Raw genomic sequence first — 144,179 nt, forward strand, 5'->3', positions numbered from 1 at the left:
CATTAAAGCAAACATATTATGCTCATTTTCAGGTTCATCATTTTATTTTGGGTTACTACTAGAATACGTTTACATGCTTTAATGCTCAAAAAACACACCAGTTTTCTGATGCTGTCCAGTTCTGGAGCTCTGTATCTCCCCTCTGCCTGAAACGCTCTGTTTTAGCGCCCGTCTCTTTAAGGCCCCTCCTCCTGAATACTCAGTCTCCTCTGATTGGTCAGCTCACACACGCCTGAGCCGGCACCGCTAACGACAACAGAGCAGCATTGCTCAATCAGTTCTCACTTGTCAAACTAGCTGCTAGCCATGTGTGATGCAAATGTGGGACTCACTGACGCAGTGCCGTGTCACAAAACCACGGCACTGACGAGGCGTATCAGGAGCAGTGACTTCTGTGGGAGAGAGGAGCTTCAGTTGGTGCGGAGCAGAATATGTCTCCTTTAACATTCGAATGAAGTTAAACAGAAAAGTAGCAGATCCTCCCATTTAAGAAGCTTAAAACAGCAAATGTGGCTCCTCTGTGATTTTACAGGATAAGGCTGATGTTAAAACTGTCAAAGCCTGGGTCCAAAATCACCCGCTGTTTGCCAAATATAGAGCCCATTGTGTTAACTTCCTGTTGTTTTTTTTTTAAGCCTTCCAACCTCTGAAATAAGAAATGACATAGTGCTCTCACAATTTCCCTCATGCACCGAAAAAGTAACGTTTTCAAAACAACCCTCAGTGGCATTTCAATTATTTGGTAGATGTGGAAATTGCAGTTGTGTAGCAATGACAAAAAATGTATGAAATCCCCTACTGCTCAGTCTAGGTGAGAGTACATTTTGGAGTGAATATGGACACAGCCAAAAGGACAAAATAACTTCCTTATGTATCAGTGGAAGTGCCGGGTTCCTCCTGAGGACAGACATATCTATAGTTACATTTTCTGCCTGCGGCACCAGTTGTTCTACAAAATTAAACAGCTACTCAAACAGAGGCCAACAATACTTTAGTCGGGGACTATTTTCAGCTGCGGGTTAACGCACATTTGATGTGCTAGTTGTTTGAATCGAGACAATGGCTCAATGATCTGTTTTTAAAGCTATTTGTAAGACATGGACAGATTTTTTTGCGTAAAGCTGCAGCGCGTGAAGAAACAACAGGGTTGTCGTTAAGTCAAAGACGCCTACATATTTCGTCTCAGAGATGTCAACTGAAGTTAGCAGGCTAACCACTTAGACCCAGTCGGTCCTGTCTCATGAAAACACTTTGTCACGCAAGAGGCGACAGTCTCAGGTAGTTGGATACTTAGTCTGATATGTAAACAAAATAAACTGACACAATGTCAAGAAAGGAGACATTTTACACTAATTATCCTGAGAAAAACAAAATGCAACCATACGCTGTCTGAATTCAAGATCCAACTGCTCCACGGCTAACTGCTAATGTCAGCTTGTTGCTACTGCAAAGAGTAGCCGGTCCAGTATGGTGAGCAGCTGTTGTGCTGTAAGCTGTAAGCTGTTGCGCTGCCCTCTGCGGTTTAGGAGCTGCCCTCGAATTCTGGCCATTTCCGAGCAAAGTACTCCTTTTAAGTTGTTCCACTTAAACCGACACGAGACAAGTTTCTCGCTTTATTATGAGGCAAATGTTTTTCCGCAGAATGTAATGGCTTTAGAATAATGACACCATCTGCGCTTGGATTAAACTTTGCTTTCACCATGTCATTCTGTCTGCCAGCAGGCACAAAATCTCAGGAGAAAATGAAAAGGCTGAGTCTGGCTGGCAGCATGGCACCGTTTCTATCTGCTTTTTACCTCCATTATAGACTTAATGAATGAATTAACTTACTTTTACTCCTGCATTTTTGGTAGGCGCTACTCCGAGGAAAATGGAAAGCGATATCGAGTCGTCTTTCTGACAACAGTAATGCCGCTTGGAAATGCTAGGGGGGGCGGGGGGGCGAGTTGTCTGTTTCGACTTTAATTGTCTGTCAGTCAACAAGCACTAAATAAATGTTGGTCTTGGGCTGCTGCCGTGGAGGCCACGAAAACTTTTGTTGCGGCGTTCACTCTGGCTTGTCGCTGCAGTAAAAGCCCATGTGTAACTGGGTGTTCCAGTAAGTCATCCAGCATGCACAATGGCAGGGCCCTGAAAAAAAGGAACACCTGAGTGGAGTGCAGCCTTTTATTAAGGCTATTAATCACACCTGTGCCCTCCCTGCTGGGATGTAAAAACGTCTGCCGTGACAAAGGCCCATTCTTCGCCTTCGATCTCGGGTATTGAATGTTTCAGTTCACATTTCAAGCTGAGCTGAAAGTCCTGCTTTTCAGAGATGATGATTGGGACAGGCCGCGGAAGACCCCCGCAGGGAGCCCGACGTGAGTCAGGCTTTAAGAAGGACAAGCAAAGGGGGCCGCTCAACCCCGCTTGGAAACATTAGCTTCGCCTCCATTTTCTCACACTTCCCCAATCCCATCTCACCCCTTTTCGTCCCAGCCCCTCTCCTCTCCTCTCCTCTCCTCTCCTCCCACCCCCTTCTTTCACACCCTAATCGTTGAGACTTACAGAAAAATCAATTTCCACTACCCAGCGGAGAGGCCCAATGTTTCACCACCGGGTCTGATTGATGACGTGCAGACGCCATCTCACACCCCGCTGCTTTTTATAGCACCACCGAGTTGGTCGCCATTCAGCGCATTTTTATGGCAAATAATAACAGGAGATGTAATAGCTATTCCCTGTGGTGAGTAAATCTGAGCGGGGAGACAAGAGGATGGCCCGTCCAGACAGCTGGAGGACAGTCCCACGTCAACAAGTTACTCTGGCTGAATGATTGGGTACACGGCTGTGAAGGGCTCGGGGGCAATTCAACAATCAGATGTGAAGGCTGTTTTCTGAGATCGCCGAACAACAACGTGCCACCGCTTTAATACCGCAGAGTGGCCCGGCGACTAATCTACTCCCAGGTTCCACTTTGTGGAGCCCAGCAGCCTCCTCTCAGCCAATCGGCATGCCTTTAACTGAAGATACATGCTGCTCGTCGACTACGCGCGCGCACACGTGATCCAAGTGCGCGCACACGTGGGCCGGTACTGCCGGCGCCTCTCATCACAAGACAGTCGCCCTCCTGTTATTTTCACACATCTCTCAGAAAAAAGGGTGTGAACAAAGACAGGGCGAAACAGCTCATGTGTGAAAGAGGTCAGCCGGTGACCAGAGACAAGACAACGGGACGGCCGCGTTGGCTCAGATGAACCCTTCACACGTATCTTAAAGCAGCAGAAGCTTAAAAGGAAGCAGAAGAAGAAGAAGAAGAAGAGGAGGCTTCGTGATGAGCAGGGTGCTAATCTGAAGGCTAGGGATTGGTAACAACTGCAACTTTAAAGCTCCCCTCGACACATGTATTAAGGCGCACATAAACCCTCTCTAATGTGTCTCACATGGATCTTTGCAGCAAAATTAACACATTAGCATTCTTAAACTGGCATCTTCTCCCTCTCCCTTGTTAAAAATTCCAGAATATAAGAATAGACAAATGTTTTTCACATCGCAAATACAAATGCTGGACACGAGAGCTCCCCTACTTCCCTGTAAAGTCCATTCTCAGTGGTTTGTTCACGTCTTCTTATCACACTTGCTGTATATGCCGAATATTGGACCAGGATTGGCTTCCAAACTACTTGTGAATCATGTTGTGGGCCTGCTTTAAAAATCAGATCATCAATGTGTCATGACCTTGCCCTCCTGTACCTGATGGACCTCCTCCACTCCTCCACTCCATCCCAGGAGCTGTGGCCTTCAGACTCTGGCTTGCTTTCCGACCCCCCACAACCGGCTGCAACGAGCCTCCAGTGTCGCAGCCCTCACCCACCCCCAGGAACTCTCACCCTTCTCAAATCCACAATGCTTCATCTCTGGACACACCTATAAAAAAACCTCCTGAAGCACCCACCACCTGTTCACCAAGGCCTACAACCTCAGCTAACACTCCATCACTTCATCCTGCTCTGTCATGTGGCCAAAAATCCCTCTTCTCTGTCTCTGGCCGTGTATAAAACGAACATACTACAGTGTTTCCCCTATATGCATTCTGATAAAAACCAAATAAATATCCTTTAGATCCTTTATAAACCGTCTCCGATTTTACTGTTTACCCCATGTCGTAAGCGAATTACTGTACTTGTTGGATTAACATTACATTCATTAAACCCCAGTTGTTAGCTTGCATTAAAAGTTGCTGGCAGCTAGCTAGGTAGGTAGGTTTTTTTCAAAACTCTCACCAGTAGTCACCGTTTAAAGGGTTATTTTTCAAAGTTCTCTTCCCAAGTGTTGCTGGGTTACCGACTCACCGATTCTACCGACTTCTACAAAACAATCTAGGGGAAACACTTAACTATGATTATTATTTTATGTATTAAGTGTTAAACACATCATTGTAAAGAGTGAAACTGTGGAAACAAGAACAAATACACTTTTGCATTGACTGCGGGGGCGGGGCTTATTGAAAACCCAAAATAACACGAGTCAATTAGGAAAACAATGTCAACTTGAAAACACGAGTCGAGCATGGAGAGAGACAGCACAAACGCACAGCAAGAGGCAGCGGGCGACAACAGAAACAGTTTCCAGATGCAGAGACGTCTTCATGTTGCCACTGTTTGTGACTCACAACGATGCTGAAGACAGAGCCTTTCATTCAGCTGTTTCATTCAGTGCGGAGAGAGGTGGAGCGGGTCAACGATCCCTTTTGTGTTGTTGTAGGATAAATAAAAAGAAGATGACTGTTTCGTTTTCATCTTCATAACCAAAAACAGTGTTTTATTTTGGGGTTCTGTGTTGTCCGCTGTGCACAGTCTGATCTGCAGCGTGCACTTACCTGCGGGTGGCGAGGGGGGGGGGGTCAAACAGGCTGACCATGATAACAAGAGGTAGTAGCTGTATTTTGGGTTTCAGTGAATATTGCTTGTTAGTAAAAAAAAAAAAAAAAAAATGAGGCTCAATCCCCATTTGAAATGTTCACCCAAACCCCTGTTTTTTGCGGATGCCCCTTTGCCCCTCAGAACAGAGTTACAAGGGGCAGCAGCTGGAAATCTCCCCCTATGAAACAGGGCGACCCTTTAGGACCAGTGGCGGACTCAAGATGTTTCAGGGGCAGGGGCAGGGAAAAAACATGGCACCAACCGTGAGTGGTGGGGCACCAGCGCACAGAAAGAGCACCGGAAGGGCATTTTCATTTGTGTTTCTGCATTTCCCTAAGGGGAATCCAAGATGGCGCTTTAATGACGTTATGTCAAACATGGGAGCACACTGTCAAAACACTGTATCACAATGACGATGTTATGTGACATTTATCTGGTGCAGTTTATTCACAACTCCACGCTATCAGTCAACCCATCAAAGACACAAGAAGGCTAGTTCATTACTGGCTGCTAACATTAGCAGGGCTTTATACGCTAACATTAGCAACCCGTGCTCCTACCTTGTCAGTGTGCACTGATATTGGAGGGGCGCTACCAACTGCAGCTGGACTTTGGCTGAATTCCGGTCATCATATGCCTTCAGAGTGGAAGCAACATATGTCAAAATGTGGGACTGTCTTCCACAAATCAGCAATAACACATTAATGCAAGCTAGCTAGTTAGCTACTGAGACGTCAGCCAAGTATGGAGTTGCGATTGTTTTATGCTTGTTATAAAGAAAAGGACCGTAACAGAGCTCCCGTTTCCCTCCATTAGACTTGTGCCATCTAGCTCCAACTCTTCATCCTAACCCTCCACCCCCCAAACAAGAATCGGGACACGCTATCCCAGTTATGAACATACAAAACGAGGGGAGAGGGGTGTATTAGTTCCACAAGCATGGCTGCTCATTGACAGTCCGTGAAACTACTCTACTTAAAAAGAAAAAAAGAAAAGTATATTAAAAGAAAACCGGGAGAATGAAAATGTTTTCCCTGGCTCATCAAATCTCAGTTTGTGTTGCAGCAAGCTGGTGGCTCTGTGTCAGAGGTCCAGGCTGGTCGACAGAGTGTAATGGTGTGTGCAGTGCTTTCTTGGCACACATGACTCCCATTAATAGCATCATTGGGATGCCACAGTGTGCCTCGGCCTCGCTGCTGCTCAGGTGCAGCCACTTCTGTCCGCCAGTCTCGTCCTCCTCGCACAGATATGGCCCGAGGGAGGGAGCCGCGGGGAGCGTCCACCGAGCTGACCTGCTCAGCCTCCCACAACGACGTCAAACAACGTATTAAGGGCCCACACACTTGATGTGGAACAGAAAATGAAGATTTTATCAACAATATAGAGTATTTATGCTCCTTCAGTACGCAGCTTAGCAATATTTTCAAGGTCTTATTTTTTGCAAGACTCTAACTAGGCTTGAACTGCAGCTCATGCACGGTAGGCTTGATGATTCTGATCATTGTACCTGAAAATTGAGAAAAATAAGACGCGCGCACACACACACACACACACACACACACACACAGTAAGAACATTAGTTAATTAGCTCAAAAGTCAGTAATCAGTTAAGCTGTGAGTTTGCACTCACCGGATGGTTGAAATGTCGTCACGGTGCTTTCTGATCCGATCCGAGCCCCAGCTGCTGGTTTTCACTTTTTAGACTGCGTGTGAAAATGTGTGTGAAAGCTATCTGTCTCCTATCTCCCTCCGCAATCCAGCGAAGCCCCAAATGCAATAGAAATGTCAAATTGGATGGCGTCAGTCGCTGCAACCGGCGCCGCAACGGCATCTAAGGTAAGTAGTCAGACAAAGCACGCTTTAACAATCTTTATTTATCCGGGGAAGGATTTTGCTGAGTGTGCAACCTTCTCTGAGCACATTCATACACTTCCATACACTCACACCTGGGAGCTGTCACACACATAAGTGCAGACAGCCGCCCGCGCTGTGCCGCAATCGGCCCGAACAGCTCAGCTGAAGCAAATACGATGTTAAGGTCACTTTTGGTCAGACGGTCCAATAACTGCATCACGTTCGGAATAATGTTATCAGCCTCACAGCACTGTCCTCTGACTGGTGAACAACAACACAGCCTCTGCCCCGCGCCGTGTTACTACAGTGGTGAACGCACGGATGACTCAACTGTCCAGGCTCATGGCTAATGGAGACCTTTACCTCCGCATGACCTGCCTGACATCACCAGGGGGTATAGACAGTGGTAACGCATGATGGCGGGAAGGAACGCCGGTCATCACAGAGGTGCCACCAAACACTCCCAACTACGGCAGAGGAAACTCCGAGGAAAGTCATTTTTGTGTTGTTGTTTTTCACTTTTGACTTGGCTGAAAGTACAAAATAGGGACAAGAATTTTATTGGAAAGACAGAATGTGTGAGAAGTCTTTTCCTACAGTGATCAAACACAGAGGAATCCACAGTATGGTAAAAAGTACCAAAAAGTCATACTTGAGTAAAACTAAAGATAAAGTGTTGTAAACTATTACTTTGGTAAAACTGAAAGTCACCTCGAGCAAAAGTCTTAAAGTACATGACATTAACTGTACTGCAATTAATGTATTCAAGTATCAAAAGTACAGGTGTGAGTATATTAGACATATATTCACATGTGTGTATATGCAGCCGCGGCGGTTGGCCGACTGCACTGTGTTGTGTTCTGGTGCACAGACATCAGACACTGGCAAGTGGAGTTGAACTCGTGCAGGTGAGCTCAGTGCAGACCGGCATGAACTTAAGAATAGTTCAAAACATGTCTATGAAAAAATCAAGTTAAATAAAACTAACAAATGTGGACTATTGCCCTGTGTCTAATAACCAGGCATTCATTTACATCGAATGTATCATCACTATGTATGTGTTTGCCATTGACATAAAAAAAAAACATATCCCCCCCCCCCCCCCCCCCCCCCCCAAAAAAAAAAGTCTTCAGGTGCTTTTGGCTGTCATGAGAAACATACTACACCAAAATCACCTCATACAACACTTTTACTAAACGTGGCAAAGGTATACACTATAAACTGTGGTCGACCGATTGGGAAGTAGAGTCAGTCATCTAGTAATCGGAGGTTGCTGTTTTGAATCGCGGCTCGACCTGTATTCCCCCTCCAGCTCCAGTCAGCAGTCAACATTACTGCTGCTGCAGTGAAGAAAAATCGACTTTTTAGTCCAAAAAGTTTTTAAAAAATCATTGTCAGTAAGCAGCTCCAGAAGACGAAACATTCTTCAGTTTTTTATTTTTTTTGTTTTTTAGAGAGAGACCTGTAGTGGTATAAAATACATATTGTGCGTTTTGGATGCATTGCCACTAACCATTACTGGATTCTGTTGTGCTTAATTTCTGTCACTCAACAAGTTAACAAAAAAAGTGACATTTCTTGCATGTTTCTGCCACAACAGACGTTTGTTACAGCAATCACCCTGACTGTTTACAACAGCAGGCGTCGCCGGGACTGATCCAGTATGCACAATGGAGATGCTCCACCCGGGTGGAGCACAGGACTTATCACGGATATTAATCACACCAGTGCTTTCCCTGCTAGGATGTAAAACATCTGCTGTGAAAAAGGTCCAGGCATCGACTTCGATCTTGGATATTGACTGTTGTCGTTTACATCTCAAGCTGAGATTAATGTCCTGCTTTTGAGAGGCGAAGATTACATTAAGATTTAAAGGAGGACAGTTCAGTGGTTCACCTGCAAACACTGGCTTGACCTCCAGTTTCTCACAATACCACAACGCCATCCTAACACATCTCAGGATCCATGAAACCGATTAAAAACGTTCCCACTACATGTTTGATTTAGCGCTGTGGAGCAATGGCTTTACGAGCTTTGATTGTTTCTTGTTCGCACACAAGGATGCGCACACTTTCATCATCTGCTGATAATTCAACATCTGTCTGCTGATCCACAGTTATTGGCAGTGATGCATCAATGAGTGCAGTCATGTGCCGCTGCCAACACAACACAAACACAACACAGTAAAGAAGAAAACTGTCTGCAAATTGTTCAATCTGTTAACCGAGTGTGGATGTTTGAGCACCACAAGTGTTTTGTTTTCCAACCAGGGAGAATGTGAACACTTGAAGGACATGGTTGTGTCACATTATATAGATTTGTTTAAATATTATTACTAGGGGTGTACCAAAATATCGATACTACGATATATCGCGATATTTATTTTCTTGAGGTACTTTATCGATACACTGGCGCCAAATATCAATATTTAACAATATTTAAGTTGCAGTCAGTGTGTGTGTTAAGAAGAGCCACTGTGCAGTATACACTTTGTTTTACTTGGCTGTCATTCATGTGAAATTGATGGACAATGTTTTGTAATTCCTGCCAAATGGATTCAGTGCAGTCAATAAATTCTGAATTTCTTCAGTGATACAGATATCGTTATATATCATGGATGAAATGTCCTGCAATGTATCGATTATCGCAGAATCGATGTATCGTGATATTATCGTTATCGTGGGCAAAAATATCGTGATAGAATCTTATCGCGAGGTGCCTGGTGATACCCAGCCCTGATTATTACATTTTAAACTAAGAAATCAAACCAACAAATGTGAGTTTAGTAGTTTCTGCATAGCAACACATATTTAAATGCAATTGCTTTGACTGCATTAACAACAGCAAACTATTAGAAATAATTAAGCACAACATAAACCTGCATTACCGTGACTGTAATTTATTTTTATTGGGGGTGCAATATTTTATTTGAGCGAATTGTACTTTGGTTTATTCAATCACTGGCTGACACAAAGATTTTCATTTTTACTGCAAATGAATCCCCCCCCCCAAAAAAAAATATATATATATTTTCAGTCTCTTTGATTTCCAATAATCAGTATCAACCCCTAAAAATCAGACCAGATAAGATTTTAGCTGTCAGAGGTATTTGTACAGGGAGTAAAACCTTCACACACCTGTGGATCGACAGGTACTCCCACACACAGTTTTTTTTTTTTACGGAAAATGTCTGTGAAACACACGATCACCAAAATGGTCGTCTATTTTTTGTCACTGTTAAGGTTGGATTACAGTGCATATAAATGATTAAATTTTTTGCTGGCGAACCCCCTCGAGGACCCCACTCTGAGAACCACTAAACTAAAACATTTAAGCTTCACTCAGTCAGATCTGCTCCTCGTCTTTCGGCGGGGAACAGACCAGCAGACAACATACGGCGTGCCACTTGTTGATGTCGCTGGGTATTTAACTTTTCATTCCTCATGCAGTTAACGACCACACGGAGCCATTTGGAGCTGTGAATGTGCAAAACGCCCACTTGCAGGTTCAAAATGGCCCAGTTTTCTGTCTTGTCCCTCCTTGGCCTGCTTCTGTTAACAGTAACTACAACACGTGCATTTTTTCAAGCCACGAGTATGTAGTCACCGCTGTCCCACTATTTGCTGCTGGCTTGTGCCAAACAGATGATTACATAAAGCCAAAATCTTTCTGCGTACATTTCTGACGCGGCAGCTCCGGGGAGCACTAACAGGCAGCGTAAACAAGGCCGAAGCTGGCGGGAGAACGTGTCTGAAGCGTCCTTAGAGAGCAGCAGATCTCAGGCGGGCTAAACTGCTGTCAAGTTCGTCGATACGGGCTTTACACCACAGTGCACAAAGACAGCCCAAGTCCTGGCTGCAGGCCCCCGCTTTAAACAACTCCAGAGCTCTGCTATCGAACTCCTCTGGCTGGCCGTCAATATCGCCTCTGTATCCGTCTCTCTCCTCACAGCTGTGAGCCGTGCCAGAAAGAAAGAGCTTGGAGGGAGGTTGTGTAGGATGAATTGTCATAACCATAGGGAGGCAGAGGAGGGTTCTGTTTCAGAGGATTTCTGAGGGAACGAGTCAGGAAGGAGAGAGCACCCAGCCAGCGCTCTGCATGTGTGCCTCGCTCGGGCTCGACTCTTTCTCACTGAACTTCAAACCCAAAAGTTTCTCCCCCGGCTCTTCTCCTCATACTCGCACCTGATCCACTTGCTTTTACAAGCGCCGAGCACTTTTCGCGGCACCTAAATGAGGTCCAAGCGAAGGCCTGCGCCCTGTCCCTCATCGGCTGTGATCACTGAGGACCAAATGAAAGCTCTGCGGTCACGTTCGCAGTTTAATCCTTCTGTTACGCTGAAGATCCTTCAGAGAGAACTCCGCTAATTTTATAAATCAAGATCACTTTACTCTTTTCAAGAAGTCCTCAGCCAGTGAAAACAGGGGCTGAATGCAGGGACGCAGAGAGTCAGTCACAGCTGAGGGGGTTGAGGGGTCTGTCTATATAATGATGTCATTTTTAATGGTGCGCCACAGTTATTTTTTGTATCATTTCAATGTACCAGGATAACAAGTCTGATCATTATTCACAACAATTTAAGAAATATTTTGAAGTTCCCCAGACTCCCTTATAAAATCGCTTAATTTTGTGAGTTGTTGAGTGAGGAGAAACTTTATAAACTCTATTAAGCACCGTTTCTGACAAATTCTTAATAATTTGGGTCTTCTTGTAAATTCAGCATATGTTATAGCCTCATTTTAGGGGTGCTGCAGCCCCCTCAGAACCACCGTGGGATCTCCACCTATTGCTCTGGAGGCATATTGTCGAGATAAATGACATCAGCCGATTTGTGTGGGATTCAGTTTGGAGACTGAAGACTGAAGACTTTTTAATGAAAAGTCTGTCCTACAAACCGGGGGAGTTTTTAAGCCGTACCACGCACCCCAGCCCGTCCGCTATGTTCCACTGCAGCCAAACAGCTTGCTGCTCGAACACTATGAAGGGGGGTCCGCCCGCGGTTCAACAACATCCAGAATGTTGGCTGTCCTGCCTCCACAATGGTGGAACGAGCTCCCTATTGACGTCAGGACAGCAGAAACTCTCCAAAAAAACTACTAAAACAAATCTAGTCTTCTATCTATCTTATTGTTTCTAAAAGTAGCACTTGAAGCAGTTCAGCTTATTTGATGGAGATTCTTGTTGTTTTTTGGGTTGTGTACACATGGTCGAATTCACTTACTGTACGTCGCCTTGTAATGTAACGTAAGATGTGGATGTTAACCAGATGGGACAGGCCGATTCAAGGACGTAATCGAGTTTCTTTATCGGAGATGAGGATTCCAGTATTTAAAAAAAAAAAAAAAGTAGCTTGACCCACACTAGAAATTAGACGTGGTCAAAACAGCGTTTACGTCAGAACAAATCTGACTGATATTTATTCGTCAGCGATCACCAGTGAACTCTGACACATGATTTGCGTCAGATAGATGAAGTAATGGCGTTGCCTTCGGGACGGTCACTGTTCTACTGGCTTCAGTGACTCATTGTAATGTCTCATCGAGAGGCTCATTCTTTGGAAATCTGAAACTCCTTCCTGGGGTTTACTATCCGACATGAACGAGTATCTGCTCCAGCTTTTGCTATTGGAAAGGTTACAGCTCCTACAAAAATATCACCAGCCTGGTAACGTGTTTCTCTGACATCCATCTGCTTCGGTCGCTCCTGTCCTGCCCTTCTGCTCGCTTCACTCTGTCGAGCTGGTTCTACCCGCACTGGGCCAGGCCTTGAAAAATGTCCGAAAAGTGTTCCACTCAAAGTCGAAATTCGTATTTGTATACTCGGGGCAGATCCGCCTACCCCCCCGACATCTCAAGGGAGCCGCGGTTTGATGTCACACAACAATGGCAGCACCCACGGGGAGAGGTTAGGATGTACTCGTAGACTGCAGTGTTTGTATTAAGATATAGTGACTGGAAGAGTTACGGGAGATACGTTTCAGAGTAGAGCGGAGCCATAAAAAAAAATTGTATAATGGCGTCTGTCACCTCGCGTGTCAGTTTTCCTCCTCTAGTTGTTAATATGTGCGCACATAGGGGGCTGCGCTGCTGAGGGTTGAATTGTGAGTACACTCGCCGAAAAGTTTTGTGTTAACCTTTGGCATCTCGAACCTGGAGACTGGAGAGTCACGCTGGCTGGAACGCAGCATTAAAGTTCCCCTTTCTCTCAAAAATGTGATTCTTTTTTTTAATCTTGTTGCCACAGTCGCATGTTTGACCTTCACTGTGCGGAATGATGTTTGTGTAGAGTCTGACATTAGTCGGCAAGTGTACATTTTCTTTGTGCTCGCTGAAAATCCAATTTTCGTAGAGGCGGCAGTATGAGCCTGATGCGTGACATCACAAATTGTTCGGAGGTCGATATTTTCGCACACACAAGTTCGAAAACCTGAAGCCTCAAATGCCCGCATGCTGAGAACCAGTGTTGTAAAGAGTACGCATAGGTCATACCAGAGGAAAAGTAAAGATATCGTGCAAAAATATTACTCTGGTAAAACAGAGTACCTGATACCAAATGTACTTAAGTATAAAAACTACTTTTCTACTTGAGTATACCAATCTGACATTAAGATATGATCTGATTCAGTGTTTCTGTGTCGAGAACTGACTTTTCAGTAAAATCTGAGTTTTTAATGAGAGAAAAGCAGTAATGTTTTTTTGGGTTTTTTTTTTTCTCACAACAGAACTGTTCGAGGGAAAAATCGAGATCAGAACCACATTGTGAATCAAAGCAAAATGTTTTATATACATCTTAAAACACGTCTGGAGGGGATCTTTAAATACTGAATAAACAATGATGATACGTGTTTTATTTACAATCATTTTTCCTCCGATTTGCACAACTCACTGTGGAGTGATGTTAGGCTGTGATCTGGATTCACGATGCTGAGAGCTGTTGTTTGATGGGGGTTCTGGTTTCACTTCGGCTCTACGGCAAACTACCACCATGTAGCGTCCGAGAGTGCCAGTAGCCACTATGTACATACCGAATACATCGCCTCCATTTTGACTGATCTTTTTTTCTTTTTTTTTTTTCTACCTCTCAGGAGTTCTTCAACTTCATGAAAGTGCAAGTGATCTTTGAAGTAAACATCAAGGCAGAATTGTTAAAAAAAAAAAAGACAAAAAAAAAAGAAAAAGAAGCAAATCAAACACTTTTCATCCATCCAGTTGAGGTCACCTGATGCGTGCTACGGTGCCGTTCTCTTTTAAAGTAACCCGATGGACCCAAAATGTTCTTTATTCGGAGTAATGAAGAAGAAAAAGAAGTAGGAGAAGAAGAAGAAGAAGATGGACTGGTGTTTGGCTATTCAGGCTGATAAGTTGAAAGTAACTAGAGGCTTTTACTAGAAAATGAATATCTTCTCCTTCCTGAGCGAGCGCCTCCGCCCGTGTGGCTACACTCCAGACATGGCGGGAGCTGCAGAGAGAGCACTTATGAAATCTCGAGAGGTCATGAGAAGCTAAAGAGGGTGCAAGGAAGTGGAATAACATCCGGAGGGAGGCTCTACAAGAGGCGGAAATACGAGCACAAAGATGGAGGGAACGCTAACAGGCCCGGCAGGAGCGCATTTTTAATGTGTTACTGTATTACGTCATTCCTGGCGGCGGCAGCAGGTGTGGACGGCCTCATGTGACAACCTTAAAGGCTGATGGAGCGTGGCCTGCTCGCATACACAGCCTCCGCTGCCAAGCCCTTCACCTCCCCTCATTTTCGTGGCCATTGTCTCCCAATGAGTATCATTTGTCACCACCGGCTCGCTCCGTGCGGGCGCCCGAGCTGTCTTTTTTCTGCGGCCCTCTCCCAATTCCACAGTTGGTAAACAGCTAAATCCCTCTCCCAATCAATGCGGCCCTCTTTAACTTGAGCTATTGACTTGCCGGCCCCTCAACAGACTTGAGAGGCTGAAAAAATACAAACAAATTAGACGGCTGAGAAAGAACAACAGAAGCGGTGGCGCCGACTATGAAAAGTCACATTTTCAATAATGAGCTTTTGGCGGCGGGAGGGAAGAAAGTGACAGAGTGGAGGTAAGGAAGCAAGGGGGGGGAGAGAGGAGGGATCGATCGATATGAACAGATAATCACCAGGCCTCTGTCCCGATGTGTAAAGACTGTGACATTGCAGAGGTGGGCACGGCAGGGAAGAGATCAATGGGCTGCTGTTTGTTGATCCGTAATCCTTAACTATCTATAAGTAATTAACCTTCAGAGGAGAATGCAGGGGAGAAATAAATGGGGGGAATAAGACGGGGAATAGCAATGAGCAAAAAGTAAAACGGGAGCTACCTCGTATTGACCAGATAACAGCACAGGAAACCAAATTAATAGTTGTCTCCACCGCCGCTGCCTCTGCAATTTGCTGCATCTGATTCGGTTTTACTTTAGTCAGGGACTGCGCTCGCTGGAAATGAGTGCATCTCCCCGCGGTGCCGAGACGGGGATAAATATAGAGCAGGCCATTTCGTAGCAATTTCCAAGAAAAACTTTCAAAATCCAAAGTATTACTGTTATTTTGCTCTGGTTTAAAGGAAGAATGTAGCCTGGTGTTATCATCTCTGGTGTGATGAGTGTGTGTATCCTCTCCCAGCATTTCCTGAGAAGATGGAGGAGAAGGATCTTATTAGGAGTCAGAGTGCCCTCTGTGGGCACGAGAAGCAAAGCAAGTGGAGAGCTGGGAGGAGGGACCTCGTCTTTGAATGGAAACTATGCCTGATGTTACACTCTACTGGCATTATTTCAGTTTTTAAGCTCAGCCAAATGAACAACCTGTACGGTGAAATGAACACAGCGCAGTCACAGTGGTATCTGTACAGGGTTTAATGGCACACAAATGCCCATACAGTACATTAGGATCATCTCAAATCATTTTTAACTTATATCTTGTTATTAGTAAACTGTAAAGAATGTTTAAGTTAGTTAAAGGCAGAGCGTGTGAGTGAAAATGGTCATTTTAATACACATGAGCATGACAGAACAGACCGGTGGGTTGTCTAAGAGGAAAACAGGTTGTGAAAGTCAGAAATATCATAACTTATTACAATATGGCCGCTGTGGAAAGCTTTTAGCAAGTGGTTATGGGGTTAAAAGTGAGTGAGGCATTCTGAGTTAAATTACTATTATCAGGTAAAAACCAAAGCTCTTAAAATACGTCCTCGTGAACTGAACACATGCCACTGGAAAATCAGACCAACAACAATGAAAAAAATCTGTCCTCAAAGGCTCGGCACTGTGCCTTAAGTACATTTTTCAGTGGATACATATTTGAGTCGAGTGCTTCCTCTTGGTTTACCGGAGAACAAATGTCTAGTGTAACCTTGGCTGCCGGATAGGATTCTTCACCAAAATGGACACCTGTGGAAAGAAAGAGCAGAGATTTACTCTAGATGTACTTTAGTCGAGCACAAAAATCTGGGGAAACTACAGGACGACGTGCACATGGGGTTATCATGTTACTGTTGTCTGTTTCATTAACTCGAGCAGCAGCACTGACCATCCGATGTAGCACTGGCACAGGTTCTCGTGGGACGTGGCTTGCTTGATGAGGAGCTCCACTTGCGTTGGCACGTCCAGCGTCTCGTCGTGAGAGAAGTCTCGACCTGCGGGGGGGGGGGGACAAGCTCGCATCAGAAACAATAGACCTTGGCCGGAGTGTTCAATCTGGTGAGGCTCTCTGCTTTCAAGGAGTTCAATCAGGGACACCCAGGTAATTTTTTGGATTGTTTGAGAGCTTTTGTCCGCAGAACAAGTCCTGCACCAAAGACCGCTCGCTGCATCGAACAAGCTGAATAAATCTTTTACAATAAAGAATTTGAGCTGTCTTTTTTGAGTGGTGAGTTCAGGGGAAAAAAAACCAAAAACATCTTACCTGAGGCAGTTTAACAATGCCAACCTCATTCCTGTAGTAATAATAAAGCTGCTTTCTCTCATGTTTTGACCCTTTTTGTGTTAAGGGTTGGTGCTTTAGAGAGCTGCAGAACTCACCTGTGAGTTTGTCTCTCACTCTGTTGATAATCTGAATGGCTTTCTTGTTGAGTGCCTCGGGTTGTACCAAACCGTCTCCAACTAAAAGAAAACAACAAAAAAAAAACAGAGTCGACCATCAACCTCCAACAACTTGGGGAAAAAAGCAAATTCAAGTGCTCCCTGTCTCTCTTTGTGCAGCAGACAGAAGTCAAAGTGGACTTAAGTGCTGCCCTGCAATTGCAGAAGCAGTTGCACCAATCATTTATGACAGCGAGGGGAGCTCGTGCTGTAGTGGGGAGCCGAGAGAGAACAAAAGGCTTGTCCAACAACAGAATGAGCTGATCACTCACTGAAGGAGTGGATGGATTCAGGTACTGTGGTCCCTGGTTTCTTGTGCGTGGTCTCTCCAAGGTCTATTCCCTCAAGGGCCTCTGCAAGGACACATCACAGTCAGAGCTGTAGACATGCTCTCACATTGTTAAGTAAGAAACAGGGCCTCAATTTTTACTGCGGGTGAAGTACTTTTGCACTCACCTACTGATTGTCCAGCGGTGTACGAGTCGGTCCTGGTGCGGGAACGCTTGTTGCCTTTGGTGTTTGCTGCGAGTCAAACGGGTGAGATGTGTGAGAACAAGCGTGCTTTTCCTCAACATGACAATTACTGCCCCACATTCTATTCTTCCACCATCACACAGGAAGCAGCAAACATTGTTCTGACCTTTTTAAATGCAGAAAAATGACACTCTTTTTTAACCTTTACAAATGGTAAGGCTCTGACATTCACTGAAAATACCGAAAAGAGCAGATCTGTTTCAATTTTGCAAATTGACTGTCAGGTTTTATATATCTACGTGCTGGAAGTTGTTTCCTGCTGTGAGAAGAAAGCGCTCACAATACTTTACATCAGATAAAGTCCTCCCTGTGATGTTGACAATCAAAATTTCACCCCAAAAATTGAAAATTTGGTGATTATCTAATTCACCCCCATGCAGATGGAAAAGTCAGGTGAAGTTTTAAAGTCCACAAAACATTTCTGGGGATTCAACAGTGGATGGGGTTTTGAAATGTAAAAAAATGACTGAAGTTCCATACAACTCGTCCAGCATAATCCAAGTCTCCGTGCCAATAACTTGCAGGATACTTGGATTACACCGACAATGGTCTGGAGCTATCTTATGTTATTTTTTACATTTTAAAAAGTGTTTCCATTTACTTCAGTAGTTGAGGAGAATGCTGCAACACTGCTGTGCTGTGAAGCGCCAGAAATAACTTTACCTGACTTTCAATCAGCATGAGGCTGAGCAAATAATGACTGAATATCCATTTTTGGGTGGAATTGTGTCATGTCAAAAAAACAGACCCTTTGTGCAACAACACAGTGTTTCTAATACCTCATTTCACCTACATTTCTTAATGATCAAAATAAACGCAATAACATTTCCGGCATTGTGTACTTCTGAGGCAGAGAAAATGTCTTGCTCAAGGCGACCCTGACAGTGTTAGCTGAGAGTGTGCTGGAGTCATTCATTCACTTTGCTCACTTCAACTTAACCAAAGACCTTCAGATGTCTACAACACTTCTTTGAGCGTTTGGTCAATTTCTCTCCCAAATACCAGCAAAATCGATTTCCATCTCACTACTGGGACAACACTTTAGTCTTTTTAGGCCGGTCGGATTAAATTTAACCGCTCCACTCTCAAACCACTTCAAAAGAGGATTTTTCGACTGTACAGTAAGTGGTGTAATACACGCTGACCTTCACAAATCTATTTTTCTTGGTTTATTTTTTTTTTTTAATCACGTGATGCTGTTACAGCCATTCGAGTCCGCAACGTGTCATCTGTGTGCTGTCTGTGTTCCTTCACTGGATCTACTGAACGTGGGCAGCTGATGATCTCTTACTGTCCATGAGCCTCCAGTTGAGCAGCGGGTCGTAGACGAAGGCCTCCAGCACGGCCATGACGCTGTCCCGGTGCTCCCTCAGCACCTCCATCACCGTGTGGCAGGTGATCCGGTAGTTCCCGTCCAAACCGGTCACCTGTCACCCAATCAGACACAACCTTTACTGGTGGAGACAAACCTTCCACAACATCAGAGGGTTCAGTGTCTGTGCATCACAGAGAGGTCGAAGGTCAAGTCTGGTGTTCTGAGCGGTGCTGATGCGTACACTGAGGTCTTTGAATCTTCCTATTAAAGTATTTATAACTTTAAAACTTTAACAATTATAAAGAATTTAGTGTCTTAATGCTTTCATATTTAATTCCTTTTCTTCTTGGCTCATTAAAGACAACACACAGTGAGTCACCACTCCTAATGAAACGCTGCACACTTGTAAAAGATTAATTACTGATTTGACTGAAACACAAGGTATAAAAGAAGAAGCTGGGTTAAGGTCCTGTAAAGTGTTTGTAGTTTAAATGTTGAGGACGTCAACACAACTTTTCTTTACTCCTTTTTATACAAATATTTTCAAGCTGAAATAAACCTTTCTGGCTCTTTTAAGCCGGTCCACACTCTTCACACTTTCTAGGAGTTTATCACAGCAAAAGACAGCACAGAGTTGCATACCTCCATGGCGTTGGTCAGCATCCTCGTCAGTCTGAATGGGATCTTTTCAGGGAACTTCTCTCTGGTCATGGCGACCTGTTGAAGGTTGTAAGACAGTCAGTTTTAGTGACATTCAAAAATTAATCAGTGGATAAATAGGTTGAGAGAAAGTGTCCTCACCTCAAAACAGTCTCCAAAGTCAATATGGAGGATCTTGCCACTTAACCGGTCTAACATGAGGTTGGATGGATGTCTGGGGAACAGAAACACGGTGTCCTTATTGATGATAACTGTCATCCTCATTATTCTAACAACCTGCTCAAAATAATACAAGACCTCTCACCTGTCACCCAGTCCCAGGATGTAGCCCACCATGGACATCACAGCCAGGGAGCGGGTGTAGTTGGTTCTCCTGTCGAACCAAACCTGGAGGAGGAATAACAGCTGCATTATGGGAGCTATTCTGGTTCACAACATTAGAGCAGATCAGAGCGGAAAATGGCTCAGAGATCTCTGGCAGGCGGCTTCAGATATCTGCTCAGACACTTGAGCGCGCAGAACATCAAGCACAGAAGGTACTAAAAATAATGAATTAAATTTAAAGGTCTGTTTGTTAAGTCCTGCTGAATCACTTGTTGAAACTGATTCTTCAGTTTTATTTCACTCATGTGTTAAGATACACTTAAAACGTTTTCCTCTTCTTACTGTGTTTCATCTGCATCAAATGAAAACCTTTCAAGGTTACTGCCAGTCTCTTGGACATCTGGATAATTTGTCATCTTTTCCATAACTGATCCCAGAACCACTGAAAGCTGAGGTTGGATGCTGAACACACAGTCGTCCTTCCATGTGCTGACAGAGCATCTCACCTCAGAGCTGGGACTCTTGAGCCACAAGAGCTTGGCCAGGTCGTCTCCAGCCGTGTTGTTGACGGCGTGCTCGAACACTTCCACCTTCTCCATCAGTGTCAGGTGGTCGTAGTCTGGAGCCATCTGAAACACACAAAGCCCAATTATCAAACCACACTTTAATCTGAAAAGAAAATAAATCTGTTTTTGAAGCATATTCAGACATTTTGGAAACCAGAGAGTAGAGGAAAAGCTGAGTGAATGGAAGGATTTTAAAGGGATAATGATTCTTATTTTTAACCTGGGCCTCCACCATGATGACTGATTGTGCTCAAAATGTCATCACTTACTTCACTTACTTCAACGGCAGAAGCCGTTGTGTGATAGACACCCACAGGGGGGGAAACACAAGCTACAAAGGGTGATTCAGCTATTGAACGTTGTTCATACACGTCTGCATTCTGCTGAGCTTTAATAACATACATTATATTTCACAGCCTCTGAATGAGGTGCTTTTTTAAGGTTAATATATTATTTAATGAATATTACATCAAGTATGTTGATGAACTCTCAGTGAACAAATGTGAATTCAACTCGTAAATATATTAGCCTAACACATTCTACATGCTAGTGTTATTACAACTAGTAAATTGTGTTCATTTTAAGATAAAAGCTGTTCAGGGAAAATTAAAAACTGAATGCAAGCAGGTCCTGATAGAGTACGAGTGTAAGAGACTGTGTTTGCCTTGCAGGTGTGTAGTGGACAGCAGCAGAATAATGCTTTACCCAAAACACACGCAAAGTTTTTTGTGTTCAGAAAGACACAAAGTGTCGCCCACTCCAAAAGATTAGATTCTATCACTGTCTCTCTCCGCAGTTCTCCTCATCTTTTATCTGAAAGTGATTAATGAGCTGACTGATTGACTGGTGAGCTTAATCTCTCGTCTTTTAGGAGGCTTAAACTGAATGTAATGCATCATTAATAACTTACACACCATTAGTAAATTGATAATGAACTCACAAGTCTTACTTGAGGGCATCATGCAGCGTCTTCGCAAATTAAATTAAAACAATGCAAGGACTGCTAGCATCTGTATCTGCAGCTGCCTTTTATTTCTTATTTTGTTATTATTTTGCTGTGTTTGGAACATTTTCTCGGCATCAACCCTTGTGCAGTGGTGTGTAGCTCCAAACTAAGAACAGGGCAATGGTGGTACTTTACAAAAACGTGGCTGCCTCATCTCTCCGCTCTGCCTGCTTTGCTCTGCTCTAACTTTCTGGTCTATGAGTGTGTCTATAGTTTAGCCCCAACCTCAAGGGAGCTGCACTTCAGCTGAATTCACACAAAATCCAGCAATGCTGCACCTTTGCTTGGAGCTGTGGACGTTATTATTTGGTCTTTCGAATGTAAACAGTGTAAAACGATAAAAAATATAATGTTTTCTCTCTCTGCTACACTGCTTTGCTCTCGGTAACCCTGCGGCCTCTCTTTATTCACTGTCCAGCTCACTTGACCACCTCTGACCTCTTGGCTGAGGTGAGGCAGGGGTGAGGATTCAACTTTGAGTGCTTTATTTTCAAACAGCAACCAAACATTGCAGCATACTATGGTTTTAAACGTGCCAGCAGATTAGCATTTGTGTGCAGGGCAATTTCCATTCATGGTTTCTTTGCCTGTATTTGTTGTCACATCTGAGATAAATTAGACTGCAAACTACACAAGTCATGTTTCGGTTCAATGTTCACTTTTACTGATGAAAAAAGCGATTCGGCAGGCTTTCTTTGAATATCTGCCTAGCTTTGAAAAGCAAAAGGCTTATTTTCAATTGCAGCTTATTACAATCATCATCATTATTTACTGTTGGATTAAAGGAGAACTGAAGGACAGGTTGGGAGACACTTCCCACTCGTTTACTCAGTCTGTTTCTTTTTTATCCTCTTGACCAATGAATCATGGTTTGGACATGATGCATTGTGGGCCACTAATTCTTGAACTTCAGCCCTGTCCTCCTCCTGTAGCCTCGCTGTTTTTCTTTAGTTGACCTTAAGACCTTTGTCAGTGTGCCGTTTTCAATCAAACCACTCTCAGGGTCTTCACCTGCTCTTCCTCTGCTGTTTACATGTGTCATCTGAGGCACTTAGTCTCACTGTAGTGAGAGTTCAGTGAGGACGATTATGTGTGTGTGTTCTCCTTTGACTAATTGAGCTTTCTGAGGCATAGATATGTAGTTAATTTGTGACAATTAAGGAGCTGCGAATGCGTTTTCATTAAAGGCTGATTGGTATTCATCAGCGTAATCACTGAAAACAGATGCTTCTTCAGCTTAGATGAATCTATTTCGCATTTAGTGTGGTTGTTTTAGATGAAAACGACACATTTACAAACATTTCATGAATGAGACCAACAGTTGGCATAAAACAGGGGGTGATATGCCGACATGTAAGGCCATTTAAACTAGGCGAAATTGTGATAATCACATTAGCCGGCACATTAAGAGCTGACATACTGATATTGCATTAAACATACACATGTGATGATACCGTGCATGAGAATGTTAGGCCATGAGCATCTTTTGTTTTTGAATTCATCTGTGGCCTTTTCACATGGAAATAAGTGCAATTGCTCTGTCTGCACACTTTTTTAAAGCTTATGCCTACAGACTCTCTCCACATCCCTACACTCGTATTTTGCGGATCATTTATTTGTTAAAATAAGAGACAAAACACACAGTAAAGAAAATGTAACATAGATTTGATTGCAAGCATAATTTTTCGATATTGTTATTGTGAACTTGTTTGGCCATGATTATGGTGTAGTTAAAATCTTATATCATGGCAGCGCTTATTTATAGATGGATATACATATTTAATAACATAGTATAACGTGTATATAACATAATAGCATACCTAATAATGTTGACTTAACTGACTGAGAAAACTGTAATGGAGTACTGCCATGGAGGGTGTTTTCTGTTTATTGAAAGAAGGAAGAAGGAAGAAGAAACCGAGTGGATGTTAACGGCTCCTCACCCTGAGCATGATGCGATGTTCTATGTTGAGCAGAATCTTTTTCTTCTCCCTGTAGTCTCTGATGAGGGCATGCAGGGTGTCACAATGGGGCACCCATCCAATCAGGCCTGAGTTGGTGGACAGAGGGATCACTGCGTAGCGCTGAATGCTGATGAACGCAACACAAACACAAACAAGCGGAGAGTTAATTGTCAAGGTTTCAGGGTTAGTTTTATCAACTTAATTTCCTCAGCTGTGAGAGTATACAAGCATGTGTGCCCAAGACACGTACCTCAGGGAGAGTGTGTGTGTGTGTGTGTGTGTGTGTGTGTGTGTGGGTGATGCTCTTGTGTGCGTGAACTGCCTGTCTACCTGAGGTTCTTCCGTAAGGACGCAGGGTCGTTGGCCAGCAGTGTGTTGACCAGACCAAACAGCTGCATGACTCTCTCATCCTGCCTCAGGTCCTCGTGGCCCTTCAGCAGGAACATGAACTCGTGACCGTTGCTGCCTGCAGAGGGCGCCACAAAACAGAACACTGACACGCTGCTCAAAAAACGGCGATGGCATTATATAAGGATCATTATATGGTTGGATCTGGCAGGACTGGTTGTTTTCTCCGGGGTGCTCCCCTGCTGCTCTGCAGCTGCATCACCATTACCTTCGCTTGGAGCGATGTGAATTGAGTCTGAGCGGGCAATAAATGATTTCATTAGAACCACATCACTCCTACTGTAGGCTTTGGACCAATAATGCCTCGCTTTATGGTCACCCTCGGTTTGGCCTGGCATTCCAGAGCGACAGATATGAGGGACTGTGGTAAAATAACTGTACTGGAAAGGAACCCGAGAGCAGAACCAACACAGTACCAGGCTGAAAGTACCGTCTGAAGTTCTATCTGTTGATTTTGTCTTAGTCTTCTCATAAGCAGCAGAAAATGTGCTTCTATGCACTGGACATCAACATATGAACTCTGACATGAACTCGGTCAAATGAAGCAGAATCAAGTTTTTAAGCGCTAAAGAGAGGAAAATGTAATTGATGATGTCACACATCTTATTGTTCCACTATCTTATTCTCCTCAGTGTTCTGAACAGACCACATTACAATGAGTTCACTGACACTCTAATTGCCACACTATCTTTAATAGAGTTACCCGATCCTCTCAGTGGAACGAGTAAGACAGAGTCCCTGTTGTAACCTCAGTCTGCCCCTAATGACAATCCCAGTAAGCACTGTATTGTGTGTCACTAGAGGCGGAGAGCGCTGACATTAAATCTGAGGCTGTAGCGGGTGACAGGTCTTAATCTGAAGTCTTCCTCCAGAGGTCACTTGATTTATTGGTTATCATCTTTTTCAGAGCATGTTGTGTAACACTGAGAGGATACTCCACAACAAGGTATCACATCGAGCTCTGGAGGAGAGAGAAGTAGAGGAAACCATGTGTGATTGATAATCTGAGGATTTGGCTTTAAAACAAAGTGACTTCATCGCTTCAGTGTTGTATTTCAATTCACAAAACATTGGAGGGAACATGGTGTCAGGCTTATTTAATTCTGTATTAAAATTAATGCCAGTGGACAGTGTTGAGGCGTTATCTGATCATTTAATCTGCGCCTGCATGCACCGTTTCTTTTGGGAGAGAAAATGAGAAAAAGGTGACTCACGACATGAGCTTCGTGGCCGCAGAGTTACTGTTGGCTTTTTTTTCTGTGATGATTTGGATTCATTTTGGTTAAACTTTCTTGCTGGTTTGATCTCGCTTCTGTTTGCTTCACAAGATTTTTACTCTTGTGTTTTATCCTCACAGAACTTTGCCATGACTCATAAATTCAGAATAAATCGTGGCCTTTGTTGTTCGCTGAATTTTCTCTAATGTGATGGCCCACGCCTGCTGAAAGTCGGCAACTCTGACTACTGATATTCTTTCATCTGCTTTCCTAATCTAATGGGTTCGGAGCCACAAGGCCTGCGCAATTTCCTCCTAATCTTACCCATGATGGTGAGTTTGCGTGGGCGCTGCTTGGAGGTGATGACCTGCAGGGAGGGGGCGATGGACTGGATGCGGATGATAGGCTGGTTGGGGTCGTAAGTGCCTGGTACAGCCAGCTCCAGGTCCCGGCACATCAGCAGCTTTGGAGACACATATTGTAGCTCCAGGGAGGTCAGCTGTAGGAAAGATGATGAGGTGAGGATGTAGCACAGGGGGAGACAATCAAACAACAGCACTGGCAAAACAGCTCCTGCCAACAGTGGCTGAGTGTTACAGACACTGGCTCATATCCAAGCTAAGCACTGAAGAAAATATTCTCATAAATGACTCTCGAGCGTTTCACTTTCTATGTGCATCAATAAATGCTTTCTCTGCTTGTCTGCATTCAACCATCAGTGATTTAAAACCGCATCAAACTGGACTCTGGAAGACAATTTACAGGCTTTTACAGTTCACTTCTGAATGCTAATGTATGGTTTCTTCATCACAGCTGCAACCTGCTCTGGATCTGCGGCTCACATGCATCCTGGAGATGGTTTATTTCTATGTTAATGCCCACAGGGGGAATATTTGCTTTGCTCCCAGCATGTTATTATAAGGCAGAGTATTTCATGCTGCTTACTGTAACTCCCCAGCAGGGAGTGCATCCCCGAGAGCAGGACCATGCCTCAGTGTCAAATAGGATTGCCGTCTCCATTTGCCACGTGAGACAAGAGCTCCTGACAGAACTATTTTCAATGTCATTGTTCAACAACGTGATGATCGCTGCCAGGAATGTCATCTATAATTCAATTTTTATTTCCACTGCAGGAGCAACAAAACCTGGTGTACGTAAAGTCTGAGCACTTTAGCCCACGACATAGCGAACTGAATTTTAGTAGAACTCTAAAAAGTAAATACATCTTGTAGAGATTCATCCAAGCGGAAATAGCTAATCCAGCTGGTAGGAGAAAGTGTTTCCACATGCAAGCTCACAAGGATAATACTTGGTAAAGAAAAATGTAAAAAGTGTAAATGAAACATTTTTTAAAAACAAATTTTGACTGCCTTTGTCAATTGCGATACTTCAACTTGAGCAAGTCTTGTGGCGTCTTATTTAACAAACAAGGTGTCTCTCTCTGAAGGAATCTTTTCAGTAATGTTGTCAGGCACTTAGAAAAAACAACCCCAGCCTCTCAGTGGCAAAAAAGGTGTGGTGATCTACTGGACTGATTCCTAAACTTCAGATAAATACATAAAATATGTAAACATAGGGCCAAGATTTAAAAATAGTGGAATTATCCTTCAATGAGCATGTTACAAAATCCAAGTTTGGTATAAAAATACTGTATAATGTATTTATCTGGAGAACACTGGAGGTTTTGGTCAAGGAAAAAGTATTTTAATAATCAAGTAAACAGCCCTCCTACTGTGTTTTGCTGTTTAACTGTGGTTTGGTAGATGTTAAGAACATTGCACAGAATAAAAACAGTTAGATACATGACAGCTGGGCCAGAAAAGATAAGTTAACGTCATTACCACATACCAACACCCAGAGGGAAGTTTGCTGTAACATTTGACCTGATACCACTGATGTGTCCCTCATCATTAGGTTGATAGACTGGCTGCTGAGAGCATAATCTCAAAGGAACGGCGCTCCCCCGTGATCTTCTGCCATTCCTCTTTCACTTCCATCATCCCTCTGTCTCATCACATCCTGCCATCTTTCAACATATTTCAGCACCGTTTTTGGCATCTCATTCAATGGTTTGAAATGAATGAGTGAACGCCCCTTGTTTCTCTATCATCATCTTCCAACCACTGCCCGCTCCTTCTTCATACCAGTTTACGGGATGAAGAGATAGAATGTACGGATTTACTTGACAGGAGCTCAAAGAACAAGGCAGGACATGAAAGACAAAATATAGCTCATCCCATCTGATGGGAGATTGGAATGGACACAGGAATGCAGAGCTGGAGGGATGTCAGCTCTGGTTTTCCCAGGAGCCTCGGAGTTGCTGTTTCAGCAGACTCTTATCAACCACATTTGTCTGTTTTACATTAGTTCGTGCAGCTGAGGTTCACTGGTACATGTCTGTATCTCTTTGCTCCTTTGGCGAATATAGTGAAGAACATTTACATAATTTCTTTGGTGTACATTTATGTCTGAGCACACTCCTGGGGCAGACTGCATCGGGTATTAGAATGTGGTTCAAACGGAAAAAGAATACAACAGATAGTCTGTAGTTTCACTCACCTGTGGAAGCTGTTTAGAGATGCGTCTAAATACGTGGTAGTACAGGTCCCAGGCCTGCGTCAGGTCCTTTACATTTCCAGAGCGCATGTACTTCCTGCACCAGTCCTGAGCCTCCATCAAGTCCCTGCCATACGCCTGCAGGACAAAGTCAGACAAACACGCTCTGTCCCTGTACAATGACTCATTCAATTAAATGAAAATGGTTTGCCAAAGCTGGTCTATAAAAATGAATGTTAAACATCAATGTTCCAACTTGATTAATCCGGGATCTACTAAGTATTTTATTTTAATAGAGCACATCTGCAAAGGCAGCCTGAATGGAAACATCGGATACTGCTTGTGCAGAGAGTCAGGGTCACTGGTATGACTTGTGGCTGTAAAGTAAAAAGGCCAGTGTACAAACCCACAGTTCACTTTTGGTGATAAAAAATGATTTGTATGTAATTTAACAACGCCTTTAAAAATATTCACTTACTTCAACTTTTACTTTTTAACAATTTTTTGAAGTATTAAAGACACTTACCACCAGAAAAGACTACAAATTACCATGAATGGATCTAACTTGGTACAAATGTAATATTATGTTTTCTGATTTTTTTACCTCTGGGAAACAAAATTTAGCAACTCAATCAGGAACTGAATGTTCCTTTATTGTATTTGTATTTGAGTTTCCGCTAAATGTCAGGACAACAGATCAAAAAGCCACAGCTTCATTTGTGGCATGCTTTTGCACACAAAACAACAAACATTCGTGCAGCTTTTAATCAGTGCTGTAATCAGCAGACACGCAGAGGCTCAAGTCTGTGGCGCTGCAGTAAACAAAGGCAGACCCTGAATTCAACACCATTCTGAGAAGTCACGAACCTGGTTAAAAGAGGTCTCTTTGAGCGTCTGCGGTCCCCTCTCCATCATGGCATGCAGAGGCTCGAGCACGGCGAACATGCCCTTGACATTGCGCTCGCCGAAGTAAAGACGAGACGCCTCTTCAAGGCCCTCGTGCCACATCTCGTGCCACAAGATGGCCACTCGGATCAGCTCCTCACTCACCTGGGTGAAGAAGGATGAAAAGGTCAGACTGATCTCAGAAGTATAAACTATGGGATAGCTGGTCCTTATGGTCATTATCTAATTTATACATTATTTTAAGTTTTCTAGATGTTTATCCAGAAATAAGGAAAACAACAAGTTCCATTTCAAACAGTACAGTAGTAGCAGAGTATGAGGTTGATGCCCGTTTCTAATGACGCAACTTTCTTTCTTTAATGGGAACAGTGATTAAACTGAAAGAAAGATGAAGACAAGGAGAAATTATTGTTGTAATGCTGAATATGCATGTCAGAATTTCTTGGTTAACTGATCCACATTTAACATGCATGGAGACGAAGCAACTGACAAATTTGTTCTGCTGAGAAACAACACAACTGCATAACTCTTGTAAGTGAACAATAAATATTGATTAAGATGAAATTTGTAAGTACAATAATCAAATCCCTGTACCATGATAGCCTGCTGAACCAGAGTGTTGCAGTGTTCACACATGTTCTTCAGGATCTTGTTGGCAGCATTGTGGCGGGCGGTGGTGGTGGACTTGGAGGCCACAGTCAGCGGGTAGATCAAAGCCTGGAAGGTGAACAATCCAACCGTCACTCGTCATGACAGTCGTGCTTCATGTTACCACGGCAAATGGGTTCTTGGCCCTGGTTGATATTGTGGAACAACATGCAGACTTACTTGAGGATGATAGCGTCCGATGTCCGTTAGCAGCTGGTGGATGAGGCGACCCACTAGAGCTCGAGGAGTGTCGATTCGAGCTATGAGCTGAGGGATGACCTGCACGGGCAAGAGAGATAGAGACACAGAAACTCAGTCACATAGGTTTACCTGTGAAGAGTCTAATGAAACATTGTGCTCATATCAGCGAGAACTGACACCATTTTCTTTCTTTATTTTTATGGATGCATTACCTGAAGCCAGGTATCTATTTGAATGGTCTTGATTCCCTCCACCAGCGCTTCGTTTACTTCAGGCCAGTGACCGTAGTCAAACCACAGAGTCAGAACCCTGAACAGAACAAAAAGTCAAAAGCTTTAGTATTCCAATCAACCACTAGAGGTCATCCTGTCCCCACACACCTGTGTGATGGCTGTCCTTGAATATGAGTGGTTTGTTTGCGTGGACAACTTGTCCAACGTGTATGTTACAGTCCTTTAACTAACCTGAGTGTGTCCTGCAGGTTATTGCCTCTGGACAGTGATATGGAGCGGAAGAAACCTTGAACAGCAGGAACTGTGTACAGGAGCAACGTCTTCGAGAGGTCCTGTGGAAGGACGGCACACAGCGGATGCTTTCTCATGCATGGCAATAAAAAGTATACTGGAGAACATATTGTACTGTTCATGTTAACTGTGCTTGGCGATGGCAACGTTTGGACAGTCTTTCAGGGATTTTAGTCAGAGAACAAAATACAGGAGTTTATCATTACTGGAAGCAAAGCTGACATGATTTTTTCAAAACCCTTTCTACCAACAGAGACAGGAAAAGGGCACTGACATAATAATACCTTGTCAGGCTGAAGCAAGGCTCAACTTGTCTCCAAAATTTATAGCTGTCTTAACTAAAGATTTCTACTTCAGTTGGACCCAAAGTGCTGGGAGGAGAGGAGAACACTGAAGGGCCGAGGTGTGTAGAGGGCTCAACTCTCTGTGACTCTCACCTCATTGACCTTTTTCTGGCCCGGTGATGGCACGGGACTGTGGTCAGTGCTGTCGACCTCGCTGTCGCTGTTGCTGGCCTCGCTGTTGGCGCTGGCACCGCTGGCGTGACGCAGCTTCTTCTTCTCGTCGCGCCCTTGGTTCTGATGTTTGTAGTGAAGCACCGCCTCAAAATTCATCACTGCCCAGGCGTGCCAGGCCTGTCGAGAGATGGCACAAACGGGGTGAAATTGGTTTTCTAGAACTGGAAATGACTTCAACATTGTTCATGAAGTAATTTTCCATTGTACTGAGGGACAGATGTCCCCTGGTGGGATCTTATTTTACTGATCCAAGCTTTAGAGTTGTTTTACTGTTTGTTAGTAACCAGTTATCAACTATTGAAAGCTGAAAGGAGCTGGTGAGGACATGTGGGCAATGGGACATCTGTGTAGCCTGCAGCACAAGCTCCGACAAGAAATAGCAGAGAGATTCTTAACTCCTATCTTTGATGCAACAGAAGAGACACCATCAGTGTAGCAATCTCAAAATAAACGAGCTATGCACACACAAAAGTTAAACAAACAGCTGTTATGGCATGTTTGGTTAAAGGGTAATAAAACGGGGTCCAAAGTTTTTCGGGTGACACATCAGGGCGACCTCCTGCCAACACAGCTGGGATTTTACTGCGGCAAGAGAGGAGTCAGAAGTGAAGGGTTAGAGTTGAAAGGAGAGGGACTGACCTTGTACCAGTTGCGATCGTGTTCTGTGGAATGGCTGTAATACTGCAGGACCTTGGGGATGGTGCTCTCGTTGATGCCCTGCAGACTGAGCTGCCACTCCCCAAGCTTCAAGAAACATCTACATGCAAGAAAGGGAAAGAGGGGAGACATTTGATATGAGGTTATTACTTAAAATAACAGCTTTTATTTCTATTTCTTCAAGAAAAACAAGTTCAACCTTGTGAATCAAAGATCATGAGTCCCCCTCTCACATTTACAAAAACTGCAAGCTAAAAATCAAGTGGGCACCAACCACTGAAGCTCCTATGACAAGCCCTTAAACTTCATTCTGTAAATAATAATCACAGTGACATTCTTTGGCATTCAACTAAAACATCACAACATTTATGAGACCAGAACAGTTACTAAGGTTAATGTTACCGATTCGCAGCTCTGCAGTGATTAAATGGCTACACGATAGCATTAGCAATTAGAAAACAAATGCACTGCTGGGACAAGTCATGAAGAAACATCATCAGGTTATAACCACACTTATGTTGTCATTGATTATAAAAGAGTTGGCAGGGACATTCAGTACACCCAAGGGCAGTCCATTAAAAAGGAGCAAGGTGATGATAAAAGACTTGGAAATCATGCAGACATTTATCAATAACATCGCTACTTGAGGCTACGTGTGATTATCTGCTGAAAGGTTCTGGGATTACATCTGGAGAGTTTCAATTATCCAAAACACTCCCACTTCTTTACAGTGAGATCTGTGGTATCCCTGAGGGCCTCTTAGCTCTGTCCGTCACCCACATAAACACAAATGGTTACCGGCAAATAGTCAAATTAGTTGTCTTTGGCAGACAAGACAGATACGTCTCATACTGAGCAATTGGCGAGCACTGTGTTGTCGACCCATCTGACAGCAGTCTGAATACCGTTTGCAAAGCATCTCCAACTGTCTTTTCAGGATTACGTCATTTCTCCCGAGTGCTTTTCCATGCGAGCATACAGTTCGGTTTCAGCATGTCTATGCTGAGCTGTTTCCATAAACAACATGTTTATTTTGACAGGAGACGCCAGAGTTATTGATCTTAGGTTAAAGGAAAAAAAAAATGCGGTGAAAAAAGCCTGTATTTTTTTCAGGAGAGAGTGGAGACATCCACGTGATTGTATGGATGCGAGTGTCTGACTGACCGCTCCAGGTGTGCTCCATACCACACAGCCGACCTGTATTCACGAAAGTGTGTCAGCGCGTCTGGAGAGAACCCATCCCGACTGACATGTATACAGGTGTTTTCCCTTACATGCATTCCTCGGACGGACAGAGTCACTGTCTGGAAGATGCAAAAACGAACAAAAAAATTCCCCTCCTGCCCGTTGTCACGCCTGTTGTCATGTATGATTTATGAAATGGGAGGGGGCACATGACTGTCATGTGTTTGTACACGAGGCCAGATGAGACTACTGTATGTTTTAGCCCGCTTAAGATTATACCCGTCTGCTCCCAGGTCGCACCTCTTCTCTTGCTGGAGTTGTTTGTCTAACGTGACACACACTGAAGCGCCCAAAGAAAATGCTCTCAAAAACAGATCGTTCTCTCTCCTGTACTGTGGAGCAGCTAGTAATCAAACCGCATGAAGACAGCATTACATATCAACCTCAAATATTTCCATAAGCCCATGAGCATGCAAACAACTTCTTTAAGACTTTTAAGTCATTCCCAGCAATTTGGTGGAATACGAAACTTTCCATTTTGCAATCCCCTAAATCAGCATCTGAAAACACATGAGAGTTATTTGAATTTCAGGTTTTAAAAAAGATCTGGTTTTGTGTTGACAGCTGTTTGAAACAGACTCCATACTGCATCTTTTCCCACAGTCAAGGGAAGTGATGATAGTGGAAAGCTGCCAGGGCTGTTAATTGAAGAGCACAACACCCAGCTGGAGAGGTGTAGGTCCACTGTGGAGGACACACCTGGTCCGTGATACCTGTAGGCACTGTGCCATGATTGGTTTTTGATAAGTAGCTGTGTGGAACCAGCTGCCAAAGTGGATCGTTTTATTGAAAAGTTTGAGGTGAGACATTCAGAGAATCTGGCCAAGACCGCAGGATGCCAATGGACCAGTAAAAGGTGCTATGCCAGATTGGGTCATGCTCATGGAAAAGAGGCAGAACGCACTGTACATGACCCTGTGTGTTTACAACATGAGGGCAGAAAATACATGAGCTTACTTTTTCCTTACTTCAGCATGTTGCTTTGGTGTTTTCTCCATTGTGCTGGAGTGGGGGTAAGGACATTGGCGGAAAGTTACTTCTGAGATCTAACACAACTGAACCACATCTAAATGCATAATGACACACTGGCATTAGTTCTGGTGAACTGGACTTTCCTTCAGGAGCTGCACTGGTGATATGTACCCAGAAACAAAAGCCATGGGGTTGATTTTATCTGTGTATCCAATGGAAGAGATATAAAAGGAGCTTGCCTCAAAGTACAGAGTGTTCTCAATCAAGTTCACCAATGCTTTGTTAGAAATGACACTGGCAAAACCTAATACATTCTTTGCTTGATTAATAGATAAATCAAATGAAATAAGAAGCCTTTACACGTTAGGTTACAACATGTAAGTTGCTTCTTTTTTTTTTTTTTTTTTTAAATGTTTGCTCCCCTCCTTCTACCCTGTACTGGGACTCAAACTGCTTGCTGTATTGATATGTATTATAACCTTCCTTTCACTGGTAAGCTCACTATGTAACGGTAACAGCTGGGAGCAACAGATGTTGAGCACTCTTCACTATCTCATAAAGCAATACAACTATACAGACACATTTCCCCATTATTTGTCTATATTCACTTATTCGCTTCTGAACTTTCATGCTGATCTTCAACTAATAAGACTTTATGGCAAAATAGTTAACAGATGTTTTTAAAAAGGTCATTTGTAATTCATTTTGTACAACTTACATAATCAAGAAATTGTCAAGTCAAAACTTATATAGAGTTATGTAAAACTTAAAGATTATTTAAATTCTTTCTCTTCATACCCGTCCTCTGAATACAGAACTTGAATCAGTTCTGGTATCACTGAGCCTTTGATTAGATCAGATCAGATCAAAATGATGTGTAAATGTTTACTTTTAAGTTACTTTACAATAATCCAATAATTCGAACATTCCAGGAATTATTTCTGCATCTCTCATTAAAACTGAAAAGGTCTGGAAGGGTATGTAGACACTTGATATCCACCACGGGAATGTTTTCACAGCAGACATTTTGAATTGTCATAGAAGGAAAAGCACAGGTGTTACAAATAACATTAACGATGGCTCTGGTCTATTCAGAGTCCTGGTGAGTCATGACAGTGTGTCAGCGAACAAGCATGCAAACCCAGCAGGAACCTGAAACCGTCACTCATTTTATCATTTACACCTGTGCTTTTCCTTCTGTGACATGTCAACGTGTTTTACATGAAAACGGCTCATTAGGGAGTGAGCTGCTGCTGCTGCTGCTGCTACTGTGCTTTCAGAAAAAAGGGCCGACCTGGCCATCAGTTTGTGGAGCTCCAGCTTGTGCTGTTGGTCCTCCGCTGCGATGGCATGCTGGGCCTGCTGCTGCATCCCTTGCACAAAGTGCTGCATGTGCTGGAAGGCATCAATCTGGAGAAATATAGAACAATTATAAACAGCTGGTAAAGACACAGACTTGTTTTTGTCTTGACAGATTCGGCATGTCTCCTGTAGCCTCTCTTTGTTGTGTTCTGATGAAGTGTTTCCATGTTATCAAAAGCCAGAAGTGGCGTAACTACTGTGCCTACAGAGCCGACTGTTTAGTAAAAAGCAGGATCATATCAGTGTTTGCTGGACTCACCAATGGCTCACTGGGGAAAATCCTCTACTGTTGTGGTTACACTGCTTTTGTTACCTAAATGTTACACTGAATTTTTTCACATGAACTTCTAGAAAAATTCACTTGTATGATTGACTGTAAGTCTTGCCTTTACGTCTAATCCATTATCCCTGATAGAGGACCCACTACTGCATGGTTGTTAATGAGTAAGACCCCAGTCGTGGCAAATATGATGAGTGACATACCGAGTGTTCCCTACAATTCCAAAACACAGGAAAACAGCGGGTGGGCCCTTTCCAACTCTGACTGGTATGTAGGCATGAAAGCAGTGCAGCTGGTCCTAGCACCAACAGCACTTACCTAAGTCCCCTAATGGGAGCCACAAACACTATTCAACACCTGGCAATAAATGTGGAGGTGTATGCACTACATGTGAATGGGTGTGTGGGGTAGACGCAGGGCAGTTCAATACCATTCTACTCTGGTGACATGTAGTTTGAATCATTCAGTATAATGTAAGCTCACCACTGCTGTTGGATGGAAGTTCTGCTGGTTGCTCTTGTGCTGGACACAGGATTTTTGTTCTTTCTGAACAAATACTAACATTTATTGGTAACCTATAAAGTGACTTTTTTAAATCCTTTGTTGCCATGGATTTGAATAATTAATAAAAACAACATTGATCTAAAGCTGAGTTGATTTAAATTAATCGCTCAGAAATCAGTCAAGACTGAGCTTTATTTGTGAGTCTCTGCCGGTTTCAAAATAATTCATGCAAATTCAACCAAAGCCTGCAGTATTTATGAGCAGCTGTACTTGCTGAAACACCGCGGCTCTGTCAGATCTGTCAAATCAGAGGAAAACTCCACAGAGGAACAATCTCACTAATCACAATATTGTCCAATCGAACACTTTTTCAGTGCAGAGCTGCTGTTAGGAACCCAAATCAAATCAAATCTGACTTCAACAGCGATGAACGAACTTCATTAAAAATATGTTAACAATTGAGGATTTCTGCTGGCCAGCTGCTGCTTTCAAATTAGTATAAATCACTCCTAAAGAGCTGCGCCAATCCAAATCTCAGCAAGAACTCATTAAACTCACACGGTATTTATGGGGCTTGTTGGAGAGAGAATCTTGGACAGGCCTGTCTGAAACCAAAACTACACAACATGACCTTCTGCTGCCTAACTGCATATGTAACAGTTTATTTAATAATACCTGAACTTTCACATTAAAATACATTTACATTGTTAATCGAAGGCTGGATTCATGTATGCTTCAAGTTAACTGTGTTTAAAACTCGCAGAATAAATATAATATCGGTTTCTAATTTTTTAAACTTAATGTATGCTATTTGTGGCTGCAATTTAATGTTGTCTCACCATTTATGTTTGCTTTTCAGAGCAGTATTAGGTAACTGGGTTTCTAAAGAGAAATTACTGCACAAAGTATTCTTTTTTTACAACATTATGGTTTCATGTGAGTTTGTTTACACATGTTTTTTTTCAAGGTTCAGTTGTTTTTAATACTCTTGGTGGGACTAATTAAACAGGTTTGATTCTATGGTCTGAAGGCTGTTAAGCAGGTTGCAAATCCAGTTCCATTTTTTAACCAGATGTAGTTTATTAATGTTCATGTTTCTCAGCCTGTTTATGTCACTAACGTTCCAGTAATTTAAGCTCTCCCAATTAGTTTGTCAAGTATGATGACTTGTATAAAAGCAGCAACCAAGTATTTCCAAAAAGTAAATAGCAAACCATCACTTGTCAGTTTGTTTGCTCCTACCTTGCGGGCACTCTTCCACATGTACTTCATGTAAGCGTAAGTGACGTGTGGATGGGCTGTTGGCAGCGGGTGATCAAGTTGCTTGGAGGGATCGACACCGAGAAGGAGCACCAGGGTCTTATGGGCCAGTGCCTGGAGGGATGAAGAGGGCAATGGAAGCAAAAAGACCAAGACAGTGCAAAGCTCATACTTCTACCTTGATATGACTTTAGGAAAACCAAACAGGTCAGAGTATTAGTAAGCAATTGAGATTGTGCCGATAAAGACAATTTCATAAGACAGAAAACAGATGGAATGTCTGAGTACGGTCACTTTTTCCAGGCCGTAGTTATCATATTTCCTGCCATGTTTGATGTTGGCCAATCAAATCTCATTTTACAGTTACATCATAGTTTTGAGGCATGCTGTATGTGTGTGTGTGTGTGTGTGCGTGTGCGCATGAGCGTGTGCTTGAATGCACAAAGAGTGTGTAGAAAGAAAAATTGCCCAATTGTCTGCCATCCTTCGCAATCAATTAGATCAACAGTGAGGGTGGGAGGATGGAAAATTGCACCACTTTAATTGTGCTGATATGCAGGTTCAGGTTTCTAAACAGTGTGATTGAGGATGCTGTGTTACGTTCATCAGGGCCAACTTGAAACAAGTTGACATGAAGTTCAATTTCATGGCCGGAGTTCATGGTTGCACTTAGCTTCGTCAGAGCCTGATTTCCCTTTTCCGTTTGACAAGACTTATTTAATCAACTCTGATTTATTCCCTTCTAAATGTTATGGTATCATAATTTACTTTGCATCAGGGGTCAAATTAGGGACTACTGAAAGGATTCATTCATCAATATACTGACCAGGCGTCCGCTCTTGCCACAGAGGCTGGCATACTTCAACCAAGTCCTCATGTCCTCATGGGGGCTGATGACGAGCGATCTGACCATCAGGATCCTCTGCCAGTCCTCTACGATGCGCTGACAACCCTGGAGGGAAAACACGCAGAAATAACAAGGGTGAGACGGGTTAAAGACACTCTTTTGTTCTTCCCTTCAAAGAGAGGAACCTCATCGTTAAAGTCAAGAGAATGAACACACGTGAGAGAGGGGTAAAGTGTAAACCCTTGGGGGCTGTTATTATTACCAGTGGTCCTTGTCTTAAACATGTCCACGTGAGTTCAGGTTCACGTGCCACCAAACACAAACACAGGTTTGTATTAATATATTTGTACCATACGCTGACGTCCACGATTAAATATCCTCCTTACACAAACCTCAGAGGGAGGCAACACAGGAAAGACATTGACGTAATCCAGCTCTGTTTGATTTAGACTGGAGACAAATCTACAGGGGGTAGACAAAATAATATAAACATTTCATCTGATGAAACTTGATTATAATTACAAACACTGGTGCTACAAGGAAGGGAGACATTAGGTTGCATAGCAATGAGCAGCAACAAACAGGGTCACTATTTCGCAAAGGGTCACTTTACTAAATGTATTTCTTAACAAGATGAACCAACTGGAGTTTCAATACCAATACATCATGCATCAGGGGTGTTTTTTGGTGACTTTCTAGCCCTTTTTCAAACAGAGATCCCGCAATAGCACCACAGCAAAGGCTCACCTCTATACCATCCTTGTTTTTTAACAATGAACCAAACAACGCCAGCATAACGCCGCCGCCCAAGTGTGTCATTTTATAAATGGGTTAAAATGAGGGAATTTCTTTATCTTTTATTTTGAGCGCTACTCAGTGAAGGATCTGTTTAGTTGTGAGACTGTAAACAGAGATCAGATCAGAACAGTGTTATATACATGTGATGTATTCATGAAATATATATAAATTATATTTTGATAACAATGCATTCACATATTGCCAAGCTTTAGATTCAGCACAACAGAAGTGTGAGGTACATTCTTTATCTGTGTATACAGGAGCTCAGGTCACATTAGTAAAGGTAGAGGGGAAACTGTTCACCTCCAACAACGACCTACAGCTCAGAGTCCAAAATTCAGACAGGTTCTCACAGGGAGAGAAATGTAAGAACTCACTCTGATACATTTACCCACAAGCAGTGGGGTGCAGTGTTTTCATACGCTCTTTAGCGTACCTCTCATCCTTTGATGAGGGAGAGACTGTTGTAGAGAGAAAGAGTTAAGGATTGCATACGGCGACTCCCTGACAGATGTGTGAGGTCAGCCTCCAATAAATCACTATGGACAGAAGAAACCTGTCAGGCATCACAGCGCCAGCTCTGTTGCTGCTATAATGGGCCCTGTCTGTTTGCTCAGGAAGACCCCTCTTGATCCTAAATACCTCCTCTGACCAACCTCCATCTGTTGTGGATGGAAAAAGTCGTGATGATCAAGAGTATCTTTATTTTACTGCACAGGGATTTAAGGGTGTGTGTAACGGTTTCCATTCAACAGTCAAGCTGATTTTAGAGAAACTTTTGAAATGTCCCCAGGAAATTAGCTAGATTTCTTAAAGCCAAGTAAAAGCAACTGACCAAAATACATAGTTTGGACGAGAACAAGCAGTACTTTTTTTGTCTTGGATAAGATTTTGATGCTGACTAATATCAAGCCCCTATCAAAAACCAAAAAACAAACAAACACACACACAAGTGCTTCACATGTGTGCAGCAACCTAAATGTTTAAGTTGTGTCTGTTTCATTGACCTGAGTTCATTATCTTGAGCCATTGTATCTCTCCAGAAAAAGAAAAGTCTTACTCCTGTATTATTTGTTGAGATTTTTAATCCATTTATTTTGAATTATTTCTAGCTTTATCTCCTTCACTGTGACTTCCTCATGTGGACAGATCTGATTTTGGAGGAGGCGAAGCGGAGCCCTGTGGGCAGCCCCATGCAGTCTTCAGTCAAATACGATCTTCCGGGGCTGTGGTTAAGGTAAAAGATGACATTTTTTTTTTTTTTGTTTCTTTGGTTGAGAAGATTCTCTAAAATGTGCTCGTATCCTGAGCAGGATATGAGGGACAGGAATGCCTACAGGGACTGAGGGTCAGCTGCATTATACATGCTGTATTAAACTGAGAAGCTTGGATGCCATGGTATGATGAATCAGAAACGGTGCATCACAGATCAAAGGCTTATCAGTTTATCTGCCTGACTTAAATTCCCCCTTCAACATGAACATACACAGCTGAGGTCTTTCAAACAGGCACATTTTGATTCAGCTGGAAATAAGCCCAAAGTAAAAGACGGTCTTGAACAGTATTATCTTAAGTCTGATGGCATTTGTCTCAAATTCCAAAGAAGAAGCATTTTTTCCGACCACTTGCGGATTTGTAGTTCTTCCACGTATCCTCCTGTCTCATTTGACGGCATGTACAAAACTGTAACTCACAATTTAATAATGATAATGATATGATAATAATAGTAATCATAATCAGTCTCAGGAAGAGGGAAGGGTTTCGATCGGATTACAGTCTGGGTTACACAAACTGAGCTGTTTTTTCCCTTAATATTCTTAAAAGTTTCTGTTCATGCATGCAAGAGAGCAAGGGCAACGTTATATCAGTCATATGATGCGTGATATGATACGTTATATCAAAAGGTGTTTTTGAGAAGGTAAATTCTAATGACGGAGTAAGACTGCTGTCTCAAATGGGCAAACCTGCTCCATGACTAGAAATATACACACATTAAACAAAACATTAACACTCAGAGATTAGAACCACCTTCATTCTCCCACAGAGAAGTGTAATGACAAACCACACGCATCCACTTTTGTCACTCGTACACTGCAGAGTGAACAGCAGACATTAAGTCCTTTGTTCCAAGTCTCAAGCAAGTCCACAGTCATTTTTTCTTGGCCAAGTGATGTTAAGTCACTGGTTGTGTCAAGTAAAGACAAGTCCCAAGTCAAGTCACTGTCACATACTACAGCTAAAACTGCATTATCAGTGCCTGAATTTGTATTATAAATTATTAGAATTAAGTAAGATAAATGCAATTAAATAAAAAGCAAATAACTGTACAGAACCTTGTTTCTTAATTTCTTCTCAATCACAAAAAATATCCTATATTACTGACCGCCAGACTAAAAAAAAACACACACACACACACACACACACACAAAAACAACTGAAAAAATAATATGAACACAGACAAGCTGTCACGTCGCAAGTCTAGTTATGAGTCTTTAACTTTCAAATCAAACCTCAAGTCATTTATTTTCTGTCAAGTAAAGCTGTAAGTCATCAAAACAGATTTGAGTCCACATCCTCAGTGGACAGTGTGCTGAAGATATTATATTATATAACACTTTTCCCGTTTTGACAGTGTACAATTGTGCCTTTTTTTTCTTTGTTGACGAGGAATTCTACAGATGTGACTGAATCTCTGTAGACAAGCACACTCACATGGACAGATTGTAGCGACTTTTCGCTGCATCACTGACTTTCACGCACCGTAAAGCTCCGCACCAGAGCTCAACATGATTTTTCTTTTACAACTTTACTTAAGCATGTAGAAACAAACACAGCTCTACATGACGGTGAACCACGCTCACTAGGGCATTGGTCTGTACATTTGTGTGAGTACTGTTTGGTGTCTGGCTTGCAATGTTTCCCATTAGTAACAGTAGCCTTTCCAACATCTGCTTTACATTAGTAGTTCCACACGTGAGTGTGTGCGTGTGTGTGTGTGTGTGTGTGTGTGTGTGTTTATGTGTGCGTGTGTGCGTATGTCCATTTATCATGCACTGTAGTTACCTGAAGCCTCTCCCACCATGTTTCCCTGATGATGTCCCTCCTCTCTGGCACCAGCTTGTACTGGATCACCTCCTCGAGCTCTGACAGCATCTGGCAAGACACCATGGCCTAGGGAACAAACACACACACATTCATGCTTATACACATGTTAATTAGATGATAGCTGCAACGTTTATATTGAACCAGATGTTGCAAGAAAAAAAAATAAAAAACTTCTGTGCAAAATAATGTGATCATTAAAGCTTGTAAATTGAATGTATTCATCAACCCACTGGGCCTTCTTGTGTGGCATCTGTCAGAAAATCTTACCTGTATGAGGGGGGCACTGCTGCTTATGACTTGACTTGTTTAGATAACTCTAAAGAAGCTCCATCAGACAATAGAATATTGCCTCTGTAATAAAGGTGTAGTGCTGTGCCATGCTCCCTCTGCATATGAATGCTATAGAAATGAGAGTTGAATATTTCAGTGGACTCTGAGAAACACTTACCCCGTATGCTCGACTGTAGCTCTCTCCGGCCATCGCTGTAAGCTCAGCATCCAGGAGGTCTCTCGCTTTGTCAATACACTACATTAAAAAAATAGAAAACAATATATTGTAATCACAAGGCCCACAGTTGCAAAGTAACATACATCAATTTTGGCTATACTGAAAGAACATTTTTAAACCACATTTAAATAGTTGGTGGGACCGATTCATTATCCTCGCAATGCTATTGGTTATTAAATGTGTTTTATTGCTCAATTTGGCCATGAACTCACACAACCTGCACACTTTCCTTCAAGATCATCTCTTTGTTTTCTGGACTGGATGTATCAAGATTTAAGCAAGTAAAAGGCCTTTGTTGTTTAGTATATGTGCATAGTTGGAATACCAAAATGTTTCTCCCAACAAGGGCTAACGATGCAATATTACATCATTCCCCTGAGCACTTAAAGCTGCTTTAAGTGATATTCGAGTGTTAAATAGCTCTATATTCAAACAGTATCACTGTTACAGAGTGTTTGGTCAGCAACCTATTTATCTCCTCCTCCTGCTCATGCAGTAGAAGAGAAACTAATTTTCTGGTATCCCTGCCTACTTTATCCAATCAGGACAGAGAACTCCATAAAGGGGTGGTCCTGTCTGCTTGTGAATGTACAGAGAGCAGGATCCTCCTCCTGTTTGGTGATTACTGATGCAGCTTCAAGAGGTGACATGTAGAAGAGGGAGGGGACTGCTAGTTGCAAAATGGACACGGAGTTAGCTAAAATGACAGCGGTAAATTTTGCATCAGAGGCCTCCTACAACAACATCTTAAAAGGTGAAAAAATTAAAAATAAATTCTATACTTGGGCTTTACATGTTTCACAAAATCTGTAGTGAGAAACACTGGTTAAAAGTAAAATTAAATTAGTTAATTTCCCAAGAACTCTTCAAAGCTTAAAATAGCAATAATGTAAAGATAACATGACTCCAGAATGCACCATGACACACAGACACTTCCCCCACCCCAAAAAACCCCTGGTATTGAGAACAGCTATGAGTGGACTAAACCCAGGGAATAAAAACACTTTCTGGGAACAAATGAAGTCGTGTTTTTGCACGCTGCACACACCCTTTTCACTTAAATGCGGCCAACGGTAACACATTAGAGCAACGAGGGCCAGAACGCCTGCTTGTGTAGCGAAATGGTTTGATGCACTGCTGAGTGCCAAGTGTTTTATGAGGAGAGGTAAATGAACTGTCGAGAGCAACAGCGTGAAAATTATGTAACCATGGTTCGTGGCTGTCACATGCAGCCTGAATTTGTATGCACAATCAGATAAAGGGAGATGGAGGATGATAAGGAGAATCGAAAATAGGGGCTGTTAGTCATAGTTACTGTCATGACAATGATGCAAATCATGAAATCCTTTCATGATGTTCACCCAACTGTCAGACTACATTCATGCTCTGAAAATGTTTTTCCTACCTTCCTGGTTTTGGGGTGTATTAAGTGTATATTACTGACTCATTGTGAAATTCCAGTTCCCTGACTTTTCCTAACAGAAATTCAAGGATACTGAAGACATTCCATCACCAGTGTGCAGCCTAAGTAGTGGAAAAACAGTAAGTGAAGAAAGACCTGATCCAGAGCGGCAAAAGGGACAAACAAGGACACAAGTATAGTGGCTGAAAACGTGCTGATTTCTTGGGCTTCTACACCCAATGTTTTTGGGAACTGTTATTAGTGGGAAGGTAAAATGAGGGAGGATGACTGAGGAAGTTCGCTGAGGCCGGGACACACAGCTGTTTCAGACCAACTCCCACCAATTATTTTTTTTTTGCGGGGAGGGAAAGGAGGAATGGCGTGCACCAACACCTCTTCAGGCATGCACAACAAGAGGAGGGCTTATGGGAGAGTAGCTGGGACGAGGTGACAATGAGGCTGCTTCTTTACAGCCTCTACTCGGTAAGGGTCCTGTTTACTCCTGAATTACTGCGCTGGGGCCTCATGGGAAATGTGCAGTCCAGACGACTCCTGATAAATGCAGTGTCTGGCTTCTGGCAGCACAAACAAACCATGACCCTAGCTTCCATTCTTTTACATAAAGGTTGCACTTACATTCTTGCAAAGGTTGAAGTCCACTGATACTACTTTATCATTACAGTGTGATATGAAGGCCTGCCTGTGAATGACTGGAGCAAAATGAACCCCAAGAGGAAACTGGAAGCAAAGCCCAAACATGTCTGAATTCAAAAGAAGGGCTCTGGTTTGTCAAAACCATGACAAAATCAAACACAGACTGGAGGATTTGATGTATCATGAATCTTGGCACAGACTGCTTAGACTGCTGTGTCTACACATCATCGCTGGAACAGACCAAACAATAAGATTTATACAGCAAAGTAACCTGAAACCCTCACAAAGACGCATGTCGAGATTCCTGCAGCACATGTCTGGTTGTTGGGGGTACAGAGGGAGGAAAGGAACAGCCCGATGGAATCAAAAGAACATAAGTGCGAGGATTACCAACCACATCCGGAAGACTAGACTGAGCTCATGTTGACATTTAAGCTTTAACCCTCACTCCATCTGCTTCTCATTGCTCTCTTCGTTCATTGTGAGCGGCCTCATTGTCGCCAAGGCTCAAAAGTCTGCTTTCCCTATTCAGCTGATGTAGAATCGTATAGGCCGTATAGGCCACCTGGATCTAATCTCCAAATTAAAGGAGGGGGTTGGCTGTGGAGGGATGAGGGGGCACACAGAGCAGCTCTCCCAGGCTTTGCAGTGAAAAAAACAGCTTGGAGGATGAGTCCAGGGGAAATAAGAGTAGCAGGTGTTTACTGGTGTCAGTGCTGGAGCTTGCATTCGTTAGACGCGCTGGCATCCACCTCAAACGGATCCATCCTCAGGGACCATGAGCTCATTTAATACACCAACTTTCATCAAATGAGGAAAACACCACCCTGACCTCCACCAGACCTTGTTGACAGGCAGGACGGTAGACGTGACAGGGTCTTTATTTGTTTGAGGCTGAATACTGCAATGATTTACAATTCCAAGAGTTGCATAACATTTCCACACCGAGGAGGTAGCACATTGTAAAAGAAAAAAAAAAACAAACAAACCTTGTGCTCTTTCTTCCTTTTAATGAAAAGCCTGTGCTGATGGGGCAATTCGATCCCGTCTGGAATAGCCGTAAAGCCTATTTTATGTTTCTTTGCAGTTTAGGTTTCCAATGATTTGGACTTTTCATACACTGCTATAAAGACTAATGAAATTTCCAGAAGCCACAAGGTTAGCCGAAATCCCACGTGGCATGTCTTTATGAGATGTTTTCTAAAAATATATAGACTTTTATGTACATTGAATGGGGGGAAATCTTTGGCACTGGGTGTATATGTGAGTGGTAATGTAACCCACCTGCTGGGCCAATGAGAAGAGGTCCTGATGCAGGGCAAGGACTGCTCTATAAAAAGCACCATCATGTGTGTCTCTTGGAATCATACATGTGTACTCCTCCATGCTGTCCCAGTGCCCTGGGGAGACAAAAATTAAGTTAAGAGAAGCACAAACAGAGGCTAAAACAGGAGTTTTTATAGTAACTGGAATGCCCTGAAATCAAGTCTGGCAAGGTTGAAGCACACTGAATTTTAGCAGTTTGTCATACTCCACATCAGCATGCCACAATATAAATGACTGCATCTTCAACATTTTGCTTCCCAACAACAATAATAAAGTTGTCTGAGTCTTCAGATAGACGAGCCTGCTGGTTGGGCATCTTCTCAGGGTTCATGATTAAATTTGGAAAGTCAAAGCGCAGATCGCAAACCTCAGAGGGAGCCTCTGCGGTGTGGTCCCTGCTTTTCTCCACCATTGCACGTAACGATATGTCAATGTTATGACTGGATACTGCTCCCATCTGGTGATGCAAGGGGGGCTTGGCAGGAGCCGTTACTGTTTTCATTGCCGCTCAATTTGATTGTACTGTTGCACTGAGTCAGACAGCGGCTGGCCTCAATGTTCCATGAATGAAACTCTGCCGGGTGCTACCATATTGTTCTTTCAAATCGAATATTAAGTATTTGAATGGTTACCTAGACCCCAGGCTGCAGCGGCAGCCATACGAGCCATCTTGGCCTGGGTTTCCTCGCTCACCAGCGTCCACTCCTCACAGCACTGCTGGTGCAACTGGCCCCTGGAAAACATTAACCACAGACTTCAGAGGGTAGAAAAAGCAAATCCAGATTTGTTCACTCCCATGTTTACAGTGATGACATCAGTTAATCAGAAACTGATTTCAGCTATCATCAGGTTCTGCAGTTGATCAGGTAATCAGGGGCGGTATGCAGTAAGACTACACGGACAGATTCAGTGCAATGCCATATAAAATGATTTGCATGTCACTTGGTGTCTGACAGCTGTGTGAAAAAATGCAGGTATTTTTATAGCCAAACACAGTCACACACGCACACACACTGTAAATAGGACCTTATTCTTCTGCAGAACATGAAGAAGTTCAGCTAGGCAGAGAGAAGTAAAGCACTCATTCCTGACTCATTGACATAGATTTGATAACAACAGTGAAGTTGTGTTGTTTAAAGACTATTTTAATTTAAACTAAATTAAATCAAACTTGTCAAAAGTATAGCAAAAGTATAAAGTACTGATAAGAAAAGGCTGTTCCAAAGTTTGATCTGTTTATGCACACTTAAAGGCAAAAAGAGGAAATGAAAGCTTACATATCGTTATGAAAGACGGATGATTTAATATTACATAGTTACAATAAGATTTATTGTGTAAAAACTTCTAGAGTTTTTGCTTCCTCTTTGAACCCTTGAGGGATATGTATTGCATCCCCTCCTTCTCCGCCTCCTCCTCAGGATCAGACTACGCATTATTTATGTTGTTGACAATGGTCACCATGTCATATTAAGCAATCACAGTGTTTCAGTGGAATCATCAATTCTTACCAAGTATGACTCTGACCGTTCACAACCCTCCACAAGTTCATAGGTCATCGGGGAGGAGGGACAGGAATTGTCAATCATGGCTACCGTAATGCTGTGTTTAATGTTAGCAGTCTAGTGCTCAAACACAAAAACGAAAAAGAAAAAACCATTGTGGGCCCGTTCCTGGGTCTCAAGAAGAGGGCGGCATGAATTGGTTGTTCTTCAGAGAGAACTTGAGGTAAGTTAACAAATTTGTAAATGTCAAAATCATTACACTGGCTCAACAAACTGTTCCTCTACTTCACTATTCCACCTGACAGCAACATCCCTCTTCCTCTTTGCCATGTATACTTATACGCGTCAGAGCACTCTGTCATCCTATGGGTCAACATCAAGGAACACATTCTAGGAGATGTCAAACTAGGCATGAAGATACAAAAAATTCTCATAAGCTAGAGTTTCCATCAGGGTGTCATGGCGCATCCCAGATACAACATCACTGTACATTCACAACCACAACCAAATCGTATGAAAAGAGGCCTGAATTTGTCCAGTCTAATCCCAGCATTACTGTAGAAGTACATACCATCTCCATTAAGCAACTTTGGTTTCATATTATAGTCTATAAATATCACCTATAATTGAACTAATACTAATACATAGCCATAATATACCATTAGTCATTCCTCTATACCCAATATAGGGCAGATCTTTCAGGCCAAAATATATCTTGCGTCTCTAATCAAGACACAAAATTTACATTTCCTTTGCTAGACAACAAATGAGGAAATTGCACAACAATAGCAGAGTGCTTTTGGCCATGGATGAAAATGAGATAAGACTAAGTTTCCATCACATCTGCCTTTATTTATTTCTTCATTTGTTCCTAAAGATGTACATCCTTAATCACCGCCCCACCAGTATGATAAAATCCAGCATCCTGGCAAACAGAGGGACGTTCCGGTTGAGGTCAGGTGCATATAACCAAGACTAATTCCTCATTAACAATAATCAGTGCAGCATTATGCAGGAGATCAAACCCACTGCATGTGTTTTACAGGCAGGATGTTAGAGCGTGCTTAGAGGAAGGAGGAAAGCAGGATGGACATCCAGAAAGTCAGAGGCGGGTTTGGGTCGAGGTCAGTGAACTGAAGCCATTCTCCAGCTGCCTGGCTATCGTATAACATGAAAGCAACAAGTACAAAAAGCTCTGATACACTGGTTGAACGCGTTACTACAGCAGACAAGCACAGAGTACAGAGGAAGGACAGCTCAAGCTATAATTTGACTCAGCAGACCATCATTCACATGTTTGGAATTTCTATTGAATAATCGACCAGAACAGGAGCCATAGTGAGCGAGAACATGGCTGTGGGTCTGCAGGGCATTTACAGTAACATACTAGCATTATATAGTAACACTACAATGGCACTCAATAGAGCTCTGTGGAGCACATACCTCTGACGAGGCCCAACAGTGCCCTTTACTTAAATCAAATTAAATCTGATATCAAGAACTTAAATCTGCTAGATCCATTTTTTTATTTGGATCTGCATCAAACTGTACTCAATCATAGATACCAGCTACTTAAATACACCTCATCTCCCATCAAGATCCATGCATTACTGCCTGAGAAATCAACAAAAATGTTGAGAAACGCCCCATCTCACAATGTTAAAGAAAGTGAGAAAGAATCCTGGATCCATCCCTTCCAGCCTGATCCACACTAAAACTTAATGTGGTCTATTTTGGGCCACAACCATCCTCTAGCCAAGTTTCGTGGGAATCCATTATGTAGTTATCTTGTAATCCTGCTGACAAACCAACCAACCAGCCAAAAAACAATTAGACACAGCAAAAACGCAACCTCCTTTGCGGAGGTAATAAGATAACTACTGCTTGATACCACGAGTTGACATCCCGGTATACTGGACTAAATTGTTCCCGGAATCGACTCTCTTTATCCACCCAAATACACCTGCAGGATCCATTATTTTTTAATCTCCATGTGTTTCCATATTTAAGGCTATCATATGCACTGAAAAAACAAAGTCTTCTCCAAAATCAAACTTGAAACACTGTTATTTTTGTTATATCACTTTTCAAAATAAACCAAATAGCGGCATGACTGAGGCTGAGTGCCAAGTAGCAGCATTTGTCAGGTATAAAACGGATCAGCATTTAGACTACATTCCCCAAACAGTCACTCTGGACAGCTTAGCTTATTCTAAGTTTGTTCACAAAAAACTGTCAAACCCCTTAATTATCAAAACTAATGATGGATATTCTAGACTCATGGTTGCTTCAAAGCTGTCCAATACCCAACTATGGTTTGAGTTTGAATATCGAAGCATTAGTAGAACTTTTAACAATCTCTAACCAGTTTTGTATTAGCACAGAGACGTCAGCTAAAATATCCCTTCATCTTAACAGGGAACAGTGTGTTCTTGAAGTCTGATCACCTTTAACTCATGTCCTGCTTAACGGTTATATCATCCCCAAGACCTACCCAACAAGACACAAACACAGACTCTCTGTCCGGCCGAGTCTTTTCCTTGTGAAATGATTGACTTATTTACTTGTGAAGTGAATCAGTGTGTATACAACAATAGCACAAGGACGGCAGGTTACATAAGCAAATTAACATCTGCTTAACGTCACAAGCTCTATGATGATAAACATATTTGGAGCTGTCTGACATCTTCTGACTTTCTTTTTCCCTAAAAATGTTCTTTGAAAGTAGGCGATCATTATGGAATTGGGCTGTGGTGAGATGTCACTGGAGTGGCGGCGTCTCTAACTAGCATTGGATGCCTAATCATGTATTTCCTGGAAAAATTGCTTCAGTCAACATAGAGGAATGGTTTTCTCACTTTCAATGGCCAAACATCAAAGGCCTTATGTCAGGACTCATTAGAAAAGGGCCTCCTACACACCATGAGCAAATAAGAAGTGGGAGAAGGGAGAGCTCACGGCAAGTTTACTACCTCAGACACTGTCTTTATCCAATAGAGCCAAGGTTAAAAACAGTAGAAAGCAATCTGTCCTCTATTTTATCACATCAGTGAATCACAAAAACTCCACCGCAGGAAAGTGTTTGAAAAAAAACTTTCTGCAGTCAGCAAATATCACAGACACTGTCTCAATAATCAATGTTTATATATAAAGATACATATCAATAAATAGGAGACCCGAAGGTTGGAGCACTTGAACAAATTGTTGCAGCACCACTGAACTCACAACAGATGTGACTACTGACATACCATTCTCCCAGGGCCTCTAAGCAGCGCATCCTGCCCAGGATGAGCTCTGGATCCTCTTTGTTCATGTCGATCTTCTTGTCATATGCTACTAGGGCATCTTCCCACTCATGCAGCTTTTCATACCAGGTGGCTTGGATTTCCTAGTAGTAAAAAAGACAGCAGAAGGGTGTCACATGAAATACATAAGTTTAGATTAAAGAGTTTATTGCCACTATACAATGTACAATTGAAATGATAAGGGGTTCACATTAAGGTTCATAAAAACAGGCATCCACACCCAAAATATACTATCCAGGCAACCCAGAACATCTCTTCCAGCCTTTGCTTTACCGATGATTCCTGACTAGTATACTAAACAGAGAAACCTCACATCCTCTCACAGTAAAGATTTCCAAATGGTCACCTCATAAACAAGGTTCCTGGAAGTGCATAGTGAAACTGGTTTTACAGAGTCTTTTCACGTTTACAGTGCTTTCACAGAGAAACATTAAGGCAGTTCACAAAGGCAGAAGGGAAGGCCTTTATCCATAAGAGTCCTAACAGTTGGGAACAAAACATTCGACTGGAGTTTAGAATAAAAAATAATTACTTACTAAAGACAGAGAATGCATTCCACTCAGAATTACTGTTTAGGCTATCTCTAAAACATAGCCCTAGTTTATTTTACTGAATACTCCCACCACTTATCAATTACATTAAGTATGTCATAAATACAAGCTTAACTCTTGAATTTGTAACAACTGTGGATTTTAGGATAAGTAAAAACATTGCATATTAGTGACTCTTTAATACTAATGGGTTGATTAATTTTCCTTCACTGTATTCTATCTTCACTGTCCCATAAGATGAACTCCATGGCCCCAAGGTTTTTAGAAATATATTTCTATTGTTATAGAAAATATATTTCTATTTAGTTTCTGATGTCAATGTCAAAAGTACTCAAGTTTAATTTATCAAAGAAATGTTGTTTTGTCTTAATCATTTCAATAAAATAATAAATTACACAGACCATGTTCATTAAAATAAAGTAAGACCTGCCAATATCAAACAGTGGTCAATACTGGTTCACTCTGTTAAAATAGCCTGCCTGGTCCAACCAGTCAAGAAGCAAACAAAAACCACAGTCACTAAATGATGCAATTTTGGTTACAGAGACGGAGGCAGGTCGGAATAAAAAATGCTCCTTTCCTCTTATGTAATTGATGTGGAAAAACAGTGTGCTGGTGTCCAATGCATGTCAACTGTCCGAAAGCTATTGAATTATTGGACCAGGTTCATCGACAAAATACTTAAGAGCTTTATGTAACACTAAACTAGGCATAATTTGTCCTGATCATTAACTGGAAGGGGAAAAAAGATGAAGACACAAATATGGCTCCACAATTATAAGAATGAACTACAAACAATTTAGATTTGAATGTAGTTAATACAACTAATACAGGGAGAATCAGGCATTTGCTCAATATAAATACCAATGCCAACAATCAGGAGTGACATATTATGTGGCTTTTAACTTGAACACGAACCATTTATCAGGAGTCATATAGTGAGTTATAATAAGTGAAGCTATTTAGGAACCTTACAAACCACTGGTCATTAAGAAGAAATAACCATTTGTATTTTTTGGTATGAAACATAATATGATTTTAACAGTGGAAAATGGCAAAAAATAATCTTAAGTACTTTTTGCAAAATGAAAAGTAGAAACACATAAAAGGTGTGCAAATATGCACCAGAAGCAAAACATCCTGTGATCTGGACAAAAAAGTCCAATATTCCGCTCCTTGCCCTTGACAACTGATCAGCTTAGCAGATGGGTTTTTACACATGCTGCACATTGAGAACAGGGTGCTCTGGGGGTATGTGTCTCAAATGACCCTCATCCCCATGTTAAACTGTGTATGCAGACAAAAGACCACTTTCAATCGACTAAGCGTACAATTCAAAACTCCACAAGACTTGTATATTGTGTGGCCAGATGATGTGGAACTGAGCTTCATTAAAGGTTTAACAAGATTAAACATTTTCTGATGAAAAACCTTTTGCAGGATGCCTGTGCTGCAGCTTAAACCCTGGCCGTGCCCCCACAGTGGTACCACCGAAGGGAAAGAGCCTTGTTTTTTGTTGGTTTGATAAATAAGGTTAAAAATATAGGTCTACATTTTGGTTGAAGGCGAAAAAAGTGAACAAAGAGAGAAAAAAGCACTTACCAGCTCTCCAAAATGCTTCATTGCATACTCCAGTACCCCAGATGCTGCTTCTGGCTGCTGCAGTTTATTGTTGATGCTGGAAGATGAGACAAAATAAAAACAAGTTGTTAGACCTTTTGAACACAAGACTTGGAAAAATACACTACACAGAAAGTCTTTGGTTCAGTGCAGTATGTGAACAATGTGTATGGTAGATGCAGCTCCTGTTGTTACCTAAATGCAGGCAAATGGCAAAGCTTTTGGGAGGTCCAAAATGCTTACAATAGCAATTTATTGTACAATTACAATCCAAAACCTGATGGTAGCTTTGTACATCCTGGTTTAGAGCGATTATACACAGGCAGGCAATTGACTAGGTGTTGACAGTATGTCAAATGTTTAACCTTTTCTGGAATAAAGTTTTGACACCTTGAATGTGTTTACTTAGTGAATATTGATTCCAAGGTAAACAGCTTTTTCACTCCAACCTGAAGTCTAATTCCCTTGAAGTGAGGTATCTGTTGCTGTTAACTCCACTGTGGACCTCGGGAGGCTGTAGGCTTCCAAGTTCCAACCCACCTAAGTGCAGGTGCCATCCAACCAGTAGGAGTCAAAGTGTTGTTATCCTTCACTGGATTTCAAACCACAAACACTGCTAACTGAGATTAGTAGAACATAGAACTAAGCAAGGGGAACCACTACTAGACAGTAAACCTCACCGATGGTGGTGGTAGTGGTGGTGAGAATATTAGCCCTGTGCCATCCATGTGTTCTTCTTATTATTGCAAGCTAAGTCAACTAAGAAACATGCCTGAGTGCACTTTGGAAAGGTAAAACAAATGTTTCCTCTCCCAGCACGGTGTTTATTGTGAAAGGCAAATGCACCTAGTGACATTCGTCACGTCTGTTTGACAAAAGATGAGTTATCTGTCAAGACACCACAATTCCCGTTTGTACATCTTCCAGTCACCCGCACCGCCACCACATCTGGAAACACTCAAATGTACCGCAAGTCTATTATATTTCCTCAAGTGCAAAACCTGTGTGCAGCCACAGCCAATACATCTGTAAAATGTAGCGTTTGAAGAGGGTTGGTATGCAGTGGAGTTCCTGAGGACAGCGGGCAAAAGTTGATGAAGGGTACCTGAGCATATATGTCAGAAACTTGGTTTGACACAGGGTTAAAGGCCAGAAAATGTGATGAAATGACACAGCAAGTGGTAATGCCAAAGCGTACGGAGCTGCTGGTGCAGGCCTGCATGATGACAGGTAAAATAACAACTAAACACAACAGGAGCTATCTTCTACAACATTAGAAGACAACCACTGCAAGGAACTTTTTTGTGTTTGCTGACTTCAGGGACTCAGTGCTCTGAGTTGCTAGTGTAATTATGAACCAATAGGCCAATGTGCCTGAGGAAAGAATTACGCTCTCTTACCAATACTGATTCCAAAACCAAAATTTAGCATTGTGACTGAAAGAGAGTTCTCATACCAGTAAGCTGTTTTTACTTAACAATTTAAAATCTGTGTGGAACTGATTTGGATCAATTTTCGATGTGTAACGGAACATTGTTTTAACTACAAGCCAATACACAAATCCTCGATATGGGGGAAACAATTCGAAGATAAAAAGTGCCCATACAGATCTGGATATCGATCCAGTGTATCGCTGCCTGTATGCAACATGAACAGTTTCAGCAATGTAAGATACATATATTTTGGATATCACAATAGTGATGCCTTACATCTATCGATTAGCTAGACAGTTGCGGGAAGCCGGAGCCATTCCAGCTGACATTAGGTTAGCGTAGACCTTGGACAGGTCACCAGTGAATTACAGGGCTGACACCCACTGTACGGACAGGAAACCATTCACACCCACAGGGGATTAAGGGCCACTAATTGACATAACCTTCTCTGGACTATGGGAGTAAACAGGAGAATCTAGAGTGAACCTGGAAGAACATTGAGGTTTTAACCCAGGACCTATGAGGGCATAGTGCTACTACACCACCATGCCATCCCCACATGGAATATTAAGTTACTGTATTCTGAAGTAATAGGCAGATAAAGTAAGTACAAAAAACAACAGCTCTGACTGAACTGTCAACTTTTTACACCTAGTTTCCATCTTCAGTCCAACCTTGCCTCCACTCCAAATGATTTTTGTGGGAGACGGGTATTCATTTTCCTTAACCAATCACTAGCCACCAAAGTATCCACCTGAATATCAAGACATTTTAAACAGACATGTAGCCAAGCCAACATAATGGTTTTCCTGGGGTTTCAGGAATGGAACAGAGCAAAATAAAAGCAAACTACAATGTCGGAAATATTGATGATTGCCATGCCGTCTATGCTAAAGCTGCATCTATCTTGTCCATAGAGGTCGCCATTGTTATTATTACTCTGGCAAATGGGTTGATAATGCTTGACAAAAGCTTGATAAAGTAGTTAGTCTTGCCCGTGGCACTGATTGGCTCGTTAGTCCCTTCCAAAGCACTTAGTGGACTATCTGCTTATTGGGCTGCTGTTATATGTCAAGATGCCAGACGAATCAATCAACTCTGTGGAGTGGACGGATTTAAGGTTTTGGACTGAATGACTGAAGAAATGCTAAAGACTTATGACAGGATCAATCGTCAATCATAAACTAAACCAAACAGTTACGCAAGACACCCTTTATATCTTTTGCTCTTACGTGACAATGAATATAGTCAGTTCACAAACTATATTTCAAGGGATATTTCAAAAGAAGCTGGCGTAAACAGATGATGAAGGGTGCGAGACTTAGGGACGCGAGGGAAATCAAACTCAACAGACCATGGTTGCATAACACAAGAAAGTGAGCTCATTTTGGTAAATAAGCATTTGTCTGTGACTCTGACAGGGCTTGATAGAGTGCCATGCATCATTATAGCAGCCAATTAAACAACGATCCCAGTCTTCAATAAACACAACTACAACATATCCAGTATTCTGATTAACATACTGACTGACGATACCACACGGGTATGTTATATCTGTTCATTTAAAATGGACCTACAAATTACCAATTTATCAACAAATTATCAACGTTCAAACACCAAACAAACGAAGATCTGCAAGGCCTTTGTGTCCCACCACACACAAACTTCCAGTGCAGAGGTATGTTAAAGCTGCCCAGATGTGGTTTCATCTGAGAAGACAGATCAGAATAAGGGCCTTCTCTCCTTTGGACCCTGGAGATTTCATTGTCCCTCAGCTGAGGCCATCTGGCTGCCAGCTCCAAAAGCGCACACAGTCTAAGCGCATCCAGATGACAGGGCTCACATAGTGTTCTCCTGAAGTAAAAACTCCATCAAACTATTAGAAAGCAGAAAACTTTTTGAAAAACTGTCACAACACTCTCTTGTGCAGTACCACAAGTATCACTTCCTAACTGGAACTTAACTCTGATTTGCTCATGTGAGACATGGACAAGTCACTGAAAAGAGCTAGAGCTCAAGTTCTATCAGCTGTAAAACCGTCATGATTTATTATATCTTGCCATGAAATTCAGACAATGTGCTGTGTATCCTGAATCAGATTTCTCTGAGGTTTAATCCTAAACCCTGATTGAGGTTAGCATGCTGCTCTTTTCCACAGAAGTAAAGAAAGATAAGAAAGGAAGATCTTGATACATATTTTTAAATGCATAAGTCTGTAGACTGTAATGTAAACAAAGCAGCCTGAGATTGAATTATACAACATATTTTACAGGACACATGCAGACACTATGCATACCATTTGGCCATATAATTTGCTACAGAACAAACAGTTTTGTCTTTCAGCTAACTTTGACTGTGAATTTTTATAGCTCCCTCTATTACAAAAACAGAGCGCTGAACCATTTCTATTCAAATACTTCTGACCAGAGGAGAAAGAAAAACAATCGCCTTATACAGACTCATACCTTGTATTTGGTTTTTAACTATTAAAACATGAACAGTCATGGCATATGTTTTTGTCATACCTTAATCAGAAATGGTGACTGAATCTTTCTGTCAGGGCCCAGGTAGACACATGCTGTTACAGAGAAATAAATCACTTTCTACTTGCGTGTCTCAAGAGTGTACACAAGCGATTTATCACTCTGCAAACTCTAACCCAGCATGTATACATTAGATTTTGATTAATATAATACACTTAACCATAATTACCTTGGGTCAGAAAGCACCAAGAGGGAGAAGAAACATATACATTATTTTTCAAAAAGTTAAACTCTATAATGTATCCACAATCCCCCTCTAGACTATTTTAAAGTGGCTTGGCTTTTTCATTGAAGAGAGAGCATGATCCCTGAGAAAATTGCAGGTATTTTCCTCCACAGAACGGAAGATGTATGTGAATCGCACAAAGAGGAAAAAAGGGGCCTCACTACTGGACCTAATCTAATCTAATTAGAAAGATATCCACTTGATCCTTACTGATTTTTGAGATCTTTGCTTGCCAAGTGCTGACTCCATTCCTTACTGCTGGACATAATAGCTTCAAAATGGAACTGGATATCTAAAGGCTGATCAAGGACAGACTCAATCAATGTCCATTGAATTGACTGACATTAGCTTAAGAAAGATATCTGATAGTATGGATATTTCTTAAAAGTTCATTAAAACCACTGACAGGTGAAGGAGTGCTGCTACCGTGAGGGGTGTACTAGTCTGGGACAATGTCTGGGTAGGTGGTGCATGTCAAGTGGCATCCACATGAATGCCAGGACCCACAATTTCCCAGCAGAACATTGCATTGAAATGAGACTTGAACTGTCAGTGGTTTTATTGTTGTCGCTGATCGATGTATTATTGAGCAAAGGTTATCAAGAGGCCTAAAATGGAAGTACATTGATTCATTACTCAAAACAGGTGTATTTACATCTGTCCTGCAGGTCCTCCCAGCCAGGTGCTAGCTGTAACCTAGGTATACTGCATTGTCAAGGAATGCATAAAAAATCTAGGGAACGGTCCAGTTTAAAAGTTGAGAAATCACAGCTGTAGACAAGATATGACTTTTAGTTCATGGTTTATTTGGTTGACGGCTGCTGGAGGCATGATTACAGACATCAACAAGAAGGCCGAGTCCTCAACAAGTCACTAAGAGGACATTGATAAATCTTGCACACCACTGAGCCTTACACTTGCACCACTACTGGAAAAGTGGAAAAATGACACTAGCTGCTTGATACTTCTCTGACCTTCGCGTCCAAAGAACTGTTCATTTTTGGGGCAGCCAAAATGCAATCAACAATATTCCAAAGCAGAATGAACCCAACTACCTAGCACCTTGGGGGAGTTCTTTCCATTGCACAAGCCCCGTCCGAGCAGACTACAGATGAAAAACGGGCGGAGGTAGAACATTGTTGACAGCACAACATACACTGCTTCAACCAACCACTGTCTCTGAAACAAACACTTCCCGAGGCATTAGGACACAACAAGGCCAATTTGAGAGACTCAAATGGAAAAAATATTCCATCCAAGATGACCTCATGTTTACGAGAAAATATGTCACGAAGTAGGGGTTGCCACATAGAGCCAGGAAAGAGAGCCTGTTTTACATAAGACCTTTTATTTTCTGGCTAACAGGTGCCTCAAGGGTGAAAATTAAATCTTCTTCTAGATTCTTCAAGACATAATCACACATACTCGGAATGAAAGGTTAAACTAAGTATTCAAACCTCTGTAAAATAATTGATGGAACTAAGTAAACACACCATGTTAAATAGATAAGACCATCATTATGGAGAAATTGGCATTTTAGGCAATTTGGCACCCCCACAGTCTCTGAGTGCAACACCACTCTCATTAATACAGTTCCTGGGTCTGTAACAATTTGTCAGATGTAATGTAGTCGCCAACTACAAACAAAACACGTTACGTCATAAAAATGTTATTTGTTAAAAACTTGTATGTTATGCTGTGATCTTACCCTCTCACTGAAGATACACAATGCAGAAACAAGTGATAGAGGGGCAGACTGGCTGAGACAGAGACACCATTCACCCTTTTACAAGACACTTAATGTTATGTATGTTTTTTAAGCTGTTTTTTTAAGTTAAAAACTTTACATAATGTTGCTTTAAAAAACAGCAAGTTGTGAAAGCTTTGAAAGATTGACGGTCTACCGAAAAAAAAAACAGTATTATGAAGGCCCTTGTACACATTTTGACTTTCCCTGAAACCCTTAAAACGATCATCATTTGTTTATTGGATCACAGAGACCAATGTAGCATGAAGAGCTTTGTTTTTCCTTCTCTGTCCAGAAAAGTTGCACCGACGATCCGATTCAGACATCAGTCACGGGCAATTACAATATGATTGACATTAATGGGTCCAAAACATTCCTACTTTTTCAGCTGCATATTTTTTTTAGCAGCATGACTGAGCTCTGAAAGAAAACGATACTGTACTACTGAATGTTGACACGTGAATCGGATGATGAATGAAAGCAGGGCAAGGCGGGGCAGGTTTATTTCCTTAACCACTTTCATACACAGAGAGAAATGAACATGCATTATGTAAGTCATTCAAATGAACCAAAACATATGAATAGAAAACATAAAGAGACAGTAGAAAGAGAAAAAAGATTAATAGACAAAGAAACAAATGCTGGAACATCCTAATTACCAACCAGTGCACCAGTACAAAATTACTACTTCTTGATACTGATGTCTTACCTCGACTCTAAAATGGAATAAACATTACTTCTAAAGCCAAACAACGAAAAATTACTGTAAAGCATTTAATTCCAAGTTTTACAGTGCTTCGATAAATGCTGTGACATGACCAGTGCTCCTTCTCTCATTTAGATAGCACCTGAACAGAATATACCACATCTGTGCAGTGTCAGTCAACACTATCTTAAATGAGGACTCAAACCCTCAACTTGTAATGCATGAACACCACATACATTTTCAAGCCTGTCATGCACAGGTTATCTATTGCAGTGATGAGCAACATGTTCTCATCAAATACAGATCTTGGCCTCTGTGTGTCTTAAGAGACAGCAGCTTCACATGTATCACTGCATGAGATAAGCATGGAGGCACATGAAATGGTTACCTCAGTCATCCAGATTTTCCTGGGGGGTTGAACTCATCACTGACTTCATATAACTGGCCCTTTGTCTTTCATTTCCTCGAAAACCGTCAAGACAAAAAGGATGTTGTTTCATCACCGAGCAGATGCTGCAGCATGAGTATCCCTCAACTTAGAGACAATAAAATACACTTGTTGGTGACGCTTACCATAAAGCTTACTCCTTTGGAATGTGGCATTTTAAACAGTTAAAGGGTAAAAAGGACTAAAAATGTATTGCATGCCAATTGAACAAACTGGTCCCTGTTGAAATTGTATACATAAAAAAAATAAGTCGCTCCTTCTATTGCATAATTCTACATGACTTTCTTCTGTGTTTCTTTTTCCTCAATTTAGTTGGCCGTGTTAGGAGGCCATTGAGACATCAGCCGGAAAAACCATTACATCCATGTTTACACCACACTATCACCACACTGGGACACCACTGCAGAATGTGTCTCCTGGGTTCATCACCTTCAGGTCAAGAGACCAACAGAACAAAGCGTCTCTGGTGGCCCATCAAAAAAGAAAAAAACGACAGTTACCTCACTGGAAAGCTGCTGTTGCTATGTTGACAAAGGGATCCATATACAATGTTTTTTGGAAGACTTCAGTTTCTGTGGACTCCATATTGACTACATTTTCACTGAAATTGTCCATTAAATATTTCCGATGAAAGATGCCAGGTCTTTGATATATTTATTTTTTCTTTGTTCTACTGAAATCGATCCATGCTGTAATTCACTTTTCTTCGAAACAATGGAAAAAAGGCAGCGGGTGCAGATGTATCACTCAAACAAACAAATTACACCAGTGTCATGAAGTAACAAAACACCAGCTGTTGGCCAAAGAGGCAAAGATGTTAATAGTATTTATATTTACACTGTATTCATATTCCTTGAGATATCGTTTATAAATGCATAGAGAGGAATCAGCTTCTACAGCTTAATGCTAAAAGCAAAAGTTGTTATATTTCTACCTAATTTGATTAATAGCAAAACCTACTTAATGCCTGAGATCAAAACCACAAAGCTAAACACATTTAATGGTTAACCAAAAACAATGGAATCCCTTTGTGGCACAAGTGGTTTTTGTTTTCTGTTCCGTGAGGCAAATGTTTTTTTACAACCCACTGTCACGAAACATCTCTCTGAAGCAGTGCCACATGGCCAACTGTGCTTACACAAAGCAGAGGGAACTATTCTAAAGGGATAGTGGTTAATCCACCTTCTTCCCCTGCAGTACTGTTTGTCCCTGCTACCGGTTTGTAGGGTGGCGAGCAGACAGCAGCTGACTGGCCGGGGTCCGCCAACAGACGCCACCTGGTAGCCATCACCAGCTTCAGCCACTAGACCTCTTGAAGATCTGCCAGGGCATGAAGGCTGCCACTCTCAGAGCTGCAGGATACCCTGGTGCATACCAACTCCTTCATTATAGAAAATATGGAACAGTTTATTCTGCCCCTACACGTGACCAGGTTTAACTGAGTGGCAGTTCCTTAACCCTTGGGTTATTCTGAAATCCGAATCCACAGTTGCTCAGCTGCTTGCCTCAGGTGTCTAAAATCAAGGTAATATCCATCCCATGTTGATTTGGTAAAAACCTAATTGTAATTCAGGTAGACTGCGAGAAAATAACTCCAAAACCAAAAGTATCCATTTCATAATGCAATCCAGCAAGCTTGGTGGTTTTCTTAGTTAGGTGAATCATGGCAACTCCACTGCTACTATAAGGGTTTTACAATACTGTCTTCTATTAGAGATTGATATGGTAAAGGGGCTCTTCAGTAAAAAAAAACAAAAAAAAAAAAAACAAGCCGTATGACCCTGTCTTTACAATCAGATCACTGCTGTACAGTGAATATCAACCCTATTTCTCATACCTATTCTTTCATTTAGATGCCAAAGATCTGTGTTAGATTATTCCTACTTCAAAGACTAATCAAAACCATATTACTGCTGTGATGATCCAAGATTGTAAAAAGATGAGAAATGTAACCTTAAGCTTTGATATATTTGATTAGTCTTAACACAGGATACATAAATGATTCATGAAATGGTGAGAGTAAGCATCTCAAGGGAACAAAATGATGCATTAAAATAAGCTGTTACCAAAATCTGTCCAATTCAAATGAAGATCTTCTGTGTGAACACAGCAGACAGGTGGAAGAGGTTACTGTTAATAAAGGTTATGTAATTCAAAGTTTTCAAGATAGAAGCCCTGGAATCTCCTGGCTCCTTCTTTCACCTCCTGCCTTTCCTGTAATTGAACCCATGAGTGCTCTGCTGACAGCTTGGCCCTTGTGGTCACTTTGATTACAAAACGATTTTCCAGTGTATTTAGGGACACAAAAGCCGTCTGTGAGTATATTCTCACTGAAAACACGTTTTGTCAGCTTGTACTTATCAAAGATAGATCACTGCTGCAATTTGCACAGCAGGGTTTCCAACGTGTCTTAAAGGAGAAGGAAAAAGTCTGTTCAATGAAATGTGTGGGCTTCCCAAGGAAGTCATATAAAGACGGGAGCTTTGGTTAAAGTTTAGTGAAGTCCTCTAATGTTAGGAGGAACCATGCATTCTTCAGACAGAGCCTGGTGAGACATGGTTTGAGGGTAAAAGGTGTTAAAAGAAGCTGTTTGGAAGGGAAAAACAGCGTGATGCTTAACTTATAAAACAGCATCCAGCTGGACCTTTGTGTACCAGCACCGAATGACAGAGTCCAGGACCAGAGGAAAGCGATGCCGCTGGGATGCATTGCTTGAGAGTGAGATGTGACTCACAGAGCAGTTAGGGCGATGAGAAAATCCAGAAAGGCAAATTATCCACATTTTTCCAAAAGAGACTGACGCACATCACTGACTTAAGGTTAAAATTTACAGGGAGGTCAATAGGCACCACACACCATCAAGCATTATATTATTGAACAGTTTGAATAATGTTTCTACGGCCACACATGTTTCTGACAGGAGCTAAGGGGAACATGATAAATATAGAGCAAAAAGATTCTTTTAAATGTAAGACCAGTAAACTTTCTGTTGTTTCTTTGTTGGCAGCAGAGTAGGAAATTGTTACGATTACATTTAACATATCAGGGCAAAGACACTCATCTTAAGTGAATTTACTTTAAATAGTTTCTCTCTGGTAGATATAATCTCAAGACAAATGCAATGGAAAGGCAAGACTGAACATCCAAGAGAACATTGTGGTAGCTGAACCCTACATGTTACAGTCAAAACATTTGTTTCCTGTTTTATGCTTAAAGCACCAACTGGCACACATGACTGAGGCACATAAATATTGGGGTCGACCATAATGTTTAACATAAAAATGTTGTTATATTTTTTGCCAAATGGGAGTAAACTAGGAGGAGGATCAAGTTAAGGATCTAACAATGCAGCAAACTGAACATGAAGGCAGCCTTTTGTGTTTGTATTGATATGAGAAATGGCTTATTACTCCCATAAGCATTTTAAACATCAAAACAAATAAAGGAAATTCACTGGTTGTGGCTGGTAACACCCAGAGAGCAGAGTGACAGGGCAAAGGAAGAGCTTTACACATCCAAATATCTCACGTCTACTCCGTGACACATCAAAGCAATCACAGACCATTTCATAATGATGTAATATTTGGGAATTTGAGTAAAGTCATACTTTTTAATTTGCGCTCCAAACCGCAGTCCCCGTGACACAAAGATGATCCTTAACAGAGCGCTCTAAAGTGTTTCCTTATTTGTTCGCCTGACCAATGGAGGAAAAGTGAGGTACGCCGGCCAAACATTTGGCAGGAGGGACACAGAGAGCCTGAGGTTTGAAAAAAAAAAAAAACAGACGTCGCTGGTGATGCAAGATTATGTAATGTGTTGGTAGACGAGGGTTAAAGTGTGAAGTTTTATTTTTGCTCCACAGCTGTAATATTACCTCAACCCTCAGGTCCCTGGTCTGTGCTTTCATGAGTTACATAATTAATTTAACTGAATGATGTTACTGACTGACAACCTGGTTGTTTATATTATTGACAAGATATTCAAATCATGCAATAAATACAGACAAAATGTTGAGGAACAATGTGTCTCAAATCACAACTAAGTGTTTAAAGGTGGTTGGTTCTAGACTTTTATTAAACTAGGGGAATCGTACTGATTACTGAAGACTGATTAAAAATTAGAATTTTAGGCCTGTGGCAGTATGCCTCCTTGCACTGGGCAAGTTGCGGTTCCTGAGCCATGGTGTTAAATAATGGACAGAGCATTTTTAGTAGAACATTATGATGTCACCGTGAAGTCGACCTTTAAAAACATCATCAATTCATTATCTTTTTTATCATATTAGACATCTATGTAAAACAATGTCTTCAGTTACCATGACCACTAAAATGAATCACTTCATCTTGAGTCAAAGTAGACGTTTGGACCAAATTTTAAGAAATTCCTTTTATGTGTTTTTGAGATATCCTGTTCACAAGAAAGGGATACAATGAGGTCAAAGTGCCATTGACCTTTGACCACCAGTCCAAGTTAACATTTTTACCAAATTTAAAGAAAGTCCCTCAAGGCTTTCTTTAGATTTAGAAGAATGTGACAGACAGACCAATGGACAGACTACCCGAAAACATAATGGCCAGGCCATGACTATTGCCAGCACGGAGGCTTTGAAATGTTACAAAGGGAATCATAACTTCTATATAAATGGACACTTTTACACATATATAGGTCAGACTTAAACAAAGTAGTTTAATGTTGTGTTTTAATACATCTACTGTACAACTGTGTGTTGTCAACATTATTTATTATCTATGAATGTGCAAACACCATCATCCCTGCCTTTTCCAAACAGTTCATTCCTCTCCATGTGGAGAAGAGAAAAAAACAAAGTAAACCAGAAACAGTTAACCAGAAACTGGTTAACAAAATTCAAGTAAGACCTGACGGGAACCTCTTGGCTTTAGCCATGTCCAGTAATGTGCAATGTCTGCATTTACAGCATACTTTGGCACTTTGGCAGTGATCACACACAGGTGAGTATCATAGTCAAATATGACCGACTGTCTCAATGCTCAAGGTGTACTCCGACATCCCAAAACCCCACATCAACCTCTTCAGCCTAATCTCCAAAGGTATCTTTTCTAAGTTGGCAGGGCTGGCAGCTCCTTGGAGAAATTGGGATGAGATAGAAATTCCAAAGAACAAAGATTCAAGAAGGCCTCTCTGAATGTCTGGCATTGCAAAAGTATTATTGTCACCTTTAGCCAGTGTTGGTATGTTAGAAATTTTAAAGGCAAAGATGTGGAGTACAAAATAAAAACATAAAAAAAAAAATGTGTTGTATGTGTATGAGCGTTTCCTTTCCCTATTTATCAATTTGACAAAAAACAGTAAGTGAATTAGTCCATGCGACTGTCTACTAGTCATTGTGCAGAGCTTCTCTATACCCATTTTCAGACAGAAACAGTGACCCAGGTCAAACCAAGTTGTGGGGCTTTTTAAAGGGTGAAAGTGGGTTGGCTGAAAGACAACCAATTTTTTCTAAGAGCAAATACACAGTTTAATTCTTGAGACATGAATAGGATACCAGACTGATAGCAATAACCAATCAGGAGAATGGAGGATAGGCACAAAAGGAGTTTCATATTAACTCATCTCAATGTAATTACAGCTTGGCATGGCAAAACTAATTTGCAAATGCATATCCATCTAGTCTTTCTCAATGTATTATTTTATTTCCAAGGGTCGTTATCAGCAGGTGCAGAACAGAATGCCCCTGGATAGACCTTAAACCTGATCAGAGCAACAAAATGTGTGATGTAGCATTGAACGATGCTTGCAAGTTTGGACGGTTCTTTGTATGATTTTAGGCAGGAAAAAAATGTCAGCCTGGTCACTGACCATCTCCTATTACAGCTCAACTGAAAACTAGAATGTGTATTGCCCTGCTTGAGGGACCTTCAGACTGAACACACCTCGATAGGCCTACTACCACTCAAGGTCAACACAATACAATCCAAGCAGCAAAACATGTGACATGTGCCGTTCAAATCTGGACTTGGAGTGCTCCCCTGTCAGTCATCTTATCAAATCCACCAATAAACTGTTGTAATTAGCCTGATCTGGACCGGACCAGATGGATATCCATCTGACTGGGAGGGGGGCCAGATGCATCTGCTGAGCAAATGATCTTGGCAGACTTGTTTTGTTCCCAGTTTACAAAAGACCTACAAGGACAGCAAAGTTAATACATAGACGATGCATGTGTATAGGTGTATTTACCTGTGTGTACCCGTATACAATGCATGAGATAGACAACAGTGATGCATTACGGAGCTGAATAGCCACTTCTAATTTCAGGTCAATGTATGGGCAATTTCAGTAAAACATCACTTAAGAGTTCAAATCAGCTCTAGTAGAGTTGCATCAAAGAAAAAAAGGAAAAGGAATTTGGAATATTTAAGAGTCTAATTCTCCTTGCCTCCTAATGTTTCCAGTGTTACTGTGAAATGATTTTACAGTGGCAACACAACATGTAAACCAGTGACAGTGTTGTCAATGCTACAACACAGAGGAAAAAAAATACAAGCAGACGATTCCCCCTGTTTTCTATAAAAGCCACAGGCGTATCGCTCTGTTACTCTGTGGTCCTCTAGTGGGTAACATTATAACATTCAGCTACTTCAAAAAAGCAGTTTATGCGTGATGGCAAAATGTTAAGGCTTTACACATGTACACAGCATATTGAGACTGTGCCTGCCTGTTCTTGAACAAATTCTTTCCGCTTAATCAAAACTGTATTTACGTCTAATTTTATCCTGAAGGTTTCACTAAGCCTTTCTACTTCTATCAACACCCTTCTGAAATTTGATGCTGAAAGGCTGTGCGGAAAGCATGCCTGCTTTAACATCTGCCAAAAAGGGTAGCATCAATGGAACACTTAACCTACAATTACGAGTACTTAGTGACTTCACACGTCTTTTGGCATGTGTAGACCAAATTTACTGAAAAAATGGTCAGCCTGAGGATATAGTAAAATCTATAATTAACAAGGTAATTTAAGTGAGAAAACGAAGAGGGGAATTACATACAACAGTTCTAGAGCCTAAAACGAGCATTAAACTTTTTTCTCTATAGCTAAAAATGTTTTAATGATATAGAGTATTCAAGGGTTCAATTTTCATAGTCTAACAAGTGGAAATGCAATAAGTTCAGACAGTAGCCTCTGTTTGTTTCCTGAGCTCTTCCAGGCAGAGGCAAAAGACTCACTACTGCCCAGAAACCTTCATCACCTGAAAAAAAGAGAGGAGAAACGTGGGCAGAAGTTCTGTGGAATGAGTGAAAGTAAGATGAGGGGAGAGGCAAGGGGAGGAGGGATGGGGAGAGGTCCTCCACCCTGAAGGTTGGAGAGGGTCAGCACGGTGAGTGGTGCACACCAGGAGAGAGGGGGAGGACCCACATGCACACAAAATATATTTAAGATGTTCAGGCAGAGGAGGGCTACACACAGGACATCAGACAGAGCCTGGGTGAGCCTTTGGTCAAAGAGGAGCTCCAACTCAACTGATATTTCCAGCGAAGACCTTTGACAGGGACTGACTGCTTTTGAACACCGAAAGCAATCAAAAACTCTTAGTGAAATCTTTTGAAAATCAAGAACCTTGATATAGAAAATGGCAAAGGTAAATTTGAGCATAGTGGCTTTGGTGGTCACAGTGCTGCTTTTGGCAGAGACATGGGCCCAGAATCCCAGAAAGAGAATGGCCCCTCCGAAGCCTCCCAAGGCTCAGTGTTGCGATGAGGTGCGCTCCCTCAAGGTCCAGGTGGCAAATCTGACCAGCATCCTCGAGGAGCTGAGCCGCAAGCAGGAGACAGACTTGATGAGCATCGTGAGGCAAATAATGGAGCTGGACAAGCAGAACCGGCAGCAAGAAGCCAGGGTGACGGAGGCAGAGAGCAAGTACTCAGAGATCAACAACCGTGTGGAGATCATGCAGCTTCAAACTCTACAGTCTGCTGCTACTCAGACTTCAACAGGTGAGCATCATCACTCTGGAGCACCAATTGTGTAGAAAATTAAAGAACATACTGGCCAAAGTTTTGTGTGGTGCTGGTGGGGGCATTATGTAAGTAAGTTTTAGCTTCACAAGTTCTTTGGCTGAAGTTCATTCATGTGTATAAAATGTAAAAACCATAACGGTCCTGGAGAGAGTTTAAGTGTTCACACATGGTAAAACTCATCCATCAGTGACTCAGTGCATATCTGAGCTACGTGCTTCTTCTCTCTCCAACCTGTTGAGTAGGTTGCTGTCAAACTCACACTCCTGGTGTTAAAATTATTTCCACACATGGATTCAGATTTTTGGTATAACTATGCTTAAACTGTACCATTTGTCTGCAACCCCTTGTAGCCTGTAGCCTGAGTTGAATGAAAAACAGCTGTTTTCAAATTTTGTTAAGAGCAGTTTGAAAACGTTACAAGGTCGCCTTTTCATTTGGAAGATTAGTCAATTTTGAATTGATAAGATAGACTCAAGTATCTAAGTAGCAAGTTGAAGAAACCATGAGCTGTCATTTCACAGGAATGTAAGTACCTACATTTCCCAAAACAGTCCTCAAATAGGCCAACTACGCACACACAACATTTTAGCTGTGAAAACCTATAATAAGTCCCGTCCATTACTTCAAGGGCCTCAGACAACTGCTGTGAATTGGTCGATGGATAGATTACAGTGCACACATTTATTGGAGTTGCCTGACAGCAGTCAAAAGCATTCATTTGGAGCTGTGGAGTCCCTACTGCAGGGCTGTCAATAATGAGCCCCATCAAAGCCGAATCATCGCCAACATTCATCTGAACTTTAACACACAACTAATCAGCACTGGCCGCTGTGGAGAGGTTAACCAGGCATGACGTAGTTTATTATTTCAATACCTTAACTGTGTGGTCTAACAAGGCCACATCTATGTCACTGGCAAAGGGAACACAGAAGCCTTTTTAGAACTTGAGTAAATTAAAGACAGGAGAGCAGAACAGGAAGGCATGCAAAGATTAGAAGAAGTGTAAGGTTTCTACCTTGTCGTCTTTTAAAGACCTTTAGTCTGAGAAGTAGTGGGCTCATTGCTCCATAGTGATCTCATAGCCCTATTAATGGCATCACCATACAGCGACAGGAGGAGAAGAAGGGTGCTATGTAAAATCTGAGCCATGCAATGCACATTCCCCTCTGTTTTGATCCATTTTGCTATTGGTGGGGCTAAAGGTCACTTTTTCATCTGTCCAATCACTCCATATATCCATAAAGCTGTTGAATTTATGACATTCCCATTTTTCAAAAAGTGCTCATGAAGCAGCATATGGTTTTGGCATAACTGACGAGATTCTTTTCTTTTCCAGATGCCATATACGACTGTTCATCCCTCTACAGCAAGAACTACAGGATCTCTGGCGAGTACAAACTGCCCAAAGATGACTTTCTCGGTACACCTGAGCTGAATGTAAGTTTTAATCAAGTCTTGTGTATAGCATGTATTTTTTGTCTACTTTTAGTAAAGTATGAGGATGTTTTCCTCTTCCTCTGAATTCTATTACATTTAGCTGAATACTTGCAGGTTTTCTGCGATATGGACACAAATGGAGGTGGTTGGACTCTGATCCAGAGGCGCAAGATCGGCCTGACTTCGTTCAATCGTGACTGGAAGCAGTACAAGAATGGATTCGGATCCATCCGCGGAGACTTCTGGCTGGGCAATGAGCACATCTTCCGTTTAACAAGGCAGCCCAGTACGCTCAGGATCGAGATGGAGGTATGTGTTGGAAAACACTGCTCTCACTTAAGCTTGGCTGTGACGTTAATAAGCAAGAATATGTCAACCACATATAAACCGTATAATAGCCAAAGGTAAAAGGAAAAAAAACACAGCAGCCCTTTATACCTTCTGGTACTGTAAAATTGATAATAAATCAACCTAAATTCTGCAGACATTAGGTAGACTATGAGAGCCAGTATGCTTCAGGTTCTATAACTGGCCCTCTCTTAACCATGTTATATGTGTTTTTCAATGCAGGACTGGGAAGGACAGACACGCTATGCTGAGTATGGCTTTTTCACTGTGGGTAATGAGCTCAACAGCTACAAGCTCTTCCTCGCCAACTACAGTGGGAACGCTGGAGACTCCCTGCGCTACCACAACAACACCAACTTCAGCACCATCGACAAGGACAATGACAAATGTGTGGATGACTGTGCTGCGCGTCGCAGAGGTAAATTATGAGAGAAAATCCCTCAGAAAAATCTATTATGTCATTTAGAGTCAGCAATACAGCCACATATTTCCATCCAATTAACACCAAGTGTAATTCTTATCCTTCACATTTTTCCAGGTGGTTATTGGTACAACTGCTGCACTGATTCAAACTTGAATGGTGTTTTCTACCGCTATGGTGAGCACACGAAGAGCTCGGATGGGATCACCTGGTATGGCTGGCACGGATCCAACTACTCTCTCAAGAAAGTTGAAATGAAGGTCCGGCCCATGGGTTTTCAACCATAAGTGCTTAGGCTATGTGTCCTGGATCAAGATCATACGCATGAATGCTGTGAGATCTCACTAATACCTGTTCAACTGAATTGTGGCTTTTCCTGGACTGCAAAAGGAATGAAAATGTTGTTTGTGATGGTCTGGTTGATTTTAAGTCAGATGAATGTGTTATGTTTTGCCGTGTTTGATTGTAAATTGTAGTATTTTGTGTATTTATCAGTAAGATATTTTTTTAAAAGCTTCGATAGATGCTCTTTTACCACTGTCCCGTATGGGTTACTGCATTTTGACTCATTCTCTCATGTGTTTTGAGCGCACTAGGATGTATTTTTTTAGTTAACACAAGCAATTTCTGGTCAGTAGCAAGAATCAGTCCAGACTGGTCTGGTTCATGTAGAAATAAGCACGGACTGGTAGGAAGTAATTAAAAAGGATCATTGTGATTTGCTGGAATGGGACCAACCACCAAAGGTATCTCCTATGAATTACGCTGCATTTTATTGTAAAACCCTAAGAACTGATTATGGAAATGTTTAATTTGTGATATGTGTACAGCTCTGTAATTATGTTGTTTTATGTGATAGAAATTAAACATTATTTTTTAAAAGAAATAAGTTGCAATACATTTCATCTCTAAATAGCATAGACACATGCAACAAATGCCACAAACTCAGTCTAAAAGCAAAGCAAGGTCTTGTGGTCTCAGTCATGTCCAATAATGTCAGCACATTTGCCTTGAGCCACCGACCTCTGACTCTTGGGTCATCTCCTGACATTCTGGCCAAAGATCCCAGGGCATATGCCAAACGCAGGAACGAAGACCACACACACACATTCTGCCATCACGTTAAATGCTCCCAGGTTTACTGCCATCAAGAACAATGAAACCATTTTGCTACGCTTTGAACACAACAAAGAATTCCTTCGAGCATTCAAATACCTAAAGACAGGGAGCACTGCCTATACAAACTCAATGGAACTGGGAGGCTCAGTCAGATTCTCTTCCTTTTATGAGGTGACATATTTAGTCAGGGTAAACATCTAATTAAAGCTGGACATTTATCCTATCCCTTCAGAGGGGAATGAAGGCTACTTAAAAAAGACCTTTGGATTGTGACAAATGACCTGGTCTTTCTATTCTAAGGCTTAAATGTGTTCAACTTCATTCCCAACAACAAAAGGAGACCTTGAACAGCAATGGACGGTGTCAGTGAAGCTACATGTGTCAGTTACTATTGACATAAAGCTTTATGTCTCCATAGAGGTAACAACACAGCTGTACTGACAGGCATGGTCATTTAGAGAACCACACTAATGCAGATGGAATTTATCGTTTTGTTTTTTCAGGAGAATGAATCTTTAGTGAATAGGGCTTCCAAAAGTCAGAGTCATTATCTGATGATCTGGTGAAAGTGACTCGAGCACTCGGCTCCTTAAGCAGATATTAAGGCCGAAGAATCAGAAACTATGGTGTGGAAAAACAGATTGCATTGCATTGTCTAAAACAATATTCAAACTTTATGAAAGGCTTATTTCGGCCTTAGCAAAAATGCATTTAATGTGTGTTTTATAAACTGGTCCTTTGGATTTCTGTATTTTACATTCACCTCATTTTCACCTGGGGTGCAGACTTTATATAAAACAATAATCCTATGCATCCTGACTTTGAGTCATAGTAAACTGTAATGCAATCCACTATATTAGCTCTCCAATAAATGCACTTGGACATTGTGATGTTGTTGAAATTAACTGCATTACAGGCCATTGTTTTCTTGCTCTTAAAAACTGTATAAAATTTAATAAGGTGTGATACACGTGAATTTAAGAGGTGCTGTTTCTGTTATTTTAAGATGCAATGCCAACGCTGATGTGGTCACAACAAAAGATCAACGTCCCAAATTTTACAAATAAGTACAAAGCAGGGCTACTGGGATTTCATTACATTGGGTTCCTTCAATTGCGGAGGGGTAGTGTTAGCTCATTTAAGCAGTTGAGAAGTAAAATCAAAGAATGCACCAAGCCACTCTGGCCAGCTAGCATAAAATGAGATTTTGCTTAACAGTTTGCAGCTCTCTGTACATCTGAACATACTAAACTTTATTTAAAATTCCATTTCCAGGCACTGTAATATTATGGCTACACATTTATCATTAACACATTGTCCAGATACAATAATACCTGACTCCAGTCACTAAAGTGGAGATGGAACCACCAAATTCACATTCTTTCTGTAAATAAAGGAGCACTTTATATTTATGGACCTTTATAAAACCTATCAAACAGCTTTCAGCTCTGTTATTATATTCAACCAGTTATTATTGAATTCAGCAAAATGGAATAAAATAGAAACTAATTACTAACCCAAGTCTATTTAAAGACGGCACACGATGTACCAATAACATCACTGGCCGTGCTCAATTAACAGTGTTCCTCTGTTGTTGGGAATAAAAAGGGAAAATATGACCAATTTCCTGGCTCTTTCCAAAGCAAAAGAATACAGTCAGACCACAAACTAATTCTTTTGATTTTCTTAAAATCCTTCACACATTTTTCATACCAGGCACAACTCATAAAAGATGTACTATTATGAGTATGACACTTTTTCGAATGTAAAACGCTGATTTTAAGTTAAGATCCATATGACAGAATAGGAAGAACAATTCCTGAAATAACCACAAACCAATCTACAAACACCACGACCTATGATGTACTAAAAAAGAAGTGACGATGCCTCCTCGTCATCAAAAGTATGCATCAGGTATGATGGCTTTTTTTTCTTTTTTTCTTTAAATACAGCAGCTCAGTACTGTAGAGCCAGATATACGCAGTGCTTTTTGCACACCAGCCTCTGGATCTTTTATGGGAAATCCTGGAGAGGTGAGAACCAGATGGGGATATTGAAAACACCACAGTGCCGGCTCCCATCATTCATCATCATCAAGGTTCCTGAGAAATTGAAAACAGGCCCCCGAGAAACACAAGTCCAGACACTCATAGATGAAAAGGAGGCAAGCGTCCAATTAGATGCCTGGAAAACAGATTTCTACATGCCATGCCAAAGGCAGAGAAATAAAGGAGGATGAGAAGAGGGGATGGAAAAGATGACAGAAGATATCAAAGGGTTATAGGACAGGGGGAGATGTGTAATGTGACTTCTTTATGCATTTATTAGACAAAAAACTGACTGTGAGAGAATAGCTTAATGTTTGTCTGTAAGCAATAACTTCTAATGCAATAACTGTGAATCACTGAAGCACCTGTCAAACCCAGTTTTTATGACGAGGGTGAATCTACACCAGCAGGAAGGGAAAGAAAAGAAATATGCAATTGCTCACCCGCTTACACTGACAATGTTACCATCTCCAAGTGCCACAACGTTATTTGCCATAAGCAAGATCAACCTTTTAAGAATGTATGAAGCTACATTTCCTTTGACTCCCCTGACAACTTGGTTAAAAATGAAGGTTTAAATGCTCCTTGCACCAAAGAAGAAATTACACAACCAGACAATAAGACGGACTTCACAGTCATTTCTTATTCATGTAAAAAAAAAGTGTGCTTGCTGTTTTCTGTCAAATGCTACGATGAAGACTTCACAGCATTTATACAGGCAGCAGTTGTTTCTCATTTTGGAAAGACGGGTTTGTTTTCTGAGGTTTCCAGGACTCCTACCTGATAAGAGACTCCAGGATGAGAGGAGAAGGGCCTTTCTGAAACTCCAGCTCTTTGTAATGCAGCGCTTTGGCGTAGGCACGACATTTGGCAGCTCTCTCTCCAAGCAGCACAATGCCGTTATCATCTCTGAGGGGCAGAGGGCCCTGAAAAAGGAAAACACATTGTATAGTTATTTTCCATACCAAATTAAACTGGAATGAACAGTTTTCTGGGACTTTTACTGTCCTTGATCAGCAATTAGTCAAGGTTTCACCATCAGTGCAACCTATTGCTTGGCTAAAATCTCCCTTATTGTATTATTTTTCAAGGAAATATTAAAACACAGCAGACAAAGTAATAGCTCATCACCTATTTATTCATTGGGATTGCTACACTGATGGAAATACGTGTCAGTCTTTACAGTAATGGGTCTGTAGTCGTCTCGTGAGGACACATACAACTCACTGAGTGTATTCAAAGTAAACCATAACTCAATTACTGTAAATGACTGGGATAAGGTCTTTTAATGTAGGATTTAAATGATTTGTATTAATGCACCTTTGTAGTTGACTTAACATGCAAAGTCTAGTAGCCTGCAGAAAACATTGTTTGTCCTTCTTTCCACTGGCTCAGAAAAGGACATTTTATATGTGCTCCTACTACAGTCTCACAGCAGGGGCGAACCGTGAAGAAATGCTATAGAATGACCCAACCATGACTGCCCTCAACGTAACACTATTGCCGCTAATTAGTTCAAGATGTGCATTTAAACAGACTAGAGAGAAAGTGCCACCTCGAAAGGCTTCAACCTTTGAGTAATCGTGCAACATCTGTGTAACAAAGACTTGCTGTTGTTTTAGGTGTTATCTCTTAGGTTCCGGCTCTTGTTTTTTATCATGATTATAGTGTTTTACTTGTGATTACCTGTTGAGAGGTATAATTTTCTGCATTTTGCGCCAACTTCAAACTTACAACAAAACATCTGTTTAAACAATAAATATTGGCACAGTATGATGCAGGTATCCCATCTGTACTGAGTGCAACTGGGGGGACTGAAAGGTTTCTCTTGTTTTAGAATTGATAAATGTTCTGAGTACCACTATGTAGTCCTAAACTGTGTTTTTTGTCCAGTTCACCATTTGACTTTTCTGGCTGATGCTCGAGCAACTTAGTCTGTAGATACATTGATAATATAGGAAGACACCAAATTAACTGAGCCAAGTGAACCATCATCGTTGTTTCCACAAAGACAACATTAAAACAGATGAGTGCTGCTGCTTTGCCAGCTGGAGATGCATGCAAGTACGGCCTATTTTCAAATGGTATTTCAGCGGCATGCAGCGGATTTAATGTCATGCACATCCAACGGGCATGTACTTTTTGTTCCACAAAGGAGTTGGACAGTATGAACAAAAAGCTCAAAAACAGACGAAGAATAATAGTCATTGGTTGTAATAAATAACAGCTAAGCCTTGTAGAATTATGATGGACTGTTTTACATTATAATCTTAGAGCCAGGAAAAGACTTATTCATCATGCCAATAAAATGCACTCATACAAAACATTAGATTTAGAACATGCAATTTAAGATATAGACCTGCCAGTACCCAAATAAAAAACGACATATGCAATCCTTCAGTCCAAATTGTATCATATTAATTCTGAGCTTTAGCTACTACAGTTCAGTGCAAACCTTGTCACTGTGCTCCATGAACTCTGCCAGGTTGAGCAGAGTCTGTGTGACCTCAGCAATGTCCTGGGAGGTGAGTGCTAACTCGATGCTGCGGATGAGTTCATCCTGCTGGTCCTCACTCAGCTCAGACCAACAAGACAGGAAGGCTGCGTTAAACAGGTCCCTGCGGAGTGCAAAAACAGAATTTACACTTTAAATTACACCTTAAAACAAAGAGTGTGCCACAAATCTGGATGTTTTGTTGAAGCGGGATTTAATTGAATTCATGATAGCAGCTAATTGATCTGCTGCAAGATTATGGGCAGGACATCACCATGCATGCTAAGTTTTGATTCTGTTGATATCCATCCATTGTCTATGCACCATGCAAGGTGCCAACCGCACATCGGGAGCAATTTGGGGTCCAGTATCTTGCTCAAGGACCCTTCGACATGCAGCTCAGCTCAGCCCAGAGCTGGGATTTGAACCAGCGACCTTCCGATCACTAGCCAACCTTCTATACCCGCTGAGCTACAGCCGCCCCGAATCTGTTGACAATTTTAGTTAATTTTTAATGTTTTCCAAATTAATGCTTGAATATTGCCCCTTTAAATTCTGCGTTCATATGAAGAACTGTTCACTGTTTTAGCTGTAGTGGTCGATCATAGTTGCAGAGCATTAACAAAGTGAGATACAAAAAAAAGGATGGTGGGAGGTAGGAAGTGAGTTAGAGAGGTAGACATGACAGAAGTGGTTAACCTGGCGAGAGGGATGTAGGTCTGGGCCAGTGACCAGCACGACCGCAGGGCCGGGGAGGACGACTCCTTGAGCAGGACGACACTCAAGCGCCGCAGCCACTCCAGCCAGTCATCTTTGGACACCTTCCTGGCAGCACCCCAAGCCTGCGAAGAGACAGAAATCATCCATCATGGATGACACTGGGAACTACGTGGGAGCAGCACATTTTCTTCGGTCCCTGAGTTTCACTGGTAATGTGCGTGTGGGACGATCTGGCTGAGATACACAAATACAATTTTCACTTCTGGTCATCAATTGTTCCAAAGAATGGAACAGCATTCTCCCAATGGATTGGCTCATTTGGTGTTCTGATCGTGGCGTTGGAGAACATGTGCAATGAGTCATTTACATAATTGTCACACTACTGAAACCATTAAGTGATCCCTGCCTCCACCATGGAAGCATCTGCCTTCATTGTGTGTCTCTGCTTGTTTTTTCAGGTCTTTCCTTTAATTCATCATCTGTTGGCCCGTATGTCACCACACATGTAAACTGTGGGCTTGCACACAGGACTGTTAAGTGTAATACCTGCTATCAACACAAAAACCTAACTTGTGTGTGTCACCTTTTACACTATCATTATAAATCAGAAAACTGGTTTCAAAAATGTAATTCAGTTATCCCATCTGACCTTCTGAAGTGCTGTAGTGCTGACATGAAGCTTCTTCATAGGCCCCGCCTCCACCGGCCCACTGACCAGGGCATCACCGTTGTTACCACGAAGATGGCGATGTTGGAAGATTAGAGAGTCCTCTTCCTCCTCTGCCAGAGTATAGCCCTATTATGGCCACACACAAACACAGGCCACACACACACACACACACACACAGCCCACACACACACACACACAGCCCACACACAGACAAAGTGTTGAATCAGGCCTCAGAGAAGCGCATTTCCTTCCTGAGGGCCAAGTGTTGATAAACAGAGCATGGTAATGAACTGCTCATGGTGCACTGTGAGTAAGAATTCTTGTTTATATACGATTATATAATTTTTTGTTTGACCATGTGTAGTCTATGTCATGAGGAATTATAATGTTTTGGGTCTCACTAGGCACGAAGCAAGGAGCAATGAACATACGCTCATTAATTTAGGGGACGACATGTGGAAATGTGCATAGTATGTACTCGTTTTAGGATTTAGGCAATGTCCACATGTACCAAAACAATATTTTTTTCCCTCTCAACTTCCTTTGCATCGTTTCAAGAATATTTGCGTCCAAACGGATCCATTGTAAACGACTCAACACGCTATAGTTCATATTCCAGGACTATAGGTGGTGCTTGAAAGTCACCAAAAACAGAGAAGAAGAGAGAAGAGCATGCACATAAAGCTGTAAACAAACAGACAGTAGAAGGAGAAACTGAACACAACCAGACGAAAATGGCTAGTCGGTTGTCCATAATCCTTTTTCGCTCAGCGTAGTGGCAGAGGAGCTTAATATTTTGCCCTAGTAACCCTAATAGGCTCAATACATTCTGCGACACGAACACAAGCATGTAGTTCGCCATTGTTGTTGCTATTGTTGTTGTTGTTATGAGACGGCGCGGGGTTAATAGGTCGAAGGCTACAGGTCGAGGGGTGGGGCAATGTCGTCATTGTTACACAAAGTATGCGGATTTGCTGTCCACGTGAGAACGCAAGGGCAGTGTTTTCGGATTTTTCCACCCCGAGACCAGGTTTCAAAAAAGTGCGTTTACAGGCACTGTGTTGACAGGATCCATGTAGATGATCAGCCAAAACGATGCAAAACATGTGCGTTTACACACAAAAGCGTTTCCATGTGGATGGGCCCTTAGTGCCATCTGGCCGTAAGGTGGCAGAGGGGAGCAAACAAATAAACCTTTGCTGCGTCCTCCTCTAGGGTGACCGCTAAACACACATCAAAGGCCCTCTCTACAACCAGCATTGGTTTGTCCATTCCAGGAGACTGCTGGAACATGACAGTGCAACACTGCCTACGTCGAAAAGGACCCATTCTGTATGTAGATATTAAAAGCCCATTCTAAGGTAACGATGCACATGACAAGTTTTAGTTTAATACGATTATACACTAATGAAAACATAAAAGAGCGCTGTAGTGATGACGTATTTTTGTAGGCTAAACTGGAAAGTTAGCAACATCCTAGTTGCCTCATCATAAGGCCTATGAGACTTTTGGATTGTATTTTTGATTATTGCCAAAAATAAGCTCAGCTAAGTTTGTGATACTTACAAATTTTGTTAAGCAAGATAATGTTCACAGATGAACACCTCCTTTGTGATTTTTTTATGAGTAAATTAAATTAAATCGCCAGAAGTTAAAAGTGTTAGGCTCTAAACAGGCAGTCAGATTACTTAAAGGTCACCACCACTAAGCGTTTTAATACACAATCGCTGTACAGGTTTCCTATAAATTGATCAACCTACAATTTGTAAAGTTAGAGTTCTAACAGTTTGCAACTAAAGCTGGCTTGTAAAGATGGACTAGCGAAAAGGTGAGTGCCCTTGTTTGGCATGATGACGTTTAATGTCCTGGACAACTTCTGTAGACACATTCGGCCACATGCTAGCAACCAAAATCTTATAATTCAATTGTAGGACATTTAATTATGTATTTTATGTTGTAGAACAAAACATGTAAATACTTCAAGTCTGTAGTAACAAAAGACCTTATTTAAGGCATTAAACTGAACCCTATTCAAAAAAAACAATTGACTTTGAGATAAGGAACACATAAGTGCAAAAATGTTAAATGATTTGAAGGTTTTAGGACTCATTACTACAGCATTTATATTACATTCCATTTGTACCAATAGGTCTTCCTAAATTCTACTCACTGGTCCTTTAATATATATTTGAGATAACCTTGATGTATGGGGGGGGGCTTACCTTTACAATGCGACATATAAGTACGTCATAACGCTGGTGGTTGATCCTGTGCTTCAGCATCACTTTGTTCACCATGGGGATGAAGATCTGGTACTGAAAATAACAGAGAAGGAGAGTAAATAAAAGGGTGTTTGAGAGTTTTATGTGATTTAGTCTTGCTACCTCTTTCCCCCTCACCATAAGCCCAATAATTTAGTGTCCTGCACTTGTATCTTAACCAACACGGGTCTGAGATCAAAAGCTCCCCATGCACGTTTGCTGCCAGACTTGGCTGCACGTGGCTGAGGTTCGGCCAGAAAACGATAGCAGGGTTTAGGGATAAGGGGGGAAATACTTGGGAGGAGAGGGAGGAGTAAATGTGACCTCATCCAATCTTATAAACATCACCCCCCGCCGCCAAATGGTCAATGACATCAGCAGTCTGGCAGGAAGTAATAAAGACTGAGGGGGTTACCGAAAATGCTGTTCATGTGAAGCCAGCAGTAGGGAGGCTGGAAGTAGTCTTCTGGATAATAACTACATTTAAAGGGGGCCCTGGGGACAGTATTAGCTACCTTCTTGCCCAACTGGAACACCAGCGAGGACAGGGTGTCCATAGAGGTGGAGCGCAGCTCAGGCGTGCTGTCAAGTGTCCGAACAATTGGGTGGATAATGCGGGAAGCATAGTCGGTGAAGTCCAGGGACTCTGTCAGCCGGTCCAGTGTCTCCAAGGCAACCCTGAGCCACGCAGAGGGAAAACAGATCAACACAAGACACTCACTTAAGCATTGGGACAGAGTACATGGCCGGCTCCAAAGGTCTTTAAAATAGATGACATGTAAAAAAGGTTGCAGTATTCGCCAGATAGATTCTTCTATATCAAAGAAAGTGCTCATAACAATGTTGTATTGTAAAGAGTTTTACCAATGGAATTCTGCTTCTCTATCTATTATGACATGGCAGGTATTGTTTCATTTTTCCATTTCTGTTGATCAACAATTACAGTAAGATTTAGAAGATAACAACAAAATTGAATCAATAAAATCCACTGTGGAATCCAGTGGGAATGCATTTTAACTTCTCACTTAATCCAAACTATGACCACATGGGTCAGACATGTGTAGTACTGACTTCCGGGCCTGCAGGGGTACATCAGGGGCATCAAACAGCTTGACAATGGGAGGCAGCAGCAAGTGCAGGTAGTCATCTAGGTTGGCACCAAACAGCTGGATGGCATTTAGCAGCTGTAAAGGAGAGCACAGTGTTCAGTGGCACATACCGCAATACTCAACATGAGCAGTTCATTTTAATGAGCCCGTTATGGCTAAACGGTCTTTTTCAGGAACACTTAAAAGAAAAAAAGGCTGAGCAGTGTTTTATTTCAGCAGCTGGCACACACACTAGCCTTCAAGGAAAATTCTGCATCCCAAAGAGCAAGTGAATTAGTGACTATCTTATTTGTATGTCACTTCACTGCACAAAGACCATAAAATATCATACAATGAGCAATTGAGCTACCAATATGGTACGTATTAAGTACAAAAAGCAACACAGCAGCACACAACATGGGCAGGCCAGCAGTCCTGTACAGTATTATGAGAGGTGCACAATTTCACACTTATGTCCCTAGTTTGATTTCCACTGCAGATCAGGTCTTTTGGTTTTAAAAAAAAATGAGAAAAAAATACACTCATATGGTCATCTTAAAACAATTCATATTATGAGAGCTAGGAAACAATGTGCTCGCAGACATTCAGTTTAACATCAAGACCCCTTTACACTGCACAACGTGGGGCTGTCCCAAACTAAAGTTATCAGTCGTGAGGGAATCATTGTGCTATCTGCCCAAATCTGTGGTCTTATGATGGTTTTAAAATGAGAAAAACTAATTCTTGCAACGTGACTGGTGCTATGACCCGTATCGATACACTGGCGGACATATTACAGACCAAGATACCCAAGTACCAAAACTGGTGCCTATGCAGTCCAATGAGAATTGGCGCCTGGCACATGTGCTGAAAGGTTTCCAGCATATCCATCCTGGGTATGCTGCCCACTGAATATGCACAGTAGGGTTTCCCCCGATAGGCCCGTCCTCAGCCGGCTCTGACATCACTTTTTTTTTTAATTGCTCATTTGGGCTTTAGGATAGTTTAACAAATAAAGAACTTACATGGATCAAAAATGTATAACAGAAAAGGTCTCAATCCATTAAGTCATCTTACCCATTGTATGGAATAACGTCTACATATGTACTTTTTTTTATTATGATATGGCTGCCTGTTTTGTTTTGTAGCACAATAACTATAATATCGTTGTCTACTTGTTTTTGTCTTTGATGTTGTTGTAGTTTTTTGCTTCTTGTTGCACGTATCGCATAATGGTGCTCTATGGGGAAATGCTTTCAGGGCCGAAGGGGAATTTTTCGCTCCAATACTGCGAGTGGCCACTGGGCAAAACTGGAAGCAAGGCTGAGTGGCATCACCATAGCCAGGTGCTAATAGTAGATTCACGGGCCAACACTGACATTAAAGCATGTGCCATTACTGTAAATACAGTATGTAGATATCACAGTTAAAAAAAAAAAGTTAAGTGCAGCTTAAATAGAAAGTGTTAACGTTAGCGGTGCAGCTGTGTTTTGAGAGAGGTTTCTGTAGTTCTAAGCTTTAATCACATCATGTTGTGCAGAGCATGTGTGACCAGTTTGCGTGTACAGATGGGGGTCCTAAAGGATGATGTAAGTAACAAACCCACCCCAGCCTCCCAACACACACCATGACCACTTCCGCTCTTTCTCCTCACCTCCACCCCCATGTCTAAATTGCGCCGGCGAGACAGCAGGAAGCCGAAGTGGCGTGTGTGCCTGTTGGGGGTGGGGGTGGTGGTGCAGGACAGAACAGCTCCTTGAAATGATGGAAGTATGTTTTTCTTTTCTTTTCCTTTGGACTGGAGGGTAACTCGATTCCCAGTTCCCCCGTTTTGTGACCCCTATCCTGTGCTAAAGATTAGACTCCAGACCCAGGCCTGAGTTATAGACTATCCAGACTGTGGGCTGCTGGGTTATCTAACACTGCAGACGCTGAGACAAAACAGCACCACAGTCGAGAGCACTAGAATCTAGATGACCCGGCTTCTTATGATTCTGTCTTTGTGCTCTTTGCCCAAACCATGATTTAGGGTTTGAGAGAAAACTCGACAACTACTGGCAGCCGCTGCTGAAACGGGAGATTGTGTCAGCTACACGTCTATGCTGTCTTTGAACTGCTGTATTACAAGTGAATGGCTTAGACCTGAACGGTCCTGATGGATATCGTCGGAAACCGCAAACAGAAAACAGAACCCCCAATAAGTCAACTGTGGGCTGAGCTCCTGTGCTTTCTGAAAGAGTGTGGAGTGATGGGAGTACTCGCCTTGGCAATGCCAGCAGAATTAAGATATCTACTCAAATAACAACTTAAATCTGAAATATGATCTTTTCAATCTAAGCGTGTTTTCTCCACCAGAGTTATGACATACAGTGTGTCACTTTTTCGCCATCCATTAGTAAAATGACTAAGAGAGCTGAGTGGTAAACTCTGACCTGAAAAAAAATATGTTACATGATACATTCTCACAGCCATTATTAGTTATGGGCACTTAACTTTAATTCTTATTTATTACAGCTACCTTACATTTCTATGTGAAGAAATATAGCACATGTGTCATGTTTAGTTATCCCTGTTTTAGTAAAGACTCAACAAATCCCAATGACAAGTATAGTAATTTATATTCTTTCCTATTTGTTTTCCCCTTCAACCGGGTCTGTCCTGCTTGGAGATGTTGTATGGCGCAGTTAGGCAGACCAAAATCGTACACAATTTACTTGGGCGCTGTGGCAGGAAGACAGGGAGTGGAAGATAAATAATGTGGCTCGAGCTGTGAACAGAAACAGCTGAAGCTAGCATGGCCAGCGTGCTAACAGCAGCAGTCCACAAATCTGTTCCTTATACAGCAGTTTGTGATACATTTCACCGTCACTCACATCTGTCACTGTCCTGCGCTCACTGCAGCCAAACAGCACCCCACTACATCATTTTAACTCATTGGACATTGGAGAGGTTCAATCAGTTCAATCAGATTCAAGGGCACACAAAGCAATTCACCGTTAAAATGAATTGGAAACAATTTCTGGTCTGACTGCAGCATTAGGGTGGCCTGAAATGTTTAAATTTTAATTTGTTACATTGCTATTCAAAAGTACCCTGTTGAGTTCAAATTCATCTTTTCTCACTAAAACACACTGTTTGTATTCTTGAGCCCAATATCTGTGCTGAAACCAGTTTTGTCCTCATAAAACATTAGAAAAATTGATTTTGTACATATTTTATAACGTGTATTGTTAACATACATCATTACCTAAATCAAGGAGGAAGACCACTAGCCTCCTTGACTTTACAGATGCAAGGCTACATAGTTCTAAATATACAGGATACTTTTTAATCTCAAGTCAGTTCTGTGATTCATGATGTTAACATGTTATCTTTCCTACATCAATAGTTCTCAAACTTCACCCTCAGGTCTCAAAAAGCTGTTGCCATCTGATATGCTGATGTAAACATGGTACCATTGGTGATCCATTCACTATTACTACTACTAGTATTTGGGATTTCCCAATTGTGAAATACAAAGACTTCATGGTCTAAATAGTCTACTGGAAACCCCTATATGCCCCATACTAAACCCAGAAATGTTGTTTCCTATGAACTTTTATTATTAAAATGTCATCTATAGGTTTAGCAAATGAGATTAAGCTTGGTTGCTAAAAGTTGCATGTTCGGCAATTTGAGTAATTAGCATAATTAGCTAATTAAGGGGAGACACTACAGGTGAAGAATAGGGACATTTTTTTAACTAATATATATCACCATGAAACTTCCCCAGTTCATTACTGACATTAAGACAATTATTTTTTGTATTATGAGTTTTCAGAAATTGTATGTTTAAATATGCAAATGATGCATTGTCTAATTAAATATGCACTAATTTGCATACATTTCCAGAACATAAATCTAAACATTGGATAAAGCCAGGTTCAAAATTCTTGTTTCATTTTGTTGAGATATTATAGCCAAAGGTTTTTACAAAAGGAAATATTGGATATCTCTTTTCATCAATCCATAAATCAGAAAATACTGTCAACAGCCATAAAAAAAACAAAAACATTTTCACCCTGTTTTTAGGAATAAAATGTTATATAAATCAGGCTATAAATGATATATGAACAAACCCCTCTGTTAATACCTTCAGAATATGGATAGGAATAAAACTGGAAGGTTTGGTGGATCTAAGTGCTACTGAAGTGGAGATTTTTGGCTCAGAGTATGAGAAAAAACTCATTTTGAGAAAACATATTTACGATAGATATGTATATGTAGATTTAGATATGTATTGTGTAAGAAATCTATAGAAGGAAACAGACAAAGTGAAGTCAAGTGAACACCTAAATGCGTATTTTGGATGTTTTCTTTCCACTAGTCTGAAAGAAGACATGTTATTGAAGCAAAATAACCCCAAATCTCAAAATTGACAGTGCATAAAAAAACGATGTTTTGGCCTGCCATGTTTCCCCTTAATCGCGAGAAACTGAAAATGCTATAATTTTGCTTCTAGTTAACTTCGAAAGGTTAAGTCTAAGTCCATGTTTGTGACATCCAGAAATCCCAAAGCGCTGAATGTTTCATAACCCCCCTCCTCCACCCTTCTATAGATCTCTTAATACATGTCTTTAAAGGCCGTTTTCTCAAAATGAGTTTCTTGTCATACTCTGAGCCAAAAATCTCTACTTCAGTAGCACTTATTTACACCAAACTTTCCTGTTTTATTCCTAACTAAATTCTGAAGGTATGAACAGAAGGGTTTGTTCATATCATCATTCATAGCCTGATTTATATAACATTTGATTCCTAAAAACAGGGCGAAAATTGTTCCTCTATGGCTGTTGACAGTATTTTCGGATTAATGGAGTGATAAAAAGAGATATCCAAAATTCCCTCTGTAAATACCTTTGGCTATAATATGTCAACAAAATGAAACACAAATTTTGAAACTGGCTTTATCCAATGCTTAGATTTATGCTCTGGAAATGTATGCAAAATAGCGCATATTTAATTAGATAATGCATCATTTGCATATTTAAACATACAATTTCAGAAAACTCATGATACAAAAAATAATTGTCTTAATTAATGTAATTAATCAACTGGGGAAGTTTCATGGTGATATATATTAGTTAAAAAATTGTCCCTATTCTTTACCTGTAGTGTCTCCCCTGAATTAGCTAATTATGCCAATTACGCAACTCTTAGCAACCAAGTTGAATTTCATCAATTAGGCCTGTAGATATCATTTCAATCATAAAAGTTTATAGGAAACACAATTTCTGGGTCCAAGAAATTTCTAGTAGACTAAAAAGTAAAGCTGTGTACTAAAAATATGATCCATCATACAGAGCAAGAACTGTAAATATAAAATACCAGATTTGCAACCAGCAGAGAATCACCTACAACCTCTGTCATTATTCATAACTCAGATGCTTACACTACTTTATTTTTCAGAGCGTTATTAAATGTATTTAGGCAGGACTGAATAATTGCCATCCATGTCAATTTGAAAGTGGCAGTTACAAATAAGGTTTGAACTGAGGCCACCTGTTAAATTATGTAAAGAGAATTTGTCAGTGACTGAACAAAATGGAAAATGTTGCATTGCTGGAGGACTTGGGACATAATGCAATATGCAGGGAGTGCATCATTAAAAATTACACACGCTGAGGTCTCTCTGATGATGATGCTGCCTATGCACTGGGCAACAGCAGGCAGTCTGGTCTGTTTTTATTGCAAGTATTGTAATATTGCAAGTATTCAAATGACTCAATTTATTTCTAATTTCAGCTATTTTTCAGCATTAACCTGGCAGCATTAACCTGTTTCCAAGCAGTATTTTTTATTTGTTAGGTCTCTGCTGAGGGTTCTGGAAGCACCTTTTTAAGCTGTTCCAGCTCTGTAACCGCAATTTCAATTCAAGCTTTACTGGATTCATTTCTGTTACCTCTCAATTTGTCAAATCTTTATTGGTTTTCATTAATCTCAATCCAATTCTTTTGCTCATACTCCCTTTTCCTCCCTAAGGAATTTGTTAGTTTTCCTACTGAAAAAATCTTGATACTAACACAACTTTTTAAAATATTGTCTCTTCTGTAACTCTGACATGCTACCTCCATGCGTCAGCTTTAAAGGCTCAGCTCATTTTTGTGCCTGTAAAAACTCCAACTATATGTTAATGTTTTACAGCTAAATCAATCTTTTAAAGAATAAGAAAACAATAACAGCTTAGAAATAGTTGTATTATCAACAGAGTTTCTGCCAGTGTACTACAAGCCTGGCGGCCCACCCGCCCTTATCATCAGGAAAATCGATTTTTCAAAATGTTGGTAAATAAACTGCTGATGACGAAATGAGATAGGCGGAACTAAACAGTCAGGGAGTGCAGCACCCGCACCCCAGACTTACCTTATTATTCATCTTAAAAAACCACCTCTCCCTTATTTTGTTATTCTTCAACAGGCTGGAGACTCCTACCTTTACTCGCAAAACAGTAACTTAGATAATGCAATTGTTGCAACTTTTTCAAAACAAAAGGGCTGTGAATCATTTGTCTTTTCTGCCAGTTATGTTTCAGATTGTCTTTTAGTGGATTAAAGACACTAGCAAATGGTTTAGCATCCAAGTATCATGGTAGTACTTAAACTACAGTTACAGTGGGGCAGCTAAAATGGAAATACAGATGTAATGGTTGGAAAGCTCACCAGTGACATCTGTTATTTAAGTCCACAAAGAGCCCCTGTCCAAAAAGACACTTGGTTGCTGCATTGGCCCTGATCTAAAGATCCTTGCCACAGGGCCTGACAACTTTTATGGGGGAACCCTGATCTAGTACTAAATTTGCTTGCAATTGCCCCGTGGTTCAATGTAGGATTGACACCAGCTAGCCCTCAGTGAACATTTTACTAACTAATTGTACTTCTGACGTCAGGATAATTTATGAAATACTATTTTAGACAGGTTTAGGCCTACAATCGCATTTCAGGATTGATGATATTGTCTTCTGAACTGCACCATGTTCTACTCACCTTCATAGTTACACTGCGGCCAGTGCTGTTGTCATGCATGAAGACACGCAACATGTGTGGAATGAGCTGAGGCAGGTAGAGCTTGAATTCTCCACCCAGAGCCACCACAATCTGCTCGATCAGAAGGATAATGGTGTTCTGCATGGGGTTGTTCGGTGTCCAGTACTCCTACAGTTATAGAACACAATATGTTGGCATGAATCAAAATAACAACATATGAAGTGTTACTCCAATTACTGTCTTTGATTTGTATAGCATATAAGAAAAACACATCTTTCTACAATACAGTTCTAAAAAGGGATTAAAATGCCCTCAAGCTAATGTACACTACAGGATTCCAGAGCTCTAACATTATGTTATGATATGAACAGTTCAATAATATTAGCAGGTCAGACTATGTAGAGGCCAAATTTTGTAGAATGTAAAAAAAAAAACTAACAATACCTAAGCTAACGGACAGATGTCACTGTCGCAGTCGGTCATACAGTTGTCCACAATAAAAGTGACCTAAATCAATGCATCCAATTTCTGAATATAAATATTTTACAATGTTCAGAAAGTACATCCAAAGCACTTTGTCCAAAGCACTACCTCATCCAACCTTGCTTTCATATAGTACAGACATTTTGTGTGGGTCCGAGGAATTGGGTCAGAATGTGTGAGAGAGACGCCTGCACAGATTTCTCTTCTGGAAATACAAAACTTTCACGGGCCAGACGCAGAGAGGGAGCGTCACGATACTAGATGGCGAGGAATGGAGACAATTTCCTGTCAACTGGGACGGACATCACGTCCCTGTGTGGCTTATGACACTGTTTTGGAAAATCGAGGCACAGTCACGGTGTACATTAGAGAAAATAGCTATTGGAGTTACGGTAGAGGACTTGAAGTCACGCAATACGTCAATCAGTCAATGGGCTTCAGCTGTGAGATCTGGCGGAGGTGTTTTGTCAGGGACCAGAGGTCTCAGGCAGCCCCCAACTTCCTGCTTTCCCTGCCTGTGGCAGCTGACTAGAGAGCGACTGAGTGTACATCCTGAATGGCTATTCCAGCCCCCTCATCTGGATGCAGGAGCTGAGCTGGAGCTAAAATGAATAGATTCTTTGTTTCACCCGCCATTTATTAACTCACAGGGACTTGAGGTGCAGTGGTCCAGCTCTCTCGATTACTTTTCTCCAGAAGAAGTTGCCGCCATTGCAAAAGTGTCGGTAACAGTGTTACCAAGATTCCCATACAAGGACAGTCATATGATATTTTGTGCGTCGTTATTTGATTATGTGCTAGGCAAGTGTGTTTGTGCAAGCGCAGTGGCTATGGCTTTAACAGGTGTTCCACATCATGTGATAAGGGTGAGTCTTCACCAGTTTTTTTCTTAAGAATGAATCTGACGTGAGGGGAAATGTACATCAGAGCTGTGCTGATGTTGAAAAGTGTCATCTTTAAAAATCAAGGAGTAAAAAGTTTATCATCCAAAAAAAAAAAAAAACAAGCCTTTTCTCTTTCTCTCCATACTTCAGCCTCTTTAATCTTGCTCGTTAAAGTACCACACCACACCACACCACACATGATGCCTACTGCTGTGTGACATGGGGAAAGACTTCATCCAGGGGCCCTGAACGATTACTCCTAATGAGGAAGGTGGCGAGCACAACTGAGTGCAATTAAGAGTTTGCAGCCGTTTGCCTGACTCACAGGAAACTCAGAGGGGCTGGATGATCAGTGTTTAGGGACTGGGGTTGGGTGGGGGGTGTTGACACAGTTACTCACTCTGATGAGGGTGAAGATGTCGTCCATGTAGGGGCGGATGTGGATCTTCACAAAGCACACTACCATTCCCATCTGCTGGAAAAGGAACTGTAGGACAAAAAGAGCAGAGAAAGAAAAAGAGTAAGAGATTTGCTTTGAGAATAACTGATGGCCTTTTTTCTCATCATCTGTACCGTTACGTACCTCTCGGATGCTGGCATCGCAGACCCGGATGACATTTAGGAAAGTGGGCATGACCTGGGGCAGGAACTGGACACACTTGAGGCCCAGGGACTTAAAGATAAAGGTGACAGCCTGGACCACCATTGTGTGGTGGTTGGAGAGTGAAGGGTCTCTCAGGATGCGCATCAAAGTGACGATTGCCACGGCAGGGTAGAACTCATCCAGGGGCAGGTTGCCCATGTTCACCAGCATCTCACTGGTGCTGTAGTCCGCTGTGAGGAGGAGACAACAGAGGGACTCCATTAGATTTTAAACATACAAAACTTGCAACATCCCTTACTTTTGAGGAAGAAATAGTTGTATAATGTGAAATGAACCAGCAGTTGTGATCATATTTTTCTTGAATCACTTTGCCCTGAAAAAAAAAAACATTTTTCAGGGTCAAAGGCTTAAATGAGTAGCACACAAAATTGTGTATCAATAAGCTTTTTGTTAATCTTGAAATGCCAGTCCTGACCAAACTAAGAAAAATCTACATTTCACTACAAAATATATAGTAACACCTGAACAATACCTGTGCTTGAGAAATGCAGCTTCTTTTGTTCAGGTTTTAAGGACACAACTGACATATCCTTTGAGGCTCTCTGTGTTCCATAAGCCATCATGCTCCAATTAGATTTGTGTGATGCATTTGACATTTAAACAAAATGGCATTGCAAGACCAACCAACATATTTCCTCGTTTGTTGATCATCTGAGGGAAGCTTTTTGGTGGTAACACAGGTTGCAAGGACTGCTCAAAAGTGCTCCATTAACCTTGTAAGCCTGATTTATGGGGGGTGCTAAACAGTTTTGATGAGTGTTGCTCAACAGAAATTGGGTATTCCCAAAATATAGTTATGTCGCTCGACACTTTCCTTTTCATACAGTGCACATGGAAAATGTTGCTATGCAAGGGGAGACTGTCAGATGTTGATGCGAATGTGATTGTCAGATAAGAGTCTGGATAGTGTCTGGTTACTATTTTACGCGATTGAAACCTCTCGCTGAAGCACCGATTGTGATGCCCTACCCTATACATTTAAGAAAAATTCTAAAGAAAGTGTGGTTGGATTTTTGGAGGTAGAAAAACATTTTCCTTTCCTTTAAAGTAGTAAAGAACACTTCCTGCTCAATTCTGAAGAATCAAAGCCATCCATTTAAACTACGTGCGCATTACCAAATATGATCATACCACCATGAGAATTGGAGCTGTTGTACAACTATAAATCCAACTCCAACTATGACTTCATCAGCCTAGTGCTTGTGACTATGTAGGACAGAAGGGCTATGTCGTCATTAGTCAGGCAATAATTCTCCAGTGTGTAAGTTTGAGTGTATCAACTGTGATTTATTGCATCCCAGACACACACACCCACAATCCAAATCAGCTCCTCCTTCACACTACATGTGGCTGAAAATGTGTCTGGAGCTGGCCATAAACTTTGACAGCAATAATGAGCTGATGGGAGCAGAGAGCTGATATTGTTGGCGTGTTGCTGCTGGCTGCTTGTCAGTTCCGGCTCTTACAATTATAGCAGTGGAAAAACAAATTCTACTAGGATTTCTGCTTTTTTTTTTAATTTGATGAAGCTTGATTGAAACAGTTAACAACTTTTCCGCTGTGTGTTTAGTCTTGTCTAAACCCCAAGAACAACCATGGAAAAAATAATGCTTGCCTTCCAACAGAACGGTTTCCCTTTCGGGTTATGATGGTATTGGTTTACAATGCTTATATAATTTTTAGTCATGTCTAAGCCAAAACTTAATTATGAAGTAGAAGATATGCTTGAAAATTACAAACGAGGTAACTGAGAAGCACACGATCAAACATGGTTGTTCTGTCCTACACAGAATTTGCATCATATGTAGGGCTGAGATTAGCACCTATGACACAGCTGCATTGCAACAGAACATGACTCAGCGGGTTCCCATCGAGTTGAAGCTGGGTCAACTTTTGGTATAACATAATGCAACGTCACTCGTCAACACACTGCTCTGGTGTATCAAAGACGTGCTAGCTCACACACGAAGAATGACGCATCTGTTCAACTCACAACCCTAAAAACAGAGGATAGGATGACAAATTGTAAAAATCCCAAATCATGGACCTAAAACTCAAACCAGCCATCTTGGATTGCATTTCATCTGCACATGAGAAACTGAAGGAACTCGCTCGCACCAAGCTTTTTCTTTTAAATAGCGACAGTTTTGGTCTGGACAGCCAGTAATTCTCGCTTTTAAACTAAAATTTGATTACTGCCATCTGTAATAGCCTTTTTCAGAATCACCCCAAATTGTGGGAGAACGTGAGGGGCCATGTGATGGTTTCAGCTGGTTTGCCCAGAATTAGACTGTGCAATTTTTAAGAAAGCAACAGTGGTGGTCTTTTAAGCGCTTCCAATACATATTTTATTTTAAAATAAGTAGTTTTATTGGTGCTTTTTTCTGATGGGCAATGCAAATGGGGTCAGTCCGTCCATTCATCTATGCAGAGCTATTGAGTTTTACAAGGCATCTGAGAATACAGACGTCTGGTATTTAGCATTTCACTGGCCTTCAGCAGGGGTACAGTTTCAGCAGCTCCAGTTGTCTCCCTCAGGACTCTGGGCTGTAGACATAACAGATTGGCAAAGCGCTTGCAGGCTAGAGGGTAGCTTTGCTTTTGGATCTTTTATTATCCCAGCCTTCACCAAGTCTGGATTAATGACGGTGATAGATGGCTACACGTGTGCACCTTTACAGCTTACAAACAGCCATCAGTGTAGCTGAGCGAGGCAGCAGTACTGCAGTTATTCAGGCCTCGGCTGTGCGGGAAAAGACATAATAACAGATGTAAAAACAGCAACATACTAAGACGGCATATGCACTATTTCATCAGTTTTATGACTCACGTTCTGTACGGACGTGATCGGTCTCGTTTACAGTCAGGTGAGAGGAGCTGGGCCGAGCCAACGACCTCCCACATAAGAAAAAACATGCTGTGAGATATTTCTAGTGCTCCAGACGCTGACCCTGACAAACCTGCCAGCAGATCTACAGCCTCCAATTCTGGTCACAGTCCATTTAGCCGGAGAGCAAACTGGTAAAACTATCCCCATAATGTCCAGGGTCACATTCTGAGACACATGACTGGATCAGACAAGTGGAGACCTCCATTCTTAATACACAATGCACATGACGAAAGACAGACGAGCATTTTTTTATTCTGATTGTTGTGACTTTTCAAGCTCTCCAGAGGATGGCGGCCTTTAACTGCGAGCCTCCATCATAAGAAATGTCAAAATCTCCTGAATTTACAATGAGAATTTCTGTAGTTAATTGCACACCGCAGAGGATGCTTTATTTCATTTATTCATTTATTTACAGGCGGGGGCGTTTCAAAGGATTTTTGGATAGTATAGCTCAGAGAGATGACAGGAAACAGGATGAGCACCGGGTGGAAAACATGCAGCAAATGCCTCTGGGGCTCCCCGATAAACCCTGATGTTTTGGTGGCACTGTGGCCCTTCCATAAGTGCTATTGTTACGATTAACTAAACAGGTTTTACCACTCGGATAGTAAGTCTCTAAAAAGGGCAGAATCATATGTTATTTCTTTCTTACGGTGGCAAACAATAATGCAGATTCTGCTTCTCACTTTGAAGCTTTTGTGAGATTACCCACGAATATTCAGAGAATTCGTTAGACTATTGTCAGTCTTTTGCCTCTTTTTCTAATTCAGATGAGTTCATAAGAGTATTTCCTCTTCCAAAAGTTGAGTAAAAAAAAAAAGGATACATATTAATAGTGGAGCACACAAATACTGATTTGAACACTGATCATCATGGCAAAAGAAGAAGCTTTGAATCTTCAAAGCATTCGGGCCAGCCTTATATTCATTATTAAGAGCCAACCTGAGGTTCCATCTGCCAGGGTAACAAAATCCCTCTACAGTTCCTTTCTGGCACACACATCTTTTGATTGATTCTCATAGTTTGTGACTACCATATTGCGACAAAGGTTACAGAGGTAGAGAGTGATGGAAAAACATTATGTGCAATATTAGACATCAGTGTTTGACAGAAGGATGAATGATTCAGCTAATGTGGATAGACATGTCTTTCTAAAGTGGGTCAAGTTAAATTAAATATCCCTCTTCTAAAAGATCCCCTCCAGCAGCAGTAGATATATTTCACTGTGAACTAGATTGAGCTTCGTCCTGGAGGTGGTAATTTTGGGCGTAGAACAGACAGAAGCGAGAAATTAGATCATGAAAAACAAAGGCTCCAACAAATTAAACCAAAGCCATAATTACTGTTGACTTTTCAAATGCAGGCGCAAGGCCTCTGAAAATTGTGTTTTGTCTTGAGCTTGTAGACATATCACTTCACTGCAGTCCTTTTCTAATTAGCTGTAGATTTATGAAATGTAAAACAGCCAAGCTGTAAAGGATACTCATAAGTGCTTTGGACCAGACAGAATATCGCTGCTGCATGTGAGCCAGATTCAGCAATTCAAATGATTAAAGATGAAATCAGTTCAGTTCCGAGTGTTTCATACTCTAACCAAAGAAAAAATTGTGTGTTTTACCCAAACCTCTCCTCCACAAACAGAGAAAAGTCAGTAAGTGCATTCATGTTTAAATGTGCAACCATGTATCAAGATCGCACCTGCACAAATGGATAGTGTGCATAATTAAATATTGTTCAATTCAGTGAGCGATGAAACATCCAATATTGCTCTGAACAGCTGCTTTGTTTAATGTATAATCTGTAACTCTCATTCTTATTCACATCAGATGTTCTGCATGACTAAATCATTCATGAATCTGACAAAAATGGGTGCAATTCCATCTCTAGCTGACATTTGAAAAATCTAAATGTTGCAGAAGAACTTAAGTAGCAAGTTATTACTGAATGCAAAAGCCTTGTTCTACATCTCTGATGCCTTTACAAAATGACATTTACATGCTTCTCTAAAATGCAAACTGCCACTTCATAAGTTTTGTGACCTTTAGAACCAGACTTGTTTGTTCCACCATGTTACCTGACAGTCCATCTCTAAGAGGTGTGTGCTGCCAAGGCTGACTCTTGCCAAACTCCCTGGTGTGATCTGATATCTATATTGATGTAGAGACACCTAAATCTGTTCTTAATGTTTCCAAAATCCTCAGCACGTTTTTAGGAGAGGTTTGGAGGGAAAACAATGTCAGAAAAAGCTATTGCAGTACCATGCCTCGCTGAAAACAAGGCCTTTTTTAATGACTATTTTAACAAGAGAGCTGTAATAGCTGTGAAACCTGAAAAAAGAACAACCAAGTCCAAGGCCAAAATATTACCAGGACTCTTTACAATACCAGTATTATACCAGCATTCATTAGAGGCTCTCTCTCTCACACACACACAGTAATTACAGCAACCAGCCCAACTGTCCCCAGTTAACCCCAGTAAGATTTCAGAACGGTTCATGTTTACTTTTTCGACTTTCCAGCTGTTGCACTGAAATTATAATGCTGCTCTAACGTTTGAGGAACAAATAAAATGTAGAACTAATCCATATTCTTTTTCTTTGAACATTTATAACCCAAACTGCTCTCAAAACTGTGATGGGTAATAGTGATCACAGGCCTACCTGAGTCCTGACTGGACTTGGACTCTGAGAGACTGACGGCGGAGGCGTCTCGTGACTGGTCAATCATGCCGATGTTCACCTTGTGCTTGTAGGGATCCAGAGCTCCGAGGAGACCCAGCACACGGATAGCCTTTAAGAAACACACCATACACGCAGTTAACAACCTGCCAATGATTGAATTTTGCCTTGCACTGGAACAGGAATCGGTACAGAATTTTTCATTTAGACTCGACTTTGGTTTGACCACCAATGTACAGACATGGATAGAGGAAAAAGAAGAAATGGAGGCTATCACTGCTTTATAGCTTTGACTCACTGTTGAGATAGCATATTTAGCCACTTTAGGACTATTTGGAACATTATGAAAATGTAAATCAACAACAGACATGTGGAGTGTATTGAATGATTGGTCTGATAAGCCTCTATTTTATGTTTTTTTATGAGTGAGCTCCCATTGGAATCGCTAGCAAATGTTTTAACGCACTTGCAAGCTGACCAGTACTTCTTTCTTTTTAAATGCAAGAAACTTTAGATGAACTCTACTTCTGTCTCCACTGCAAATTTTCCTCTGAGTGGACGTTTCCAGTGAGGCTTCACTCGCTCGCCACATTTAAGTTAATTAAATCACTCACAAAACAAAACTACTTGTGTTTGTTTGCCAATATTGCTTACCGCCAAGCTAATTACAACCTACTACATCAACAGTATCGCCTACTTAGAAAGGTGTTTGGATAAATGTCACGTAATATTTGTAACGTAACATGATGACACTGGCCAAAAAGTCAATCTACCATGTAACAATGTCAGTGATAGTGAAGTAATGGGTGTAAACATGCCACAGTAGCTATGTGTGCCTCAGAATCTCAATCAATGGACGTGCTCCTGAAGCATACACATAAAGACAGGCATTAGAAATGGTTTAGTTTTTTTTCAAGGCAAGGAAAATTAAATATACCAACAGGGAATGCCAAGTGTGTAAAAAGTCACATAATGAGAGAAGGAGAATAACTCTGGGCCAAAAGCAGAGTTAAATAGTTTGAATCTATCAAACATATTTCGAACACTGTAAATGTATTTTATCATATTTTCAAAAGTATTTCTTTTACGTTTTCATCAAAAAGTAGGGTTAAAGTGTGTGTTTTTTCACTTGAAAATGGAAAATTGATTTCAATATTAACCTTATAGTTATTTACGTTCATATAGTTATTTATAGTAGGTCTTCATAAACCTTTGAGTCGTATATTTCTGAACCCACCCATTACTCTCTGCACCACCCACCGCCACCAGTAAATTCTTAACCTGTGGGAAACACTGCACCCACCATACACAGAGACAATGCTCTCTCTCTGAGACTCATGTATTTTGGCAGGCGAGGGAAGAAACCTTGACAATTATCACTTACATCACAGCTCAGGACTTAGGAAAAAGTTCCATATAACTCTGGAAAATGTGGACAGCCCCATACTATATGTATTCATGCGACTATAATTCTCCAGTCAAAGTCAATAAATCCAAACAGACCTTTATTTGTTTAGTATATGGTGACAGGTAGAGTTTCTGGCCTCATAATGAGTCACTACACGACACAGTTGGGTTCACATTGCCGCTAGGAAACCTGTTGGGAAAACGAAGAGCTGGGAGCCAAGATGGAGGCTCAGGTGCATACCTCTCTCCTGATGCCCTGGTTTTGCTCTGTCTTGAGGAAGTTGAGCAGCACCTCCAAAAGGGAGGGATACTTGCGGTAGGGCTCCACCACATAACCTGTGCTAGCCACCTGCTGGCCCAGTGTCCACAGCGCCACCTAGAGGAAAGTCAGAGGCAGAATCTCTTTGAACAATGCCGCTCATAGAAGAGCATGATGAGTAATGTTTGCCGTGCACTGTATTTTGCATTATTACCCAAATAAACTTTCAATAAACTATACTTCTTAAACAAACAGCTGTTTGCAATCCTGTTTACCTGAACCTAACATCAATTCAAACTAATTGTCAGGCCCATAAATGAAAGGGCATTGGTAAATACTTTTGAATGATCCCATCCTGTGTGAGCTCCTGGCACACAATTCTGTTTAAACAGGAAATCCTAGAGGCACAATACTCTCTAAATGCTTTCTGAGTGACTTTAACTGTTTCCAGAAATCAAAACCAGTTATGTTTACTAGAACAGACATGATGTATTTGTTGTACCCAAGAAATAAATATTATTTAGAACTCGGAGAAGTGCTGAGGAGAAAGACGTACAAGAAATGTGAACCAGATGCTCTTTTTCAGGACGAACTGTACCTGTCGTTTGGCCAACGAGGAGGAGTCCTGCAGCATGTCCATGATGATTGGAAAAAGTTCGTCCATCCACTTCCTCATCTCGAGACCACTCACCTGATGTTGCCAGAACATTAGACAGATTATGACATTATGCCAGTTTTGATTTGCTCTCCTGTGTCAGCCCTAAGACTTCAGAAATCATTAAAGGGAATAATTACTTTTTACATTACAAAAAGAGATCCATAGCCCTTAAGTGTAGAATTTTGACATTATTAAGTATTTGTCAAACAATTCTGATGGCTGTTGTTTGTGAAAACTCGTTTTCTGTCCGTTCATGTCTGTGTCCCTGGGTCAGATTTGTTAGGGCAACATTTACTACAGTGTTTTGTTTTGTTTTTAAACCACTATGAGTTACCAAATCAGGATTTTGCAAATCTACACATAGGGCCTTAAAGCTTTATACATTTATTCTCTACTTATGTAATGTCTATTGTATTCCCTACATTTTCTTGTGTCTTCCTGGGCTGGTTCAAGAGCAGTCGGGCTTCTGTGTCCTCCTGCACTGAGTAAACCCTGAACATTTGGTCTACCTGAGCTTCTCCTGCGCTCTGTATGAACTCCACATTCTGCCTGCCTGTAACTGGGCTTTCCTGACTCCTCTGCTGAGACCATCGAACCACCTGGACAGGGTGGAGCAAGGCACACATCCATGGCTGGGGCGCTACTTTCTCTCAGAAAAGGACATGCTCAGGCTGCTTGATTGAAAATGTGAGTGATGCCAAAAATTTAATTAAATGCAAAGCAGAGAACATTCTGCTCAGACGTACTAGGTAGAGAGTCAATGTGATATGACACCGTCCCCATGAAACCAGCCTTACCTGAGCCAATTCGCCGATGGTTGCAAGGACACTAATGACCACTCCAGGGTTGGGGTCTGGGTCTTTCAATTTGAGGATCAGGGCCTGCAAAAGCAAAAGGTAACTTGTGTTAAGGTGTCGCTTAACACATTGGTCCCCAGTGAGCACTTTAAATTCATAATTAGAAAAACATTTCTTTAAGAGCTTCAGCAATTAAGACTTGAAAAAAAAAGGTAAAAGTTCTATTTCACACATGGACACGTCAAAATCTGCTGCCTACATCACCCATAGTGCAACTCAACCAACAAAAGCTCAGTGGAATATTCAAGTGTGTTATGCTAGTAGCTCATCGTGGCTAGACGCATCATTTTCATACTTGTAGTCTTCAGGCCCAACTGACGCTAACTCAAATAGCATCAGTACTTCTTTTATCAGATTATATGGAGCTTCCTCTGACAGAACAAAAGGCTTTATCCAACTTCATCTTTTCCTACTCATACACCTTCACAACAGAGAACCAGCAGCGTCATACTTTGAGGATGGGCTCCATATATGGCCGTATGAGGCGGGGGGCGTTGGACACCAGGTGACCGAGCATACGGGCGCTCTGCTCTTTGTTCCTGCCGACACCACTGTGCTCCAGCTCAGTTAAGATCTGAAAGGACGCAAAAACAGAGATGAGTACAGCACACCAACTCTATATCTGGAATAAATCTTAATGAGGTTGATTCACAGTGCATATAATAGTGTTATGGAAGCAACACCAATCTGAAAACCTTCACTAAGTCTGGAGAAATGCTTTGAGTCTTTTAAGCTGTACAAAATAATGTGGCCTTTGCTGCCCTCTAATGGTTACTAATTGAAACAGCAGACAAAATGTGATCTTTACAAGCAGAAGAAATGTGTTTTAAAGATGTGTGTGATGGTAAAATTCTAAATTGCAGGCAACATCAACAAAACAAATGCTCTATTCCCTATTCAACAGCCTCTATGTGGTAAGTGATTATAGCATATTTCAATCTATTTGGATGAGAATAAGCTTTTAGCTTAAGGAGAAAAGGAGAAAAATGCCAAAAAAGTGGCAATAATTAGGTACTACAATGTTTTCAGTTGAATAATTAAAAGAAAATTATTTGGGGCATTCAACGCAACAAATCTTTCAACAAAGCATAGTGTGCTTTCTTTTGTGCCTGTCCTACCTGGATGAGCATCTTGCGTAGAAAGGGCATGACAAAGGCAGGGTTCATGCTGCTCAGACGTCCAATTGTGCAGATGGCCAGCTCTCTGATCTCAAACACCTCGTCGTTCAGTGCAACAAACAGTGCCTGCAAGTTCTCAGCCTGGGCGAGGTGGGCGTCGAATCGCTCATCTAGAGATGCCAGCACACAGTATCTGATGTCTGGATCTGCAGGAGAACAGGGACAAGAAAAACTCTTACGTTTTTATTTTTATCAAATGCAGATTCCTCTCCCTTACAATGACCTTTATATATTATCAGCTTAAACATAACTGCAACTTGGTACTTCCACCCTTTTACCTGGGTCGGTGATTCCAACAACTAGCAGCTTGCTGAGCACATCTGCAACGACCTGCACAGCGGTCTGGCTGACAACGTGGCCACTGATCAGGTGGATGGAGGGCGTCAAGAGGCGTGAGCAGGTCCGAGCCGCCTCCATCCGGATTTCCTTGTGTTCACTGTTTAGGAAGTGATCTGCACAGTGGCGCACAAACTGGGTGAGGGAGTGACCTGGTGAAAGAACCAAAGAGTTAGTTAACACTGACCCACCATCAGCTTGAGGACTCTTTACTTTTTATCCAGACAGGACCATTTTGCTTATTCAAATCTGGGATTATAAAGTTGGTGTTCAGAGTTAGAAATATTCCATTACCCATAGTAACACCTGTTCTATAGTGTCGTGTCACTACAGCTTATTTTGTCACCCTGACACTGTTATATGTGAGAAGTAACGGTTTCATCCCAGAGGGCTGTATGCAGATATTGTTGGAAAATATTAAGCAAGTCAGCATGGTGACTGAATATGAGTCAAATATGAGTAACCCCATTGTTGTAGTCTCACACTGAATTTCCCCTCAAAACACCTAATTTAAAGCATCAACGCAGCTTCTTATAATTCCTATTCAACAATACTTGTAAAAAACACAAACGTGGGTTGTATTGTGAGCAGAATTTAAGTAGCCTTAATTGTAAAAGTAACTTTAAAAATGTTTTTTTCTTTAGAAATATAGTCATGTAATGAGAAGGGCGAGCTCTGGGGAGTAAAACCATTCTATGAAAACATTTTAAAATGCTATTGCTTGTCACTGCTAACATATTACATACGGCGTCGAAAGCCACTGCAGTAAACAGAAATATGAACCTTCTGTTTATCCATTTATTTCAGCTATTTTAATAACATTCCTCACCTAAAAATACAGTATAATAAATCAATTTGAAAAGCGAATGAGTTCAAAACAAATAGACAAGTTTTATGGGGAAACAAACAGAGCTATCTGTAATTTGGTTCAGTGATATGTTGACACCCAAAGCTGTTTGGGTCCGGTCCAGTCCAGAGTACTGCTAAAAACACCCATCAACACAACCACTTCAGACATTTTTGCAGTTCACTTACTCTTTTCTAACAGACCATGTGCTCCCCCCCCCCTGCCCCCTTGTGGCGGCTTCACTCACTGTGCAGTATGAAGGCAGCAAGGCAGTAGATGTTTCTTTTCATGCTTTTCATGATTTTTTTTTCTCTGTAATGCTGTGACGCACATTTAAAAAAACATCAGTTTTGCTTCTGAAAGAACTAAATTCAAAATCAATCAACTGATGGAGTTTGGTCTGTTAGAAGAGAACTGGAGGTCAGTGTGTTTCTCTGCCAGTGAAAGAAATATATTTAAAAATAAAATATGATAGTCATGCTTCATCGCAGTGTCTTGTAAGGTTCTTGCCTTCAAACTCAAAGCTTCCCAGCGTGCGCAGGGCCAGTGTGATGCTGCCTACGTCACTGGCCTCAGGGATGTTTGTGAGGCTCGGCGAGGCCAGCTGGTGAGCCAGGCCTTTGGGCATGCCAGGGTGACGCAGTGGCTTGTGCATCAGCACCAGGGAGAGCATCTTCAGCAGACCGTCCTGGATGTCCTTCTTCAACTGGGGGATTTGACGGCTCAAGTCGTACAGCACCGCCGTCAGTGCAGGACTAGATGAGCAGAACACAGTGGGCAAACAACCCAATATCACTGACAATGCGGGCAGATTGTGATGTGTTTATAACAAATAGAACTTTAAATATAACTGTCAGCCATATATATCGATCTCTCCATTAAAACCCTGCTACATGTATAATTGCAGTCCAAAAATCAAGTCAAACCTTGTTTATGTTGAATAATTTAGGGTGATGAACCCATTCTGTCTTACCTGAGGCCCACAGCCAGCATAGGCTCTAGCAGCTCCTTGATGTCTGGTTGGATGCTTGGACCCATGGCTCTGGAGAGCATGCTGATACAAGTAAACACTGTGGCATCCACCTGCATGGTCTTCTGCCTCCTGCACACATTTCCAGACCGGAAAGTGGGAAAAAAAACATGCACAAACTGTAAGTCTCTTTCCGTTTCATAGACATTAAGGCAACATTACATTCTACACTCAGATTAAGCGAAATTAAATTAGCCAGTGGAGACTGAGGAGGGCCTCATCCAACATAGAACTACCAATAACTACAAAACAGCAATGATGCAACTATGATATCTGAGCCTTCCGATACAAAAGTTACACATTAATTATTAAAATACTAAATGACAATAAAAACTAACAAATCAAACATATCAATATCTTGATTTGAAGGAATATAATTTATAGTATAAACACTGACTTGTGTGCAAAGTCTTTGGGTGGCAGGGCAGCCTTGATGATCTCAAGGACCTTGGAGAGGTACGGCTGGATTTCTGCCCTGACAGCCACCACTAGCAGCCCCAGAGCCTGGAACGCTGCCGTCCTCTCCTTCTCCTTCTTCAGACAGCCCAGCAGGTAGCCCATTGTGTCTGCCAGGTACTGGTCTACACAGTGGATGGAACAACCACAGTGCATATGATTGAAGGCAGAAGTAGGGCTTTGTATAGTTCGCAATTTGACCAGGAGAAACTTGAAATAGTGTATTACAGCAGAGCCCAGTGACATCAGGACAGAGGAGCCAAAAACATATTGGTCATGATTTCTTTACATTTCGTGCCAAGAGGATATCGTGAATTGAATGCACAGCTGCATGTTACTGAAAGAAAAATGGATTACATTCAATCATCCCACCTGTAAAGATATGTGGCTGGAAGGCAGCCAGCCGTGGTAGCAGGTTGAGGATGGTCATCTGGATTAGAGGGTTTTTACTCGTCCTGTATTTCAGCACCCACCGACACACCTGGACAGAGTGCACAATAAAAGCTTGTGTCAACTGGGATTTGTATGGTGCTCTGAGCAGCACTGGCCTTGTGTTGCTGACCTACTTGTTAAATCTCTTCATGGGTCCTTTTGATTGTAAGAGAGCTTACAGCTGACAAGTCAAAGTGCTGCAACTAACAACTATTGTCATTGTTGATTAATTGGTCTCTTATATTCTCGATCAATTTGTTGTTTGGCCTATGACATGTTGATGAACAAGTCAGTGTGTCTCATCTTCAAATGTCTTGTTTTGTCCACAACCCAAATATATTCAGTTCACTGTCATACAGAAGTAAAGAAGCCAGAAAATACCCAAATATAAGAAACTGGAATTTGAGAATCCTTATAAAATGACTTGAATGAATTAAATATCAAAATAGTTGGTAATTAATCTAAAAGAAGAAAATCTATGAATTAATTTCTCAATAGTCCTATTAATCAATCATGCTTCATGGACTGTTGGGCACGTAACTTTTCCTTTAGCCAAAATTCTAGAGAATAAATCAGAAAAGCTCTTTTAATTGTAAAATGTAATTCCATTTCTTGCTTTTACCGTGTTGCCAAAGAAACTTTAGACTACTTTTTTTTCCTCACACTAACCAACGCATTCAGTATGCCATCTAGCACTTATCAGCCCACACTAGGAACCAAAACAAAGTGCTGGAGTGAGTTTTAATAGTCAGCTTAGCCACTGTTCAAGCAATCATTCAAACCACAATAGTAAAGGTGGACAAAATGACAGGAATACCATATGCTGTGATGCATTCCATTTTAACAACACTGCCATCCAAAATGCTGCATAGTTCAATAAACACCTCTCTGGCAGTCTACACAAAACCATTCATCATTTACTGCACTAAAACCCGAAATCTCGCCCGAGTCCTCACTTTGGAGTGAAACTTCATTCTGACAGCAAACTACTGAAACACAAGCGAGTGACATACGATGGAGACGGCTGAGGCGGACAGACTCTGTAACCCCGTGAAAAATATGTTTTGGATTTATGAGTTTTGTCTTCACTGACGGCACATACTATACATGAAAGTGTATAGCTGCAGAGTTTCATGTCCAATAGAGAATGGCATAATCATGCTTTCTATAATATAGAAGTGAATATATATACTTTGTTCCATCAGAACCATAAACACCAACAACCATCTAATTTTGTGGTGTTAGTATTACAATTCCTCATAAGCTGCTTTTGGCAAATTTATGAAGACATCCTATATCATTACACAAACGCTTCATAAGAGCTGCAGTGTTCACGTGGGTAGCACAGCACTGTCCTGATCGCTGACATATGACAGCAATGACAATATGTTCAGTTTCTATCACTTGGTAAAATCTAAAATTGCACCGGCATGGTATGAATTTCTTAGAATTAAACAGAATACTATAACAATTGTAAGATTTCCAACACAACTGGTTTTTTTTTCTTGGAAAAAAGCCAGACCTCTGCTGTAAACTCTACCTGGTCGAATCGCTCCTCCATCAGCTCACGGCAGTATCGACTCTCCACTAGCGAGCTCTTGGCAGGTGCCGGTGCGGCTCCGAAGGTGAGGAAACCCTGCGGCGTGCTGTAGCCCAGCAGGCCCAGGAGGGCGTTGGACTGCTGTGGCTGCACCGACTGGAAGCTGGTGAAGGGTGTGATGTGGCGGGGCTTGGTTCCAAATCCCATCAGCTCCTTGCAGTACTTATCATGGACCAGCTGCTGCTGTGTGATCTCCTCCATCTCCTCACGCATTCGCTGTTGTAGGAACAAGACAGTGAGACGAATGTTTTGATCGTGGACGTCAGAATGTTTCCACAGTGGACTCAGCCCTCACCTCTCCCTCCATGCTGCTGATGCGAACCAGCTCGTTGAGGATCAGAAGAGCACCGTGGACCCTGTCGTCACGATTCATCCCTTTCTCCTTGGCCAGAGTCTCATCAAAGCCTTTCTCTGCCTCCTCAAAGGTTTGCTGTTAAAGAAAACAAAATCAATCATGTTGCTTATTACAAGGACAAAGCATACAACATGCCTCTTATGAACTCTTACCTTGTACCACTGTGGTTTCTGCATTTCCTTGGTCTCCCTCTGCGTGGTGAGGATGAGACAGGCTCGCAGTGCAGATACAGCTCCCTCTCGGATGGCTTGCTTGGGGTCCCATACTGCATAAAAGATGTTGTCAAAGAAGGGCTGCACTTGCTGAAAGAAGAAGGTGGGGGCACTCACAGCCAGCTCCCTCAACACCAACACCTGGGAAAGATAGAAATCATTTTAAGGGTGGTCATTACTTCCCCTTTGTGGGTTTATACATCGATATTGTGCTTTCAAACATCAGTGAGAAGCTATAATATCATCACAGGGCTCGTATAAGTGTGAGGATGTTAAAGCACATATTACTAATGAATGTTTGCAAAGAGAAAAAATTGTCAGAGACAGAGAGAAGTGTCTCACCAGTGGAACATCTTAGGCAATCACCATCAAACAATTACGTTTTGGAAAGATGTCCACAGAAATATCAGTGATTTTCCTTTAGACAATCAAGCTAGAAAAATCTATCACAAAAAAACTAACTGTGTTTGTGATCTGTGTGTCTATTATTGGATTACTGCCCACGTGCTTTGAGTTTTCATAACGCACTGCTCATTGCATCAGAGGACAACTGCAGATAAGATGAACACAGCTTGGAGCGCCCCTTAGCTCAGTTGGTAGAGCGGGCGTCTCATGTGCAGAGGTCGTGTCCTCACTGCAGCAGCCTGCGGTTCGAGTCCGACCAGTGGCCCTTTGCTGCATGTCATCCTGTTACCTGTCAACTCTGAGCTGTCCTATCAGTAAAGCCATAAAAAGGCCAAAAAAATACTCAAAAAAAAAAGTTGAACGAGGCTAGAGTAAGTTGGTCACACTAACAGTCAAAGACGACAGTATGCCAATGCCGAGTCATACTGTCCTTGGCCCTCATCTCACATAAACACCCCCATAAAGCGGTGTTATTTCAACAACAAACCAAACAGTCCCTGCTATCTGCTGTTCACTTACTGCAGCATGGCGTCGGCCTTCATTTCTGTCGGCTCCCAGCCACTCCAGGGCCCTCTTCACCTCAAACTCCACATACTCAGCGGTAAAGGTGTCCCCTGCCATGGACAGGTGGCCCATGGCTTTAGAGGCCATCTCCATCACCACGGGGTCGCTGGAGGGCAGCAGGTTCCGCAGGTAGTTGGCAAAGCGGCTGATCCTGGTGGCATTGCCTCCCTCGACTCCGATCAGGCTCACTGGAAGAAATCAATTGAGATGATACTGTTTCACACATACACTGTGAAAACTTAAGTGACATACACCCACAGCAGAAACTTATCTCATGCTAATGCCATCAGACCTTACGTAAATCAAAAGTTGCCGTAAACTTTATAAATTGGTATTTCAATGTTTCCGGCTTACCAATGGCAAGAATCCCTCCTTTCTTCTCATTCACATCTGAGCTGGATACCAGCTCAAATATGTGGTGGTTCAACTCATCATAGAATGTGGTGGCTTCATCTTGGCTTAACTGTGGAGGGGGTACAAAATCAGTGTCACAAAAACAAGAAAGTGGGAAAAGCAAGACTAAAGAATCCAACCTTTAATAATGTTAGTAATAAACTACAAAAAATGGGTCCCTGCTCACTTTATGAAACACTTATAACCAAAATTAAGTATGGATACATAACCACACCTGAAACAGTGTAAACAGCTGATCACTCCACAGCTCTTGATGACAACAACACTCTGACAGACTACAGTACACTGGAGGGATATCCTCATGGCAGATTTCAATTACATCCATGTTTGTTTTGATCGTACCTCTCTGAGCTCTGTAGTCACATAGTGCTGCAGATCTTTGGCAGATTTCGCCCTGGTGTCCTCATTTCGACTCTTCAGCCCACTGACAAACTGTTGCAGCACAGTGGCTGTGCCTGACATGATCACCATTTGGATGGCCTGGTCTGCAAGGACACAAATAAAAGGGACATGCTTTCACTGAAACGTTCTGGACTATCAAATTAAAAAAACGATGACAAACAGATCAAATAATAATCAGGACCAGTATAAATACCATGCTTGTAAAGAATAGTTGTCCTAAATAGTTTAAACAGGTCAATGTTGTTGTTAGCTGAAGCTTAGCTAGCTAACGTGTCTGGTTAGCTTGTAAAACAAACTGTCAGCCTTGCTAATTCGCAACAAACCAAGCAGAGACACCGCACTCTGCTAACAAAAGGTAGCATCATTTACACCACTAGCACAAAACTGACACGTCTAACTGGTATAGGTCAGGTACGGGCTTATTCAGAGCCTTGCGAGTGTATCATGCTGGTTTGTTTAGCAGACGTTAGCTGGTGCTAACGTAAAGCTATCTTGTGTAGCAAACCGTTAGCCAGATAGCACAGTCGCTTTGTAGCACTTACGTGTTTATATTTATATGCCGGGCACTTAATTGCTATTCTGCCCTTGCAGAATATCTCTCATTGTACGGCAGCGGGGCGAGCATGGGGCACCGATGTTAGCTAGCTGTAGTGTCGCTGTGTTGAGTTGGATCGTCTCCAGCAGGCTAAGTACAGCTAACTTCACAATCGTCGTGTTGCGTTCACTGTCCTGCGCAGAGCTGGACGCATACAGTTCAGACGTCCTTCAGTGCAGTGCTGGGACGGTGACGTTTGAGTTATTTGATTTTTGCTTTATTATTCTACATTCCGGAGAGGGATACACGTATGATATTTACAAAAGACAAATGTTGTAGGTTTTACAAGCATAATTAGTGTAAAGTAGTAAACCCTGCCTACCTGGAAGACCTTTATAATGGCACACAGACCGTCAGATGATGAAAAGTCCAAATAAATGTTCCACTGGCTCACTGCTATGTTATGTTATGTTATGTTATGTCTCAAGTTTCATCTATGTTTCCATTGAAAACAAGAGTGGAGTTCAGTAAGATAAAGAAACCACTGGCTTCATGTGGCTCACCTTGCAGGGCCCTCAGCAGGGCTCAGTTTGTCCACAGAGACATAATATGGTCAAAATAATTGGTCAATTTGAATTGAATCTGTAAAAAATGTATGAGCAGTGCCAGGAAATTCTGAAAAAACATAACAATTAAAAGTGAATAAAAACAGAGAAATATAATAGACCGCATAACATTATTACACTACTATGAAAAATGTATGGGGAAATATTTCAACCGCAATGTTCAGTGTGCAACATGAACAAAAAGGCAACATACCTGGTTACCTGAAATATTTGTATTTTGCAACTTCGGTTACTGGAATCTGTCCAGTGTAAAGGATTAAAGGGGCAATATGTAGGGATTTTAGCTGAGAAGGTTTTTAAAAAATGAACTCAAATTGTCAACAGGATGTGAATAACTACAAGTTAGGACAATTTCATGTAGCTACTGTGTTGCAGCGATATCCACTTAAATTAGTAAGCTAACCAGCTAGCCCAAGCCCGTCCCTGCCATCTCTTGAACTCATACTCCAAACAAATAGGGCGCGGCAACTCACCAGAGTAACCACTGGCTGCTGTTAACTGTAGCCACTGCTAGCTAGTTAGCTCAGTTAGCCGTGCAGCTAACATTTTGGACTGAGGGCTTGGGGTGGTAGCATTTACAAGAAAGGACAGGCTGGGGCTAGCAGGTTAGCATGCTAATTTCAGTAGATGCCTCTGCGACACAATACTTGTCTTTGACATAACGTCAACACTTATATTTTTTCCCATTCTGCTGATAAATTAAGTACATTTTTGAACGTAAAATTCTTACATTTAGCACCTTTAATATATGTAATGAGAATGAGACCATGTGAAAAAAGAAGCTTAATTCAAGCTCAAGTTGTTTATTGTCACGTTGGTCAACAATGACACTGAAAAAATATTAGTTATAAAATATCTTTCAACAAAAGAAAAACATGTGGGTAAAAATGACAATCTAAGATAGTGAGGCATACAATTGTGTGTAAGTTTAAAAATAGGAATGTGTAGAGTAAATAAAATAAATTGTGGCAATGTGGCCAAAAATGTGGTAGACAGGTGTGCAGCGATGATAAACTGGGTAACATGAGCAGGTGTGGAGTAATGCAGCATATGCTATATGTGTCTTACGGACACGTGAGAACAAGACGTAAACAGCTAGTGCACATAAATAGATTTACTATTACGGTTAAAAGCCTAATATATGGAGATGTAAACTGGCAGTGAACAGTAAACAAAGGTAGTATAAACAAATAGTGACATCCATGCATCAGCACGGGGTGGGTGCCAAAATGCAATTACACGGAGCCTCCGCATGAGAAATGAAACCAAAATAAGAGGCCATGAAATGAGATCATGGCAATTGTACAATTGTGCGGCAAAATATAGGCCACGTATGTTTACATTAACACACTTCTGTGGCTGTGGCGGTGTTTCCGCAGTGACACCTTCAGTCCTCAGGGGGGAGACATTGTCCAGGTAAACAACCACCTCTCACTTCTGAGCAGAACACCACTGACTGCATGTACCTGCCTCTGTGTCTGAACGCTGACATTTACCACAGTGCAGCACACTAATTGGACCCATACCCTCTTATTTGTCAGTTGTAGAAAAACTGGACCCGAAATGTCAAATGCATTTTCATCATCAAATGAGCCGTAATTACCAATCTTCTTTTACATAACTGCCATCATTAGGGTGAGGTCACGGTGATGAGGTGATGAGGTGATATGATAGATGTTTCCTCGAACAAACAAACAGAAATATCACCCGGGTATTCCAGCAGTTCCCAGCCTGGGGTCCGGGGACCATGAGGTAACCTTTAAGAAGCTCTATGAGATCCCATGCAAAAGGGGAAGCAGTTTAATTACAAGATAGGTGAAATGAAGTCTATAATAAAGAACGTCATTGAGGTGCGCAGGTGGTCGAGTGGTTAGAGCGCATGCCATAAACACAGCCGACCCCGGTTCGATTCCGGCCGGAGGTCCTTTGCTGCATGTCACACTCCCCCTCTCTCCCATATTTCCTATCTGTCTACTGCTTAATAAAGGTGTCTATGCCATAGAAAATCTTAAGAAAAAAAATAAAAGTACGTCATTGACTGTAGGGAAAAGGAGGCAAAAAAGCAAAGCAAAGAAAAGGTTCAATTCTTGCAAACGTTTACCGAGGAGCGATAGATAGCAATCTGACAAGGAACACGACAAACCGGCATGGTTCATCATCAACACTCCATCGCGAAGAATAGTTTCCTTGTGTAGCATAAAGGGTCTACAATTTACATTTCCTTGTACCACCCTGTGTCGTAGAATGACAATGAAACAAACCTTTAACCTTGATATTATCAATCACTGTCGACAGTTATAACCTTCTCTTCTTTGAACAGCTTACAGGAACACTTGTAACAGGATTATGTAATCTAGATGCAAAAAAAAAGGTAACTGTATTCCAGTAAAGTTACAGAAAAAGGAAGATGCAATTAGATTACAGATACATGCAGTAAGAAAGAGGATTATTAACAGGATTCATGTGCACACATCCACATGACAACACTTCATGAGTCTCACACGACAACACTCCGGTGCTTGGTGACAGATTGCATTCTCACAGAAGCCTCATCGTTATTAAGACTCAATAAAAGTCATCGCACTGATTTTTAGGATCTCTTGCCTTTATTTTGCATATGTTTGATAGCGGAAAAGGAATCGAGTTACATTACTTTCAGACTGCCATACTTGAATTGTTCCTGCCTTCGCTGCTATACTGGATGGGAATACATTTTTCAAGGTAACTCTCCAAATCCTGGTGGTCTTCACATGGAAAAAAAGAAACATTCAAACAAACAACGCACTGTGCAATTAGTCACCCTTCTCTGAATGTCAATCCAGCCGCTTACATTGTCACTGTGACCCCGTCGAGGAGGTTAAGTAAATCTTCATCAGTGTTCACGAAACCGAACCGTAGCTGAATTAAAAAGGAATTTTATAAGCTTTCATAAGAAACAAGGCACTTAGTATGAAGGTTACAGGCGCGCGAAAGCATTTGGATTACAGTAAAACTTAAAATAACTCAATTAGAAGTTTATTTGATCTGGAATAATGATGTTCAACTAATAAATGGGGAACTTGAGTCACCTTGACACAGGCTCAGTAAAGCTGGATTCTGCCAATGGATGTGTTTAATATATCTCTTAAGCTTTTATTCTGATGACCCTTGTATTCTAATAAAAAACAGCATATTGCAATTAAAGTCTATCCCCTTAATTAATGTGTCTGCCTTTGCTTCTGAATAACAATTAGTGTTGTGTCGTATACAGTGTGACACTTTTTTTTTATTTGTCTAAGAGCATAAGCTCATTATGGTCGGTAAGGCAGAGGGAACACAGTGGCAAATGTCAGGACTGCACTTTTTATGTGTTATAAGGGATTGAGTGTATTGCGGCTTGATTTGGTAATTAACATGCACAGTTACACAAAGTTAATTAAACCCCAATCAGTGTTGATGCTTTGATCAGCATGCAGCAGTGTGTGAGTGCGGATGTTAATGTGTAATAGCGCGTGTGTGATGTGGTTTTGCCGAGGGAGGAGCGGCGAGAAGAGACCCGGCAGCCTTACAGCGCTTTACATGGAGAAAATGAGAGGGTGAGGTAGAGAGGGGGTGGGACATGAAATGTAACGACATTGGGAAGGGGAGCACATCCCTTCTTTTTGCACCCAAGGGCCCCTTTCCCTCTCACAGTCCGCGCCGAGCCAGACATATTTTACTGATGAGACATCAGCTCACTCAATCGGCAGCACTCACCTTTCCGTTCGACGTTTGTTTCACTGGAGAGAGAGTGTGTGTGTGTGTGTGTGTGTGTGTGTGTGTGTGTGTGTGCGTGTGTGTGTGTGAGAGAGACAGAGAGAAAGAAACACACATGGGGAGGATGTTTCGGGAGGATGTTTCAGGCGGATGAAACACACATGCAGTCACTTGACTTCTACACACACAGAAAAGAAAAAAAAACACTCGAGCACCGCAAATGCATGCACACTCACAGCCACAAAGGGCTCTTGTCCTAACAGGCAGCCGGCCTCCTCTGCTAAGTGACAGACAGGATGTTTGGAGCACTTTCATCAGTCCGAGGCTTTGATTCCTCTGCCGTCACTCCTGTTTATTTTCTGCTTTGCTTCTTCACTCAGCCCTGCTTTTGAAATATGTTTCCCCCCCCCCCCCCCGTGATGGAGGCTGTCATTCTATCTCGACTGAGAGACGAGAAGGAGGGGCGGGGGGGTTTGAAGAGGCGAGCATGCTCCTGCGCTGACTCCTCCACCCACCTTGTTCATCAATCGTTCATCCATCTTTCGAATCCTTCCCACCTTCATCCCTCCCTCCTTCCCTCTGTCACGCACTTCATGATTTACCCTCCACCACCCCTCCGTGTTGCTTCCCTTTTTCCAATTTCATTCCTCCGCAGGATCGCAGGGATTTTTGTTAAGCAGAAGGAGGGATTTGGTATGAGTCACAGATTCCTGGGCAAGGATTCATGAGGTAACATCTGCTTCTAGGTGCTGGGGGCGGCTCTCATCCTCTACCTGGCCACAGCCCAGCACTGTGCTCTGGCCTGAGTGTATCTACCCACCTGCACGGGCAAGATGCCTTTGGACGCGTTCAGTTGATAATGGCAGGTCGACCATTTTGCCCCGCTAACATTTTGTTGATCTGCTGTAGCCACACTGAAAGTCACATGTCTGATTCAAATGTTTAGTTTGAAGGGAATACTGAATTTGTGCTGAAGGATGTCAGCCCAAACGTTCTATTCAGTGAGTAGTTAGGTCAGTGGGCATTTTACTTTGAAGAAACAAAAAGGTAGCATAGCCACAGCTTAAACAAAACCCAATGCGTTCCAGTAAAGGTGATCATAGATTTCTTTAGCTGCTCATAGTGCTGCTATCTTTACGTCACTAGCTAGGTCCACAAAAAAAGCTGCAACGTAGTCAAATAGCGTATGTGTAGCTTCTTTATTTATAATTGTAAATGTTTTGAGGTTTAAACCAACTTATTTTAGCGACCATAAGCTACAGAATAAAAGTGTGCATACATGTGGGATAGTAGCTGTTAACATAAATGTCTGTGTTCAGATCATATCGATCAGACCACTATGAGCAATTGCTATTACCTTTGTCTGAAGAATTTTTTATAGTACGTATATTTCCTTCTTAGCCAAAAAATGAATGCTAATAAACTGTTGGCAAAATGGTTTCACAGTTACCCCGGCTGCCAGTTTCATCCAAATGAGATCCAATATTAATGCCAATAAACCTTTTTAAGCTAATTCAAAAAGGAGCTGCACGCTGTTGTTTTCATAATTACGTTAATTTCAGGCTTGTACAAGCCGACGGACTAATGTTAGGTCCAGACATTGTCTTATTGTGAAGATGGTCACTGTGTCTGAGGCGATAAATTATTAATAATTATTAAATAAATGATTGTCGACCCAGCCAGTCAGTGCTGGAAATCTGTCTTAACCTGTGTGAGTTCATCAGGAAGGAGGTGCCAGGGATCAGAACAGAACAGGAGTAATTTAGACTGTAGATTTAGAAAAATAGAAACCCCTTTGATTGAATGGCTGCTATTGATAAAGCATTAAACATCAATGGTTATTGTGATTAATACTTTGCGTAGAGTTTGAGAAGCATACTTTGTGCTGGGTTAGGGTTAGGGTCAGTATTATCTTAATACCAGTAGTTTTACTTGTAATTGAGTAATATTTTAGTAATGTAACTGCACTTGTAGCCAATTGAGTAAATGTTTTCAGTACTCCTTCCACCACTGAAAAATGCCCAAAAACAATGGCATCCATAGCAGTGTGCATGACTCAGGCCGTCTTGTGTTCACAAAAGCCTAAATAAGAAAGAATCACAATGACCTTTCCTATATTTCACAGAACCAACAACATCAGTCCTTCTTTGTTTTGCAGAAAAGCATTTTGTGGTCCTATTGCTCACTGTCATGGTAAACAACATAAATATGTCATACTACATTAAAGAAGGGGGAAAAATTCAGTGTCTGTCAGGTTGTTCAAGTGTTGGGCTGCTATCCTGTAGTCTGAACCCAGCACAAGTTCAACAATGGAGATAACCATCTTGGAATACCAAGAGGTTTCCCATTACTTCCATTTTGCAGACATTGAATGAAAGCAGCATAAAGCCCAACATGGTGCATTGGGAAAGCTATTATAGTGCCTCGGTAGTCAAGCAAAAATGGTACCAACAGCAGTCCGTGCACAGTGTTTGTTGCTTGGTAGACGAGTAGAGAATCAGTCTGTAAGATTCATAATGGCTTAATCAATAATCTTAGATATTCTCTTTATTGGTACAGGTGAGTCCAAATGTAATAGTCACAGCAGAATTAAGTGATTAAACTCATCTGCCTGTAGTGAATCAGGTCAGGTCTGGTCAGATGAAGTGCCAAGTGGCAGAGAGACAATGGAGTGTGCAATCAGCTAATGCAGCTGGACAGTCAGTGTAGGTCGAAGCAAGTCTGCAGAAGAGGGAGCCATGATGATGAGGCACTTTCTTGTCACATAGTGCTGAGTTTGTCTCCTGGCACAGCGCTCCAGCTCCCCGAAGGAGGGCCAGCAACAGACGCACACACCCACAAAGTCAACCTATTGATCATGTTCTCCTCCCTCGTTAAGACGCCTAGATCAAACACGAGTGCAGGGGAAACCGAAGGCCAGCTTATGGAAATGAGGATCCTCTTTGACACGGAGTTCCTCTACATCAAAACGTCCTTAATCAGGGAGCATTACAGCGAACACTGGCGCCCTTTGGTTGATATGGTGTTGGTGTTTCCACAGGGGCATTACTCATCGTTGCTTCTACAGATTACTATCTTCCTACGGTAATCCTGTCGCTGCGATTCAGTCTGTCAAATACAGAGGAGGGAACACAGTGCTTTAATGGAGAATTGTGCTCAATTTCACATCCAAATGGATCTCATTACACAGCTAGCAACAGAAGTCGCCAACAGGTACAGAATACAAAATCAGCTCAACAGTGGCGACTAAATCACTCGGACTCAGACGGGCTTTGATCTTGGCATTCATCTGCGGTGGCGTGGTTGTGGGCGTTCGCAGTGGACTCATTTCCTAATGGACTGAGGCGAGCGCCTGCCAAAGAGCAAGCTGGGAATGAATGAATGGTATCCATTAGACAAAATGGCCGTCGGTAAATTGTCGCCACTCTGCATAAGCGAGCAGGGGCTGGGCGGGAGCGGGAGCAGATGGATGGAGGGGTCTCGTAAGCGACTAACAGTAATGGAAGCTGGCTCGCTATCACTCACTGCTGCCATGCCTCCGATACGGCCAGCAAACGGTTGGCAGCTGGTTTTTAACATGATGATTTACAGGAATCTCAATCTGACATCTTGCATCTGACATTAACATTTTTGTAACCCCAGTTTGGAGGGAAATCTGTGAATTCATGGAACGTTCAAACCGACTTTTTTTCAACTTGTCATTGCTTGTGCAGTAACGTCACACACTGAATCTGCTCTGGGAGGAAATATATATTCACCATGTGTGACATGAGGATTTAAGGGGGACTTTATCTGGGTCCCGATCTATAATGAGGCAGACACCAGCCTACATGCTGTTCCTCACCGACACTCCTTTATCTCGTCTCCACTCAACCTTATCTATTAAAATCCATTCTGATAAGAGAGATACCAACGATGGCGGAAAACCTCAAGGACCACACGGCTGGCAATATCTTGGAATTGCTTTATGGCATTTTGGTTTATTTTTTAATTGGTTTAAGATAAAGATTTCACCAGTTGATATCCCTTCATCTCTTCCTCCGTCGCTCCGCAAAAATACTGGAAAAAAACTGAAAGGAGCGCCTGAAATTGAAAGTTATTTGACGATCTGTTACGTACCTCTTGTGTAACCCTTTAATTATTGCTCTTTAGCTGGCCTGTCACTTTGTTTATCTACCTTTCCCAAAGCGCAGCAATTTGAAAAGTGGATGGACAGAACTCTATTTTTTTATGCTTTGTCTGGCCACATACCAGACATCTGCCTCTGCCATCAAGTAACCCATCATCACTGACCGATGCTGACTGGCTCGAGTGGCTATGCATGAGTGTATGGGTGCCCTTTAAAGTGCCGCACCAGCCAGTTGGTGCCCACACAGTGCTGCAGCAGAAAATGAGGAATAAGGGAAGAAGGGAAGAAGGGAAGAAGGGAGGGTTCACTTAACTTCGTATATCTGATTTTATATATCTATTTATACATTTTTTAATATATCTTTTCATTTAACTATTTATATATTCATTTTAAAAACACCCAAGAAGGAGGGCTCTTTTTTTAATCTCCGAGGTCAAAATAGCAAATGCTTAAGCCCCCCTGAGGTCTATGAGTGCATGTGCATGCTTGGAAAGACATTGCACATTTGGGTATAAGAGACAAAACCACAGACAGTGTGCTCAGGCAGTGACTGTTCACCTGTTTGCTCATCCACAAGAAACACATCAGCTCCGCTCAAGGCCTCAAGCAGCCGACTTTTCTGACTGAAAAGAGAAAGCTGGAGAGAGAAAACAGAGACGGGAGCGGCTCCACAGGGATCCGAACTATCTGACATTCCAGTTAAATGCATGGGGATAAAACCAGGTGTGAAACCACCTCTCCTGTTTAGACTTGACGCCACAGAGCAGAGGGCCATCTGGCAAACTGTCAGGCGGCTAAACACAGTGTGTTTGCTCAAGCTCTGCTGTTTGTCTCGAGAAAGTGGTGCTGCAATTTGAGGAGCATAATGAGGCGCTGGGAAACACATCATTTTCGCCAAAACTTTTCATCTAGTCCGTAAAGAGACAATATGGAGAAAGACTGAGACGCAGAATGCTCTATATTGTCAGCGCTTTAGACGTCAACAAATTAGTTAAGCGCTAGTTGCGTCAACGCCGCGCCCTATGTTCAGTGAGCAAAATGCGATTGCCCTAAAACAAAAACATTGTAATGCTGTAAATGACACACTGGGAGACCAATCAACTTTGACTGAGCTCCTACCAGATGGTCTAATAGCTCCTGAATAGATTTTGAATAGTGCAAAAAAACAAACAAACAAAAAAAACACCAATTTCCTTATGCAAATCCGTGGCGCAGCTATAGGCGTCTCATGCTGTATGTGGCAGCTCAACAAGGACCTGATGAAACTCTGCAGTTTCTCAGACACACAAGCAATTGTAAATGCCCGGCGTTATGGCGAGAATAATAAAGACAGAAGTAAAAACATCTTGCCGCAACGTCATTACTGTGAAAAAACATCCAGACTCCAAAGCTACTCGGGCTCCGTGTCATGAAACTGAGGAGGCTCCAGGCATGTTGTATATATTTACATTTTCCGTGGCGTGCACTGACTTTCCTGCTCCTCTTTGTATAGAACTTTCTCACACGAACTCTGTGTACGGCGCCTGACAGTGAGCATGTGCTCAGCCAGTGTTTAACCATTTGTGTCAGGCTGTTGGTGTTAGGAAAAAATCCCTTATTACTGATGTGCAACCAAAGTCTGGGTCTGCAACTACACTGGCGCGCCGCAATTACTCAGCTTTTCATGCAGCTCTTCTCGTTAAACGGGTAAGTTTTGCAACGTGTCATACATAAATTCAACATGACAAACTGCACGAATAACAAGTGATTTCTTTACATTTCCTGTCTCCTTCATAAATCTTCAACGAATGAATTATTTATTGCGCGTTCGAGCAGTTATTATGATCACTCTAGGGCTCCTCCTCTCGCTCATTATGCAGTGATTTCGCTGGGATTTGTTTGCCCGCTTTCCTGTCATCCATTAAACATATTTCATCTCTCTGATGTTGGATGCCACTTTTGCCCGCCTCACCCCTTCACCCATCCGCCGCCGCCACCAGCGTCGAGGGCCGGTCGGCGGCTCCCTAGAGGGGGATCTTGGAGGAGCTGCTATATATTTGATCCCACCCCTATAAATCAATCTAAATGACATGGTCAGCATCAAGCTGTTTTATTGAATGTAGCTTCTGCATTAATGTTCACTTTGCGGTGTCTGTCCTGATTGAGATCATCGTGTTTATGGTCAAGTTGTAAATAAAAGAATGGGTTTTATGAGCTAGGAGGGCTGACACAGGGTACAGTGTATAGTCATTATAGTTAAGACCATGCTGTGGAGCCAGGAAAGGTTACCTGTGTTAACCCTTTCAAACCGATAGAGAATGTGTTTTTACCAGGTCCTTGCATCGGTATGAGGGGGGTGATATACTGACGGAAAGCAGACTTCAGGCCATTTTATCAATTCACTAGAGGGGTCCTGGAGCCTCCAGGGGTCCTTTACTTAGGTGATGTGATCTCTGAGTGGGTTCATGTGATGTATTTCACATATGTATTTTTTGTCAAACAATGCATACTGAAATAAAGTAATGGTCGTCCCTCTCAGTAACTTAAAAGTACCTTTCTCTTCCCATTTCAGCTTTTGACAATGTATATATATTAATAAAGTTTGATATGATAATAAAGTAAGAATGATATCATTGTTAGTTTATGGACATAAAGAACAAGTTCACCCAAAAATGAAAGCTCCAGAGGTCTTGAGATCCCAAATCTGTTTGAAAAGACATGTTTTACACTCCTGATGAATGGCTGGACTCATTTAACTACTTCAGTTATTTAGGAGAACACTGCAATGTTGTTGTTATTTTTTTTTTGCTGTGAGGCTCCAGAAGTGTTTTGTGGGCTTTAAGACTTCATCCAACTTTCCATTAGCCCGGGGTTGAGTAGATAATGACTGATATTCATTTGTGGGTGAACCTATCCCTTCAGAATGACAGGTATTGTATTGTGGAGTAACGGGGATGTCGGGGTGCGTTTCTTACAATTCTGGAAAGTAAGCAAATTCCAGACATGTAATTAGACGCTCAGGATGACCAAGGATCAGCCCGACTGTGAGCTAAATGTTTGTTTTTCTTTCAGTCCTTCATGTTTGATGTGGATGGAGTCAAACTTCCAAAAACATTAATATTTTTGGGACAAAAAAAAAAAAACAACCACAGCCATAATAACGTGTATTTCACAAGGTAAGCATATCACCAGATGAGTGTGTCTAATGCATGTCTGTCAAACTGCCAGCAAAGAGAGAGGGAAAGGCTTCACTGTAGGAAACCGGACACGGTGTCTGTGGTCGGAGGCAGGCGAGGCTCGTTCCTCTTTTCTCATGCTGATACCTGATAAAGAGGACTGGGCCGGTCCTCTGGAAAAACAAAGGAGCTACAGCAGCCTGGTTTGATAATGCTGGAATGTCTCAGTGAATGTGTGTGTGTGTGTGTGTGCCTTGTCTATCTGAGCGCCGCTTGCCGGGCGATGCTAAGTGGGAGTGTGACGGCACATTATCTATAAGAGTGGTGTAAAACACAACAGAGGAAATGAACGGACACTGTCAGAATAAAGGACGTGGAAGCAGAGCTCAAATGCCGAGCCGCTGAGTAACTTGAACAGGAGTGGTGTGCATCATTCATGCGGCACACACACTGTAAGGTATCAGTTACGTGGCTGGAGCACGAGCCCAAAGGTTGGATTGGCTTTCGATACAGTGATTCCCCCGACTGACCGTGAGGCAGTGATACACAGATGATACACAGGAGTGCAGCGATGCAGCTGCCTCTCGGTGAAACGCAGCCCGTGGGCTTTGCATACAATTTGGCTGCTAATGTTGCATCTCGGGTTACACCTCTTTCTTTCCAGTGACAGACGTCTGAATGCAGAGTCAACTCTTTCCAGCTGCGATGGCTTCTCCTGTGTAAGCCATCAACATAAGTATAACTTTTCAAAATAGATCATAATAAAAGGCTCCATCTGCATCCATCACTGTCATAATTGTGAAAGGGACAGATTGATGGCTGGGAGTGTTTTAGGGCCACACCAGTAAGACACCACCGGAGGCCCGTATTTCATGCTGATATCTGACATTTTTAAAATGTTGCCCTTCTCCTGCCAGATTTCATTTGAAACAGACCAACTTGTTTTGCTCACACTGTGAATGGGTGTTGTTGCTCTCCCACAGTCTTTCTTTCTTACATGCGTGTCGAGAGAAAAAGGTCCAAGAAAGATGATACACAAGGTTTTCCAGCGCACAGTCTCCATGTCAGACGGTAAATCCCCTCCGAGGGAATGTAGGTTGATGTCTCTGCTCCCCAGCTTTATCTCCAGCTATAATTGCATCTGCCCACACTTTGATTCACAAAGGAGTGTATGAAATGTCAAATGCCTGTAAAAGCGTGTTTACTTTCTGCAGCCTTTGTGTTGAAATATTTGTGGGAGGAGAAGGGCTGTCAGGAGATAACTGGAGGTGGGGAGGGACATGATGGGTCATGTGCTCTGGTAAGTTTCACATCAGAAGAGATGTTCCTTCATGTCCACAGGGGAAGAGCGCTGAATCTGCAGCAGCGCTCGATGTTTGTCTCAAGGAGGTCTTTTTTTTTTTGAACAAGGAACATTATGAAAGATTAAAAACGCCATCTGTCCCTAAGAAGTTTCTGCATACTACATCGGACACATCCGTTTGTTCAAAGCTTGCCTATTTAATTGTCTGTATAATTTGTGATGTGGGATTCTATCCGAGCGCAGAACAGAAGACTGTTGCAAGGTGTCAACTGTCATCTCATGTCAAGTCTTCAAAAATGAACAAAAGCTTATCAACAGAACGTGAATAAAAAACAGTTTAGACGTTGTAATGCAGCATTCCCCATACATAGGCTCTACTTGGGTTGGGCCGCCCATGAAAAAAAAAATCCCAAACCCACTTTATTTCCAATCAACACAGTAATTTTACAGCGCACACCGACCATCTGATCTCTAGCCCCGCCCACCACGTCACACACACATGCATCACCCAGCATGCATCAGCTCTAGCATCAGCAATTAACTTCAGTGTTTCCCACACATTAATTGAAAGTCTAGAAGAGCCACATTGCCTCAGTCAAGTTAACCAGGCACTAAAACGGATGTTAGCCGGCTTGGTCGTCAGAACTCAACGCTCTCTGTCCAGCTAACTGAGCTAACTAGCTAAGAGCAGCTACAGTTAGCAGCAGTTAGCAGTTACTCTGGTGATATGCTGCCCCCTGTTTGTTTTGATTATGAATTTGACGGGTGGCCATTCTTTCAAAATTCAGTGAAGCAAGACGGACTAAGGAGTCGTGTTTCTGGTTACCTGATAAATGCTGATTTTTTCCCCCTATTTTTTAGCTGTCCCTCCGCACATCATATTACAGCTTTATCATGCCATGATACCATGGAAAGCACAAGATTCATATATAAGGACATAAAAGACGAGTATCCTTTTGTCTGTCAGATGGAAGTGTCACGCTCTGAGGTACCTGAGTGTCATGATGATAAATTCATGGCAGGGAGATTGACAGTGCCCTCTTGGATGCCCTATGGTAGATAAAACATAATAAAGTGCCTTCCAGGCTGTCCTTCCAGTGGACAAAGCGTGGTGAAGTGTCCTCTACGGTGCCCTTCCAGTTCACTGTAAACGTATCATGACTTTCTGCACGCTTGTGCACCACAGCCTACACCACTGGGTAGTGTGTCGTCAGTTTGCAAAAGCTTTCTAACTAAATCAGCAGCAGGAAATGGAATTAATGACCAGATTTCTGAGTCAGCAACCGAAAACAATGGGCTAAAAGACACTAAAGTGCTGAGGAAGAGTAGGATGATCTGTGGGTTTGTCACTTCAAACGACACATTTGACATTACAGAGTCATTTGATCCATTGTATGAATTCTAAAAAGGTCATGTAAAAAAAACGCTGAGTGGTGCAGCTTTAAGTATATGAGGGAAAGAATAGTTCTTCACGCCAACCTTAGCCGGGTTAGCAGGGTTATCTCTATATATTATGCTGTAATTAGTGTGCTGAGAATGAAATACTGCTGGATTTTTGTACCCGAAAACACACTCTCACCCAGTTTTAATTTATACTCATTACTGTTTACTCATAAACAAATCATAAAAAAAGGAAGAGCTGCTTTTATCCAAATGTGACAGCAGCGATTCCCGTCGGACACCAACACACAGCTACATAAGGAATACTTCACAATGCATAATAGCATGCGGTGGAAATGTTTTTTTTCGAATTTGGGTGTACTCTCGTTCAGACCAGTCATTACTGCTATAGAATCAAGCGTATTTAAATGCGGAAGCCAATGAAAATGGCGTTCAAAACCCGCAAAGCCGTCCACTTTGAGCGGAGCTGCTCCAGGCCTGATGACTGATATTACAGATTGTGTCATTTGTTGATCTGAGAGATAATTTGTGTTTGAATGGTCCTTTATTGAACCTCCCCTGGCCAGCTGAATGGTGTGTTATAGTGTGTTCTCCTCACCTCGCCTGTGTAAAGAACAAGAAGAGCGGTGGCAAACTGTATCATTTTCCATTCAAAAGACGGCTGTCTATTTGGGTCAAGTCAGCCGTCGGAGCCGAGGCCTACTTGAACAAATTTCTGCAAATATCCTCTCTAGCAACGGTGCACACGCAAGCCTGTCATTTTCCCAGGAATAGAAGGGTAGTTAAAATTACAGCTTTTGAGGAGTGGAAATTTACGCACTGTCTGTTCTTAAATAGGAGCTCTAACAAAATAGCCATATGGTAACATTTACAGATTTAAACAGGGGAAGTTTTACGATATATGGGGAATCTCTGATTATATATGACAAAGTGTGAGTTGAGCATCCGCCTATTAGGCTGTAAAGTTCAGTTTTACGTGGAAGTTTCAATCACTGGGGCAGTTTTATGCTGGGTGTAGGAAGAAGTCTGCAACCTTAAGATCTCAAATAAAAATAAATTCTGAGTTAATACTTGGAATTGAATCAGAGATCAACGATTGTTAAAGGTGAAGGGATTAATTACGTGAGTATGAGTAGATGTTCTGTGCCACTGCTATCCCCAGCTGAATCATATTGAAGAGATGGGTTACTGACCACCTTCCGCAAGAACATTTTCAAGGATCCGAATAAGTTCCTTGAAGTCTGGAAGATGGTGCGATGTTCCCCTGAAAAACGGCAGATGACAGAAAGGCCACAATCACAACAAGTCAGGCGTTGTGACAAACACACCAGTCCTCCCATTCATTTTGAGTGTGGGTAGTGTATTTAGGCTGCAGTGTGCAGACCGCAAAAGACCAGTGGTTCTTCTGGGAAAGGTTAAAAGAAAAACAGCTTTTGGGGAATCAAAACCCAACATCGCGCTGCAGCGGCCAATCAAACAGTCCTGTTGTTCAAGCTGTTTACGCTAAATTTAGCTCTAAATTGTCATTAAATATAGCCTACTGCTATAATACTGCTAAAGCTTTGACGATTTCTGATAAGTGCTGGTTTACATGGCACTTGCAGTGTCAGGGTGAACGAGACGCTGTCACGAAGGCCACAAAACGACACATGCACAAACAGTCAGAGGGGAGACTTCACCATCAGCGTCAAGAGAAACACTCAGACTTGTTGCAGATAAAGAAAGCTTGTCTAGAGGAATCGTCGCTCCTAATCTGGGAGCAGGAAACCCGGCGCTATCTTGGTGGAGTTCATGGACCAAACGATGATAGGTGTATCCTGCCATGCAACTGTGCAACCCTGCACTAAACACCACTGCGCTTGATTTGGTCTGATTGAGGCCTGAGGAGGTCCAAAATGTTACAGTGTGCAACATTTATATCTCTGTTTTGGTCTCCACCTAATTACGCTATTTGGTGCTGTTAAAAAGGACAAAAGAAAGAAAATATCTGCCTCTTTAAGCAGGTTAATGCTCCATGGTTTGCACCTAGATTGTGAACAAAACTGCTTGGTTCTTGTCAGGGCTTTTTGAAAACAGTCAACTGGGTAGACCAGGTTGGACCCCATTAAGTTGTGGCGCTGATCCGGTTAAAGGGACACATCCAGAATTTTTTTCTCACTTACTTTTACATTGCGAGATATATTATGCCTATTTAACCGTTGGCTTTATTGTATATTCATTTTTTAATCTATGTATTGACTGCTGTGTTTTATGTGTTTTTTAACCATGAAATAGATGAATGAATTAAATCAGCATCGGCGTGTGCTGACTCTGTTTTTCTGTTTGTCATATGACTCAGCAGACTTGGTGGTAGTGGCATACTTAATTGCTCATTTAGTAGGCAATATGTAGTACATACTAAGAGGGAGTATGTAGTAGGCTGATATCGAACCCAGCCAGTGTTTCTGTATTGGGTCCAGCAACTCCCAAAAAAACGACAGGAGAGGATCCTGAAAGATACACATCTGAAATCAAAAAGAAAAGATTATCTTCCCACTTGCAGTGCAGGCAATTTTACATGACAGTGTGTTCCTCGGGAGTAGAATCAGACAACAATATTGCTCATCTTTTATCAGTGAAAAAGACAGGACTCCATCAAATTTGAAAACACAGACTTTGCTAGAACTTGGAGGGAATGCATAGGCCTACTTTCTTATAAAATTCCATTTAGCCCACGTGATAACGTTCTCCTAAAGCCTTTACGAATCTGGGGGCGCCTGCAGAAAGGCCATTCTTTTGACCTTGAAAGTCTGAGAGGAGCCAGCGGCATTAAACCACCCAACTCATACATCAGTAAGTGATACAGTAACACTTTATAACTGGTGGTGCTATATGTGCTCACTTCTAATATGTTATTGGATTAAGTCAAATTACTAATAAAGCTTGATTAACTGTGAGATGAAAGCACTGTTGTTGTCATGTGACCACACACCCCGGACACTGAGGGTCAGAGGGGGTCAGATGTATGGAGGTGATCACAGCTGGATCCACGAGGTCAACACACCATCTGTCGGGACAGGTCGGTCACGTGGTCCCTGCCTGCTCCCGCTCAGGGGGGACCGGAGGTAACGACAGCGTCTGTCCGACTGGGGGCGGCGTTGGACAGCCACTTTCTACAGGCATCCCGGCGCGCTGCCGGCCACCACCATCCCCACCACCACCACCCTCTTCACCCTCCTCACCCTCACTTGTGGGATCAGCAATTCAGATCGCATGCAAATCCAGGAGCGTCACCGTGTGTGTGTGTGTGTGTGTGTGAGAGAGAGAGAGAGCGAGAGAGAGGAGTGCTGTGCATTCCTGGAGAGAGAGAGAGAGAGAGAGAGAGAGAGAGAGAGAGATATCCCTCCTCCTTCCTCCTCCCTCCTCTCTTCCCTTCTGGTCTCCCAGCCGGCGGCGGCAGAGAGGGATTTTTAACCCGGGCTGCAGATGCAGGGAGCAGGGCTGCGGAGTGGAGCACACACTGGTAGTCCGTAGGGAAGTTGTGGAAAGCCGGCTCGGTGCACAATTGAAGCGCGTTCGAAAGAGTTTGGACTTTGTTCTCGGACCCTCCGGCCGCTAAAATTTGTTTAGTTTTATTCAGAAAAAGTTTACTTTCTGGGTTCCATCCGTGCGGTGCTCATGGGTTCCCAGCGCTCCGCCCGGCCCGGCCGGACAGCGCTGCTCGTCGCGGGGCTGCTCGTGGCTCTGTGGCAGCGCTGCGCCGCAAGTTGCCCGGAGAAAGACTTGGAGGACCGGGAGGAGGAGGCCAACATAGTCCTGACCGGCACCGTGGACGAGATCATTAACATGGACCCGGTGCACAACACCTACTCCTGCAAGGTAAGAGGTTTCATGTGGTTTCTTTAAAAAAACGAGCCGGTGAGGGTGCACCGCTTCCAGGAGGAGACACCTGCTCCTGCTCCCTGCGGGCTCCAGAGTCACGTTATTACTTACCTTCACCGCCGTGTAGCTGATGGAAGCCATTAACCACCCGAGTCTGTGTCCCAACTCCCTCAGTGCCCGACAAACATTTAACAAACTCATTCATCCAGAAGCGTTTGGCAGCACTTACACGGACACTGACTGGGAATCCACTTCAGAAATAGATAGATGCTGTATTTATTTTTTTTTAGTTTCTTTTTTTTTTTTTAAATTTCCACTTACCAATTACATAGCTACAAGGGAGGCCTAACCGACCATGTAATCATCCCAAACATGCTGCAGCAGGAGAGTGGCCCCTCACCGGCCCCTGGCTGCAGCTCTCCATTGATCTCCACTCTTAAGTGCTGAAAACATGCAACTTCACCTGCCACTGGCTGCAGGGATGATACCCTGAGACATGATTTTTTTTTCTGTGGAGATGCTGAGAAATGACACCGCATTTACCCCAATTAGAGATTAGTGACATGGGGAGGTGACAGTGATGTCTTTGGGATTAAAAAAATAAATAAAAAATGTGATAGGGCTGCTGCGAAGTGCTAGGGACCGCTCACAGCATCCAAAATAAAGCAGTGATCTGTAAGGCTGCTATTAGAACACTGTAAGAGATGATAACATGGGTTTCCTTCTCTGTAAAGAGTGTTGACAAGTGCTGCAAGGTGTGCCCAACGCAGCAAACATATTATGTAGGTGCTCTACATTGTCCTAAATCATACATGTGAACCTGAAACCAATTCTCTACTTGCCACAGGAACATCAAGCCTCTGATTAATAAACCACACAATAGCACGTGGTGAAAGAAAAAAAGAAACACAAAAAAAACAGCTCCACAAATAAGCACATTTTCAGCCAGGAAGCAGACTTCCTCCGTTCTTATTCCGGGGCCACTCATTGTGAAATTAACTTACGCACCTAACTTACGGACTTGCGGCAGACCACCCTATAATCAGTCAGAACAAACAAGTTGTGTTTGGTCAGCTCTGTCGCTGCTCTCTTCCTCAGCGCCCACTTGCTTCCCGTCTGCCGATGAATGAGTGGGGTAGATTAGAGGCACACGGCTCGCCTTCTGGAGACAGAAACCACCGTCGAGTGCTGAAGTGAGACGAGACAGCTAACATGCAGCGGAGTGGGGGGGGGGCGAGCTTTCCCATGACTGTGCATAAAGCTTGGCTTTGCTGCACTTCCTGTGATGCACAATCTCTGGGTGCAGGCAGTGTATGAGATGAAGTTTTCAAGCAGCCTGCCAAATGCTGCGTCTGTGGATCTCTCGTGGAAGACAAGTCGCTCGATAATCACTGTTATTACACACAATGTCAGTGGATGATTTGGTAGCGTGGTTAAAGATTTGAATAGCACTTTCAGAGACGCGCTAATCTAATCATCAGCCGTTCAGTCAGTTTTTCGAACAATAATGTCAAACATTTGCCGGTTCCAGCGTTAGGGGAATTTAAAGGACTTGCTGCTCGTCTTTGACATTTATGACAGCAAATGAGTCTTTGTTTAAGACTGCCGGTTGGACAAAAGAAGCGATTTGAACACGTCTCTTTGGGCTCAAGGAAATTGTCACAAGCACTTTTCAGAAATAAGCGGTAGATTAGAAAGCAATGAAAATAATCATTAGTTCCAGTCATTGGAAAAAACATACACCCAAACGGGAGAGGCACTGAGGGAAACCCTGATTCAGATGAAGCAAAGCTGGACAAGGGCCCCAAATCTCCCACAGCACCCCTTTACATACTTAGAGATTACAATATACGTTTATGACAAAATGCTAAACGGAGATTTGTCTTTCTGCTGCCGTCTGTCTAAAGGTCAGGGTGTGGCGCTACTTGAAAGGGAAGTCCAACGTCAACCGCGAAATCCTCCTGGACGGCGGCAACAAGGTGATGATCGGTGGCTTTGGCAACCCCGGGATCTGCGACAACCAGGTGGCCACGGGCGACACGCGCATATTCTTCCTCAACCCCAGCCCGCAGTCCATGGGGCCGGAACACAAGAACGAACTTATGCTCAACTCGAGTCTGATGAGGATTACCCTGCGCAACCTGGAGGACGTGGAGCACTGCGTGGAAGGTAAGGAGCCAACTTGTTGGAGTGGATTGAGTTCGATGGAAAATACCGTAAATGTTATTTAGAGTCTAAAAAAACACTTTGAAGAACGACCAACAGGTATGGGAGTGAATTCCTAACTTTCATCAGGGCCTTTCATTGCTATTTTTACTTCACTTTGCTGTAAATTATTTTAATATTGTGTGTCACCTGTGAGAAAGTCAGTGTATGATCCGTGCTGTGGTTAATTGTAAATCACTTAAGGCAGCATGGATTTCACACACCGCTGGCTGCTTAAATTACACAGCCCTCGGGCTCAGAGCTTCAAACTTTTCCAGAACTCCGTGACAGAGAGGCCTGAGTCATTCGCTGAGCTTTGTTGCCATGGCGAAGCTCCAGCCTTTCCAAGCAATGCCTTGAGGCGGGTGTGTCCCATTAACACCTTGATGACACGGCTTGAGTGGCTGAGAGGTGATTCCTGACCTTTGCACCTTGTTGCCGGGCCGTTTTATTAAGTCACATGTGGAGGTGCTTAACACTAAATGTGCACACAACACATGGCGAGGCAGTTTCACGGGGAAACACAGGTTCCCACACTTCCATCGTCAAAGAAGGGTAAAGTTTGCAACAGTAGGAGCAGTGGGGTGGGTGGACGGATCAAACAGGATGATAAATGTTCCAGTGTTGTTGCTCTGTTCATCTGGACGCCAGAACTTCAGCATGATGAAGGGTTAATTGAATACTTTCACTCCCCTGAGTCCTTTTTTGGATGAGAAGTCATTTGTCAGGCTCTTATGAGACGAACCATGCAGCCATGACTAATAAATCTCAGCATCTACCGTGACTGTAGCAGCCCCTGCCCCCATGCCAGTGAGCAGTGAGCTTGCTGCTGTTTAACTTTTACTGGTGCTTGACAATGTTGGCAGCTGTTCAGAAGTTTTGACTCCGAAACACTCAGAGCGGCCGGGCGCACCGGGGGGAAATGAATCAGAGCACGATTCACCTTGCTGAAGGCTTTCTGGGGCAATCACCGCTTCAGAGTCGCGGGGTCCATATGTATTCCGGGTGCTTTCCCCCCTCGAACAGTTCAGGGTGGCAGGATGTTCCAATGGATGGAGCTTGTTTGCAGTGTTAAGTTGCATTTGGCACACACATAAAACTTCTTCTGTTTGTCTGTCCAGGCACGAAACACTGCACTGCTAACCTTTTTATTCAGCCCCCTTTTCTTCTTCTGGGACTCCTGTTGTGGAGAGGGGAGTTTCTTGGCTCTGACAAACTGTCCAGAATGTGCCCTTTTTGTTTCGGCGCTTTGTACTTGAAGAGGGTTTACTTCACATAACCTGATTTTCTCATATCACCTTGCAGTGGAGGGAATAGAGGGAAGGAAGTGCTTCGCGAAGTCATCAGGAAAAGGTTTGATAGGAATCGTGCTTTAAGACGTCTGAAAGAACTGTCCTCGGACTTCCCCGGAGCTTCTTGTGCACGGACCGTCCATTAAGTAATACCCTGGGACAAGTGTCAGGTTCAGCCCGGCCATGAAATCTCTATTTGTTTTATTTGGCCCCTGGTAATTAGCATGCTTGCCTCTATCCGGTAGAGTTTTTAAGGCTTGTTACAGTGCAACGTTTTTTATTAAGAGCGTCGAGCCGGCTCCCATCCATTCTGCGCAACCGCTTCCCCCCCGGAGACTGTGGGATGTCAGTGCGGCGGGACAAGACTCTACCTGCCGCGGCACTCATTGTACCCTCCTCTGCTTTCTCCTCATTCTTGACATTTTCGATAGCTAGGATAGACTCAGGAATGCCTGGCAGAGGGCTTGGTGGGGAGGCGCATTGTCTGTGGTGGAAGAAAAAAGCCTTTGTGCGAGCGCCTTCCCACCAAGAGTTTTGAGAGGGACACCGACACGGAGGAAAACGAGATGACTGATGAAGCACAAAGCGAGAGCGGAGGAAATCTTTTGGTGCATGTGCGGACGTGAGGGATGTTGTGTTTGCTGTGGCATTTTTGTTTGAGTTTGGATCAGTGCTGCGTGAAGATAGATGGCTTCGGGGCATTGTTTTTCACTCTCTTTCCACGCCTGTGCTCCCCGTTCTGGGTGGTGGCACTTCAGGGCCACTCAGTCCATGTGTGCGATTGCTCGGCTACAGGCTTCCATGTGCCACAGAGCTCCCCAGAGGAGTGTTTACAAGATCTCAGTAAACACTTGCAGTTCCGACCAGATCTTAAAATGCTGTGCGCCGTATTTGCAGCACAAGCCCTCTTTTGTGTTTCCTGATCCCTGTCTTTACCGACACAGTATGTATGTATGTATGTAGGTAAGCTGGCATTTCTGTGGAGTAAGAATCGAAAGAGCAAAAACGTTAAACTCGAAGTGTAGTGCATCTACACTGTTGAACTGGCACCTTGTCTTGGGTGATAAGCAGAGGGCATTTGGCAAACACTCTCCGTCTATGGTCCTCCGGCTACCATTCAGGAGAATGTTACCGTAGTCAGCTGTGCTGTGCAGAGAGCCGACAGATAACATTTCAGAATAAAACAGAGACGTTTGCTGTGGAAACAAAACAAAAAAAAAAACCAAGTCATGCTTTTGTAAAACGAACAAAGCGGACCATTCAAGGCCCGACGGAACACGTTCTCCTCTAGATTTCGTAGAAAGAGGTACAAAGAAAAAAAAGGCTGTGGTGTGTTTATTATCATCTCCATTTTTTCCACTGCCGTGTAAATGACAACAAAGAGAGAAGGCGGAGGTGTTTGGGGTTTGGACGAGAGGAAGCCCTCTTGATGGAGAAGTGTTGAGCGTACAGGGAGATCTTATCTGTCTTGCTCTGTTTATCAGCCGCTTTTGTTTCAGCTCTTGATGACTTGATGCCAGAGTCTTTCCCTCAAGGCCGCCACGAAGAACAGCAACAAAGGGCTGTTTCTTCCTTCTGTCTTGATCCGTTCCTCCCCTTCCTTTTTTGCCTCCTTTTAGAAGAGGGGAGATGAGCCAGTCAGAAGTCAGTGCATAGTCATGCAACAGCTGCATCGGAGATCAGTTCTTTGTCCCTTTTGTGCCGGCATCTATTTAAATGCTCAATACTGAGTGCGGCTTGTGTGCTTCACTGGTTGGACAATCAAAAGTCCTTGTGGGATGTTAATGAGCAGCGTTTTACTGCTCAACATACCACTGGCTCTTTATGATCTGTGTGTACAGCAGTCCAGAGGCTCACTCGTAATGGGGTTAGCCAGGCTTGCTGAGAACATGATGGGGGTCCTGATTTGCCAGCAGGTGGTCCTGCTTAATGATGGGCGAGTAGACAGTCCTGTGGAATGCTCCTCGGGGTGGGTGGGATGTGGGATGACTGTTTGAGCCCGCCCCTCCTTCTCCTACAGTGCTCCTTCAGTGAATGAGCCGAAGCCTCGCTGAAAACTTTGAGCTCTCTTCCCCCCCCCCCCCCACTATTTGTGCAAGGAGGAGGCCTAGAAGCGAGTGGAATTCCTAACCTGCACAAGCGCCTACCTGGCCTCCTCCTCCTCCCTCCTCACCTTTGTGATGTGAGAGGAGATAATGAGTGAGCGATAAGGGCAAAAAAAAAAAAAAAAAGGAGAGGAATGAATGCTTCAGTTTCTAGCCATGGTTTGTACTTGCGATTTTCCACAACTAACGTAAATGATGAACATCCCCAGGGAAGTTGGATTACTTGTTTCAGGCACAAGTAAAGCCATACTGAAAAATGTGGGGGTCGCCACATACGATTAATCGGCGACTCAAAGCCCTGGAAGATACTCAGGCGGTGTTGGAAGTACGTTCAATGCCGGTCCAGGGTTAACCAAGAACGATAACCATAACAATAGGTATGAACTGATCGTTTTAAGAATCAATCGACTCACGTGGATGGCGGTGCCCACGTGACAACTATAACGACAGTGGCCAACGACTTCCTTAAAACCACTCATGAGTCATCACAGTTCGTCACGTGCACAACTCGGTTTTCTATTTGTTCCTCTGTGCCACGTACAGCGGTGAGAGGTCATCGGTCAGAACTCTGCGTAGTTGCCAACACAGCTGTAGTGCTTGCGCCCGCCCACTGTCAACCTAACTTTAACTTTCATCAGTGTGGATGCTCACATGGGCAGCGTTACAGATATCGTTACAAACAGCATTCTTTGTGTGGACGGCCCTTCACTCTGTTGCCTCCCCTTATGCATTTCATGCTACGATATAATGCTGCATCTCTCAGGTTAGATACATGATTATGTATGATGTCTTCTACCTGATGTAGTGCCTCTTCTGGTTTTCCCTTAAGATTAATTATATTTCGTACAAGTGTAATAATTTCCCTCTGAGTTTACGGAGGCAGTCTTTATTTCAAGTGAGGTGGTCTGCCTCCCCTATAAAACACTCTGGGAAATCTCGCAGCAAGTCTGTTGCCCTATAATTTAAATATCAGGCTCAACTACCACCTGCTCATGTTCTCATCTCACCAAGAAGTTCTCGAGACAGATTACAGCATCACCACTGCACAGTGAAGTATTATAACCTACTATATATTTGACTTTCCCTGCTGTGAAAACATATGGCTTGTGGGTAATTCCAGAGAGGTGATGAAGTTTATTTCATTGTGGCTCTGCAAAGTGTGTGAGAACACTACGCAGCCGCACCCAGGTGACTGAACTAAGGCACTGGCGTCTTTATCCAGTCCGTGTCTACACAAGCAGCCTTTTGTCTTCAGGGAGTCATGGGAAGTCAAGAAGACTGACTTTCGGGATCAGATTTTTTCTCAGGGTCCTTGAATGGATTAGGCCATAGTCTAAGAGTGAGAGTTCATTTGCCTGCTGTAGAGCTTTTCTACAAAGGTGTACCCTTGGTAAGTCTGTGTGCCCTGTGTGGCTTATGTCAAAGCATTTATGCAGTGAAGTGAACAGAATTGGACAAACAGAAAAGGCCTGATGGAAGGCTTTGATGAAATCACCAACAAAGGCTCGAAGGGAGAAACAAGACCAGCGGACCTGTTTGCCAGCTAGCCCAGAGTCTCCAGAGTTATTGCACATTTTTCGATTTTAATTAAAAATGCGGGAGCGGAGAGCCTGCTTGGCATAGCGATAACGGACTCCGAAATGAAAAAGCCATGAAAGATGGAAGAGAGCAAAGGAGGAACAGACCACTTAACCACAGTCTGTTCACCTTGGCGTGTGTCCCAGCTCCAGCTAGAGTGTATCACTGTCATGCTGATAAAAATCATAGATGGTATTGATTGGATGCGAAGACACCTACATGTATTGACATGCCTGTCACTTTGGTGAGATGTTAACATGCCCAGTGTACACACCGGCATGCTGTGTAACATCATGCCTGTCAAAATATACTTTATATCTTGTGAAAAAGCAGAGTCCAAATATATTGTCATAATTCATTAGCTTTTACTTGCACAGTTTACTTGCACCTTTATTTTTTAAATACCTATATAGCGCAAAACCCTGTTGTTGTCCTTAGCTTACTATCTTAATCTTGATCTGGGTGCTTCTTTGGTGAAAGATTACCAAATAACTTGGCTATGCAGAATGCATAGTGTGTTAGTGTTTCTTAAAGTGACCTACACAAGGGCACCTTTTTCCTGCTGTGGTTGAAAGAAGGTCTCAAAATCAAAATTAAAAATGCATCACGATCAAGTCATTAAGTAATTTGATAGCAAAGATGAGAGTCTTTGACACACAGATTTGTTTTGAAGCCCCTTAAATGGAAAAGGACATCTAAAGTTAGCTGGTTTCAAAGTCCAAGTGAAGCTCTTCTTTAGTTTAGAAACAGGAAAGTGGAACTGACCTAGGAGGCGCTGGGCAGGGACTTGGGTGTACAGTGACCCGGAAAACCATCCTCTTCTATCCTAGACATAAAGAGCTCAGAGCAGCAGTCTGCATGAGATCTGGGCTCCCTCCGGGGAACTGGAACCATGACAAAATTCTTGCTCCAAGACTGCATTTTTGAAGCAGGGCAGCTGCTGTGGCAAGTGTGGCTACTTGCTGTCAACCCGCCAAAAACATCAGGTTTAGAGAAAAGGGTTTTGGTGGGACACCAGGGGGATAGGAGAAGCCCTAATGTGATTTAGATTTAGGTCAGCTCAGCTGTCACTCCAGCGCGGCTCAGATCAAGAGATCAAGAGAAGAAAATGAAATATGTTTTTCTTTTTTCGGCCTATCGCTTCTTTTTGTTGAAGGATACACAGGAGACATCTTTGAGCAACTTTTTCTTCTTTAAATAGTTTGACACACTTTAGCTTGCACTAAAGTGCACATGGTCAGTAGAAAGCAGATAACTGTCAGATAACACATGCGGACTGCCGTCAGTCAGTGGTGTCTTGATGGGTGTTAACCTCCAGAGTGAGCCAGCAGTGTTTAAGATAAAGTGATTTTCTGCTTCCTCTTTCGTTGTTATCAGTGTCTCTGGCCTTTAATGAATCATAGTTTGTCTGAGAGTCTCAGCTGCGTAGTTGGATGAGAACAGGTTGAACGTGGTCCAGAGGTTAATCACATTCAGTCACCTTCTGGTTGTGGACTGGAGATGCAGTGACCCAATGCTGGTAAATGAGACCTATCATGTTCCCTGTAGTCACATGGTATACACCTGTTACATACCACTATCCATGTACATGGCAATGAGGCAGATTATATAATGCTGATATCTCTGTTTCCAGGCTTCTCTAGCTACATGTGGACTGGTTTAAATGGCTGTTGTTAAACAATACTTCCAGTAACGACCCAGCCCTGACACACTCTGTTTAACCGCCCATATTATGTTTTATATGTGTGTCTTTGTTAAAGGGTTCTAGATATTCATATGCTGCTGAAACGGCCTTTGGTCTTCTAACCCGGCTTTCTGCAAGACTTTGGAACCTGGCTGCAGTAATTTCCTCCAATTTAGCTGCTAGAGCATTAGTGAGGTCGGCACTGTGATGTTGGGCCATATGGCCAGGCTCACAGTCAGTGTTTCAATACATCTCAAAGTTGTTTGATGGGATTTATTTCAGGGCTCTGCGCAGGATTAGAGCTATGGTTTGGTTAGGGGTCAGTGTTAGGGTTAGGGTTGATTATATAATTGTTTCAGCAGTGGAACTTATAGTTTTTACCAAATCTTGTAAAAACTAGACTGTTGTTCAGCCCGACTTTAAGTCTATTCCCATGGCTGATTTAACATCTTATACATTACAGAGCTGCTCTTACAGGAAGTAGGGGAGACCTGACAGTTGGGGGTCCCGCATTCATAAACAAATCACGGGATGTACAGGCCTTTCCCGTGCTTTTTTGCCCCTCAGACAACGGCCCAGTCTCTGTTACTTCCTTTCCTCCCTCTTATCCGTCTCTCTGTCGGTGGGTTGTCATGGTGAAACCGGGATGAACACCCCTCTCTCCCTCGTGACTTGTTTCCTTCTGTGTTTGCCATTTTCTGTCTATTTTTCTTCCTGCTTCCAGGTGTCACCTTTAATCACGTTCTCAGGTTCTGATGATGATCTGCACATGTGTCTGTCTGTCATCCTGTGCATGTGGATGTGTCCCCTGGTGTTTTTTTGGCTTTCTCCAATGTTTCTCTGAAGCACCTCCGTGACAGGCAGTGCTGATATATGACAGTCCGCTTAGCCATCACAATTGCATGTCTCCACTCTTAACCTTTAACACAGATAAAATTCTTCATGACTTGTTTCCCCGCCCTTCTCCCCGCTACTGGCCGCCGTCCTCTCCATTCCCACAGTTGTCATCTTTCTCCTCCCAGTATTCCCATCTCACAACGGTTCCACCTGTAATTAGACTGGAATCCCGTGCCCTGTAAAGCTGTCATAGTCCTAACAACCAGGTGCACCACCAGCCTCTGACCTAATTCAATATACCTCTGTCAGTGTCTCTCCCGGCTTCCTCAAGAGCCAACAAGAGTGAATTTTTTAAAAGTCAGGCTAAAGTTTATTACAACATGCCAATTTTACACATGTCTACAGATCTTGTGGGGTACTACTGCATGCATGGGGAAAAAGAGTAGTATGAAGCCTTTTGCTCGAGTTGGAGCTATGTGAAGTCAGATTGAGTGCCTCACTTGGAGTTAGAACAAGTGAGCTAACAAGATCTCTGTAATCCCACCCCTCATCTCTGTTTGAGGCTTCGAACCGTACATTATCAAGTTGTATCGTATCTTATTGTACAGTGCTATACTGTATTGTATTGTATGCTTTAGTACTGTATTATTACCTAACGTATTGCATTATATTGTATCTTAAAGTATCGTATCGTATCGTATCATATCATATTGTACAAAATTCTGATATACTGCGTTGTATCTAATGTAATGAACTGTATCGTGTCTTGTTGTACCGCATCGTGTCGCATCGTATCGCGCTGTAATGTACTGTAAGGTATTGTATCATATCGTATTGTACAGTATCGTACAGTTTTGTATCATATATAGGCACCTGGTTTTAACTTGGAAGAAGAGGAACACAATTGATCCAGGAGATTTTGACAGGACACCTGGCTGTTGACACAAAACACTGAGCTGCTGCGGGGATTAAACCAAGACGAGAGATTAGCACTGCAAACATTTTTATGTCATCCGAAATGTCAGTCTCATTTGTTTCCCTGAGTTGGGGAACTTGTGATATGTGTGTCTCCTGGCAAACCCTGAAGTTGACAAGTCCCCTGAGAGATGAAACATCTGAGGAATTTTTCCCCCTTTCTCTCTCTTGCTCTCTGCCTGCCCTCGGGGCTGACAGATTTGTCAGGCTGGAGGGAGGCGCTCAGCCTGCCCCTGTTGTTTTAGCCAACAATGGGAAGGACGTGATGGCTTTCAGAGACAAACCGAGATATCTGGCAGAGGATGTCTCACTAACTTGAGCATGTATCCGTACACACACACACACACACCCACACACACACCCACACACAGACACGCATACTTTATTATCTCCCCATCAGAATGAGACATAATGCAGTGTGTGAGACTCTATCTGACCCAGCCATTACATTGTTATTGCTTTAAACAATCTCAGTCTCCAAAGGCTCTTACTCCTACAGGGTTGTAGTAATAAGTACACACAGGAAATAAATGATTCTCCAGGGGATTTTGTTGGGGTCATAGTTCCACGTGACCACATGAGCCCTTTGCTTGTTTGAAATGAGCAGATAGCAACTGCTTTATAACAAAAACAAAGCTGCTGAAGATAAGACAGCTAACAGTGGCAACCGACGACAGTCACAAGGCTGCGTTTTCTGAAACCTGCCATCTGCCTTTATATACTTTTAGGATATATTTTGAGCCCGAAGTGGACTGCAACAACTCCTTACAAACTAAACACTGGTGACATTTTAGCCGGTCTGGAGCTCACTGTAATACTGATATGACATGATATGATATAATAAGATAGGAATCTATACGCTCATTGCAACCAGACACTATGACTCTAATAATGTGAAACAATGTGATCGACCTTATAAGCAAACACTTAGAAAGAAGCATAATGCAAAACATAATTACAATTGCAAATGGCACCATCATGCAGTAGGTTCTGGGCAGTTCAAGGACCTGTTATGGAAATGTGTAGGCTCTGAGACATGTGTAGCACACAGAAACACATGATTACATGTAGCTTGTACTTTCATGTTTTTTTACCACCTCTGTCCTTGGTACTTTATATCCTGCAGAACTCATTTCGTTCACTGTCTAAGGGATGGAGTGCAACTAAGAGGGGAGAAAATGGCCCTGCAACAGAGAAAGTGTGCTGGTAATATACCGGGAGAAAGGAAAAAAAATGGAGAAAGACGGTAAAGAAGGAAAAAAACAGGAAGCTGGGTTCAAGTTCGTGAATGAGTTGAGGGGATATGTGTCTGTTGTTGTCAGGTTGCAACATTTCAGAGGTACCTTAAAAATCTCTGCACATAAAACTGAAACTGTTCGTAGGGTGGGTGAGACAAATATGTTCTTCTGTATTTTGGCTGAACTGTCCCTTTGAATAGCTCTCTTATCACACGAACAGCTCCGTGAAACCTGGACCATCAAAGGAAAATTACAAATGCCTGGATTATCAGCATCTTCCCTTTCGCTCTTGAGCTGTGCTGGAACTATACACACTACACACACACATACGCACAGAAAAAAAAAAAAAAAAGGAAAGCAGACTTGTCACGAGTGCCATGAGGCAGCTTTCGGCATTTTCCAGCAGAAGCGTGGCGCCTCAGAGAGGCTCGCCCCGAGGGAACAAGTTCTATCACAGACTGCGAGCTGTTGCCAGCGGTGTGCCCAGATCAGCCTCTCTCGGAGAGTTCCTACTTCTTGTCACTCCAAAGCCCCTTGTACCGAATTACCTGAACAGTGTGGCCTCATTACCATACAGCACTGTCAGCCATTTTGAAATGCCCCCAATTCCCTGGGGACCGCGAGAGCAACAGCAACAATCCAAACCCTAAAAAACAAAGTTCCTGCATGCATCTTTCAGAGAGATGATTTTCTTCTCCCCTCGCATTGTGAGTGGGTAGGTGGGTTAGAGGCATGCCCTGGAAGTGCACTCGAAGCAGACATGTTTTAGAGGGCTCTCAGAGAAATATATGAGCATTGAGATGGATGGCGCTGTTGAATGCGGAGAGTTTGGGTTGTTGTAGTCTTCAGCAGGATATGTGGCCTGCTCGGACCTGTTGTCAGGTTAAAGAGTGTCCCAGATAAATCAGGACTTCCTTGTTAGGCTGCCCTCAACAGGACAGCATTCTGACTGTTTGAAAGTGCGCCGCAGTGTTGCTTTGTAAGGGACGAAACAACATCAATCTTTCATGGGCAGATATCCGTCATGGCGAGCCCTAAGGGTTCATCTGACGGTCAAACTTGAAGCCAGTCAGAAAAGGGCTGGAGAAACAGTGCGACCCCGTCCGCTAATAAATAAGTTAATAAGCTACCAATGGGACTCTCCTAATGTGTTTAGGAGGAAATGCAGTTGTCTGGATTATGTTCAGAACAAATGTTTCGTCCAAATCAATAACTGGACAATTCTATAGCTAAAATTATTAATATGTACGAGGCCCAAGTGAATGGTTTATGTGTTGTGAGGTTTGGCTGAACACTTTAGTTAAGCTTAGGGAAGGACATGTATATTATCTTTACATAAATACTGGAATAGCCGATGAGTCCCATCTCATTTTTCAACTCTTTCTGGTGCACCTGCATGTCATTTAGGTGACCTCAATAATACATTTTAATTTCTTAACCCATGATGTGAATGATGATCTGTATTCTCACCTGATTTTTTTGGTTAATGTGCAAAGTATACTCTTGGCCCGTAAATGTTTATTTAACGTTACCTTGGAAAACCACTGACATTTGCTGACATTGAACATCTCTTCCCTCCTGATGATTTAAAACAGCTGCGAATGAATGTAATCACTAAAAATCACAGTAGACGTCCAACCTAAACCGAAGCAGAGCTGTTATTTCAAACAAATCCAAAGCCAATCGAAAAGCTGCCCGAGGAATTCCAAAGGTCTTTTTATTACACTTAAACTGACAATATTTTCTCCAGACTTCTATAAACTCGCTAGAAATGTAGCAGTTAGTTTAGTATTTTGCTGGTTTCAGGCTTATCTGAGTATATCAACGGAGCTCTTCAAGGGCAAGTGTCCTGGCTCTTGTTCTTAAATATGGCTTGGTTGACAAACTTTGGGTAGTTCCAGAAAGAAAACTCCATTTACGGTATCACTCCTTTTTAAATGACAAGACAAAGTTATACATAGTTATTTATGATTTTGACTGCCTGCACTTGACTACCCCCAAGGTCATTATTAGTGCAGCGTTACTCATCAGGCCCAGGACAGGTTCCAACATGCAAGCTCCAATCTATTCAGTTAATGAGAACATGTGGAAAGTCATGTGTGATATTGGCTCCCAGCAAATATTTGCTAATGCTTTGTTTAGATGAATGGAGTGAATGTCTAAAGGAGCTCCAAGAGTTGAGCCAGTCGTCCCTTGGGTGGGTTTGAGCGTGTATTGATAAGCGATTTTTGACGTATTTCTAGTGTAGGTTTTCTCGAAGAACAGTAAACTCCTCTTGGGTTTGATAAATACCTTTTGTCGATGTGCGACTGTGAGCAATAGCTTTATATCTTTGAGAAATGTGCAGCTTTAGGGAACTCGGCCAACGCAGATAACACCAATATCAATTTTCCTCATCCATGCGCACTTGATCTCGATCAGGCCTTAGATACGAAATTCCTGCTGGAATTTCCCCAGGGTCCTTTTTCACTCGTTGACTTCCAGGCCCTCATTCTGGATTCAAGCTGGAGCAGGCCTCTGCAATCTCTAGACATCCCAGTTCCAGGTAAACGGAGAAAAGAGTGAAAGGCGACGGGTCAGCCTCCAGTTAGCCTTCACCTGAGGCCAAAGGGAGTGTGAATGGGCTGGGGTGAAATCGGGGTCAGACATGTTCACACCAACACCCGAAGGAACTCCTGACACATTCCCTGAGTGAGAATCAGTCAGAAATCCACATTCTTTTCCAAAAAAGTAACAACTACAGACTCATGAGGAAACTTCTCTCTAGTATTTATTAAGCATCAGACAAACATTCTTTCATGACCTTGATTTTCAGTTCATATTCACTCCCTTAAAGGGTCACCCCCTACAATTTTACACATTAAAGTGTGTTTTCAGGTCTTGGAGAGTACTACAGCATGTGTATAAAAAGAAATATAAAGCTTTTTGTGGCTCCAAGGAAGCTGCATGTGATCTGATAAACTGCCTCCAGTGATGTCACACTGAGGCCAAGATGCATTGTGGGTAACGTAGGCACCAGGTTTTGTGGAGTAGTTCACTGCTCTGGCGTTGGACTTCTATAACACCGGTGGACAGTTTAAAACAAATGATCAAAATTAATTAAGTAGAGCCAGAGATATCACCTTTGTTAATGCACACATCCTCCATTTCCTCCTACGTTACCCACAACGCAATAGCCCCTGAGTGACATCACCGGAGTAAACGTATTATGATGACACGCAGCTTCCTCTGGAGTCACAAAAGGCTTTATTATACTTTTTTCACATATGGAGTAGTACTCCACAATGTGTAAAAACTGGTGGATTTACTCTGCTTTATTGAAATAAAGATGTGTGCATATGTGTGTATATGTGTGTATATGTGTGTGCGTGTGTGTGTGCTCTTGCCCCCGTCCTTTATTGGTTCTAAAGTGGTGCATTTGTTGCTCCCACTCAAGCCAAATCTCTTTCTTTGTCCCTGTGTGTGTCTCTGCATGTCTGTCTGTATGTGAGTCACTCTTAAACACACTGTTATTCTCCATCTATGTCTCTCTCTCTCTCTCTCTCTGTCTCTCAGTATGGCTCTCTCTCTCTCCGTTCAGTCTGTGCAGATTGAACTTGCGGGTTACGATGCTGGCAGAATCTTGATCAGCTCCGATTTACATCTAGACAATGGAAGTAGTTGAGAGGCGATTTCTCTCTTCTTTTTCCTCTCATTTCCCCTCCTTGAACCCCCTAGTCCTCTTTCTTGTCCTCCCTTCTGCTGCGCTGTCTCTGCCAGCAGCCCCCGCCCCTCCTCCTTTATTGTGTTTTTGGGAAGATGGGTGTCTTGAGAGACAGGAGATGAAGGGATGAAGAGGGCGCCTCCTCGACAGTAGACTAAACTGAATGTTTCTGGACTTCATCTGTGCTCCCGAGGACACTGCCCTCCTGATAAAGAACTCCACGCACTTATCAATGCACACACTCACTCACACACACACACACACACACACACACACACACACACACACACACACACACACACACACACACACACACACACACTCTCATGTTAAAGCCTAAAACAAGCTTTCGATGGCACAGCCAGCCTTCTGTCGCGCTGTCTGCCCGTCATTTTCTTCATGGCATTGTGCATATACGACATGACCCCGCACAGCACCGTCAATTAACATAAGCTTCGCTTGGCTTCAACTCTGGTGTCATACTCAGACACAGCAATTCAAATACTGATCCTTTTTGACAGAATGCACCCCGACAAATAACAGCCCGCCCTGCGCACGAGCACAAAGCATCTCAAATTCGAGTAAGTGCTGCAAACTCAAACTGACTCGGCACAATAATTGCTGTTTAATTGTATGTTACAGGACAGCGAGGTGGAGAAGCCTGTCAGGCTGATCTTACACTGTGAAAAGATATCTGAAAATAAAGTTTAGTTTGGTTTAAATCGTAAAAAATATTGTTTTATTAGAAAAAGGAAACAAGTGACTATGAACATCCAGCGAAGGGCAGTAAGGCCGTAATGGGTGATACACTGTAGGATATATGTAATGTAGTGTAAGGGTTTACATTTTGAAATGTTGTGACCCCTGTAGTACTTTGTTACTTTAAAATGTTAGGATGTTGGCAGTATTTCCAGTGAATAGACTGCTCCTGGTTAGTCCTGTTAGCTTAGTGCTTAGTCTACTCAGCCCCATGCCAATGGAGAGTGGATTGAATTTTCGTAGTCGACAAACATTTCTGGAGCTACACCACAAAACAGCGTTGTAACGTTCTCCTCGACAGCTGAAGTAGATGGGGAATTGTTTTAAAATGTTAAACAAACAACCCAAGAATAAAGCATATGATGGCTCCATAGAGTTTTCTGGGGTTAATCAAAGTGTCCGGAGGCCCAGAACGATTTGAAAAAACGTTCTCTACACCAGTTTTTAAAGCTATAGTCCTTACTTTATCTGCTAAGCTAAAAGCAATGAAGTGCACACCATCTGTAGTTGATGCACAAGAGGCTGTGATTAACATCTTCTTACATCGATTTGGGATATGGAGCTACCAGAGCTTGGATTCAGACTCAGCTCAGACGAGCTATGTGGAGTCATTTCCTTTTCATTTCTTTTTATTTATTCATTTATTTTACATTTTCCAAACTATTCTCCATCTCCATTGTTCGGGGGAATGCTACCGCACTGTTTTTCATAGATGTTTTCGTAGACCAGGGAACTTCACCCAACTCTCCATATGGGGGTGGGTCGCCAAAGACGAAATGTTCCTTTTCGGGGGGAACAATGTCACGTTGCTTGGCTGAGCAACAGAAAGTGACACAACAAATGACTTTAACTGCTGAATAATAAGGAAAGTAATGCGGTTTCTCACGGTCTGGGCAAAGCTCTAAGTGAGTGATGACTGAGCATGTCTGTAGCACACCTCACGGTGGCCTGTCGTAACTGATACGATGCTCAGAAGTCACTAAGCTTGTTAGAGCCAAGGTCCAAAACAAGCAAATGAAGGGCAGCCCGATACATCGCCATGCAAACCCCTGGAATAACAGATTTGGTTTGTGATTTGCTTTACTTGGCTCGCGAGGCATGAGACTTTTTAGGCGTTGTGTTTGAACCGTCTCGTCCGCAGGGTGCAGAGTGAGTTACTGGATTTCAGAAAAAATATCAGCAGCTGCTCCAGAAATGGTTGACTTGTTCCACTTCATCAACAAGTCCATCAACTGTCCTCGCACATATTGTGGTTCTGGCTCTGCTGATTGAAGAAATGAGATCATTCCACTTGATTCAGCGCAGTTGTAGCTGTGAGAATGTCTGCGAAACATAAGCTTTGTATTAAATCCAAATAAATCCGACACATTTTATAGAAATAATTGAACGCAGTAGAATTACATTGAAAACAGTTGGAGTTTCAAACCTGAACAGCTAATTTAATGTAAAGAATAATGTCTTTTGCAGTCTCTGTGCCCTCATCCTAACCTCCGCGACGTCTGATGTGTAACTGGCATTATCCCTCAATTGAAAATCACAACAGATAGGAACGAGAGTCGTTCTGCCTCAGCGTTTACAGCTGGTGGATTACCTGCAGTCAGTCATGGCTGTTGTGTTTTGGATTCGCTCGCTTTAGCGCCGCCATCAGCCCTTTGAAGACGCCGAAATGAGATCCGACACGTAAATCACCTGGTTGGTTTGAGCTGAAGCGCCGACAGTCCCGGACGCATCATCACCTCCCCTCTCTGGGTGACCAACAGAGACTGAAGTCAATAAAAAAGCCCATTTCCCAAGAGGGCTTTTGGGCTTTTATAATGGAGATGTGTGATGACGCCCAGACGTGCGCCCGCTCAAGTGTCCCCCGGATTCATGCGTGTGCGTCTCGGTGTGCGGCTCTGTATACCGTGTGCACATCTGCGCCGTTGTGTGCGTTCGCGAAACACTCATGAATGAAGGCAGAGCGGCAGGCTTTTTCTCCCAGGCACCGGGGCAGAGTGTGAAACCTCCGGAGAGCGAGCAGACGGCTTTTTAATTTCGCTCCTCTCCGCCGCCGGTTGGCTGAATAAACAAGAATTGAAATGCGCCCGGGAAGAGAGAAGTTTTTTCTTTTCATCAGCGGCAAACTTTGAGAGCGACCTGTTATCAGACCCGCTCATTTATAAAGCACTGAAAGGGAGATGGAGTTCAGCGCGGTGCCGGATGGATTGTTATTTTTTTTTTTCCCCTCATATCCTCCGGTGCGGTATTTAGGTTGCGGTATACGCACTCCGCATTGGAGCAGATTGTAAGTGATCACCCTCCGGCCGCTGCCAGAGCTTCTCTTTTAAGATCGCTGTCGACAAAGGCTTGGGGAATGGCTTCTGGTGGGGTGTGGAGGCTTGGGGGGGGAGGGCTCCCTTTGTTGTCAACTTCTTGTCTTTTTGAACCCTCCCCTCCCAACCACCTGTCGTCCCTCATAGCCGATTATCAAAGCTCTGGAGCTGAGCTCTGTGCGCACGCTTACCTGCTCTGAACTTTCAGCATGACACACGCCGCTCTGCACTTTGGCTGTCCTGAAATGAGCAGTAAAGAAAATGATCTTTGAAGGAAGGAGGAAGGGTTGATGAAAAGGATGGCGCCCCAGTCGCACGCCAACCTTCGAGGGGCAACCTCAAGTTCGCGAGGAGCGAGGAACTGCTGGGAGGAGTGAGGATTAAGGAGAGGTACCACGACGGCTCTGAAGAATCAGGGTATTGTTGCGGCCTGCTCATCAAAGCGTAAAGAGAGTTTTGAAAGAGGGAAGGAGAGGAGGGGGGTATCATGGATGTGCACACACTGTCTTTGAGCTAAAATGGGTTGCTCTGAACTTGACAATGCCAGACTCTTGTTCTGCATTAACCTTCCATTTTGAATTTTTTTCAATCTATTGGATGATAAAGCACATAGCCATCTTGATATCACTGCTTTATGTTTCCTCTTCCTTTTAGGGTCTTCGCCTCAGAGCATCTCTACCCAGAGGTCTCTTTGTTTTAACCTAGCGTGCTCAGCATCCGTTTTGCACCTTTGATTTTGAGCTGAAGATATCAATTTTTAATGTTTTCTTCATCTACTCAGCCTTTGTGGTTGCGCCAACTCCCCAGATCCCTGGAAAAAAACAGGTCAGTTCTCGCAGGTTTTGTCGAGTCAGAAAAGACCCGCACACCCGCGCTCACCCAAGCAACACTTCATCCTGCCCATTCCGGGTTAGGGAGACTTGGTTCT

At 42.3% G+C, this 144,179-nt stretch overlaps 3 protein-coding genes across 15 annotated transcripts in view; 2 read left to right on the plus strand and 1 right to left on the minus strand.

Moving 5' to 3' along the window:
• Positions 1-15,595: 15,595 nt before the first annotated feature.
• On the minus strand, positions 15,596-106,559 carry mtor (mechanistic target of rapamycin kinase). Of its 6 annotated transcripts, none has more exons than XM_030422390.1 (60): positions 106,361-106,559; positions 105,759-105,901; positions 105,357-105,465; positions 104,958-105,190; positions 103,974-104,174; positions 103,762-103,896; positions 103,407-103,682; positions 101,807-101,915; positions 101,376-101,559; positions 100,922-101,050; positions 100,459-100,703; positions 99,044-99,253; positions 98,706-98,911; positions 98,039-98,161; positions 97,528-97,611; positions 97,153-97,329; positions 96,671-96,763; positions 96,055-96,189; positions 94,389-94,518; positions 88,759-89,009; positions 88,576-88,662; positions 86,809-86,976; positions 79,773-79,885; positions 79,217-79,379; positions 78,663-78,755; positions 76,420-76,566; positions 75,750-75,892; positions 75,012-75,174; positions 73,337-73,482; positions 52,065-52,140; positions 49,855-49,994; positions 45,737-45,837; positions 45,063-45,178; positions 41,663-41,740; positions 41,173-41,280; positions 37,291-37,416; positions 36,447-36,578; positions 34,353-34,468; positions 33,044-33,088; positions 30,824-30,941; positions 30,104-30,301; positions 29,607-29,707; positions 29,355-29,451; positions 29,122-29,220; positions 28,888-29,010; positions 28,255-28,437; positions 27,391-27,525; positions 25,156-25,330; positions 23,537-23,672; positions 23,186-23,333; positions 20,177-20,299; positions 19,651-19,733; positions 19,488-19,560; positions 19,329-19,403; positions 18,663-18,798; positions 17,294-17,359; positions 17,110-17,190; positions 16,778-16,858; positions 16,287-16,392; positions 15,596-16,147 (listed from the first exon to the last, which is right to left on the minus strand). In XM_030422390.1, exons 2-60 carry the CDS (start codon positions 105,885-105,887, stop codon positions 16,132-16,134), a joined length of 7,773 nt encoding a protein of 2,590 aa, XP_030278250.1. In that variant the 5' UTR covers positions 105,888-105,901; positions 106,361-106,559; the 3' UTR covers positions 15,596-16,131. The 6 variants fall into 6 exon arrangements, with proteins under 6 accessions (XP_030278250.1, XP_030278252.1, XP_030278249.1 ...); XM_030422392.1 differs by having other exon boundaries at positions 97,240-97,329; positions 100,922-101,068; XM_030422389.1 differs by having other exon boundaries at positions 100,922-101,068.
• Positions 66,630-70,264, plus strand: angptl7 (angiopoietin-like 7). The gene is made up of 5 exons (XM_030422396.1): positions 66,630-67,159; positions 68,520-68,620; positions 68,735-68,929; positions 69,191-69,386; positions 69,507-70,264. Exons 1-5 carry the CDS (start codon positions 66,796-66,798, stop codon positions 69,674-69,676), a joined length of 1,026 nt encoding a protein of 341 aa, XP_030278256.1. The 5' UTR covers positions 66,630-66,795; the 3' UTR covers positions 69,677-70,264.
• A 17,525-nt stretch (positions 106,560-124,084) lies between the features above and the next one.
• The window catches only part of agrn (agrin), a 279,643-nt gene continuing 259,548 nt past the window's right edge, over positions 124,085-144,179 (plus strand). For 3 of the 8 annotated variants that reach the window (XM_030421897.1, XM_030421900.1, XM_030421899.1), the window contains exons 1-2: positions 124,086-124,560; positions 126,471-126,732. In XM_030421897.1, coding sequence (XP_030277757.1) covers positions 124,360-124,560; positions 126,471-126,732 — 463 coding nt within the window. In that variant the 5' untranslated portion in view covers positions 124,086-124,359. Of the gene's footprint in view, positions 124,561-126,470; positions 126,733-144,179 lie in introns of all 8 variants that reach the window. The other 5 variants (XM_030421901.1, XM_030421902.1, XM_030421906.1 and 2 more) reach the window with 3 other exon arrangements.

This window comes from Sparus aurata, chromosome 7, assembly GCF_900880675.1.
Source record: "Sparus aurata chromosome 7, fSpaAur1.1, whole genome shotgun sequence".
Classification (NCBI taxonomy): Eukaryota; Metazoa; Chordata; class Actinopteri; order Spariformes; family Sparidae; genus Sparus; species Sparus aurata.

Bases quoted from the DNA above. Each gene is read 5' to 3' on its own strand.
- mtor (XM_030422389.1), bottom strand. From the start codon at position 105,887: ATGGTGATCATGTCAGGCACAGCCACTGTGCTGCAACAGTTTGTCAGT. The intron at 34,469-36,446 runs GTAGGAGCAAAC...ATATTTCTCCAG, and splicing joins TGTGGAAGAGTGCCCGCAAG to ATTGATGCCTTCCAGCACAT. The intron at 30,302-30,823 runs GTCAGTCCCTCT...ATCTCTCGACAG, and splicing joins ACGATCGCAACTGGTACAAG to GCCTGGCACGCCTGGGCAGT.
- angptl7 (XM_030422396.1), top strand. From the start codon at position 66,796: ATGGCAAAGGTAAATTTGAGCATAGTGGCTTTGGTGGTCACAGTGCTG. The intron at 67,160-68,519 runs GTGAGCATCATC...TTTCTTTTCCAG, and splicing joins TGCTACTCAGACTTCAACAG to ATGCCATATACGACTGTTCA. The intron at 68,621-68,734 runs GTAAGTTTTAAT...GAATACTTGCAG, and splicing joins TCGGTACACCTGAGCTGAAT to GTTTTCTGCGATATGGACAC.